Below are 144179 nucleotides of genomic sequence, written 5' to 3'. Positions count from 1 at the left end.
GACCCTGGAACACTGCAACCATTGTAAATACATACCAGTTGCCAAGGTCCAAATTTTAATCATGTGATTGTGGAGATGCTGTGGCAATTCTAAGTACGTGCTGGTCATGAGTCATCTTTTTCAGTTCTGCTGTAACTTTGAGCAGTTGCTAAACGAGGTCTACCTGTAACTAGAGAAAATGCCTGGAATTTTGGGGATGAGGCAAGTTTTGAGTTTTATTAAATAAAAACATTTCATAAATGTTATATCCAACAGCCCAGTGCGCACACGAGAGATATGATCCTGAAAGAGGGATCAAAGCTGAGGATTTGTTTTGATTTTCAGATTTTTGGTCAAGTTATTTATTATTTATTTATTTATTATTGGGACTTATATGCCGCCCTATCTCCCGAAGGACTCAGGGCGGCTAACAACAATAAAACACAATAATACAAATGTTTTTAAAAAGATTAAACTAACAAGCCCCAGTGATAAAATATTAAAAACATTTTTTAAAAAACCCATCGTTAGACCAGGTCAGCCTGATGGAAAAGAAATGTTTTAAGGCCGCGACGAAAGGACTGGAGATCCAGGGCCATCCGGAGCTCAAGGGGAAGCTGATTCCACAGGGCAGGTGCCCCCACAGAGAAGGCCCTCCCCCTGGGGGTCGCCAGCCGACATTGTCTAGCCGACGGCACCCTGAGGAGGCCCTCCCTGTGTGAGCGCACCAGGCGATGGGAATTCGTTCCTGGCAGCAGACGGTCCTGCAAATATCCCGGGCCTAAGCCATGTAGGGCTTTATAGGTACGAACCAGCATCTTAAATCTCACCCAGAGGGCAACTGGTAACCAATGCAGCTCATGCAGGAGGGGTGTAATATGGGAGTATCAGGATACTCCCATCACAACCCGTGCGGCCGCATTCTGCACCAGCTGGAGTCTCCGGGTGGTCTTCAAGGGCAGCCCCATGTAGAGAGCATTGCAGTAATCTATACGGGAGGTAATGAGCGCATGAGTGACCGTACGTAGAGCATCTCGGTCCAGATAGGGGCGGAACTGGCACACCAGGCGAACCTGGGCAAAAGCCCCCCTGGCCACAACTCCTATATGATCTTCAAAACTGAGTCGTGTATCCAGGAGGATGCCTAAGTTGCACGCCCTATCAACGGGAGGTAACACCTCTCCTCCCATAACCAAAGATGGAACCTCTTGGACTAAATGAGATTCTGGTACATAGAGCCACTCAAGTCTTGGCCGGGTTGAGCTGGAGCCTGTTCTTCCCCATCCAGATTCGTACCACTTCCAGGCAGCGGGACATCACATCGAGGGCATCACTGGGTTGGTTCGGGGTGGAGATGAAAAGCTGGGTATCATCAGCATATTGATGATACCTCACCCCGAAACCATGGATGATCTCGCCCAGTGGCTTCATATAGATGTTGAACAGGAGGGGAGAGAGGACCGACCCCTGGGGCACCCCACAACTAAGGGGCCTCAGGGTTGACCTCTGCCCTCCTGCCAACACCGTCTGCGAATGGTGCGAGAGGTAGGAGAACCACCGTAAAACGGTGCCTCGCACTCCCAACCCCCCAAGACGTCGCAGCAAGATACCATGGTCGATGGTATCAAAAGCTGCAGAGAGATCTAATAGGACCAGGACAGAGGAATAACCCCTATCCCGGGACCGCCAGAGATCATCCACCAGTGCAACCAATGCTGTCTCCGTGCTGTACCCGGGCCTGAAAACCAATTGGTACGGATCCAGATACTCAGTTTCCTCCAGGACCAAAGGGAGATGCCATGCCACCACGCTCTCAACAACCTTCACAAGAAAGCGAAGGTTGGAGACAGGACGAAAGCTATATAAAATAGCTGGATCCAAGGCAGGTTTCTTGAGGAGGGGCCTCACCACCGCCTCCTTCAAGGCGGCAGGGAAGCACCCCTCACTCAAGGAAGCATTAATAACTGCCAGGAGCCAGCCTCGTATAACCTCCCGAGCCACATAAACCAGCCAGGAGGGACACAGGTCCAAAAGACACGTGGCAGCACTTAATCTCCCCATGATCCTGTCCACTACATCTGGAGTCACAGGATCAAACTCCTCCCAAATATTATTGGCCAAACCCGTCGCTTCCCCCTCGTCAGATACTGCCCAGTTGGAGTCCAGACCAGCCCGAATTTGAGCGATTTTATCCAGCAGATGCTGACTAAAATCCTTGGCCCGTCCCTGCAAGGGGTCCTCCCCCGTCCTGATTTAAAAGGGAACAGGTCACCCTAAACAGGGCGGACGGGCAGTTACAGTATCTGCGGACGCAATGAGGGCGGCGAAGTGAGCCCACTTCGCCGGCTTCATTGCCACAAGGTAAGTTCTAGTAAAGGATCTTAACTGTGTTTGGTCAGATTCGGACCAACTGGACCTTCAAATGCTCTCTAGGCCCCTCCTCCAGCACTTCATCTCTTCATTTGCCTTTTATTTTCATGACTTGCTTTTTTGTGAGATGGGCTTGCCTTTTAGAATGCAGTACTGCAAGGCTAATTCTACTGACTTCCGGCTGCCTAAGTTCAGCAGTTCGATCCTCACTGGCTCAAGGTTGACTCTGCCTTCCATCCTTCTGAGTTCAGTAAAATGAGGACCCAGATTGTTGGGGGCGGGGAGCAATATGTTGATTCTGTAAACCGCTTAGAGCAGGGCTCCTCAACCTTGGCAACTTTAAGACTTGTGGACTTCAACTCCCAGAATTCCTCAGCCAATTCTGGGAGCTGAAGTCCACAAGTCTTAAAGTTGCCAAGGTTGAGGAGCCCTGGCTTAGAGAGGGCTGTAAAGCACTGTGAAGCGGTATATAAGTCTAAGTGATATAGCTATACCTCCATAGGATTTCAGTTAAGAATGGTATCCTCAGTGGTAGTAATTACATTATAGAAATAATATAGTTATTGTAATATAATATAAAAGGTAATCATACATTGACTCAAAAAGTGGGATACTCTTGAGCTAAAGTAAGTCGTGTTCAGTCTACTATTAGCCCATCTCAGAGCTTCTACATCTGGGCTGCAAAACTCTGTTGAACCACCAGATAGCAGCAAAGAGTGTTTTCCATATCTTTTGGCTGTCATCTAATGGTCACCCAGAGGTTTGCAGGCCAAATGTGGTAGTCCTATCCTATCCTAAAAGTAAATGATGAAGTCCCCACAGCCAGAGTGCTGTACCCAGAAGCCTCAGTCATGCGGTGGACTTTCTTCCCTGCTTTCTAGAATATAAGAAAACTTGAGTAAATGGTCTCATGCCAACCATTGCATTAGCTTTGTACTGTTCACTCAGAAAATTAAAATGTTGCTTTCAGAGCAGGTAATGCCAAACAATCCAACAGACATTTATTGGCTTTCCTGACATAAATTTGCTCTGTTTGCATTATGTTTTCTAAACCAGACATCAAAGGTTTCTCATCACCCATCTGGATTTGTAATATAAATGATTAAATAGTTGGGAAAAAGAAGGACGGGCAGGCAAGTTTTTGTAAAGATATGTGTGGAAACTGCAAAAAAATAAAAATAAAAATTGGGCAATTACAACAACAGAATACTCCCCTAAAGAGTGCTGTGTTATTATATGCCATTTACTACTCAGAAGCTTTTAGACTACACCAGAAATAAACATACCAACCCCGTGAAGTAGGCCAATAATGTTATTGTAATTGTCTCTCTGGGAGACACAGTATTTAAGTGGTTGGCTTCACAAAAGCATGCTTTAACCAGGTGAAGGGAAGAACCACCAGCTGTGTTCTCATAAAATTGTTTTTCAAGCTGGGCAACTTTTAAGATGCATTGATTTCAACTCCCAGAATTTAGACAGATAGCATTCTTAAACCTGTCTTAAGTTTAAAGTTGTCTAGTTTGAAAAAGACTTGACTATTGTTTTAAGCTTGATTTATCGGTTATGGCTTAGTATGTTGGGTAAACCCACCTCCTTCGATTACTGTAGCTTACGGTTCAATAATTATTGCAAACACAGGGAATGGGTTAGTTCAGTAACCAGATTATATCTATTCTGTGCACTATTGGGTTAGTTCATACCTTCCATATTCTGTTTGACAGTGCACATTCCCCATCCCTTATCTGAACAAAGCAAAACAGGATGTGTCAAGTTCACTGACTGTGGGTCAGTCTCTGTCCATGTTCTCACACTAACTTGTGGGAAATTAGATGACTCTGCATTTTGGGGAAGCTGAAATGTGCAATGAATGGAGCAAGGATGTGAAATGCACAGGACTATATTATGTACAGGCAGAGTTTGTTTTCTCTTACATTATGTTAAGCCTGTTTTAGGACGCCTATTACAATCTTTGTATATATCTCAAAAAATGTCTCTTCTCAGCATTTCAAAAGCAAATGTAGCACTATCTCAGCAAGTGCTAAGCCATAGGACATATTATGAATGTCTTTGCTTCTTCATGTTTACTCCAAGCAGCTCGGTGAAAAACCCCCCAGACGTTTGGGTTAACTGTTTCCCACAGCTTCTATATCCTGATAATGCCAAATTCACGGTTAAGCTCTTTGTGGCAACTGGAACAGTTGCCAGATGATATAATCTGAAACAGATTAGGATTGTAGATGTGCTCAAAAGGCCTCAAAAGGATAATCAAATCCACAGATAATGGCAATTGTTTGAGATAGTATTGTAATTAGGTTTAATATGAAAGCAAACCATGATTCAGTTAGTTTGGATGTATACTTTGCTCAAACAGTGCAAGGGCAAGATGAGTAGTTTTCCAGCCTATTACTTATTCACCATTTCTAAAATCAGTTACAAGTAGTCCTCAGGCTATGATCATTGTTCAGTGATTTTTCAAAATTTATGAAGGTGCTAAATGAGGGGACGTACAACTGGTCATAGAATTTTCGGCCACCACAGTATCCCCACGGTCACAAGATCATAATTCGGGTGCTTGGCAACCAGCTCTCAAATACAACAATTGCAGCGTCCTGTGGTCACAACTGCCGTTTGCAATCTTCCTGCTGACTCTCCACAAGCAAAGTCAATGGGGAAGCCAGCAGGTGGTCGCAAATTGTTCCTACTGCTGCTGCTGCTTTTTTGCCCACCCATGCCTGCTCGCAGCATCTGCCCAGACTTCAGCATGTGCTGGCCTTCCACTCACCTTGTGTAGTTCCTGTCTGCAACACTCATCCGTACTCCTGCCTGCCATACCTGCAACACCTGTCCTCCTGTTGCTCTCATGTGCCAGCCTGCTTGCCTCTCCCTAAGTCATGGTCATGCAAGGTCTGTGCTTAATGACCCACACAGTCCTGGGATTATAACAGCAACCAGAACTGCCACCACGAAACAATGCAATCACATGATGTTGCGTTTTACAACCACAATGATTAGCAATAGAAATTCTAGATCCAATTTCCATCGTAACCCAAAGGTAGCCTACAATTCCATGGCTTGGTAAAAATCACACATATTTTAAATGGAAGCACGTCTGACCTTTTGCCTAGCTGTGATACACTATGCCAAAATCTCTCAGACAGGTATATTCCCAAATTTGGGTTTTATGAAAGCACTGTGCTAAGCGTGCTTAATTGGCAGAAGTGGTACTTCCGAACAGATCTGGTGGACAAGTGATACAGTTAATAAATACATGGTAAGCCCCTCATCAAAATGAAGCTTAACAGCAAATCTATCCCAGTAATAAGCAAACACAAATTGGATATTCCCCTCGAAGAGTTTAATCTGTTCCTTGTTCAATGGCAAGGTCTGGAGATCTGCCACCAACCATGATTGAAATTTGAAATGGTGAAAGAGTTAGTCCTAACTACTTGCTTGAAAGGTAGATTCAGATTTAATCAGGCTAGAATGGCTGGTGGGTGGTACATGACACAGAAAAGTATCACATGTATTGGTATTACATTCTGTACATCCGGCAATAACTAAACCCAAGTCATCTTCCTCCTTCAACACATTTGTACTTAATGTTAAGGCATGTGCATCATATGCAACACTCCTACACAGCACAAACTACCACAGGGAAGCTTTCTTAAGAAAGTACAGTATGGTTGAAATGGCTGGAAGAAGCTGAGTTCCCTTCTCTGCAAATGGATTTATACAGCACATTCCAGATTAGAATCTGGACAATAGTCTGACTTTCAGTATTCCAGTTACGATCAGCCCCAGCCTCCCATTCCCATCTCTTCCCTGTACTACAACTTGGGCTATTATGCCTAGTCTACAAAAATCCATACCATTGCTAGATGGCAGGGAAAAGTACACATAACTGTAATTCTTTACTGCCATCTAGTGGTTATTTTGATTTTTGCAGCCCAGTTCTACTAGCTAGCCTTACACACTGTGATAGGAAAGCAGAGGAGAAATGTGAAATACAAAATACTCAGAAAGACAGATTTCTTAGACTAGCTATTGAGGCTTTTTTTTTTTGTCGGACAGACCAAAGCTAATACCTCCTATTTTCCAATGGTTTTACAAATTCCTCCAAAGTAGGGTTTCTTTTTCCATGTTTATTGAATGAAGGCTGGAATTTCACAGCACAGTGAGTCATACCTTATGATTTAGGAACCATAACGACTAAGCCAAAATTAAACAGATCACCTTATGGGCTAGCATATTATGTTCATCAGGCCACCCTCAAGAATAGAGGTTTTTTTCACATGTGTGTGACTTACTCATACTGCAAACTTTCTCACAATGACAGTGCAGATCAAGACTGGGATATCAAACCTTAGTAAAAACAAACAAACAAGAAGCCCGTGTACTGAGTGATGTTGAGTCAGTCATTGTCTCTTAGAATTACAGTAAGGAGAGGAACTTTGATAGTTCTGTACATAGGTGAAATATAGGCATGTAGTAAGTAGCAGTCACGGTCTTTTTAAACTACTCGCGTATTCAATTTATAGTTTCCTATTTCAGAGTGTAGCCCTCAAGGTGTTAATGTACAGAATCTCTCTTAGATATTGCTCTCTTCCAGTAATCTTCCACACGATGATCGGAAATATGTAGATTGTCTTTGATTTACAACAGTTCATTTAGCGACCATTCAAAGTTACAACAGCACTGAAAATAGTGACTTATGACCACTTTTCATACTTACGACTGTTGCAGCGTCCTCATAGTCATGTGATCAAAATTCAGACGCTTGGCAACCGATTCATATTTATGACCGTTGCAGTGCCTGGGAGTCATGTGATCACCTTCGGTGACCTCCTGACAAGGAAAGTCAGTGGGGAAGCCAGATTCACTTAACAATCGTTATTAACTTAACTGCAGTGATTCACTTAACAACTGTGTCAAGAAAGGTCATAAAATGGGGCAAAGTTCACTTAACCACTGTCTCACTTAGCAGCAGAAAGTCAAAAGTCAAGGTCTACCTTTATTTTGGTCATCTGGGGTCATAAGTCAGTTCATCTCTGTTCTATTTCATAGGCTGACACAGACAGTTCTGTATTTGAGGGGCTACCAATTCAATACCAGTTTAAAAAGAGAAGAACCATGACAAAGACTAGGATGAAACTGCCTTTGGCCTGAGTTAGTGAACCGATGGGTTTCCCGATCAAGGTCTTTCCGATAATAGTGGGATGTCTGTATTTTTAGTTACACTGAGACTTACTTCTCAATTTGTATTTGGGTGGCTTCCTTTTCAGTGATGTGTGGCTGTGTATTTTTGAACACATACACATTCCTACACAAGTAAGATTTATGCATTCTTATACAATTCTACATTCTTTGTGAAAATCTTTGGGTTTTTTTGAAAAAAATGCAACTAAAAAAATGTATGCACAACGCAAGCCTAGTATATTGCATATTATTGCAAATATTAGGGTCCTAGCATGACCTACTATTGCAACCCCCTTTTTCAATTTCCCCAGAACAGAAGAGGGCATTACCTTTTTGTGTCTGTAAACTCCTTTCCTTAATCATTTAATTATCTTGCAAAACAAGATTGTGTATTTTTGCTCAGAATCTGCTCCAACTGTGCTATTATTGAGGAACAGAAAAATATATCAATTGTTCTTTTTCTAGAATTTGATGAATCTTAATGCTACATTACAGGTAGATTTTTAAAATTCCCAAAAAACAATACATACTTTTTTCTGAATTTCTGCTGTGCATTTTTTTCAGGTAACCATTCCTAATTGACTGTCTTCCTTATACTATTTTCAGCTATGTGTATTTGTCCTAAACAGTAAGTAGTTGGTAGATATTTTACAATAAGAAAACTTTCCCAAAATTCAGAGGAGTCTGAGTTTTGAAGGCAAAATGTGAATCATATAAGTGGTTTGACATAATAGGATAAATCTGTGTTAAAATGCAAATAGAACTAATCTTTCTCTATTCATAGCAGTCACATGAATTTTGGCATGCTGGAAAGAGCAGATGCAAAAGCTCTTTAGATTAGTGTATTATTTTTTTTATTCCTGTGTTCATACATTATGCATATCCCCAAATAGAAAGATAGGTGCAGACATGCTCTAAATTAATTATTCTTATGCATCTGTTGGTTGCAGTGCGCCAACAATTCAAGTGTCTCTAGTCTCATATATTCCCCATTGCCCCCGAAAGAAATGTGCAGACGTAGACAGTTTTTCAACAATTATACCTTTTCATTCTGTAGTGGGGCATAAAAGTATATTTGTGTCATTATGCATGCCATGCATTAGACCCAAGCAGGTTTGCATACCAAATATGACAAGAGAAACAAGAAGAATATCAGAAATACACACTTCACCTGCACATAAGCATGTCCACATATGTTTTATCTTAAGCATGCCTGCATGTATGCTCATATACAGCCTCACAGATTTAGAGCTTTGTGTCTGCAAGTCTGCACAGAGAGACATTCCCGCATACACTGAGCTGGGCATGTGCAGCCCTCTCCTCCACCCCACCCCACTCCACTCCCTCACACCGCAGTAGCTGTTCTCTCTGCACACCCAAAAGAAATACTCTCAGAAGCATGAATCAAAGACTCCGGAGCTAAGAATAGCCAAGCCCAGCTGGGTGGGGGAGAGGCCGCGCACGCGCTGTTTGGAAAACAGCCAGCCTGAGAATGGTGAGATAAAGAAAGGATGGCCTTTTCTACACAGACTCCATCTATACTGGCACTGGGGCGTTTGGGAAAGAAGGTGCACTCTGGACTTTCACAGCTCAGCAAAGAGCTCCATCCAAGGAGTATTTAAAAAGAGAATGACAGACCAATAGATCTGGCAAACAAAGAACATGAAAACGAAGCCAAAAATGACGGAAGGACAAAGGGAGAGAGAATACATACATACATACATCTACCAGTGTATGCCATTGCATAGCAAACACACAGACAAAAATCTGGTACATGAGGAGAGAATGTTATCTATATAGACTGCAGCAGTCAGCTATTTTGGGAATAGAAGCCCAGAGTTCTTTTTAAGCTTCATGCGTGCTTCAATGTGTATGTTGCTTTCTCAGGCTTTTTCATCCCCCTGGTCACGTGCAATATGTGAGAATAGAAGCAAGTGAGGGCAATTCTACCTACGATACATATCTAACCCAGGGGACATCCATCTCCTTTGAGCATGAATACTTTTGTCCTCTCTGTTATGTTGTAATGGTGGGTTTATCTTTTTACTTATGTCTGCCTGCCTATTTTCCTCCTTTCTCTTATGCAATCATCTAGGCACATACTGGTTCACGTGAGATGTCATCCTAGGAAGCAATATGGTCGCTTCAAGACAAATCTTTCAAGTTTAGTCCTTGGAAAGAACCTGGTCTTACAAGAACCTGGACTGCTTCTACTAGTCAGATCTATTTGGGTGATCCTCGGGTGAGTCACTCTTCCGGTTTTTCTAAGTCCTAATTCCCTTATCAATTAAATAAAAATAGGACAAAACAATGTGCTACAAGGCAACTGTGTGGTTCGCAATCCTGTATTTCTCAGGCAACATTAATATTATGTAAGATAAATCTGAAACAAATAGGGATGCTGCAACCTTTCCGCATGCCCAGTGTATAAGAACTGGTCTGGAAGATAAGTACATGGGGAAAACGGGACGGGAGAAGAGGAAGGCTTGCATCCCTTCCACTTGTGATTTTTCTTCTTAAAATAGATACGCAAATACATACTTCTCTAGTTGTGCTTTCTAAGCATGTGACTTCTGCCCGTCACCTTGGCCCAGCTGAATGCACTATCTTCTGCAGTCTTCTAGCCAGGGCTTTTTTTTTTTGGTCATAGAACACTCAGAACGGAGTTCCGGCACCTTTTTTGGATGGAACCTTGTAGGGTTGGCAAGGCGGGTTGTATGACATGTGTGAGTTCCGGCACCTTTTTCTTTCACAAAAAAAGCACTGCTTCTAGCGGTGGTATAAAAACATTCCTTTTCAGCTCTGTGGAATAGATAGCTCTATGGAATCCCTAGGGCAAATACTCTTTTGTTGCTTGCTTCATAGGGAATCTAAGAAACACCATTATCCCATTTTAAAGAACAACCATGGAAGAGAACAAGATACTTATCTGTCACTTCCTCTACCTGACCGATATATCTTTCCAGGTTGCCCAACTTGGTGTCACTATTGGTTCTATCTGTACTTACCTATGGCTGAAGGCTAGTACAAATTTGGGTGATTTCAACTGTTATCTGTTACTAAATTGATTTGTTTGTATATAACTTTATTGTATTTTATGCCTACTTTTCAGTTTTAATAATAATTATAGGTGTGTATACTTTTATCGGAGTGTTTTCTGTCGTAAAGGCTGTGCTAAAGGTCTTGTTGGGAGTATGTGGCTTTGGGAAACAAGCTTGCTGATCTGTATCATTTAACCTACTTTCTCATGATTGTTAGGATAAGAAATAAGAAAACATCAATAATGCCCCTTCCACGCTCGATATTCCAAAGCTAATCCTGCCACATATCCATCCATGCGTTATTTGCAGAATTGTCAAGTGAAACAAATCATATTTTCTTGCCAGTACAACTCCGCAATTTGTATGTAACTTTAGATCAGGGGTGTCAAACTCAATTTCATTGAGGGCCGCATCAGCATTGCAGTTGCCCTCAGGGGGCCGGGTGGGTGTGGCCTGGGTGGGCGTGGCCTACTGGGTGGGCGTAGCTAGAGTGCGTATGGCCTACTGGGTGGGCATGGCCAGTTCGTATCAAGGGTGCCTATGGGGGCCTGGGCAGGAGTGGGACAGATCTGAGGGTCTCTGGCAGAAGGAGGGTCTCTGGGCCAGGGCCAAGGCAGTGGGGGCTGTTCCCTCACTGTTTCCAGGATGGCTTTGCGGGCTGCATGAAACCACTTCACGGGCCGGATCTGGCCCCCGGGCCTTGTGTTTGACATGTCTGCTTTAGATAGAAATCCTTGCACACCTGTAGGCTCTCTGGAGGCTAAACCATTTCTGCATAAAGAAATCTCTTGCAAAAGGCCATTTCAACGGGATGGTCCTTTAGAATAGCCATCCCCACTCTAGGTTCATAGGTAGTCCTCGACTTACAACAGTTCATTTAGTCACCATTCAAAGTTACAATAACACTGCAAAATGTGACTTATGGCTGTTTTTTTCACACAACCCTTGCATCATCATCATCATAGTCATGTGACCAAAAGTCAGACACTTGGCCACTGACTCATATTTATGACGCTTGCAATGTCTTGGGATAATGTGATGACCTTTTGCAACCTTCTAACAAGCAAAGTCAATGGGGAAGCCACATTCCCTTAACGACCATGTTACTAACTTAACTACAGTGATTCATTTAACAAATGTGGCAAGAAAGGTTGTAAAATGGAGCAAAACTCATTTAAGAACTGTCTCACTGAGCAACAGAAATTTTGGGCTCAAACATGGTTGTAAATCGATGAGTATTTATACAACAACCTGCAGTTCTCAATCACCATTGTTATGTGAGACAGGGAATTATAAGAGCTGAAGTGCGATCACATCTGGAGAAGGATAAGTTTAGGAAGTTGCTCCAGGAGGCATGCACCATATGAATTTAAACACCCACATGGCCAATTAAATTGTAAAATTGTCTCAATGTTGCTGTAATATTTGGGCATGAACTGCTATATAAAGAGCTCTCACAGTGCTGTGGCAGCAGGTCCAGTCCAGCAAAGAGTTATACGTACATGAGCCTCGTGTAAATATTTCTGAGGAAACTACAGATAGTTGATTCCTAAATAAGAGATGTAATTTGCAGAGATATCTGCAAAAGAGACATGCCATATATGTCAGGGCATGTTTATATGCAGAATCCTGCAAGTATCTTTGAGATATATGTCTCTTCAAGTACCACATGGGATTATACATGAAAGCAGATATATGCTCTGTAATGGCCCAAGAGAGCAAGGGAAAACGACTTTAACCAAATTCAAAGAAGCTGAGCTGTTATGAGAAAAAGATCTTTGAAGTTTGTCAGTGTAATCATAAGCTGGCTTGCTCAGCCTGAAGCCCTACTAAGCTTAAGAGAGCTAGCTATCTTCTACTGATTAAGAGCATTGACCCATCTTTCCCAATCTTGCTTTCATTAATTGGGAACAAGTCCTTCCTTCAAGGTTAACGGCAGGGGGACGTTTTCCAGGTGCACTTTCAGATGACAGGAATCCAACCAAGGTCCATCAGCAACCCAAGCAAGTGGTCTAGCCTAAGCTACAACCCTGTTCACAATAGGCAGACCAACGGTTAAACCTATTCAATCCCATTTTGTTTAGGAAGCCACATCCCACACAAGATTGCAGTCAAACATTTCTTTTGTATTCACTTCCCATAAGGACAAAAGTCCATTAAAAACCACTGGACGTATTCCTGAGTCAATGAACCAAGGTCTGGGTTCTTAAATGTTACAAATTGTGAAAAAGACAAATAGCCTTTTGTGATAAATTATGTGATAAAGAGAGAATTTTATCTCTATGCAAGTACATGCATATACCTCAAAAGGTATATAACACGCATCTTTCTCTCCCTCACTCTCTTTCTGATACAATTATGACTGTGGTCCTTTTAGGCAAATACTCTGCACTGCATCTCTATTAAATATAATAATGCCTGGAATTCTATGGGACATAAATTCTTAGATTCATAGAAATTGGGAACTAGGAAGCGTATCTGAAGCAACAGAATGAGAAAAATCCAGTTAAGAGTTTTCTACTATGCCAGGAACCATGCTGCACAATGCATAGGCAAACTCTACAAATAAATGTAGTACATGCTATATTTATACAAGGATCCATCATGGGATGCTATTGCATGAAAGCAACAAAACCTTGCACTCATTAAAGGCCAAGCAAGTACATTATGGAAATTCTGTATGCATGCAGACATGTGCACACACAACATGTGCTTTTGCACCCAAGAAGTCAGAGGGAGGAAATGCTAGCTTGCATGAGCTTTGCCGCAAATGACAGCCTAGTCAGAAGGGGGCAAGTGGCTCTGAGAAGCAAATGAATGCTTGCCCTCAAAGAGCTTATGACAGTCACTGCTCATATATAGGTGAAGGGGATGGCGGACCTCATGACTACACCCATTCAGCAATAGGCAGGCATACTGCAAATTTGGGCTTGTGTGAAAGCTATGCCAGCACACACACAGGCAATTCCAATTTTTAATGCCACAGGCAGGATGGAAATACAGAAATATGGCACAACTGTTCTCTGTTACTCTATCTGCTGCTTCTGAAATAATTATTTTTTTTAAAAAAACCTGATTGATTTATGTATTTTACGATTAAGGGAGGTGAAAGAAGGGCATAAATATATGAAGGGGGACAAATCAGAGGAAATAATAAATAAAGGGTACCGAATCCACTGAAGCCCCAACTATATATACTGCTCAAAAAAAATAAAGGGAACACTTAAACACAATGTACTGTATTTAATAGTAGGATGTCTTATCTTGTGTTCCCTTTATTTTTTTGAGCAGTATATATAGTTGGGGCTTCAGTGGGTAAGACAGTATTGACACGTTTTGTTTTACCACCCAGAGGACTAGGAACCTGCCTTCCTATTTTGATGAAAACTGAGATTACTAGGATACAAGTGTAAGCCTAGTGCACACATTGGGATACAGAAAAATATAACTCCATCTGTATGGATATAAATGTGTGGAGTCCCAGTTTTATAAACTCATGTATTCATATGCACATTATGGTGGGATCCAAATACACTTCAACTGCTGTCACCCCATCATGCAGATCAGTTTAGCCTACAAAACTCTTACTGCCTGCCTCTCGGTCTATTCACACCCTCAAGTGCATATGCACCAAGACAGAGAGAAAAAAAATAGTCCCACAAATGTTGGATCATTGCAAATGTGCAAAACATGCATGCATAAGTGCTAAAAGAAAAGGTATCTGGACACATACATGGGTGGTGCAGGAAAAGCCATTTGCACACATCAGGCAGAAAGGAGGCAAGCACTGTCACACTTACTGATTAAGCTTATATGATATGGAGGGGAGCTCACATAATGATGCCCATAATGATATACAGAAATATATACACACACAAAGCAGGATACATGCACATTGTAAAACAAACAGAAAATCTCTTCTTTAGGTGTCCTTTCTCAGTGTCAGCCTTAAGCACATTACTACGGACACACTAAAATGTGTGCATGCTCACACATATACTCACTGGAGCTCCTAAGCTCAGCCTGCGCACGTGCACTTGTGCTTTTGCACATGCCTGTGCAAACATACACATATGGGGAACACATGTCCACCACACACCCCGATATGTTGGAAGCTCCAACACAGTAGCTTTTGGCGACCCCATGCCAAAAGCGAGGCTGTAAAAGAAAAAAACCTTAATGCCTCTGCCATTCAGGCAACCCCCCTTTCTCCTTTACCGGGGTCCCGTAGAAGCTTTCCCGCTCTGAAAGTTCACCACGGGACCCCTCACCTTGCTATGGAGGGGGCGTGGCAGGGGCCACGGCGGTGGCTCCGGTGTCACCTCCAGCCACGACCGCACCTTCCCTGCCCGGAGTCACGATCAGGCGGCATATTTCCGTCGTGGGAACTCCGAGCTCCTCTTCCAACCACTGAGAATTGGTGACATTTTGGTACCCCCGCAGAAAAACCTATTCCTCCACCCCGCTCCCGCATGCACCTCCCAGAGCAAGACCCGCACCTCCCTGGCCCTGAGCGCTCCCATTACCTGCCACGGATAGGAGCCGCTCAGCACATGTTCTTCTCGGGGGGGACCCAACGGCTGGTCCCCCCCCCGCCCTTTATCCACCCCCTTCTCTCTTCGCCCGGTGGTGTCCTTGCGGTCCTGCACGGAGGCAGGTGGGCGGGGAGGGAGCGGAGGTCTAGTGATTTCCTCTGGGAAGGAAGGGGCGGAGGCGCAGCCACGCTAAAAGAGGGGGAGCGCGCGTCAGGCTTCCATGGCGGCGCCCCTTGCCGTGGACGAGCAGCTCAGTCTCCGAAGGCTGCGCTGCTGCCAGCCGCTCCCTCCCTCCCTGCCCGCCTCTCCTCTCAGCCCGGGAAGGAGCCCCTCCGCTCGCTCGCACGCCCGCCCCGCCCCCTCCCCTCCCGCTCGCTCGCTCGCTCGCTTTCTGCTGTTCAGGAATGCAGCGCTTCGCCCAGCCCCCTCCCCAGACTCATTCATAGCGTCACATGGATCGGAGGGTGGTGGGGGGAGAGGCCCACTCACTCTTCGGACACCCGCCCGGACCCCCCCCCCACTCCCATCTCATCCTGCTCTACGACCGACCGACCGACCCCTTTCCTGCTCTACCTTAGCTCTTCCGTTTGTCTCCTTCTTCTAAAGCCTGGCCGTTGCCCTTCTTTAGCATCCCCTTTCCTTTGCCTCCTGGAGAACGATCAACTTCATTTACATCCCTATCCATTTTGCGCTGTCTTCTGATTCCTGACACCGCGTTCCAAAAAAAAAGAAAGAAAGAAAAGAAAAGAAAACCACGAAGGAATCTTCTCTGTCTCCAGCAGCAACAATCCAACTTCAGCGGTTTTCACAGGGGAGGCTTCGGAGGGCCCTGAGGATTGGCTTTCTTCTCTTGTACTTGTATCTTTCTATTTCATCTTTCTAGTCTATTTTTCTGCCTTGTATATCTGTCCTGACTTTCTGGTTTTGGTTCAGCTGGCACCTGGGATAAAGAGCTGTGTGAGAAACCAACTTTAGAAGTAGTCCTTCACTTACAACCACAACTCAGCCCAAAAGTTATGTTGCTAAGTGAGACAGTTGTTAAGTGAACTTTGACCCATTTTACAACCCTTTTTGCCAAAGCTGTTAAGTGAATCAGTGCAGTGGATAAGTTAGTAACACAGTTGTTAGGTGAATCTGGTTTCCCCATTGATTTTGCTTGGCAGAAAGTTGCAAACGGTGTTCGCATGACTTTGGGACACTGCAGCTGTGATTAAATATGTGTCATTTGCCAAGTATCTGAATTTTGATCACATGACTGGGATGCTGTAACAGTTGAAAGTGTGAATAATCATCATAAGTCGCTTTTTTCAGTGCCGTTGTAACTTTGAATGGTTATTAAATGAACTGTTGTAAATCAAGGACTATCTGTATATGTTTCTCTTTGTTCTTTGTCCCTGATTTCACTATCAGAAATAATATTTAGAGTAGAATTACACAACAGCTTTACTTGTGTGGAATCATGTTTTAACTATTTGAATTAACCACATGGTTGACATAGCATATTAAGGCAGGCTTGGCTATCTGTGATCTGTAGCATCCAGTCATATTTTGTGACACACAGACTCCATCAAGATAAGCCAACAAACTGAAATAATAGCTGCTCAGTTTTAAGTAATGTACTTATTTTGTAAAATACAGTGTCTCTAACTATTGAGATACAGCTCCTGGCTGCAAAGTCATTCCTCTATCTTAAACCATAATTCACAGTTACAATCCAAAATGTGTGGACTTGCCCAGTACAACTCAATGCATCACCATATGTCAGATTGTGTAACCCAACTTCATATACTGACAATAGGCTGTAGCAGCAGTAAATTGTTGCTTGTCCATGTACAATGCTCAATATTTGCTCAAAAAATTTGGGAAAATAGTATGACCTGGGTGAGTCAAAGAAGTAAGAAGAATTAAGTATATGTGACACTACACTATTGGCGTTTGATGAACTGATACTATTATGCATGTCTGCCTGCAAAACATTATTGCCTAATATTTGCAGAATTTAAAGAGATCTAACCCACACACATCTTTACAGAGAGATTTTTTATTGAATTAGTCATTTCTAAATTGTAAGTCTTCTAATGTATTTTAACTGATTTTAATTCTGATATTGTTAAAGCAATGAACACGAAATAGAAATACGTATACAGTAAAGGCAACAAAGGATTGTTTTAAGAAAACGGAAAATACATAATTATATATGGCACTGGGTAGATAGATATAATTTGAAGTAAGATCAGAAAGGGAGAACTCCTGGCTCATAAGCCCATAGGGGTGATCCAGCCTCATTTTTAAGCATTCAGAATTTAACAAAAAATGAAAATAGGCATATTAAACCTCTATGGGGGAAAAAGCATGGGTCAGTCCCCATTTGAAGCTGCTTTTAAAAAAACACCAAATTTTATATCCCAATACATCGACATTATGCCTCCAGGAACTCATGAAAAGGAGATGGCAACCTGTAGTCATAGTCTTTATTTTATTTTATTTTTTTATTGAAAAGTTTCACAATACATTTTAAACATATACTCCTTCCCTCCCCCTCCCCCCCACACCCCTCCCTCCCCCCCCCCCCCGACTTCCCAGAGCTGAATACAGGGTATTGCCTCTAACAAACTTAAGCTAAAATATGCTAACCAACTATAAATACGCTTTAAATCCTATCGCACTTTAACTCCCCTTAAACATAAGTAGATAATAATACATCTTATAATTCTAATATTCATTCATATGCTAGGTGAAATTTTTAGTCCCATATTTATTCTGAATATAATCAATCCATCTTCTCCATTCCGAGATATATCTCTGTTGCGATTGTTCTTTCAAATATGCCGAAATTTTTGCCATTTCTGCCAAATTTGAAATTTTTAAAGTCCACTCTTCTATAGTAGGCAGTTCCTCCTTCTTCCAATATTGCGAAACCAAAAGTCTTGCTGCCGTTATTAAATTCAACATCAATTTAGTTTCTATAACAGTACAATCAGTAATAATACCCAGTAAAAATAACTGGAGTAAACCTTATCTTTTTTTTAAATATCTTCTGCATATTCCACCAAATTTTAACCCGGAAAGCTTTAACTTTTTTACAAGTAAAAAATACGTTGCGTCCTCACAACCACACCTCCAACATTTAGGCTGATAATTTGGATACATACATGCTAATTTTTTAGGATCTAAGTGCCATCTATAAAACATTTTATAAAAATTCTCTCTTAAATTTTGTGCCTGGGTAAATTTTACATTTCTGACCCAAATTTTCCCCCAAACATCCATCGTTATTGGCTTTTGAATATTCTGGGCCCATTTTATCATACAATCTTTAACAAGTTCCGTTTCTGAATCTATTTCTATCAATGCATTATATATCCTTCTTATATGTGCTTGACTTTGATCTCTAATTTGTTTTACCAGATTTTCATCTGTTGTCGAAATGCCAATTTTCTGATCTTCTTTCCATCTAGCTTGTATCTGGCCATACTGAAACCAAGTTTGTACTATTTTCCCTTCTTTTAAAGTATTAAATGGCTTTAATTGCCATACATTCCTTTCCAGTCTGAGAATATCTTTATATGTAGTCACATCATGTTTAAATCCCAGACTTATATTTTCTATCGCATGTTTAGGTATTGCCCAAATTGGTATTTTATAATTTAACTTGTATTGGTATTTTTTCCAAACTCGCAACAGAGCATACCTTAATATATGTGTCTTAAAGGTATTATCCACCTTTTTATCATACAATAAGTATGCATGCCAAGCATACAATAAATCACATCCCTCAATATTCAATAATCTTCCTTCTGTTAAATTAAACCAATTACTAATTGACGATAAGTTTAAGTTTAAGTTTATTAAATTTTTATACCGCCCTTCTCCCGAAGGACTCAGGGCGGTGAACAGGGCATATAAATAGAAAATACAAAAGTTAAAAAAGGATTAAATTATTGCCCGAATTAAAACAATCAAGGTATAAAAAACATTAAAAAACCCTAGAATGCCCCCATCAGGCCAGGCCAGCTTGTTCGAATAGATGGGTCTTTAACCCGCGCCGGAAGGAGCGGAGATCCGGTGCCATCCGGAGCTCGACCGGCAGTTGGTTCCATAAAGCCGGGGCGCCCACAGAGAAGGCCCTCCCCCTGGGGGCCACCAGCCGGCATTCTCTGACCGGGGGCACCCTGATAAAGCCGCCGCCTCATAATATAATTTAAAATTGGGCATTTTAAGACCACCTCTTTCACGTATATTTTGTATTATCTTAAGTTTTACTCTCGGTCTTTTCCCTGCCCAAATGAATTTATTAATACCTTTCTGCCATTCCTCCAAATTTGAATCTTTTTAAAGTATAGGTATCATTTGAAACAAAAATAAAAATTTTGGTAAAACATTCATTTTCACTGCTGCAATTCTTCCCAATAAAGACAGTTGTAATTTTTTCCAAGTATCTAATTCTTTTTGTATTTTTAACCATAACAATTCATAATTATTTTTGTATTGTTTCACATTTGAATCTGAAAGATATACCCCCAAATATTTAATCTTTTTAGGTATTTCAAATCCGGTTAATTTTTCTAAAACTACCTTTTGTTCTGTAGTCATATTTTTAGACAAAATTTTAGTTTTTTGCCTATTAACCTTAAATCCAGAAACTTGTCCATATTGCGAAATTATTTCCATTAAATCTATAACCGACTGAGTTGGTTGACCCAATGTAATAACCAAGTCATCTGCAAACGCTTTCAATCTATAATCTTAATCTTTAACTTTAATTCCCTTTATTTTATTTGAGTCACGTATCTTAATCAATAATATTTCCAATGTTAAAACAGACAGCAATGGTGACAACGGACATCCCTGTCTTGTGCCCTTTTCAATTTTACACAGTCAAAGTCTTTATTGATGAGAGATTGAGACACCTGTTTTTGTTGTTGTTGTTGTTAGTTGCGAAGTTGTGTCCGACCCATCGTGACCCCATGGACAACGTTCCTCCAGGCCTTCCTGTCCTCTACTATCTTCTGGAGTCCATTTAAGCTCACACCTACAGTGACTCCATCCAGCCACCTCATTTTCTGTGTATAGGTGAGACACCTAGACTCTCCCAAATGTAAGTTTGTATATATGTATGTGTCCCAATCTTAAAAAGCTTAACTCCTGATCACTTCATTGACCTAGCTATATAATTTTCTCAACAGAAAATAAGCCATAGATACCTACTGAATTGTTTTTCAACTTCTTCAGGTTTAATATTTCCTGTATTTCTTTTGGGGGCTCATCCAAGATCTCTTAGGTACTACCACCTAATTGTTCTTTCCTAGTTAGATACTTAAAACATGCCAATTTATACTACTATCCTATTGAATATGTAGCATTACTATACTATGCATTTTGACTCGTTCTTATTGTGTACTATAAATAGTATAGATATACTATTCATACTGTGCATTTAACAATAGCTTATTAAAGGTATTAAAAGTCCAGTTTTAAAAAAAAATCCTTGGTATAGTTTACAATCCTTTTAAAATGCAGGGCTTTATTGAAAACCATATGTTTTCAGGAAGAAATATGTGAACAGCTGGTTCTCTGTGTGGATACTGCTTCCGGAAGTCCATTCTGGGCCTGGGCAACAAAAAATTAGCTACCGGTTCTGCCGAACTGGTGTGAACTGGCTGAATCTCACCAGTAAGTACATCCCAATATTCTTTGCCTGCTCCCTCTTTCACCTGCTCCTTCTCATAGGACAGATACAAAGAAAGGGATTGAATACAGTGGTGGTGAACCTATGGCATGCATGCCAGAGGCGGCACTCAGAGCCTTCTCTGTGGGCACGTGCGCTGTCGCCTCGCCTCCCCCTGCAGCCCCCTACTCACTAGCAGCCCCCCCAGATGAGAGTTGCCTCCAAGCACAGCCCACATGGAGCAGTGCAGCCAAAGACATGGAGCCAGGCAGTGGGGACAAGACTCCTCCCTCGCACCCTGTCATGCACAGTTGATGTTGCAGGGCATGGGCAGAGGGCATAGCTACCATGGTGCTGCTGGGCCATCTGGGCGATCTGTGGTGGGCTGTGGAGGCAGTGAATGGTCCTGTGGGCAGGTGGGACTGGGGGTGGAGCATGGGTGGGCAGGGGGTGGGGTGGGGTGGGGGGCAGGATGGGATGGGATGGGGGGCAGAGCGGGGGCAGGCAGAGATGGTTTTGGGGCACTCAGTCTCTAAAAGGTTCGCCATCACTGGAATAGAGGGAACAAGCTGGCTAAAGAAAGAAGTCTGACCCCTCAGATATTGCTGAAGTACAGCTTAGAAAGGCATATCCAGAATGGCCAATGCCTGAAAATGTTGGGAGTTATAGTTTAGCAGCAGTATGGGACTGCAAGTTTCCCATCCCTGCAGCAGAAGTGCTGGCATTTGCTGTAAATGTAATTAGATACATATATAATGTTATTTTTTGTAATTCAATATGCTTGGATACATGAACACTCAGGAAAGAATGAAACATGTAATGGGATATGTCTGGAACCAACAACAGCTATCATTATGTCTGGATGAGTCATTACATGTGGATGCCTGTGTATACACGTTAAGTTTTGTCTAGTCCAATTGTTTATTTTGGAGATTCTACAATATACTGTTGCATACTATGGCTCTTGGAATAGGGACAAGGGGTTTTGTAAAATCCCAGTTTTGAAATGTGCAATTTTGTATGTTTAAATGATTTAGACATCTCATATTTCAGATTTTAATTTAAAAATGCCACATAGGACAGTCCAAAGACTTGTACTAAAGGAAAAGCAGCATAAAATATTCATCCACAAATTCAATGAGTTTTAGGAATATTTCTTATGATTTTTGAGAGCTAGTTTACTATAGGTGCCTAGAACAGTGAACCCTATCTATTTTAGAATAAACTCATTTAGTTTATCTGCTAGTTTCTGACCAACCTTTCTCACCTGGTGCAATGGAGGAAATCTGTCTTTCTTTACCAGGCTGTTCTAATTACTTTTTAGATGATGATATATAGTGGATGTGGACAGACTTCGAATTTATGAAATCTATTCTTAGAACTCAGAAGTCCGATAATGATGAAGCGTGGTATCACACAGAATAAAACCTAACACAAGTTCTCTTCTGGATCCAGTGAACTGTATCCTAGAATGGCCTGCATGTACAAGTCCAAACCAAATCAGATACAATACATATGGCTGAATTCACCAAACAGATTTGTTGAGTGTACAACTGCTAAATAACTCCCAAGGAAAGCTGCTTTAATAAATTGAGAAAATCTCACATTATGCAACCTTTTTTTATGATTGTTGAACTTCTAGGAATAAGACCTGTGGCAATCTGCTGGGAACTGTAAGGAAGTCAGTTACCAGTAGATCCCAGTCTACTGCCCAGATATCCACAGTGGTGCTACGTGCAAACATGAATGTATACATTATCACCAGTAATAACAATTAATGACCATGGTTACCTTGAAGTCTACTATCTGGAACCAAGTGCTAAATAATAGTTTGGTAAATGGGAAGAAGAATGCTCAGACCTCATCCTCCTAGAGACAATTAATAACCATGGTTATTAATTGTTGGTTGTCCTATCCTAAAAACAGAAATGTTAAAATGGTGTTCTTTTAAGCAAAAAGATGTGTGCCTTTTTATATGCATCGTAATCTATTGCAAGCCATATAGCAATAATTCCTCATTTCTTGTTTTCTGGCAGGGGTTGGTGAGATTATGGCCCTAAGGTAGCATGGACTCCTGAATTATCTTTCTATAGTCTTTGGAGTTCTCTCTGTTTATACTTGCTAAACATTGTAAGTTCATTTTCCATGCATGATTCAGTGTGTAGAAGCAGTGAGATGTCCAAAAATATAGATGCTCCTGAGATAGAATTGAAAGCCATGTACAAAGATGAATGTGGTGGGATGAATTAATTTTAATTTGAGTAATCTCCTTCATTTTTGCCTAAATCTTGAAGTCTACTATCTGGAACCAAGTGCTAAATAATAGTTTAGTAAATGAGAAGAAGAATGCTCAGGCTTCATCCTCCTAGACATGTTTAAAGTGCTGTCCACCACCTTGAACTGCCAGCATAAATTATGTTCCTCCCAAATATGCCACAGTAATGAAGCTGATAAATGATGCTGTTCCAGTTTACTTACTGCACTCCAAGTCAAGGAAAAGGATTGGTAGATTCTCCCAGCTTTGTTTTCCCTCCCACCCAGCATCCGTGGGGAAACAAGAACAAATTGTCTTCCAAATACAGTCTGGAACAAGTTTTGACAGATGTTAGAAAGGCAAGTTTAGCTTTCTGTCAAGTAGTCTGACCAATAGATGGCAAGCAGAATATACTGGAAGGAGCTGTCTTGATATTCTTTGCAATCTTTCCTCTGCACCTGTTACTATCAGGTAAACTATTTCTGCAAATAACTAGTATATGTAGACACACACACACCTGGATCATGAAGCCTTGCTCATGGTCACTCATGTACTAGTCATCTCTGGGCTGGATTACTGCAACACCTCTACATGGGGCTACCCTTGAAGAGTATTCATAACCTACATTTGGTGCAGTATGTAGCAGTATGCATAGTTCTGGGGAGCCCCTGGGGCAGGGGTCCCCATCCCCCAGTCTGCATGCCATCAACAGGTCTGCGCAAACAAACAAAGCCCGATCTGCGAGATGCAGGCAGCACACAACACGTCCGCTGAAAAACCTCTCTCCACAGAACCGGTCCCTGATGCCCCAAAGGTTGGGGAACTCTGCCCTAGGGCGCTACATATACCATTACAGTTGGGAGAGATGCATTAGTTACTGGTTTGCTTCTGAGGCCAATTCAAGGTGTTAGTCATTCTCTTTAAAGCCCTGACACGGATCTAGGGTATCTGAGGATCCATCTCAATCTAATGGGACTAGCCCATCCAACTTGCACCCAGAAAAAGAGGCCTCCTATGGACCCCATCTACTAAGCAATTTCAGCAGGTGGGGTCAAGGAGAAGAGCATTTTCTGCCATGGCCCTGTCCCTGTGGAAAACTCTATGGGAGCTGAGAACTATTTCCACCCTTTTTGCCTTTCAGAAGAATATTAAAACTTGGCTTGGCTGGTTGACTTAGGGCCCCGAGCTGGAGGTGGTTGATAGGGTAAGAAGACCTCATCCCTGGGCTGCCCATCTATTAGTCATATCTTTTATATTTTTTAATAATCTGTAAGATGCCCACAGTCACCTTACAGGCAAGATGGACAGCATAAATATTTAATAAATAGTAAATAATGAAGCACTCTTCTGAAAAAAGTACTTGTATTCAGGAAAGGCTGACCGATAACAGTTATTGGAGGCAAGGGTTAAGAGTAAAATGGACCGTGGAGTGAAGAAAATCTGTCAAAGCACCTGCTCAGCACAATCCCTTCTCTGTTCCTGTTACCTGTTTATTAGGCTGTTTCTGATCATTGATTTAGATTCTTCTGAAAGATTACTAAGACCAGGAACCCACTTCATGATTGGCAGCATGCAAAAGTAGGCAAGGAATGGCCAAGGAGAGCACATACTGGTAAACCAGACTAGATCACTAAAACTTTGCAGCTGCTACTGATACACCCCCCCCCATCAGCAGGGACATAAGTGAAGCATTGCATAAACAGCCATGGAAACTGCAGCTGAATAAGATTAATCCTGGAAGCATTCCCTGGTCAGAACATCACTTCTAGTGTTTTTGTATAGTTCTCAGGGATAATAAAAAGTTAAGAAATATAAAACCTTGTAATGGAAATCATGTAGTGGATGCAGTGACAGCAGAACTACCAACACAAAGCAGGCAGAGATTTCCCAGTTTAAATGTGCTTTCTGGGCCAAGTGGGATTAGTACTCTTTCAGTTGAGCACTAAACCTGTATTTCTAAGAAGCCACATGAGACTAGCTGAAGCTAAAGCTCAAATACTTTGGCCACTTAATGAGAAGAGAGGACTCATTGGAAAAGACCCTGAGGTTGAGAAAGATTGAAGGCAAAAGGAGAAGGAGATGGTAGATGATAAGATGGTTAGATAGCATAATTGGTGCAATGAGCATGAATTTGAGGAAATAGAGGACAAGGGAGCATGGCATGTTATGGTCCATGGAGTCATGAAGACTTAGACACAACTTAGCAACTGAATGACACATGAGACTTGATAAATGCTGTGAAAAGCACTTATCATGTCTTATGTAGGCAAAAGCCTCTGAACAAGCCAGGGTCCAATGTCTCTTATGGTTCAAGTTAAAATAGTCCTGGAGAGCACTGATCAGTGAGGTATATCTGCAGCAACTTGAAATTCTTAATCCATCAGCAAACAAATGATTAGTGAAGAGTGCGAGGTCATAATCTAGACAGAAATTGAACCAGGAGAAGGGAAACAATCCTTCAAATCTGGAATTGCTCAGGACAACTTTAAACTTACTTAGGTACAGTCTTGGAATGAGATGAAGACAGCATTTTGAGGACATGGCAGAAAAAAGGTTTCTGGGCCATGTTTATACCTTGGTTGAGAGCAAATATGTATTTTCAATAGTAGGAAAGCCCTTTTAAACAGAGTCCATTATTATTTTCCCTAGATTTCTCTATTTCACTAACCTAATTTCCTTAGAGGAAAGTGTTGCTATGGTTAAACAATTGGAAGATTCTTAGTAATTGGCTGTGACTCACCCAGAACTCGATCCTGAATCCCGATCTACTATCTGCTCAGTTCTAAAGAGTGAGATACAGAAACTCATCTACATACAGAGCTCACTGAATCATATACAAATACACAACAGGAAGGTATTATAGCCAATTATTGCATGGATATGATATGCAGACATATCTTGGATGGTATAGACATTTGATATATTATGTTAATTATATTAGCCTTGCTTTTGTGCCAAAATCGACTTCTAAAGTAACTCATAGCCATTAAAATTACAGTGCCAAAGGCTGTCGTCATTGAGACTGGGACCCAGGTTGTCAGATAGATTGTTAGCAGCTGCCTTCCTTTTTTCCATTCATCTCACTGATGGAAGCTGTCGTTCTGGCAGAGAAGAGCCCTCAAATATGGTGAGAGCTAACTGTTAACTGGGACTATAGTACTTCCAATAGTCATAACTGGAGTGAAATATCTTCCAGGAGAAGATGAGAGAAACCGTGTGAAGACAGATTATCCTGGAACCTCTTTTGTTTCTGAAGCATCTCTGGGCTGGTATTGTTTTTTTAGGAATAACTGCTGCTCTATGAACAGATATAATGAATTCATCACAATATTTACTGAATTTTTAATTTGAGCAAATGCCTTATGCCAATGCATAGGACAAGAAGACAGATTTTGAAAGCTCACATGTGCTTTATTACTTGTATTTACCATGGAAACTCATGCCAGAAGTTGGCAGTGTACAGTTGAAACGGTAGAAGAAACAGGAAATCACAAAGGTAATTTCACATCTCTGTTCTTAAAACCTGATATCCATAGGCACCATACAGTACCTACGGTATCCCATAACTATCTATGATGATGCCAAAATGGAGAAATGTGCATTATGATGTCATAATGAAAGCCCTACATTTTCATATTTGCATTGCAATGTTGTCTGCAAATATGTAAGGGGAAGACTTTGGTTATAACATTACTATGCATGCTTCATCACTTAATTCCTCATCTGTATATATTGTAGTTATTTTGTGACCACAATTGGGACTGGCAACCTGGTCATAAGTGAAGTGGCCACTAAATGAAAACACAGTGGTGCTTATGATCTTATTTAGAACTTTCCTTTATTTTACAGACTTGCAAAGTTTGTAAAGGCAAATATTGGTTGTGAAGTTATTTTTTCATTCAGTGTAAATGCAAAAGGCTGCTAAATGAGGCTAAATGAGGACTACTTATAATGCTGCCTTGAGTTTTTGGAAAGAAGGAAATCTAACAAATTAATGAACAAATCTATATGAATCAATGGAAGGATGGATGGATGAATATATGGAGGTTTTAAAGCTTTAAAAACATGGTTATTTACAATTATACAATTAAAATTAAGCACCCACTATCACAAGATAACAGTTGACCAATTACCACCTTCCTGAAATGAGAGGAAATGGAACAAAGACAAACACAAACAACCAGGAGGGTTACCAGAGGGGCACAGGTGATGGTTTTTAAGTCCTTACATGGCATGGGTCCGGAATACCTCGGGGACCACCTGCTGCCGGCGTCGACTCCCCTCCGCCCTGTGCGTTCCCACAGAGAGGGCCTCCTCAGGGTGCCTCCGGTCAGAGAATGTCGGCTGGTGGCCCCCAGGGGGAGGGCCTTCTCTGTGGGCGCCCCGGCTTTATGGAACCAACTGCCGGTTGAGCTCCGGATGGCACCGGATCTTCGCTCCTTCCGGCGCGGGTTAAAGACCCATCTATTCGAACAAGCTGGCCTGGCCTGATGGGGGAATGTTAGGGTTTTAATGTTTTTTATATTTTGATTGTTTTAATTGGGCAATAATTTAATCTTTTTTTAACTTTTGTATTTCTATTTATATGCCCTGTTCACCGCCCTGAGTCCTTCGGGAGAAGGGCGGTATAAAAATTCAATAAAACTAAACTAAACTAAACTAAACAGGGGCAACCCACCCCAGGCAGGAGACTGACAGGGAAACCAGGCAGTCACTGGAACCCAGCATAACACAAAACCCAGGCACCTCAACACACACACACACACACACACACACACACACACACACACACACACACCACAATCCACCACAACATCCACAGCAAGGAAGAGAGTCAAAAAACAGCACCACACCACCAGGAGAACCAGTCCCAAGAAGATCAAGCAGGCCGCACAAGGCTCCAAGCTACCTCACTGATTATGTGCGTTCTTAGGGGGGGGGTTACTTAAGGAATAACAAATGTAAATTTTGTGTATAGTGTAAATAAGTGTATATAGTTATGGGAGACAGAATGACAGAGGGTAATTCCTCACTATGGGGGAAGGGGTGTAGTGAATAATTTTACATATTTAAAGGTGTTTGCCTTGTTAAAAGTTATAATATACTATATGTCAACATACATAACACATGAACTGGAAGAAATGACAGTAAAATAAGCAATAAAAGCCTAGGGAAAAACCAGCACATAAATGATAAAAGGGCATAGGTTGAGGACTGTAATATGTCTTCTGTACTTAACCAGATTTTCCTATACTGATGGGAGGATAAAAAACAAACAAACATATTTTGCCCAGCATCCATTTGCCACCAACTAATTGCAAAGAAACAACTAATAATACATATACAAAAAAGCTCTTACATTTGTAATATATTTTGAGAGAACCACACACAGCATGACCATTTCTTATTGGAAAGTCAAACTTGCAAATTTTGTATTGTGTTGTCCTTTGCTTTTTGGACTGGCTTGCCATGATACCTTTTTCTATACTCCCACTTGCACTGCTCATTTACAAATTACTAGGTTAAAATTGAATTGTCTTTCTTGAATTAGATGCAGCATCTTCCAGCTAAAATGCATTGTTTACATTATTTCATATGTAAATATATACATGTGTAAATGCTTCTGCGTCACAGAGATTAACTCTCCTTGAATTCTAGGAACCATCGTCACCATTGCCATAGTAGCCATCATGAAGTTTTATTCTATGAAAAGGAAAAAATTAAATTTAAACTGGCCAGGTGACAACTCACAGGCAGTTCTGAGCTGAGGTTCAGTGTGGGTGAGGTTTTGGCTTCATATTCCCACATCTGGATCAGATTAGACATTCCAGCTTTTGGATGGCTGCAGCTTTGTTCCTCCCTCCTCATTTCTGCCCCAATGCCTGATTGGGCAGAGCAGCAGTGAATTTCAGGATAAAAAAAGAAGACTCATACTTTCTCCATAGCTGTGCAAATTCAAGAGAGTTGGTATCTTCTTCCACTGTTTGGACAAAACTCTGCAGAGAAAGAAACACCATGGAGCTTTGGCCTCTGGTACAGCTACTGCTCCTGGGAATACTGTTGAGTACAGCTCAGGGACAAGGAGATGAACTCAGCTCTGAAGAAGAACGAAAAGCTCTGATGCTCAAGGTGAGAAAAACATTGTCTTTGCCCTGGAATCTCTAACCTTAGGCAGCTTCTTGTGCCACTACCAGTCAAAGATCCTTGCTTGCTTGCTAGAAAGAATTAATCTTGAGTTGCTTTGTAAGTAACTTAAATAGGTATCACCCAAAAAGAGAGAGAAAGAAATGATTTAGAAGTCATTGAACCATCCCAGGAAATTCTGAACTGAAATTAGAGTGGCAAGAAAAGAAGAACCAGACAGTCCTAAAATAAACCTGGGTGGCTCTGGCATAAAGATCTTCTTCATCTTTTCTCGGCAATAGTCTTACAAAATTCATGCAGCCACTTTACGTAACAGACTTTCCCTCCTGGCAAGTTATACTTTACTACAAAATCTGGCAACAGGGCCAGGCATTCTGGCTCTCCAGCTCCTCCAGTTACGTTTTCTCCAACTCTTTTCTTTATCAGGAAGAACTGGAATTTTTTTTTCTCTTTCTCACATTTGTGGAATGGTTGCTAATGAATCTCCTCTTTCAGACTTAAGTTCTGGCCAAGCAATTTGACAAGTATCTCATTAAACCTGAAATCAATCCTGGTGACATGCTACTCTTTGGCAAGAAAAAAACTGAAAAAGAAGCCTATTTACAATATTGGAAATCACACTGATACAGCAGGGAGTCAAGGGAACAAGAGAAAAGTCTGGAGCAGATTCTTCTAATCTAGGGTCCTCTCACAATTTCTAGCCTTTCTTTGAGTCATAATCCCTGCACATTTAGAGGGCAGCAAGTTGCGAATATTGGCACACAAGGAGCGTAGTTGCTTGGGCTATGAAGAGAGGAATCTGGCCAGCCTTCCCTCCCTCTCTCTCTCTCTCTCTCATACAAAGAATTTTATTTTGGAAGGAAGTTAAAACTAGAGCCCATGAAAAGAGAGAGCACATGCTTTTCAATGTCATATATTTCTAAAGCATTTTCAATACAAATGCATATCAATGTAATTTTTGTGTAGCTGCTTATCCACATATTACAGTTCTCCTGTAATTAAGCACCTTATCTCAAGCCAGAGGTGCCATCATTTTTGGCAAGTGTGAATGAGATCATGAGTAGACATTGGCCTTAAATTTCATTCACTCTAAACCAAAAATGATGGTACTCAGATTTACACAGCTCACTTAACCATAGGTAAATCACAGGAAAATGTCATGTTTTATCAAGAACAATGCAAGGAATTAAAATGGTGGCTCATGCCTGGATAAATGTAGCATTATTGCTGCCTAGTTATCAAAGCTCTTTGAAAACTGATTGGGTATGGGAGGCTCCATGTGAACTACTTTTAGGGTCTCACCATCCTAAATCTGAAGCTAAACTATTATTTTGATTCCTCCTCCATATGTGTTAATTGAACATCAGTTCATCCTTTTTGAGAATTCTTAATATGTATTTGATGCATGCTAGCAATGTGTTCAACCACAAAGCTGTAGCCCAAAGATTTTTATATGAAATATGAATAAACAAAAGCTAAATTTAAAACCAGTGTTTCTTATGATGGCTTCTAACATTTATGTAGACACTGGATATAATTCTATTCTTTTTGCTATCTGTAATAGATAGACTCACAAAGAAAATCTCATTTATCCCTTCCCTAGATTACCACGTTTAAACTATGGTGTAACTTCATTGTTATTTCTATAGTGCATATGCAGTATATAAGCACACAACAAATAAAAATATTGCCACTGCTACCACTGATTATATTTTTAGTGAGGGTGGATGTATAGTAATTACGGCAACAAGGAAGAGGAAGAAGAAACTTTGGGGATCAGCAATGGACTGGGATTGAAGTGACTATGACAAGTTTTTAACAAGAGTAGCCTAAGTTCTCCTCTCAAATATGTTTAGCAATATGTTTAGGTTTTTTCCAACTTGTTTTCCATCGTAACTCTGTAAGAAGGATTTTTATCATTCTTAACAGACCAAAAGGATTTGCTCATTTTCTAGTACGTATGTGTGTATTTGTGGGTGATAGTACGATAGCCATATGTGTGTCGGGTAATATATTCACTTACATTGTATCAGGAAATCACTCAATACTTTCCATCACAACTCTTTTAATTCTATCTTATTTCTTCTTTTTTAGTATTTTTCTATTACAATTCTATCAATGCTTTGTGTGTGGGTGTGTGTGGGTGTTTGTGTGTGTGGGTGTGTGGGTGCACCGTCAGTCAGTATTGACTCCTGATGACTGGACAAATTTTGTCCTTTTCAGAGATGAGAGAAAATAACTGCCCAAGGTCATCTAGCTGGCTTCATGCCTAAAATGGGACTAGAACTCATAGTCTCTCTGTTTCTAGGTTGGTGCTTTTTATCATCGTACCAAACTAGATCTCAGTAAAATTACCATACCTTACATACATTTGCAGAAATTTTGGGGGAAAAAACTTAGTACTTGAGTTCAGATTGTTCAGTTCAACAACTTTTAAAGGTGCTGGCCTAGAAACCAGGGGACTATCAATCAACTATCAAGGAGGCCTCACTTAGGCATGACAACCAGCTGGGTGACTTTGAGCAGGTTGTTCTCTCTCGGTTCAACTCACATCACAATTCTTGGGGAAAATAAAAGGTTGAATTAATAAGGTATGTTTGCTGCCTGCAGTTGGCTATATCTATATATTGCTAACATTCTTCTGACTGTTCGTTTGTTTGCACCCACCAGTTAACAAGGTGCATCATTGCAGAACAATTTTTGAACGCAGTCGTCTAACTTAAAGAATGAGCAACAAATCTGGGACCTATTACCTACTACTCTCTGAATCCTGTTTAACGAATCTTAATTTTTCTTTTGCATGCATTTGCATTTATTTTCTAGATACTATGCTCATTGTTTTATTACTGAACAAATACAATTGTTTAAATACCTAGCATTTTTAACTGGGTGACTTCTAAACTTACGGTATATGTTCCTATTAAGTTTCTAAATCATAGTACTCCATGTTTCCACAACTGACAACATAAGAAAAATAAAAGGAGCATAGTCATGAGCATAGTGCATCAGCTTTCTGTTTTGGTCCCTGCCTAGGAAAGCAAAAATTTGAAAATAGTCTAGTGCTTGATACACTACAAGGAGTGGTTTCTAACCACATTTTAAAATTCGTAAATAATGCAGTTCTATGCTGCTATATCAATCAATAGCAGAAATGCACAGAGATAAATTAAATAATATAATGCAGTGTTTCCTAAAATTAGCAATTTTAAGAAACACTGAACTTTAGCTTAAGAATTCCCAGCCAGTGTGTTGACCATGGAATTCTGGAAATTGAAATCCACATGTCTTAAAGTTGTCGAGTTTGAGAATTACTGGTAGTGGATGGAGGTGATAACACTGATAGTGGATGGGATGATCTTCATGTTGTATGCAAGACTAAATAAATAATATTTTTCTTTCTACAAAACAGATATTTCTGCAAAAGCTACTGTCCCCTTCCAGGCTGGAGGAGGCAGGTAGAAGTTTTTTTTTTCCTAGTCAAAATTGGCAGTAGATTCCTGAGAGCAGTAGGAAGGGATGAAGGAGCAGATTTTTCGTGGTACTCAAGTTCTGAAAGTACTAGAATTAAAAGTACAGAATAGGCAGGGAAAATATAAGCAAAAGCATCAGGGATTATTTCTTTATTTTCAGAACTGTTTGATTCTGCTCTGTGGATTTGCCTTCATTCTCATGGTTATCCCTGTTTCTAAGTTTGTCTGTTTGCTTGATTAATTTCTGGCACTTGTATGCAGTCTAGTATAATTTGGTTCAGTTATCTAATTCCCCAACTGTCTATTTTGCCGCATTTACTAAAATAAAATGATTTTATTAATTGTTATGCTAGCATTGGGTTTATAGTAGCATCACATACTCTAAAACTACTTGTAAACAACCACCATGAAAAGAGATGCATCTCCTGTTCTGCCTTATCTAGATTTCAGGTAAAAGGGAAAGAGCGCTACCTCCATATTCAAGAAAGAATAGTGCATATTTAACAACTTATCCCTGATAGAAGTTCAGGAAGCAACTACATCCAGACTTACTGGAACTCAGTTGGGAAGATGAAGATCAGGGTCAAACAGAGGCAGCGACTCAAAAAAATTCACAATGGCAGTTTTGAGTGTCTAATCAAAACTGAGCCTTTTTACAGGCCTGTATAACTTGCCAGGGCTTCAATCACATAGTTATACTGTCATGTTGACATTTATTGATCAAAAAAGTCAAGATTGCAGATGTCTCCTACAAAGCATGCAAAAAAAGAAAAAGAAAAAGCTGAGCCATGTTGGCTTTTTTGTAGACCCCTGTAAAAAAAAAGTGCACACTCACATATGTCCCGAGACACAACTTACATTCTTTTTTATAGCTAATACAACAAAGAAAATGTAAGAAGAAAATTGATGGGACAGATAAAAGTGACTTCTCCTTTGCACAGTAAATCAGCTACAAAGTTTGTTTGGAATTCATGAAGAGACAAACTAGATGCCAGTTTTCACTAATAAACTTTTTCTTACTAGAAAATAGTATCCATCCATTCTTCTGTAGTTTATCTTTTCAGTTTAGGAATGTTAGAAGCTATCAATCAATCCATACAGCGACAGGATAAAAAGTTTTGCTACATTCCAGTCTATAGTGGTTTGATAAATCCTCATAAAAGAGAGACATTTTAAATTTAAATACATTTTATTGTATTTTAAATTAAAATACAAAGTAACTATGTTAGTTAACAAATTATAAAATCAAGCATGTAGCCGAACTGTCAGCCCAAATGTTGGAGGTGTGGATGTGAGGATGCAACGTATTTTCATATATGGTGGACTTGTAAAAGGGTTAAAGCATTTTGGATTAAAATTTGGTGGAATATGCAAAAAATATTTAAGAAAAGGATAAAGTTTTGTCCACAATTGTTTTTACTGGGCATTATTACAGATACTACCGTTGTGAACACTAAGCTGATGTTGAATTTAATTACGGCAGCGAGACTTTTAGTAGCGCAATATTGGAAGAAGGAAGAACTGCCGACTATAGAAGAATGGACTTTAAAAGTTTCTAACTTGGCGGAGATGGCAAAGATTTCAGCGTATTTGAAAGATCAATCGCAACAGAGATATACTGTGGAGTGGAAGAGATGGATAGATTATATTCAGAATAAATATGGGACTAAAAAGTTTCACTTAGCATTTGAATAAGTAGCAGATTTATATGATGTATAATTAGCTTGTAGTTATTTTATTAAGAGTTAAAGTGCGATAGAATTTAATATTTTATTGTTGTTTGCATATTTTAGATTATGTTTGTTTGTATTTTTATACCCTGTATTTAGCTCTGGGAAGTCGGGGGGGGAGGGGAGGGGAGAGTTGGGGAGGTTTGGGGAGGGGGAGGGGGAGGGGAGGGGTTTTGTATTTAAAAATGTACTGTAAAACTTTCCAATTAAAAAAAAACAAATTATAAAATCTATGTCATGTGCCCCTCATAATCCCACACTACCATAATTTGAATTGATATTGGCTACAGCAACTGTAAAGAATGGTCCTTTGAACATTGTACAGGACTGCAAAAAGAAGTGTTTTTGAATCTCACAAAACCAATCTCTAAATGTAGTTCAACAAGGAGTGGATTGGAAACAGTAAGATGGGAAAAGGCTCTGAAACAGTGGAGGGAATATTAAAAAGCAAAGCAGAAGCTTCATTTGTTTTCTGATCTTCGAGATCAGTGATGGCAATCATATGAAATGCATGTCAAAAGTGACATGCCACAGTGTTATGGGTTACACACCAGCATTCACCAACACCTGACAAGAACTATTTTCCTTGTTTGAGTTACCAAAGAAACGGAAAGAACCAAATGTACAAGAAATATGTGACCCTGCACCCCCTCCAAGCTTAAAATGGATTCTCACCATCCATATCAGCACGTGAGCTATCAATTTCAGAACTGTGATTGGTGCTGACGTGAAAGAGAGAGCAAGTTGCAAAATGTGATAGGAACATGGCAGCTGCACAGTTCAGCTATCTTCCATCTGCTTCACAAGGCAGTTGTTTGCACAGCAAACCTCATTTTCAAGGCACAAGTGCAGAGGATATCTGCAACTGCAGGCTCCAAAGTGAGTGCACTATGAACGATGAAGTGAAATCAGCTTTTGTGTTTGGTGAACAAGAAGTGTCTTGAATTATAAATAAATGTCTAAAGAATTGTTTCTCTTTTGTTTCAGAGGGGTGTGTGTGTGTGTGTGTGTGTGTGTGTGTGTGTGTGTGGCGTTATGCCAGCAGAATCATGTTAGGAATTTTTCAAATTTTTGACACACCAAGCCCAAAAGATTTGCAGTCACTATTCCAGATCAGAAATTGGGCAACTTTAAGATGTGTAGAATTCAACTTTCAAAATTCCTCAAACAGCATTTGTTGAAGTCCACACATCTTAAAGCTGTCCAGGTTGAGAAAAATTGTCCTAGATATTGGCCTAGCTGGAAAAGGCAGGTGGTTTTAGGCAGTGGTTATCTAGGAGAGGAGATGGAAGCTAATGGATGATGCCAACCCTATCTCAGATATATTAGCATATGGCCTGCCAGCAGTTAATAAGTCTAGTTTCCCCTGGGAGCAGAACAGAATAAAAAAGAGCTGGAATGGACCATGAAGATCTTCTAGTCCAGTCCCCTGCTCAAGCAGGATAAGAAGCTATACCATCTCAGACAAGTGATTGTCTGAGTAGGTATGGCTCATTTTTATCTTAACATCAATGGGTCTTTCATTGTTCAGAAAGATGATTTAGTTAGTTAGGGGGGAAAAATAACCTACAGCAAAGAGATTTTTATTTAAAAAATAAAGTTGTGCAAAGCAAACAGTATGATCAGAGCTATGGTAACAGAAGAATGGTAGTTGCAAAGTAGCAACGAATATTGAATGTGAATTCATATATGCATCCTGGTACCAGCCTGTCTTTTTTATACAGAATTTTAGAGCTAAAAATTGAATCAATCAATAGAAGAATGACTATAAGTTTATCAAATACAAATAGTATTAGAATTTTGTTTTATTATATGAAAGTATATGTTTCATGTTAGGGCTTTTAAATCCTAGTGGTATGAAGATTCCCTCCCCAAACTGGAGATTTCCTTTCCTTTCCTTTCCTTTCCTTTCCTTTCCTTTCCTTTCCTTCTTTCCTTTCCTTTCCTTTCCTTTCCTTTCCTTTCCTTTCCTTTCCTTTCCTTTCCTTTCCTTTCCTTTCCTTTCCTTCCCCCTTCCCCCTTTCCCTTTTCCCTTTCTCCCCTCCTTCCTTCCCACTAAGCCTAAACAGTGACCCAAGAGAAATAAAAAAATATTGTTAAAAAAAAGGAAGAAAAAAATCTGGATTTTTTCCTGGAGTTTCCCCCCCCCCTTCTGTTCTGTTCCGCCCACTTCCCATGACTGTATTTGGGAGAGAGAGCAAAAAGGCTGCGGGGTGGGAGAGAAGGGGAGGGAAGGCATGATGTTTGTGTGTTTGGAATTTAAACAGAATACACAAGTTGAGAGACAGCCAGCTTTACCTTGTGCCCCTCCCAGATTTCCAAGAGGGGAATGCCATGTGAAAATAACTGTTTTCTGTAACTTTCTTTGTGGATCTTCTTTCTGAAGCATTTGCAAGAAGTCCAAGAGTTGTCCGAAATGACTGATCAAGAGGATGCCTATGAGGTGTTGACTGAAGTGAAGGAGCCAGATGGCAAGGAAAAGCTTGACAAATTGACCAAGAAGGAAGAACTTGAAGAACAGGTTCTGCAGCCCACCCAACCATGGCTGCCATCTACAGCAACCCCATCGGAGGAAGAGGATAGCTTCACTTATGTCTGTGAGTAATGCTCAGCAGTGTGGTCCACCTCTCTTGCCTAAGACATCCTTTTTTTCAAGGAGAATCTTTAGCGCATTTTGTCCCAGAGGATGCAACAGGTTTCTCTACTGCTTTTAAAAGATGATGGCATATATTAATGGAATATAATCCTGTACACTGTTGCACTGAAATGGAACTTCCATGCTTAAGAGCAGAATGATTCCCTTTATTTTACGTGTGAGGCAGATAGGGCTGTTGCCAGGCAACTAAAACAGTGCCCATTTACAAATAGAGACCCTTATTAGTAAGTTTGGGATACTCTGAGATTTCAATTCCAATTAGATATGGAACTTTTATTGTTAAGCAAGGCAGTTGTTAAGTGAGTCACACCCATTTATGACCCTTTTTTTCCAGAGTTGTTAAGTGAATCACTGCAGTTATTAAGTGAATCACACAGTCAGTAAGCAAAATCTGGCTTCCCCCCTTGAGTTACCTTATTGGAAGCCAGCTGGAAAGATCACAAATGGTGAACACATGATCCCAGGATGCTGCAACCATAATAAATAAATGCCAGTTGCTAAATGCCCATATTTTGGTTATGTAATTGTGGGAATGCTGCAGGATTGTAAGTCACTTTTTTTTAGTGCCGTTGTAATTACAGAAGGTTATGAATATTGGGGGTCTTCAAACTTGTGGACTTCAACTCCCAGAATTCCTCAGCCAGGCAGTGCCCATTAGTTGAGGGGTAAAAGGGATGTCTTATGAGGTTAGCCCTCAAGACACTAGACAAATGACTTATAACAGCTCCCACCCCATAAGGGGATGTGTCACACGCAATGCATACAGGCAATGTTTCATTAAAGTGCATAAGCACTGAATTGGAGGACAGTAGTGATTTTACTGCCTTAAAACTATTTTCATGAACCTTGGTCACTTCCATGGAGTGTTTTTGTCTAAGAGCTGGTGTAATGGCTCTGCCACTGTGGCCTTGTTAGGAAGGAATGCATGGTAAAAATTAAGGAGACCCAGGAATGCCTGAAGCTCTCCTTTTAACCTGGGGCTAGGTGCCAGATGAATGACCTTTAGTTTGGACTCTGCAGGATGGATGCCTTCAGCATAAATACGGAATCCCAGGAACTCAGTGGAAGGGACCTCAATGTTACACTTGTTCCTTTTTAATTTGAGCCCCGTTGTGCAGAACCATTGAAGGACGGCTTTGAGCCTCCTTGCAAGTACCTCAGTGGACTCACCAGTGATGAGCACATCATCAAAATAAGGGCAAACCCCCGGAATGCCCTTGAGCGTACACTCCATAACTCCCTGGAAGATTCCTGGGGCTATGCTAACCCCAAACTGGAGGCGTTTGACTTTAAAAGCCCTCCATGTGTCACAATTGTTTGTGCAGCCTTGAATAACAGGGCCTCATACACAGGTAACTGCTAATAGGCCTGTGCCAAATCTAACTTAGCAAACATGGTACCCCCTTGCAGCGATGCCAAAATGTGGCTAACGACTGGCACCAGGTATGTGTGCTGCTGTAGTGCCCGATTTATGATGCACTTGTAATTAGCGCAAAACCTGACCTCCCCATTGGCCTAAAGTGGCGTGACATTGGGAGTTTCCCACTCTCCCCCATCTACGGGCTGTAGTACCCCCGATTGAGTAGCTTGTCCAGCTCTGCATCGATTTTGTGTTTTAGTGCAAATGGCACTCTATGGGGCTTGATCCTAATAGCGTTACGGCAGGATCAAGCTTAAAGGCTATCGGAGGGCCCTTGTACTCTCCCAGGCTCGTGTCAAAAACATCTGTGAATTCCTCGTAAACTGACACCAAGTTCTCCGCTTTTGTCTGGTGGATCCCAGTTACTTGAATGCCCAGTGCATCAAACCAATCAAGCCCTATTAAACCTGTTCTCTGGCCCTCTACCACAATCACATCTAGGCCCCCCCAAACCCCTTGAATTTGACGGCCAGTGTGGTCTCGCCTTTGATGGCTACTCGGGAATTCTGGAAGTCAGTAAGGATGATGTCCTTTTGGAGTTTGGTCCTTGGAAGGCCATGCAGAGCTTGGCACAATGCTTGAGCTAACAGAAGATGTAGAATTCTGTACTGGAGAAGCTCAAGATTAGCGGTGGCAGATAAGCTTAGGCCACACTTACTGTAAATTAGAAAATGGCTCACTCCCAAGCCCTGCAGAGCTCCAGCATTGTCAATCGTAAGAAGGTTATTTTGAGTTTTGAACTGCACCATAGCTGGACTAGAAGAAAACCAGCTTGACTACCAAAGATAGCAGTTGTCCTCCTGTCTGAAATGTCTGGATAGCATCAGATTGGGAAATGCAGCTCTACAATTTTGTAACTTCAACATGAGCTTTTTCTTTTTATTAAATAGGGGATTGTACAGCATTATTTATTTAAGCATCCTCTGCAGAATCACTGGGTTTGTTCCAAAGAGAGCCGGCTTTGTATCTCAGTTGAACCATGAACTGATGTGAGAACTGCTACTGTGCCTTCCCTTTGCAGCTATTATGAGTAACTAAACATATCCACTTTCTCCTTGCATTCATCTTATGTCTCCAAATGATGAATGTTTTGTTATTTTTCAAAGCCATCACTTTCTGGTTTCTTCCTTATCCTCAGCGTATGTACCAAAAACATTTTGCTCAAATCACTGGTTGCATAGATCCTGAATTCTTGGTTTTGCCTTGGAAGCAATAGTAAACCAACCATCATTCCTCCTTCCACTTCAGAAAAACTGAGCTTTGGGCCATTTACTGCCAAATGAGCCTGCACCTCTCTAGGTTCAAAATCACAAAAGTAATCAAGAGTTTTGGTATCTCTAGGAATAAAATTTGCTTGTTTCAAAGAACCAGCTAAAATGCCTGTGAGGATTAATGAGAAAGGCATGGGTATGCTGGTATCCCAGTGTCTTTTTTCCTCACCATTTGAACAGAGTGTGTGCACTAAACCCCTTTTGTTTCAGACATACTGCCACGCTGGTGTTTCTTTTTTTAGAAATGCAATTGCAACTTGGTTGGCAATGTGTAGAAGTACAACACAGCATCTTCTGTATTTTTAATGCAATCAAGCGCCACACATCAATATATAGTATGGCAATGGCTGTAACTCCTGAGAGACACCTGAAGGTTGAGTGTGCTTCATTCTTGTTAGGACACACATGCTAGGAGGCAGGAGAAACAGAAGGTCATATTGCTGTTTCAGATTACTCTAAAAACATGGAAGTAACTGGATGTTTGTCTATCTGCCCGGCTGTGCTGGGTTTTTTATTTTAAATATATGTTAACAACTGGTGGGGCACAGTACAGTATTGTAGTTTCATATTCAGGGATTTTTTTTTTGTCATAGAATGCTCAGAACGGAGTTCCGGCACCTTTTTTGGATGGAACCTTGTAGGGTAGGCAAGGCAGGTTGTGTTATGCATTGGGCTTGCTTGTTAACATCACGTGGTAATGGCTGGCAGGTTGCGAGAGCAGGGAGCTAGCTAATGGCTCCCAGCATCTCAGACAACCCATCTCCAGCGCTGCTATTGATTGCCCCTAGGTGGCAATAGGTTGCTTCAAACCTATTGGCCGCTGCTTAGGGGCCAAGGTATAAATTGCTGCAGCTGCAGCCTGTTCTCTAGTTCAGATCCTGCAAGCAATAAACCATGATCTTTGCTGAACTCACTTGCCTCGTCTTCATTCCTGCGCAACGAACCCAGTACACAACACTTGCGATGAGGATGGGATCCAGCTTCTCCGTCGGAGCTGAAAGTCACTAGGGGAGAGGCAGCGCACGCCTGGCAGGAAAAGCAATTTTCTCCCCCCCCTACAGTCAGCTAGCAAGCCACGCTAGCAACCACATGCTCAGAGGACCAGTCCCTGAGCAACGGAGAGGCAGGATTAGAATAAGCAGAAGCCAGCCGCGAAGACCAGCAGAATGCCCAAGGTCGGAAGGCTGCAAGAGTTTGACATCAAGAAACCAGAAGGATGGCCCTCGTACCTGTCCCAATCGAGAACTACCTTCGGGTGAACCAGGTCGCAGAGGATGGACTAAAGGCCGCCACACTGCTCTCTGTGTGCAGCCTGGCGACGTTCAATCTGGCCGAAAACCTGTTCACGCCCACACCATGGAATCCATCTCCTATGCCGAACTGAAGAAGAAGCTCGGAGAACACTTCCAACCAAAGATGTCGGTCATTGCATGGTGCTACGCCTTCGAACAACAAATACAGCAGCCGGGAGAAACAGCATCTGAATACATTGCGGCCTTGAGGCAGGCCGCACGCCTATGCTGATTTTCAGACGTTGAAGAGCGACTTCGAGACCTGCTCATCTGCGGCCTCCACAATTGAAAGCTGCAGCAAAAACTTTTTGCCAGAGAGGTCCTGTCATTCGCAGATGCCCAGAACGAGGTCATGGCAGACAAAGCTGCTGGTGGAGCTGTCCGAACGATCCGGCCCGCCAAAATGACACAATGTGAAGAAGCCGTCCACCATGAGGACGTCAAACTCACCGAGGAGTCAGAAGAAGACGCCGAAGTCTACAAGCTGCACAGACAGCCCGACCCACAGCACCACAACAGCAAGCAGCAAGAGACTAATTACAAGGCAGATCCCTTGCCTAGATGTCCAGGTTGTGGGGGCCGCCACCAACGCTCGGACTGCAGGTTCCAGACAGCCACGTGCTTGGCCTGTGGGAAAACCGGCCACATCACAGCAGGTTGCAGAGGTTGCCAGAGGGACCGGCCATCACATCGCCAGTCGGACGATCCGACTAGGAGAGGTACTGGGGCCCTGGGGCCATTCAGCATGGGTTTTTGCTCAAGCCGCCAAAGTGTATGTCACACCGAGGCCTGACACCCCCTTAAACCCAAGTATAGACTCCAGGTGGAGCTGCAAGGGGTCCCCTGCAAGATGGACCTGGACACAGGCTCCGCCGTTTCCATTATTTCTCTGGACACATTTAATGCCTTGTGCAGTCACAGTAGGAGATGGGCCAAGCTGAGGCCCTCTGACATACTTTAACAAATTTCCAGAACGCAAAAGTTGTAGTCAAGGGTGAAGCCACCTTGGCCGTTAAATGTAAAGGGTTTTCGGGGCACCTGGATGTTGTTGTAGTAGGGGGCCAGAGAATGAGCCTAATTGGGCTTGATTGGTTTGATGCACTAGGCATCCAAGTAACGTATTAACCGGACACAAGTAGCGAGTCTAGCATCAGTTTGCGAGGACTTCGCAGACGTATTTGATTCAGCCCTAGGAACTTACATAGGCCTGCCAATAGCATTTAAATTAGACCCAAACATGGTTCCCATCAGGGTTAAGTCTCACAGGGTCCCCTTTGCCCTCAAGCACAAAATTGACATGGAACTAGACAAGCTTGTGGAACAGGGTGTGTTGCAACCAGTAGATGGTGGGGAGTGGGAAACTCCTATTGTAACACCACTTAAAGCCAACGGGGAAGTCAGAATATGCACAGACTACAAATGTACAATTAACCGGGCCCTTAAACAGCACACATACCCAGTCCCAGTGGTGAGCCACATCCTAACATCTTTGCAGGGTGGCACCACTTTTGCAAAATTAGATTTGGTGCAGGCCTATCAGCAACTACCTGTTGATGAGGCCATGGCCGCAGCACAGACAATTGTGACCCACAGGAGGGCTTTTAGAGTAAAGCACTTGCAATTTGGGTTCAGTGTAGCCCTGGGCATTTTTCAGGGAATCATGGAATGCACACTCAAAGGCATCCCAGGGGTTTGGCCCTATTTTGACGACATGCTTATTGCTGGAGAATCCACAGAAGTGCTAGCAAGGAGACTCAGAACCGTCCTGCAGAGGCTGCGTGAAGCAGGCCTCAAACTAAAAAAGAGCAAATGTAGAATTGGGGTTCCCTCAATTGAATTTTTGGGTTTTTGCATTGATGCCAATGGCATCCACCCAGCTGAGTCCAAAGTAAAGGCCATTCAGATGGCACTGAGCCCTAAAACAAAAGGAGAGCTGCAAGCATTCTTGGGCCTCCTCAATGTCTACCATACGTTCCTTCCTAACAAGGCCGCAGTGGCAGAGCCACTTCACAGGCTCTTAGATAAAAAAGCTTCTTGGAAATGGACCAGCAGTCACAAAAAAAGTTTTCAGGACCTGAAGTCACTTCTGTCGGTCAGTTCCACTATCACTCATTTCAGAGAGTCTAAACCAGTCTGTTTAGCATGTGACGCATCCCCATATGGGGTGGGGGCAGTTTTGAGTCACTTAGAGAAAGATGGAACCCAGGTTCCCATTGCATTTTATTCAAGGACACTGTCCTCTGCTGAGCATAACTACGCTCAAATTGACAAAGAGGCATTGGCAATTGTAGCTGGAGTTAAAAAATTCCATGACTACTTATATGGCAGACCACAAACCACAGACCACAAACCATTATTGGGGTTATTCACCACAGACAAACACATACCCCACATATTATCCCCCAGAATGCTGAGATGGTCTATTTTTTTATCAGCTTACACGTTTAAGCTGATTCACAAACCCAGCAAAGAAATGGGCCATGCAGACGGCCTGAGCAGGCTTCCACTGCCACAAATCGAACTAGACCCGGTCCCAGCGGCCCGTGTATTGTCCATCCAGGACTTGCCAGAATTTCCTCTCCACACAGGGGACATAGCTGCAGAAACAGCAGCTGATAAGACATTAAGTAGAGTACTTTCTTGGATACACACAGAATGGCTGGATAAAAGCCCAGGGCCTGAATTCCAGAGTTATTTTACTAGAAGACACTAGCTATCAGCTCACAAGGGTTGTATCCTATGGGGGAACAGGGTCATAGTCCCCACGTCACTAAGAGACAGGGTCTTACAATCACTACACGAAGGTCATCCGGGTATTGTCCGTATGAAAGCTTTAGCTAGAAGCTACTTATGGTGGCCAGGTTTAGACAAGGCCATTGAAGCCCAGGTGCATGGTTGTTACACATGCCAGCAATCAAGGCCTGAAATGCCACATGCTCCAATTCACAGGTGGGAGGAGACTCACACTCCCTGGTCTAGAATTCACATAGACTTCGCTGGGCCCTTTCAGGGACAGCTCTTCCTTATAGTGGTCGACAGCCACTCTAAATGGTTTGAAGTAATTCCAGTTGCTAACATGACTACTGCTAGGACCATCCAGGAGCTTAGGAAACTCTTTGCCACACATGGGCTGCCAGACATCATAGTATCTGACAATGGAGGCCAATTTACAGCGGCAGAATTTCAGGCATTCCTGAGAGCAAACCTCATCAGGCACACAACGTCGGCCCCATTTCACCCTTCTTCTAATGGTCAAGCTGAATGGATGGTCCGGACCACAAAAGAGTTACTGAAGCGTATAGTGACTGGGGACTGGCATCACAGATTGGCAGATTTTTTACTTTGCCAGCATTCCATGCCCTGCACGGCTACAGGGAAAAGCCCAGTACAGCTGCGCTAGGGGAGGCGACTGATCACAAAACTGGACAGGCTGCATCCAGATAGGTTGGCAGCAGAAGCTTCATGCCCAAAACCCCCGAGGGGGTTGCAAGTGGGTGACAAGTTTGGGCCAAGAACTATAGGCATAGGAATTTGTGGGTGCCTGGAAAAATTATTAAAATGTCAGGCCCCCTCTCTTACGAAGTGGGACTGGAAGGCGGGCAAGTTGTACGGTGCCACATAGATCAGCTTAGGAAGCGCTTTCCTGAATGGCCACAAAACAAGGACTTCGTCATAAATCCTTACGCAGGTCCACAAACCAGCAGCCAAGCCAGCCCATGCATAGACCCTGAAAGCTCACACAGCCCAAGCAATGAGGAGTTGGCCGTAGAGGAGGGGAGCCCGGAAGTGCAACATGGGTCCTCTGATGGAGAAAGCCAACCTGATGGCTACAGCCACTGTGCTAACTCTGCTGAACAAAGTGACTCTGGGGTGGGCCAACCTGGAAAGGCCAGCCAGAGAGCACTAAGCCACTCAGAATCAGTTGAACTAAGACACACTGGTCTACCCAGCCCGGTGGGCAAGCTGGTAGGCCAGGACGTGCCTGGGTCCCACAGGCATTCCACAAGGCCACGCAAACCTCCTGCTTATCTGAAAGATTTTGTTTTGTAATAATAAAGCTATAATGTTGTATGTACCTTGTATTTAATGCTGACCTACAAAATTGTAATGGACAATGGAGCTATAATATTGTAAGTACTTTATTGTGCTGCTAAGTGGAACCTATTCACACCAGTGTTAAGTCTTGTAAAGTGTATTGCTGTAATTAATATTGTTGCTATAGCGTTGTTCGTTCTAAGGGGGGAGGGGTGTTATGTATTGGGCTTGCTTGTTAACACCACGTGGTAATGGCTGGTAGGTTGCGAGAGAAGGGAGCTAGCTAACGGCTCCCAGCATCTTAGACAACCCGTCTCCAGCACTGCTATTGGTTGCCCCTAAGCGGCAATAGGTTGCTTCATACCTATTGGCCGCCGCCTAGGGGCCAAGGTATAAATTGCTGCAGCTGCAGCCTGTTCTCTAGTTCAGATCCTGCAAGCAATAAACCATGATCTTTGCTGAACTCACTCACCTCGTCTTCATTCCTGCGCAAGGAACCCAGTACACAACAGGTTGTATGACGTGTGTGAGTTCAGGCACCTTTTTCTTTTACAAAAAAAGCACTGGCCATATTATTTTGCTTTCTTTTAAACACACTGGCAAATTTGTCTTAGTTATACACAAGCATTTGTTTCAAAATAAAATGTATGGTTTACATACCACAAATCACAGCTGCAAAGAAAACATGAGCTTATGTTGCCATTTCACAGTTTTTCCTGAACTTCGATAAATTGAGTGAAAGATCAACAGAGAGTACTAGAGAGGATTAGAAACTGGACTGATAAAATACAACCTGAATAAAACAGGGACTGCCCATTTCCATATGGTTATCAAGAAAACTGTATGGACCTGTCCATGGCATTAAACATAATAATGTGCTGTTTGAAATAATTCATCAGAAGGTAATGAATCTCCATGGCTAAGCTAAAGAAAGAAGTTGAACTGAGATTAGATGAACTGTGTCAGGTCCCTAAAAACCTTGTTTTTCCTTGCATATATGCTCTTGTTTGGGGCCTGCTATTCTGCTTGGGAAGGGGGGAATTTGCTTTCTCTTGGGATAACTTTTGCTTTCTTCCCCCCCCCCCATATATTTTATTGATTTTTTTAAAACATAAATCAGTTAATAGTTGGTAAACAGTGTGTTTGCTGGGTTTACATTTGTAAAAAAATAATAATTAACAATTGGTTAATTAATTCAGAGCCTTGGTGGAGCAGTGGGCTAATGCCTCCTTAAGTAACACCAGCTGCCTGCAATTAGTGCAGGTTCGCATCCCACCAGGCTCAAGGTTGACTCAGCCTTCCATCCTTCCGAGGTAGGTAAAATGAGGACCCAGATTGTTGGGGGCAATTAAGCTGACTTTGTAATAATGCCGCTTGGGGGTGTGTGTGAAAGCCCTAATAAGCAGGCATATACATAGAATGAAGGCTACTGCTAAGCTTGTAAGCCACCCTGAGTCTTCAGAGAAGGGCGGGATATAAATGGAATTAAAATAAAAAAAATTAATTAATTAATTAATTAATTGGTTAATTTCTTATTGCTAAGCACATTTGTTTGTGCTTAAATTGTAAGCCGCCCTGAGTCTTCGGAGAAGGGCGGGATATAAATGGGATTAAAATAAAAATAAAAATAAATAATCCGTAATCCACATAGTACATTTAGTTGATTTCCCCTTTTCCCCAAAATGTCTTATTTGTAAACCTTGAAATAATACAGTTCTTATTATTTTGATAAATAACAGTTACATATATGATTTTTCTCCAATATTTCTAGAAATAATGATCATCAATATAATATTTCTTTTCTATCTAATCATTCTGGTGGCCTCATCTTATATCCTATTACAGTCCTTATTTAGATTTGTTTCTCCCATAAAGTTCAAAGTATTCTTGCTGGTTAAGATTTTCTCAAGAATTACATTTAAAGATTTAAATCCATTTTTCCCATATAAACCATCTCAACACTTTTATATTTCTTAAAGAATAGGTAAAAACAGTAAAGAAAAGGAAAAGAGAGCAAGAGTAAAGAAACATAAAAAGTAAAATACTTCTTAAAATATATATCCCTCCTAAGCTTGTTGTTGTTGTTGTTGTTGTTAGCTGTGAAGTCGTGTCTGACCCATCGTGACCCTATGGAAAACGTTCCTCCAGGCCTTCCTATCCTCTACCATCTTTTGGAGTCCATTTAAGCTCACGCCTACTGCTTCAGTGACTCCATCCAGCCACCTCATTCTCTGTCATCCCCTTCTTCTCTTGCCCTCAATCTTTCCCAGCATTAGGCTCTTCTCCAGTGAGTCCTTCCTTCTCATTAGGTGGCCAAAGTATTTGAGTTTTAGCTTCAGGATCTGGCCTTCTAAAGAGCAGTCAGGGTTGATCTCCTCTAGGACTGACTGGTTTGATTGCCTTGCAGTCCAAGGGACTCGCAGGAGTCTTCTCCAGCACCACAGTTCAAAGGCCTCAATTCTTTGGTGCTCAGCCTTTTTTATGGTCTAACTTTCACAGCCATACATTGCAACTGGGAAGACCATAGCCTTGACTATACGCACTTTTGTTGACAGGGTGATGTCTCAGCTTTTTAGTGTGCTGTCTAGATTTGCCATGGCTTTCCTCCCGAGCAAGCGTCTTTTAATTTCTTGGCTACAGTCCCCATCTGCAGTGATCTTGGAGCCCAGGAAAATAAAATCTGTCACTACCTCCATTTCTTCCCCATCTATTTGCCAGGAATTGAGAGGGCTGGATGCCATGATCTTGGTTTTCTTAATGTTAAGTTTCAACCCAAGTTTTGCACTCTCCTTCTTCACCCGCAACAAAAGGCTCTTTAGTTCTTCTTCACTTTCTGCCATTAGAGTGGTATCATCTGCATATCTTAGGTTGTTGATATTTCTTCTGGCAATCTTAATTCCAACTTTTGATTGATCTAGCCCTGCCTTTCTCATGATGTGCTCTGCATATAAGTTAAATAGGCAGGGCGACAGTATACAGCCTTGCCGGACTCCTTTCCCAATTTTGAACCAATCAGTGGTTCCGTGTCCAGTTCTCACTGTTGCTTCTTGGCCCACATGTAGGTTTCTCAAGAGACAAATAAGATGGTCCGGTACATCCATCTCTTTAAGAACTTGCCACAGTTTGTTATGATCCACACAATCAAAGGCTTTAGCATAGTCAATGAAGCAGAAGTAGATGTTTTTCTGGAACTCTCTAGCTTTCTCCATGATCCAGCGTATGTTGGCAATTTGATCTCTAGTTTCTCTGCCTCTTTGAAATCCTGCCTGTACTTCTGGTAGTTCTCGATCCACATACTGCTGGAGTCTAGGTTGAAGGATTTTAAGCATAACTTTACTAGCATGAGAAATGAGTGCAATGGTGTGATAGTTTGAACATTCTTTGGCACTGCCTTTCTTTGGAATTGGAATGTACACTGATCTTTCCAAATCCTGTGGCCACTATTGAATTTTCCAAATTTGCTGGCAAATTGAGTGTAGCACTTTTACTGCATCATCTTTTAAGATTTTGAATAGCTCAGCTGGAATACTGTCACCTCCACTAGCTTTGTTGTTGCTCAGCTTTCCTAAGGCCCACTTCACTTCACATTCTAGGATGTCTGGCTTGAGGTCAGTGACCACCTCATCTTGGTTATCAGGGATGTTAAGTTCATTCTTGTATAGTTCTGTGTAATTTTGCCACCTCTTCTTAATCTCTTCTGCCTCTGTTAGGTCTCTGCCATTTTGGTCCTTTATCATGCCCATTTTTGCATTAAACGTTCCCTTCATCTCTCCAATTTTCTTGAAATGATCTCTGGTCCTCCCTATTCTATTGTTTTCTTCTATTTCTTTGCACTGTTCATTTAAGAAGGCATTCTTATCTCTTCTAGCTATTCTCTGGAATTCTGCATTCAATTGGGCATATCTTTCTTTTTCTCCCTTGCTTTTCACTTCCCTCCTTTCCTCAGCTATTTGCAAAGCTTCCTCAGACAGCCATTTTGCTTTCTTGCATTTCTTTTTCTTTGGGATGGTTTTGGTTGCTACCTGTTCTACAATGTTGCAACCCTGTCCATAGTTCTTCAGGCACTTTGTCTATCAGATCTAATTCCTTAAATCTGTTTGTCACCTCTACTGTATATTCAACAGGGATATGATTTAATTCATACCTGAGTGGCCTGGGGCTTTTCCCTACTTTCTTCAGTTTAAGCCTAAACTTTGCAATGAGAATGCAATTACAATTTCTTGTAATTTTCCCCCCACTAGGATTAAATCATGTTTTCTTGCTTTGTTAAATTCTGTCTTTGAGTCTCTATTTTCAATTTTATGTCCACTTATTTGTTTTGTCTGCTCCTTCTCTGTTGTTGTTTCCTGGAAGTTTTTTTTGTTGTAAAGTTAACTTAGAGAAAGATTGGTTTGTATTTTCAAAGTTCTTTTGGAATTCTTTGTGATTTGAACTCAGTGTTATTTGAATTAATTGCAGTATACTATATATCTCCTACTGAGGGGTATTGTATGTTTTCTTGGTGTGTTCTGTCTACATGTCTCTGATCCATGATGGCCAAAAGTTGGAGTTTTCCTTCTTATCTGCAAATAGCTTTAGAGTCCTGGTTAAATAGATATTTGTAATCCAAAGAGTTCAAAAAAGATTTTTTTTCCTAAAGTTTATAATTCTCTTTGTCTGCAGCTCAGATTGCTGTCTTTTTTTGTCACAGCTGTTCTTTATTATTAAAGCTTTGAAGGTCACAAAGACAGATTAGCTTTTCCCAGATTTTGTCAAGTTTTCTATGGTAATCATAGCTGTCATAATCTTCATCCACCACTAGGTGTCAGCATCTATTTAGTTTTCAATATGAACAATGGTCTTTAAAATGAGAGTCTTAATCATTCAACAATCTTAAGCTGATCCAAAGTTAAATTTTAGCTTTCAAATTTATAAATTTATTTTACTACCATATATTTTGATCCTCCATAGAAATTTTAATTAGCCGCTTCCGTTAGTATATAAAGATGGGGCGGAAGTCCCACTCCTTCACTTTCAAAGGTATTTTGCTTCTCGGGGATCTTTTCCAGGAAATTAAGTGTAGAATAGAGAAGGGATAATCAGATTCCTCACTCAGTTTCAAGCACACTGTTTACTGAACTGCTGGTTAGTTCTTTTGGATTCCGGTTGCAAGTAGCTTGGGCTGATCGATAAAATACAGCCTTTCTTCTGTCGGGTTAGAAGGCTTTCCCCAAGACGAACAGAATGACCACCGTTGCCGGGACACCCTTCTTTCTTTGCCACCTCTCCAGGGCAGCTTGGAACCATTAGGGTCTCCAGGCAGGACAAAATTTGGCTGTGGCGGTGCAGCGGTTCGCAAGCCCACAACCAGTCACTACCATGCAGGACCGGAAGTCCCAGGATAACTTTTACTTTCTACCTTTCCTCTCCTGCCTCTCGCCACTTGAGAAAGTGGGAGACAATTGCAGAGAAAAAAAATTGCAGAAAACTTTGAGATGTACACCAATTGTGCCAGTTACCCGCAAATCGTGCCACCTGTGGATTGGCTAGATTTCAAATGGACACTATGACTCTGGTGGGAGAAGGAATATTACTGGTTTAACTATACCGTTTTAGCGGGATTAACTGGTTGAGGCAGAGCAGCTATCTTTCTCTGATACTGCAAACAGAAGATCATGGTCCTAAACAAAGGTTAGACTGGATATCCTCAAAGACCCCTTCTGTCTCTAAACATCTGTGAAATAATCACAGAGTGGTAGAATAATATACGTGTAGATGAACTTGCAGAAGAGATATCTGTGGGTGTTCGCTTCAGCAAAAGAAGGAACAAGTTTCTCTTGCTCAGTAGATGAACAGCTCAGATGCCATCCACTCTGTGATCCATGGCAGTTCTAGATGTCTTTAACATTTGTCTGCTGTCTGAATTCAGCCTGCAACATAAAGTGATGCACTTTATCTAAATCACAGGCATTTTCTGTGTTTCTGTTTTGTAGCTCAGACATTTTATTGTGTTTGATTGCTATTCACACCCCAAGGAATACTGCAAGCCCCATGACCACTAGACTGGCTTTGGCTAATACACCCTGATCTCCCAGTTGTGCCTGATTTCAGACATCATAGGCTAAAAATGCAAATGGCTTTGCAAGGTACATGTTCAAAAGACAGAACTCTCCACGCATATGAGAACACATTGGATGGCAAAACCCAGAAGGCTGTTTCTGTCAGCATAGAATGTCAATTGAGAAGATAGGAGGAGAGCAGGTGCTTAACTGTTCCCCCATCCCAAGCTTTCATCTTCTCCCCAAACCCCTTTTCCCAAGACATATGTTTACAGCATAGCTTCCATTGGGTTTATAAAAGCCAGGAGAAAAAGCTGTAGATAAAAGCATTTGATGCCAAAAGGTTGGGTGATTTTACCATTTTCCAGCTGAAACTTTCACCAGAAATAAGCATTGAGGTTTGTCCTTTCTGTCTGAAATGTAATGATTGTTTTCTTGCCCTTCATGAACAAGCTTGATTTTAATATTCAGATCAATTGCAGTTTTCCTTATGCCAGAAATGAGACATTTTAAGGCTGCTTTAGCTGTTTTTGTATTAACTGTGAGTTTAACTGCTGGGTGGGGGCAACAGGTAGAGCAGCACTACAAAATGGACCATTGAGCACAGCAGAGGCACACATTTCTGAGTGGGATTGATTTTTTTCTTTAAAAAATGCTGCTAAGCCCATTTTAAGGATATATATCAGTTTTGTGTGTTTGCTGCCTTAAAACTGCAAAAAATTGAAATCATGTGATATAGTTGGATTGGGTCCCTGCAGGCTGAACATACCAGCTCAAGAGCTGCATATAGCCATGGGTACAGTTTCTTAAATCGTATTTTGGGAACAGCCTACCTTTAAGAATAAGTTATGTGTCATTTTATTTCAGTAGATGAAATGTATTGGAGGCATGAGTTTTTAGCAAAGGAACTTCTCTCTTTCTTTCTGTCCCCATAGCTGTTCAACAGATTGCCCCCAGATTGTTGGGGGCAATTAAGCTGACTTTGTAATAATGCCGCTTGGGGTGTGTGTGAAAGCCCTAATAAGCAGGCATATACATAGAATGAAGGCTACTGCTAAGCTTGTAAGCCGCCCTGAGTCTTCGGAGAAGGGCGGGATATAAATGGAATTTAAAAAAAAAGAGGGAGAAAGGTTTTTTAATCACTTTTCCTTTGTGTTTAAAGTTGTCATCAGCAGCTACTTTCTTCATGTCTATTCGTGTGTGTGGAAAGCAACACAGAGATGAATTGGGATATTAAGGGGGCTAAGCTCTTCTTTTCAACATTTCAGCTTATGCTATGCCTTTCCTCTGTATAATGCACACAAATACACAAAAATATGGGCTATCAAATCTGAACTATCTGAGCTAAATGGGAACAAGGAAGTTTGTTTTCCATACCTCATTTCTGTCACCTTGAGATTGTCCAATTTTTGATGGTCAGATTAACAACATATCCACTGCCAGAAGAAAAAATAACATTCAGTGTGGTGTTGGGTTTAATTCAGTCTCTATTTTTTAAAAGAAGGAGCCTGCAGTATATATATGAAAAGGGAGTGGATACAGCTATTTAAGATTTTTTTTTCATTTCCTTTTTTTTTAAAAAAAGGGAAGATTATTACTCATGTAGATTCATTTTTTACTGGCTTCTATAGATTTCCTAGCTAGGGAATATTTTTCAGCATAACATGCACATAAGGGGAACACACACACGCATATGTGTGCACGCGCACACACACACACACACACACACACACACACACACAAGCAATATGCTTAACTGTTTATGAAGCAAATTTTAATTCTGAATGCTATACTTAACAGCTGAAATGAAAATTATTGTAGGAATATAATGATAAAGAAAAGGCATTGTCTCCTATTTTATTTCTGCCAGAATTCACTTCCAGTGTTTGATACTGCCTTCTGATAAAACAATGTATTTGAGTTTTTGTTCAGCCTTCAATCACAGTGGCTAGAAACCCCATGAACACACCTTTGTGTTCAATTGTCAATTGATCCATAAGGTTGTTTTTTTTTAAACCCATATAATTGACTGTGAACCCAGCACATAATTAGGTCATGTAAGACTTGCAAGCATTTCACCAATATTAGCTCAATAATTCTAACCACATCTCTGCATGGCAGGCTAGTATTATTGCTGTATTTCATTTAAATCTCAAGATAATGTGTGATTCCTATTGTCCTGGTTCCCATTATCTGGTCCATATTATTCTTATAGAAATCCATTGAAGTAGGTTATGTTAGCAAGAGAGTAAATATCCAAAACTGTTGTATTGGCTTTCAGGGATGGGGGTGGGTGGGGATTTGGATCTTGATCTGTCCTATACCAACCTCACTTCAGAGATATTTTTGGGGTGTGGGGGCAGTTACTGTATGTAAGAGAAATGAGAAAGATGCAGTGTAGAATCCTGAGATGTATTCTAGTAAAACTGTAACTATGCTTTAGCATTAACAAAACTTATGACTAACTTCACATTTCACAATCAACAATAGTTTATTTGGTTTACTGAAGAAACCACAATTGGCTGACATGAACTTACTAAGCATAAACCAAGCAAATCAAATTATGACTTAGTGTAAGAATGAGACTCTTTGAATGTGGCCATTTCCTTTCAGAAATGCTCTTCAAACCATTATTTACATTTTTAAAAAATGGAGAAATAGAGTAAAAAACATATTTTTATTTAATTAAGGAAATTTAGTTTTTATCTTTCTCTTATTTATCAGTTTAACGCTGTCTAGTAGTTACGAGTGGATCCTGGACCACTCTGACTCTTATCCCCAAATGAACATATTCACGACTCAGTGTTTTGTGAGGTTTAAATCAGGCATAAGTGTGTATGTGTGTGCATACGTGTGTATATAGTATATTTCTATATAAATAAATGTGAATAATTTTACAATAAGTGCAGGGATAGCTCATCTGATCAATTAATCACTTTATTTGCTATTATACTGCTCAAACTTTTCACAGTGAAAGAAGAGACATAATTAAATAATCCAGCCCTAATCTAAATTGTAATAATACTCCAAACCTAATCTAATTATACAGAGAGTAACAGAAGTCAAGGCATAGGCCAATCAAAATATGTTTTATTGTTTAAAAAATAGGGAGACGATTACCATCCTTGGAAATGTTCAAAGGTCATGCATCATATATTTAAGGAACTGGTTTTTTTTAAAAAAAATGCAACCAATTTGAACATTTAATGTAAAGTAGTTTATATAATAAATATTCAGACAAATAAGCTAACAGTATACAACAGCCTAATCAAGGAACCACCAAGACCACTCCCACAAATACTGACAGAGCAAGCCACTAGTATGTAAAATGAGAGTAAATTCACTCCATACTAGCACTGATGATGTTACCTAGTTTGGTAATGCAACAGCTGTAAGAAAACAAAGAAGCTCAGACAGCACTAAGGACTCCACAGTTTATTGACTAAATTGACTATGGGGGATTATTTTAGGTATGTAAGTAGTTCTTGACTTAAAACCACAATCAGGACCAGAATTTCCATTACTAAGCAAAGTGGTTGTTAAGTGAGTCATGGCCAATTTTGCAAACTTTTTTTTTTTGCCATGGTTGATAATTGTTGCATTTAGGTGAATCATGTGGTTATTAAGTGAATCTGGCTCATCCCATTGACTTTGTCGCAAGTTGGTTGGGAAGGTCAGAAAACGTGATCAAATGATCCTGGGAAGCTGCAATCTTTGTAAATACATGCCAATTGCCAAGTGCTTGATTTTTGATTACATCACCATGGGGTTGCTGTGATAATCATAAAAAGTGAGGACTAGTGGAAGTTATTTTTTTATTGCTGTTATAACTTTGAATAATCACTAAACAAATGGCTCTAGGACTAAGTTGAAGACTCCCTGTATTCTCTACTCCCCCAACTGTCTCAATTTTTTTTAATAATGGCTCATTTGTTATGTTTGTGCACCACTGGGAAATGCACATAGACTATTGTTCTTTATAGCAGCCAAATCATGCAGGTAAGGAAAGGAAAAAACAACAATACATGTAGTTGGTTTGCTCTGCATTTCGCACCAGTGCCCAAGTTACTGGGAGAAAAGAGAGATTCTTAATGATATTGGCAAGCAAGTCCACTTTGTGATTCCCGCTATATTTTACTCCTCTTATTCTTGTTTTAAATGTATAGTTGCAAAAGGTAACAAGGCAGTAACCCTTTCTCCTGTAATCTAAGAACTGCCCATAGCAAGAGAGTTCATCTGCCTGCTGTGGGTTCCTGCAAAAGCAACTGGTAAATTAAGATAGTTAGGGGGCTACAGTACATCTGTCCTAATCCTGATTTGATTTCAAGCCAATTACAATAGTTAGTGAAGCATTTAAACAAAATGGTCTGAGGATTATATCTTTCACATTTTAGATTTATGTACATTGAGGAGAAAATCATTGCTGGGATGGAAAGATTCAAAGATAACACTCTGTGGATCTTTCTTCCTTAAGTTAAAGGTTAATAATTTTCTGACACTAAAGGCACCCTGCGTCTAATATGCACATTTATAAAAATATAAAATGCAGTGGGGAGGGAGCACATTGATCCTGGAGAGAGAATTTAGTCCTTTCCTCCCCTTTCTGTATTCCTGAAGATATCAGAGAATGAAGTGAAAGATCCGATTTGGATGAAAATCCTTGACACAGGTTGCTGCCAGCATCCTAGGTATCAACAGGTACCTCCTTAAAATGCAAGATGTTCCGAGTAGCACAGTTTTTTGTAGCATTGCTGGAGTTATTGCAGGAAGCTTCAGATTCTTGATATTATGATGATGATGACGATGACGATGATGATGACATACAGCTGCCTGCAGCTGCCTTCTCTTTCCTACCTATTGTGCAATGAAATACATATACTGTAGACACAAGTATCAGATAGGATTCTCTGTTAGCCAATGCACTTTCCTGGCCTGCCTGCTCAATTAGAATTGGGCTATCTGTAATGACAATTTGACCACAAGGTCTGTAGGGATAGGAAGGGATATTTCACTGTGTTTATGTGGGAAATGGACTTCACTTTCTTAGCAGGAGACCAATTTCTGTTAAAGGAATCTGTCTCAACTTTTCACATATAATTTATGTAGGAGGAGGTTTCATGAAAAGATGTGCCATAATTTTTGTGCTAAGAGTCACACTTTGCCATTAAATTGCACAAATGTAGGACTGAAGCTTCTGGGTAGGTGTTCACCCACATTGGACCACAAATGTATCATGGGGCAGGTGAAGTGCCATTTTTTTATAGGTAAGGAATTGGTCCAGCTAGATGGCAGCACCTAGCTGACTCTCTGAAACAGGGCTTTTCAACCTTTTCACCCACTGTACCACTTTTAGGATATGGCAACATCCGAGTACCATCAGTTGCCTAGCAAGGTGTCAAAAACTTGATGACCCCCCCAAAAGGAAAAAAGTGATGAAGTACAGATTGTTATGTACTGGGCTTTTGGAATATCACCACGTGCTCTCAGACATCTCAGACAGGATGGCGCCAGTCCTGCTATCGGTCAACTTTGGGCGGCAAGTATAGCTTCAATCTGATTGGTTAATACCATAGGGCCTGGATATATATATGGAGGCAGGGTGACTCCAATCTCTCAGTACAGTTTCTGCTTAAATAAAGTATGTGTTCATCTGTACTCTGCATGTTCTCGTTCCTGCTCATCAGAGCCCATGACTTAATAGTGGCGACGAAGGTGGGATCCTGCTTCTCCACCTGAGGGCTGAAGTCATGAGGGGATGGCATTACTCACTGGAGGGAAGAGGCATCTTCCCCCCCTCTAGCCAGCTAGTAAACTACACTAGCGGCCGTGTGCTCAGAGGAAGCGTTCCCTGAGACTTGAAGCAGGATCCAACAGCAGAGCAGGAATTAAGGAAAAATGCCAAAAGTCGGCAAACTCAGAGAATTCGACATCAAACATCCTGAAGATTGGCCATCTTACCTCTCACAGGTAGAAAATTACCTACGAGCTAACCAGATAGCAGAGGAAGGCTTAAAAGCTGTGACATTGCTGTGTGTATGTGGGCCAGCGACTTTTGATTTAGCTGAGAACCTCTTCATGCCAACGCCCATCGAAGCAGTATCTTTTGCTGACCTGAAGAAGAAGCTGACTGGGCATTTCCAGCCAAAAATGTCGGAGATGGCCTGGTAGTTTAAATTTGACCAATGAGTGCAGCTTCCCAGTGAGACAGCATCCGAGTTTATCGCAGGCCTAAGACAGGCCGCATGTCTCTGCAAATTTTCAAATTTGGAGGAGCGTTTGAGAGACCGACTCGTCTGCGGACTAAGAGACAGAACTTTGCAGCAAAGACTATTTGCCAGACCAAACCTCACGTTTGCTGAAGCACAAGATGAGATCATGGCTGACGAAGCAGCCAGAGGTGCAGTACAAACTTTACAGCCCACCCAAACCCCAAAGACAGAAGTTTCTGTCCACCACAAGGTCGCCATTGGCACAGGAGAATCGTCTGAAGAAGAGGAACCCAAAATCAACAAACTCCAGAGACAGCCAAGTGAGCAAAACCAGCGAAATCAAGAGAGAGAATAATTACAAGGCAGTTCTCTTACCGAGATGTAAGGGGTGCGGAGGCAACCACTCCCGTGCAGACTGCAGATTCCGTTCGGCCACGTGCAGGGCTTGCGGTAGGACCAGGCACATCGCAGTGGTATGCAGGGCTCGCCAGAGAGACAGGCCACCCAAGCACCAGTCGGAAGAACAGACTAGGAAAGGTACTGGAGCCCTGGGTCCAGTCAGTGTGGGGTTCTTGAGGAGCCGAAGAAGCATTTGTCGCACCGGGGCTCATCATCCCCTTAAGCCTCAACTTAAGCTCTCAGTAGAGCTACAAGGAATTCCATGCAAAATGGGATTGGACTCCGGCTCAGCGGTCTCAATTATTTCACAGGACACATTCAACCTTGTTTGCAGACGCAGCAACCAGTGGGCTACTTTAAGACCATCAGACATTATTTTATAGATTTTCAGAATGCTCGGGTTAAAGTTAAGGATGAAGCCACTGTATTGGTGAAATTTAAAGGGTTTTTGGAGCACCTGGATATCATAGTAGTAGAGGGCCATAGAACAAGTCTTATAGGACTTGATTGGTTTGAGGCTTTGGGCATTCAAATAACGGGCATTAACTGGACACAGACAGCAGATCTCAAGGCTGTTTGTGAGGAATTTGCGGATGTGTTTGAGTCAAAACTAGGAACTTATACTGGGCCACCCATCTCTTTTAAGTTAGATCCTAATGTTGTTCCGATAAGAGTCAAACCTCGCAGAGTTCCTTTTGCCTTAAAATATAAAATCGATACTGAAATCGATGTTAGTTGAGCAAGGTGTATTGCAGCCTGTTGATGGGGGGGAGTGGGGAACTCCTATTGTCACCCCACTAAAGCCCAACGGAGAGATTCGCATTTGCGCAGACTACAAATGCACAATAAATAAAGCTTTAAAGCAACATGCATACCCGGTCCCGATAGTCAGCAATATTCTAGCCTCTTTGCAAGGGGGCACCATTTTTGCTAATCTCAATTTAGTGCAGGCGTATCAGTAGCTGCCGGTAGACGAGGCCACAGCCGCAGCTCAAACTATAGTGACTCATAGAGGAGCATTCAGAGTCAAACGCTTGCAGTTTGGGGTTAGCGTTGCACCGGGCATCTTCCAAGGAATTATGGAGCGCACACTTAAAGGAATTCAGGGTGTCTGTCCTTATTTTGATGATGTTCTCATTGCTGGGGAATCCCCAGAAGTATTGGCCAACGGGCTCAGGGCTGTGTTACAAAGGCTACGTGATGCAGGCCTCAAGTTAAAAAAAAACAAATGTAGTATTGGGGTTTCTTCAATGGAATTCTTAGGTTTCTGTATTGATGCTAGTGGGATGCACCCTGCTGAGTCAAAAGTTAAGGCCATCAAAATGGCTCCTAGGCCACAATCAAAGGCAGAACTGCAAGCATTTTTGGGCCTCCTGAATTTTTATCACACATTTCTATCTCATAAGGCTGCAATAGCTGAGCCCCTCCACAGGGTACTTGATAAAAAAGCCCCTTGGAAGTGGACTGAATTACATGAAAAAAGTTTCCAGGATCTAAAGGCCCTCCTTTCAGAAAAGTCCACTGTCACTCATTACATTGAGTCTAAACCTGTTTGCCTTGCATGTGATGCATCTCTCTACAGGGTGGGGGCAGTCTTAAGCCACATTGAGAAGAATGGGGAACAAGTTCCTATTGCATTCTATTCTAGAACCGTATTTGCTGCTGAGTGTAATTATGCACAGATCAATAAAGAAGCCTTAGCCATAGTGGCTGGAGTCAAAAAATTTCACAATTATTTATATGGCAGGGATTTCACTGTCTTCACTGATCACAAACCCCTTTTGGGCTTATTCACCACTGATAAGCAAACTCCCCACATACTGTCTCCAAGAATGCTGAGATGGTCTATGTTTTTAGCTGCTTACAGATTTAAGTTAGTTCACAAACCTGGAAAGGAAATGGGCCATGCAGATGGCCTCAGTAGATTACCACTGCCACTAATGGATCCTGATCCAGCCCCCGCTGCTAAAATATTGTCTATTCAGGATTTACCTGAGTTTCCCCTCCATGCTGGGGATATTGCTGCTGAGACTGCTACAGATAAACTTCTAGCAGAGTATTGTCATGGGTACACATGGGCTGGTCGGAAAAAAGTCCAGGCCCTGAGTTCCAAAGTTATTTTGTCAGGAGACATGAATTGTCTGCACATAAGGGTTGCATTTTATGGGGCAACAGAGTTATTATTCCTACAACTTTGAGGACATAGTCTTACATTCCTTACATGAAGGCCATCCAGGCATTGTATGGATGAAAGCATTGGCTAGAAGCTACCTATGGTGGCCTGGCCTGGATAAGGCTGTAGAGGATCAAGTTCATGGTTGCTATACCTGTCAGAGGTCTAGGCCTGAAATGCCTCAGGCCCCAGTTCATAGGTGGGAGGAAACACATACCCCCTGGTCCAGGGTTCATATTGACTACGCTGGGCCTTTTCAAGGACAGCTTTTTATGGTAGTAGTGGATAGACACTCAAAATGGGTGGAAGTAGTTCCAGTCCCTAATATGACTACTGCTAGGACCATCCAGGTGCTGAGAAAACTCTTTGCAACACATGGGTTGTCTGATGTTTTGGTTTCTGATAATGGGGCTCAATTCACTGCTGCTGAGTTTCAGGCTTTTCTCAGAGCTAACCTCATCAGACATGCTACATCTGCACCATTTCACCCCTCTACGAATGAACAAGCTGAACGCATGGTGAGGACAATGAAGGAGGTGCTCAAGTGCATCATCACAGGTGACTGGCATCATAGACTGGTAGATTTCTTGCTCTGTCAACACACTACACCCTGCACAGCTACAGGAAAGTCCTGCTGAGCTTCAATGGGGACGGTGATTGATTACTAAACTGGACAGGTCGCATCCAGACAGAGTGGCATACGAAGCCTCTAAACCTAAACCCCTGAGGGGGCTGCAAACAGGTGATTGGGTTTGGGCCAGGAACTATGGGCCTGGAAACTTGTGGGTTCCTGGTCAGGTGGTCAAAGAATCCGGACCCCTATCTTACAAAGGGGTTGGAGGGAGGGCAACTGGTCAAAAGGCATATTGACCAACTTAGAAAAAGATTCCCAGAGTGGTCACTAAGTGAGGACTATGGTACAAGTCCTTCCCGAAGTCCTCAAGTTGGCATCCAGGCCAGCTCACACCAGTACCATCAGGGTTTTCCTTCCTTAGTGGAATTTGATCAAGAAGAAGAGCATGGCAGCTCAGAAGTGCAACATGGAACCCCTGACCATGCAAATCAGCCGAATTTCAGTGACCATTGTGCACAGTCTGCTAAACAGTCAGAATCTGGGGTGGGCCCATCGGAAGAGGCCAGCCAGAGCAATGCAACTCCCCTAGACACAGGAGCTCAGGGGGACATGGGTCCACCCAGCCCACTGAGTAAGGTGGTAGACCACAAAGTGACTGGAACCCCTACGTGCTCATCCAGACCACATAAACCTCCAGCATATCTTAAAGACTATGTTGTAAAATAAAGTGATGTGTAACTGTATGACAATCTGCTACTATCTACAGAAATTGGGGGCACATTTAACTGCTGTATGGCATGCTCATCGAGACATTGTTTTATCTCTTTGTAGTATATTGCATTGTTATATCGTTCTTTAATATCTTTGTAGTCCACTCTACAAGACACGTCTGAGAAGGTCGCGTAAGGACTTCTAATTACCTTAGCTTACAAATCATCACATTTAGCATTGTTTAATATTATTTAGTTTGGGCCTTGACAATTGTCAAGGGTATTATAGTCTGATCTTAGGAGGGAGGGGTGTTATGTACTGGGCTTTTGGAATATCACCACGTTGGTTCTCCAGCATCTCAGACAGGATGGCATCAGTCCTGCTATTGGTCAACTTTGGGCGGCAAGTATAGCTTCAATCCGATTGGCTATATATATGGAGGCAGGGTGACTCCAATCTCTCAGTACAGTTTCTGCTTAAATAAAGTATGTGTTCGTCTGTACTCCTCTGCGTGTTCTCGTTCCTGCTCATCAGAGCCTACGACATAATACAGATACTCCTTAATTTACAACAGTTCACTTACTGACTGTTCGAAGTTACAATGGCACTGAAAAAAGTGCCCCCCAAGCCACAGCCGAGCAAGACACCTACCTGCCTGCCCGGCGCCGCTCTTCCTCCTATCCGAGGTTTTCATTGTTGTGAACTTTTCTGTTGAGGATTAGCAGCAGGGGTGGGGCGGGGGTGTGCATGTGTGTTTGGTTTTTATTCCCCCCCTCATCTGCTGGGTGGTTGCAGCAGATTTTGGTCACTGCACATGACCCTGGGACACTGTGACCGTCATAAATATGAATCAGTTGTCAAGCATCTGAATGTAAATCACAAGATCCTGGAGATGCTGCAACATTCCAGCTGATCGGCACTTCTTCTGGGCGCTGATCCTGGCACTTCCACTGAGCCCTGACAGCCCTGAAGAAGCACTGATCCTGGCGCTTCTGCTGAGCCCTGACAGCCCTGCAGCTGCAGCCATCTTTCGTTTAGGCTTGTGCGGTGCTGCCATTCCCCTCCCCCACTACCACTTTTCTAGGATGGTCGCGTACCACCTGCCAGGTGCCAATGTACCACAGGTGGTACCTGTACCACTGGTTGAAAAGCCCTGCTCTAAAAAGTTAAACAGGGATACAATTAGAATTTGGATGGGAGATTGCCAGAAATAGATAAGAAGTAAGAAAGATATAGGTAGTCCTTGCTTAATGATCATTTGTTTATGGCCATTCAAAATTATGACGACCACAAAATGGATGCTTTACAACCTGTAAAGGACTCCAGCCATCATAAATGGTCGTGCTGCCCCTCCATGGTCATATGACTATTTGCAATAGCCTTTGCCAGTTTCTGGTTTTGAAATGAATGGAGTCACTCAATGACCATGGCATTCACTTAATGACTATGGAGTTCACTTAAGAACTGTAGTATTTACGAATAACACTACAAAAAAGACCAGAGAATCACTTCTGATCTCATGGATACTTCAACATATGACTTCAGTGACTTACCACTATAGTTCCAGGCTCAAATACCATCGTAAATAAAGGCTTCCCTGTATCCTGGAAGTAGGCAATACTAAACTGCTTTAGCATCATTGCCAAAATAACTACATGGATGTATCTGTGGAATCTGTAGCTTGATAAGTCTTGTCATATGGTCTTGATGATTTTACAATGGAGGGAGAAATTGCTATATGAGGGAAACCTAAAATGTAAATTCACATAGCAGAAATTATTCTAGAATTGCTAATGTACTCCCAGTAATCAGCTGTCCTTATGCTCTCCCTTCATGTATATTTTATTAGACACCCTGTGACCTCTTGACTCATTTTAGAGATCTTTGATGTTGAACTGTGTAGCATAATCAAACATCAGTTGACCACAAGAAATGTTTTATCATGTTTTGCACTATGTCTATGATAATTTTATGTGATAAAATATTTTATAAAATTTGCTGAATTTCAATTTTACAGGAGTCTTGCATCTCAGATTTTAGATGCATTCTGTAAGTTAGTCCATTTGAACTATTTTGGTCCAAAAGGTTTTGACCTATGATGCACCATTTAACCCAGTAAAAGGTTACAGGAATGAGTTTTAGTAGAATATGTTGCATTGCAATTCGGTTTCCCTGATTCCTGATTATGTATATGATTTTTGCAGAAATTTCAATCATGCTATGTCCAAAGCTTCCTTACAGACCATTTAGCCTTATTAGTGCTGGTGATTGTGGGCACTTTGTCTATTCTTTGTCCAATGTTATCTGGAAAAATAGATTACCAGCAGGACCATAAAATTATTTGGTTGGTTTCAGAGAATGATTTTGCCTCCCCTTAATAAATTATTTGGATTTTAAAGAGCTGGATATGGCCTGGGACTTAATCCAGTGCATAAACATTCTCACCTGATCCTAAAATTCTTTAAGAAGATCCAATCCCTCTTCCCAATTTCCATTTCTCTTTAGTGTTCCTCTCCCTTATTTCTGTATTCTGATTCACTCCTGATTTATTCTCTTCCCTAGGTAAGATGACTTTAATATCTCCTGTTTTTCAAATCCTTAAGTTGTAATTGCTTTCTTCTCTTTTTCCTCCTGATGCACAAACAGTATCACGATTGAACAGTCTTGAGGCAGCAGTCCACCGTCTCAACGTGCAGTTCTATCACATGGATGTGCGGGTGTCACAGTTCTCCCAAGGTCTGGCTGAATTGAAGGGGGGCCTAGCTGAGGCTAGTGAGTCACTTGCCTCTCTGAATGAAGTTGCCACACGCAACCAGAAAGAACTTGGACGTATTGATGGTGAGGATGGAAAAGGGGAGTGGAATCAGTCTTCCTCCCCTCCCCCCATTCTATAGCAATGTTTCTGACCCTCAGCAACTTTAAGAAGTGTAAATTTCAATTCCCAGAACTCCAGCCAGCATCTTGCCTGGGGAATTCTGGGAATTGAGGTCTACTCATCGTGAAGTTGCTGAGACTGAGAAACACTGTTTTATAGGATCTGAGTTACAACCCAACACTTAAAAGCCCCGGATTGAAGAAAATTGCACTAGCAGTTTGCATGAAATTAATCCCAGCAACAACAAAGATGATCCAGCTGAGCTTCAATATCCAGAAGCATAAGTGTCTTTGATCTCCTACCTCCAAGGAGTGGAGGACCCTGTCCAGAATCTTTGGAAATTGGAGATCAACCTGAGAACTGGTTTCAGCCTTTGAAGCTACCAGTTGCCAAATCCCTCCAAAAAGGAAAGGTTATCACTTTATTGTACATAAAGCAGACATCCTACTTGAAAGAGTCAGATGTAACATACTGCTTGGGGCCTGCTGATCTCTGCTGTCTACAGAGACAAAAAGATCAAACGAAAGGTTATTCAAAGGATTGGCTGAAATATGTGCATGAGTTGAGAGAACTAAGAGGAAGAATCCAGTTTTCAAGGTCATTCCCCTCCTGTTATGTCCATTGTGCTGTGATGCAGTTGAACAATATTGGACTAGAATTGATTGCGGAAAAATAGATTTAGGCTCAGCCACAGAAAGTCACTGGAAGACTTGGGTCCGTTCATCCTCTTTGCCCAATCTATTTCACAGGCTTGCTGCTGTGTGAATTAAAGGAAAGCCTTATGAAGAAATAAATCTAGCAAATAAATTAATCATTGCTTATACATTTTTCACAAACTTTCATAAAATTCATAGGGCAGCGATCTGGCCCTTCTATATACGTCTAGTATATAGTCCTCCATTCCTTGGAGGTTGGAGATGAAAACCACTAAGAGCTGTGGTGGCACATTGATTAGAATGTAGTATTGCCCACTATCAGTAGTTTGACCCTGACTGGGTCAAGGTTGACTCAGCCTTTCATCTTTCTGAAGTCAGTAAAATGAGGACCCAGATGGTTGGGGGCCAATATGGTGATTTTGTAAGTCACATAGAGTGTGCTGTAAAGCACTATGAAGCAGTATACAGCAGAGGGTCATACGGTAGAGCAGGGGTATCAAACTGTTGGCCTGCAGGCCAGATACATCATAGCAAAACTGCACCCAATCCATTGCCGGCAATGGCAAAAAAGTCGCAATACATCACAACACAGAGAGCCTTGGTGGAGCAGTGGGCTAATGCCTTAAGTAACACCAGCTGCCTGCAATTAGTGCAGGTTCGCATCCCACCAGGCTCAAGGTTGACTCAGCCTTCCATCCTTCCGAGGTAGGTAAAATGAGGACCCAGATTGTTGGGGGCAATTAAGCTGACTTTGTAATAATGCCGCTTGGGGAGTGTGTGAAAGCCCTAATAAGCAGGCATATACATAGAATGAAGGCTACTGCTAAGTTTGTAAGCCACCCTGAGTCTTCGAAGGGCGGGATATAAATGGAATTAAATAAATAAATAAATATACAAGTCTAAGTGCTATTGCTATTACTACTACTAATTATCTTTGCCCAACTCAGGTTGCTTGCGGGGCCGGCGCACTCAAACTAAATGCTTCCTGATCTTCAAGCACTTTGAGGTCTACAATGCAGCCCAAAAACTTTGTGAAGCCAGAGGAGGGCATTTGGCCATGCCAGTGGACGATACTGAGCTGGCTGTCCTGCGCCGCTATCTTTATGATGCTTTTCAGCCCTACAACTGGCCAGCCTGGATTGGCATCCATGACCGGCATTCTGAAGGGTTGTGGCTTTTTGAGAATGGCCAACGTGTCTCTGTCTTTGATTGGTACCGAGACCATCTGGTGACTCAACCCAATGGTGGTACCCGTGAAAATTGTGTCTCCCTCAGCTCGGATGATGGGAAATGGTGGGACAATGACTGTGAAAGACGCATGTATTACATCTGTGAATATCGCCTCTAGTGTTGTACCCCTTTTCAATGCTCAGTCCCTGGTGGTTTTGGTTGCATTGGTGCCCTTTCACTACTAGTCTGTGGGTGCAGTAACAGCTAAAAGTTCTGGACATTCCACCCCTCTCCAATTTTATACATGGATCTATTAGTTTTCCCTTCTTCACCTGCCATACCCTCAGCCTAATACTCTTCAAATATAAGGAATGGCAGCTTCCTGGTATTTTTGTCAGGATGAATTATTCTGTACTGGGCAAGTTTCAATCCCAAACAGACAGCATTTCACTCAGAAAGCAGTTGTGTCCTACAGCCTGCAGAGAAAATGGGGGAAAATTTTGATTCTTTTATTAAAGTAGGTAATGTGTTCAGTGGTTAAAAGGATTAAGCCATGTTTTACTTTGGAAGTCTCTTGAAAAAAACTAAAAAGGTACTTAGAGCCCATCCTTTTTTGGTGAGATTCCTAAATCACTGGCACGCCCCCTGCGGGCCATGAAAGACAATTTTTTGTAAAAGGCGAAAGATTTATACGATCTGAAGAGAAACCACCCACTGAAGAAGAAATAATAGATAAAATTTTATCCTGCACCAAAATGGACAGGTTAACCCTAGAAATCAAAAATAAGACTGAAATGGAGTATTATGAAATTTGGCAAAAATTGTACAATTGGTTAGAGATAAGGAGGATCGCTGAGATGACTATTGTTTGATTGGTTGATAATGTAAGGATTTATCAGCACCTATATCAGGACACAACTGAAAGATGTGTAAATATAACGTTGATGACTGACAGTTTACTAAAAAATTTACAGATGTTATATGTACAGTTTGTTATACTCTGTCCTGTCATAGAATGTATTTTAAGTTTTTGTTATTACTTTCTGTAACATAAGATAATACTAATAGTAGTGTTGTAGCTAGGGAAGTTGAATCATGTCCACTTTTGTTTTTAAATGTACATTTAATAAAATTTTCTATTAAAAAAAGACAATTTTTGGAATGCAAGGCTCCTGGTGGTGGTAAATCACTTATATAGCCCTAAAGCAAAAGGAAAAGATACATAAACTGCCTCTTGCTTCCTCTTTAGTGCATAGTAAATCTGCAGTAACAGTTGAGTAGGAAATAGTATTCATTAGATGCCAAAGCCAGGAAAAAAGCCTAGAATCTACATCTGTACTGAAAATCCTGTTTACAATACTGTGTTCACTGATGACATGGAGATAGCAGAGTCCACTCCTCACTGGACCTCTTCAGGGTTGATGAAACTCAAACCTAGTTGGGCTCATTGTCTTGTGAAATGTTAGGCCTTTGTCCTTACCCGAGTTAACTGATCCAGGCATAGTATTAGCATTGGAAGAAAAGGTCCTTCTTGTGTCTTTGGAGACCTTCTTTCTTACAACCCTGTATTTGTAACTGCAGTTAGGATGAAAAAGATCTTTATCCTATATGATTTAGATGGGCCATCTGATGCTGCAGGACTCCATGCAGCTCCTAAAACAGGGGTCTTCAAACTTGGCCCTTTTATGACTTGTGGATTTCCTCCCAGAATTCCTCAGCCAGCGTGCCTGGCTGAGGAATTCTGGGAGTTGAAGTCCACAAGTCATATAAGGGCTACGTTTGAAGAGCCCTGTCCTAAGCCCTTTTGGAAAAGCTGCTTCTAACCACAAGTGTTTAAATCAGCTCTAGTGTTCTGACCTTTTGAGGCACAAAACAAAATGTGTGATCCCTAACATGGATGAACAAAGAAATTGCCCTAAACACTCCCTTAAAGCAAGAGAGAGGTGGGAGGGGGCTGGGAATATCCATTCATATGATTCAATCTGACCTATTTTGTACCATTACCGTACTCTTGAATATAACTGCCAATCCAACAACATGCCATGGCCATATTAACATAAAAATTAAATCAACTTCCTTTTTAAAAGTTCTACACAATAGAAGAAATTACAACTGATTCTACATTTGTCATAAAGACTGAAAATGATGCAGCAAGGATTCACAGCTTTCTGAAAGCAGGATGAGGAAGAGATAAGTGGTTTCTAGGTATTTAATACAATTACACCAGGAGTAAAAGCAAAATCATGTTGGACTTGAAATTCTGATGCATTAATGTAGCTGATGTTTCCCATTCCTAGCCCCCCATCCCCCATGGTTTGCTACTGTTTTCTGCTGGGCTATTTTTTCGAAGTCCCTGTCATTCACCAGACCTTGTCTTTCTAGGTGACATCTAAGTATTAAGTACAGCCAACACTGCTTAGGTTTCTAAATCAGCCAAGGTTGGTTAGGCACTGTCACTTGCTGAGAACCATATTCTATTAGTTGTATCAAATCAGGGTCATACTAAGACAGATGATGTCCAACAGCTGGTGGGCCTCATACCACCCACTAGATGCTACTAAACTACAACTTCCAGCAGGAGCAGGGCAATAATGAGATGCCATTCAGCAACTACCAGAGGACTGGAAAAGAGCTGATGCAGTTCCCATCTTCAAAAAAGGAAAAAAAAAATGGATACAGGAAATTACAGACCTAGCAGCCTGACCTCAATACCTGGGAAGATTCTGGAAAAGATAATCAAACAACGAATCAGCAAGCACCTAAAGGCAAACAAAATCATTACTAAAAGCCAACATGGGTTTCTCAAAACAGAACATGCCAGACAAATCTTATTGCATTCTTTGATCAAGTGACAAAATTAGTGGATCAGAGGAATGCTGTGGATATAATTTACTTGGACTTCAGTAAGGCACTTGATAAAGTAGATCACAAACTACTACTTGATAAGATAGAAAAATGTGGGTTAGACAGCATCACCACCAGATGGATTCGTAGCTGGCTGACCGGCTGTACTCAGCGTGTGGTCAATGGAACGGCATCTACAGTAGTGAGGTGCCCCCAGGGCTCTGTTCTGGGCCCATTGCTCAACATCTTCATCAACAATTTGGACGAGGGGATAGATGGGGAACTCATCAAATTTGCAGACACCAAGCTAGCAGGAATAGCCAACACTCCAGAAGACAGGCTTAAGATACAGACTTGAACACTGGGCGCTATCTAACAAAATGAAATTCAATGGTGAAAAAAGTAAGGTTCTACATTTAGGCAAGAAAAGCCAAATGTACAGGTATTGTATAGGGGGGTACTTTGCTCAATAGTAGTAACTGTGAGAGGGATCTCAGAGTCCTAGTGGACAATCACTTCAATATGAGCCAGCAGTGTGCTGCAGCTGCCAAAAAAGCCAACACAGTGCTAGGCTGCATTAACAGAGGGACAGAATCAAGATCACGTGAAGTGTTAATACTACTTTACAATGCTTTGGTAAAGCCACACCTGGAATACTGCATCCAGTTTTGGTCACCACAATGTAAAAAAGATGTCGAGACTCCAGAAAGGGTACAGAGAACAACAAAGATGATTAGGGGACTGGAGGCTAAAACATATAAGGAACGGCTGCTGGAATTGGGTATGTCTAGTTTAATGAAGAGAAGGACTAGGGATGACATGATAGCAGTGTCCCAATATCTCAGGCGCTGCCACAAAGAAGAGGGAGTCAAGCTATTCTCCAAAGCGCCCGAAGGCAGGACAAGAAGCAATGGATGGAAATTAATCAAGGAGAAGCAACCTAGAACTAAGGACAAAGTTCCTGACAGTTAGAACAATTAACCAGTGGAACAACCTACCTCCAGAAGCTGTGAACGCTCCAACGTTGGAAGTTTTTAAGAAGAGACTGGACAGCCATTTCTCTGAAATGATATAGGGTTTCCTGCCTGAGCAGCGGGTTGGACTAGATGACCTCCAAGGTCCCTTCCAACTTTACTATTATGATTATGATTAACTTGTAAAAAGCCTTATGTACTACCACTAACCTCCCCCCCTCCCCCGCATTAGGAATATTTGTCCTGGCTTAACTTTGTTATGGCATTGGCTTCTATAGGGGAGACTGACTTACCTTTTGGCATTAATAAAAAAAACCAATGGCTACTAAATACTCTCAGATTCATAAAGGATAGCCATGAACAATTCACCAGATGTGATCTGCAGACAGTCTATTTTTGGAACTTCTATGAGGCAGCTCCATAATTTCTATTATTCCTAGCCAATTTGAAAAAATGTTGGATGAGGCTAGCAACTAAAGCCAACAGAACTGGATTATAAAGTTAGAAGGTAATGTCTTATTCACGTTGAACAAGGCCAGAGGGGGATGTTTGCTATAATTTTTAGTTCTACTGCATCCTTTGGGTGTTGGTGCCCTAAAGAATCACCATCTGGAAAAAATAAATTCTTCAGTTTTCCCCCACCCCATCTTAGTACAAGCAGCACCATCTTTTTAAAAATAAAAGGTTTTATTTTTTTGTTGCTCTTTGAATTAACCCCCCCCCAAAAAAAACCCCTAAATAAAACTCATTTTAAAGTAGAGAGGGTCCTGGCTGTATAAACCTGTCTTCAGCTGTTCCTCTTTCATTTGATAACCCTGAACTTTTTAAGGTGTGCAAAAAGCATGGGGTTTAGGATAGGAGAGAATTAGGAAGGCATTACGTAGGGAAGGGCCCGATCAACAGGCAATGAAAAGTCTAGTGGCTAAGGCACCAAGCTATAAAGTGGGAGGCTGTGACTTCTAATCCTGTCTTAGCCATGAAAGCCAGCTTGGTGACCCTGGGATAGTCAATCTCACTGGGTTTTTATTTTGGCGGGGAATGAATTTGCCACCTTGAGTTATCTGTAAAAAAATAATAAAGGCTGGGTATAAATAAAATAGAAGGGACGCGGTGGCTCAGTGGGTTAGGACACTGAGCTTGTCGATCAGATGGTCGGCAGTTTGGCGGGTCAAATCCCGAGTGCCGCGTAACAGAGTGAGCGCGTGTTACTCATCCCAGCTTCTGCCAACCTAGCAGTTCGAAAGCACGTAAAAATGCAAGTAGAAAAATAGGGACCACTCCGGTGGGAAGGTAACAGCGTTCCGTGCGCCTTTGGCGTCTAGTCATGTCGGCCACATGACCATGGAGACGTCCTTGGACAAACGCTGGCTCTTCGGCTTTGAAACGGAGATGAGCACCGGCCCCTGGAGTTGGAAATGACTAGCACGCATGTGCGGGGGAACCTTTACCTTTTTATAAATAAAATAGAGAAATGGTAAGTGCTTTCTTTGATTTAAAGATCAATGCCCCCCAAATGGAAGGAAGGCCAGAGGAATCACAGTACTTTTCTAGTATCCTTTCTTCTTTTGGCTGTGTATCTTGATTTTGGGGGAAGGGTGAGGAGAAGAGGGAATGCTGCCTATATTCACTGTATCCATAGTGCAAGTACGATATCTCACTACTAGAGAGTCCTCCATCAATTATGTTGTCCATCATCATTCCATTAGGTAGTAAGAGAAAAGGCTTGGTTAATGTAGCTTTTGTTTAGATACTCCAGGGCTCTTTGTAAAGCAAGAACACATTGACACCAACCACATGCCTGCTTGATTTGTGTCTGAACCTAAACTTCTTGAAATATTCCATGCCCTCCTTCTGTTTCCCTGAATTGGTGCTGTCATTATTTTCAGCTCTCTATGCCATTCAGCATATTTCTACCCCCTTATCTTCTCCCTGTAACAAATCTGTTTCCCTACAGTAAGTATGGGCTAGTCCACTCCTATTCCTCTTTTTATGTTCCCACTTACTCTTCATACATCATTTTTGTCCTCAAATGATCTCTCCTTCTGACCCATACATAGTTTGTGTCGTTCCCCCCCCTGGTATATCCATGAGAGGCGAGGACTACAGCCATACACTCTCAAAAACATTCATTTCCCTTACATTTATGGAATATTCCAGCACATCAGCCCTCCTACTTCTTTGGAAGATTCAACATGATCTAATTTGGCCTCCTCCCCTCCCTTCCTCCAAACAAAGCCTACTAAAAGCCACAGCTGTTTCTTTTATTCCAGATCAACCTTCTTAGCCAGTAGTCTACAACTTCACTGAACTAATATTTTCATAGCTCCCAATCAGCTGGTGGGAGTAGAGGGAAATTGTATTTTGATCCCTGATTGATGCAATTCCAGGTCTGCCCTAGTTTGGCCCACCCCACAAAACCACTCAAATGGTTTGTTCTATTCCCCTTCCTCCAAAACACAGCAGACTGTAGTTGCCCTCTAGGCCTTTTGGCCAGTCCAGCAGAGGGAAATAGATACAGGACACATGAGAACTCTCCTCCAATTTCAACCTTTTGTGGTGGAATGCTATAGGTTCCTGCAGATGCTCACCCAAGCCTGCTTTGTGTACTCTAATAGAGCATTGCACGGTTGCCATGGAGGAACACAAGCATATCGACATGCTCTGGTGTCAGGGCTTGGCGCTTAGTGTGGATGGCATCTCCAGTGCTGCTGAAGAGCCAGCCAGCAGGTACTGAAGTAGCAGGCACTCCTAGGAGCTTGCGGGCTGCCCGGGACAATAATGGGTACTGGGTGTGGTGGATCTTCCACCATTGCAGGGGTTCCTGAGCGAGGGCAGATGCTTTGCTGGTCTGGAAGCTGGCTGTCTCCTGCTCGGCTTGCTGATGGGCAGAGCTGATGCCTGGGCCACCACGCATGCTGCAAAGATCTCCCAGCAGGAATTCAATGCCTGCATCTTGCTTTGGCAGCTTGGAAGGGGGCGATGAGGAAGCCACATCAGGCAGGCTGGAGGTTAGGAAAGCAGGGACCTTGGCCAAGTGTGACACTTCGGCCTTGAGCAAGTGTAAAGTTTCCACCCGGTCAGAATGGCTCAGGAAGTCCAGACCACGAAACCGGGGGTCGAGAGCACAGGCTAGATTGAGGGCCTGGTTAACTTCAGGGCTGGAGAAATGGTGGTTCAGTTCTTTCTGAGCTGCTGCTTTGGCTTCAAGGGTCAGAGCAGAGTCCCACTCACCGGCCACCAAATGCTTGTAGAGGAGGCTAGTTAACACGGGTTTGACTAGGGCGAGACTGGAAAAGGGATCTTTGGTAAATGTAGAGGTAGCAATTGCCATGGGCTTGAGAACTTGGACTATGTCCTGAAGGGCTGCCCAGTCCTGTGGGTGCAGGGCTGCCTTTCCATCAGGACCAAGCCCTGACAGAGACTTGCTATACTCTAGCAAATCCTGCAGAATTGTGTAGACACTGTGCCACTTGCTCCCATCTCTCAGGAAGCGGCTGAGGTGGGCTTGCAAGAGGGGCTCCTGGAACCACAGTTTTTCATTACGACCTGCCCCTGTCAGTGCCCAAGAAGCCAAAGAACAGAGGCGCTCCAAGGCACTCTGGGCCACCGGCTGGCCCAGCACTGCTTCCATTGCTGCCCGCAAGGCCTGCCCAATGCAAGGCAGGGCTGTCCACCCCAGGGCAGCAGCTGCTTGCTGGATGGCAGGACCAAGGCCTCCCACAGTGTACAAAGTGCTCTCACGTACTCCCCATTCTTTGGTGGCCTCAGCCAGTGCCTCCACCAGGCTCTCAGGGCTGGGGTTCTCAGGAATAGGGCGGCTCGAAAGGACCCTGGCCCTGGGTTCAAAGCAGTCATCCACATAGTGGACAGTTAGTGTGAGGTAGGTTAGAGTGCTGCTGTGGTGCCATACATCCAGACTGAGGGAACACTGGGACAGGCCCCGCACCAGTTCCCAGATTTTCCCTTTCACCTGGGTATACATGTCCTTCAGCACCGTGTGGGCGAAGGCAGCAGCTTCAGGGAGTTTGTAGTTGGGGTCCAGGACAGCTAACATCTGCCCAAACCCCTCACCTTCTACCACCTCCACTGGCATCAGGTCCAACACAATAAAGTCAGCCACTGCCCGTGTTGTCTGGCCAGGGATTGGAGGTCGGGGAGTTCCAAACTCGCCTGTACCAGCCATTCCTTTGTCAAGGGTGGCCACCTGTGTCCCAACAAGCTGGTTGTACTCACAACGATGTTTGTAGATGAGATGTTGGCGTAAGTTGGTGGTGTTTCCGCTGTAGCTCAGCCGGACTCCACACAACTTGCAGATGATCTTGCTCTTGTCGAGGATGCGGCCATAGGCATCCCCCTGGAAGCCAAAAAAAGTCCAGTAGCGGCTCTGAGCCCGGCCCAAACCCACCAGATTTTGTGTCCCTTCCAGCAGGGGAAATGAGATTCCTCCCACAGGAAAGCCTGGCTTGTGGAGGGGCAGGAAAGATGAGGCAGTGGCATCTCCACACAAATACTGGGTACAAGAAGAAAGAGCATGGGGAGCTGGAGGTGGTGACTGAGTCTTGACATGCAGCTCTTGGAAGAGTTTCATCAGTAATTCTTTCTCGCCAAATTCGTATTTGAAATGCTCACCTGTGGGGGAATGGAACAAATTGCATCACAGGGACAAGACCCCTTGCCCCTATAATTGAAGGTAGGTTTCTTTTCCTGAGCACTAAAGAGCAGTACCAGTTCTGACAGACATATCTTGTCCTTCCTCCCATAACAAATTTCACAGATTGAATTTCCCTCCTCGTTTTTATAGATCTGGAAATATGTACATTTTTTCAATTGCAAAACTCTTTGCTGAGCAAGCAGAGCAGACACCTGGCTAGAGGAGATGTGATAGTAAGGAGATGGATTCCCAAGAGGAGGGGGTGCATTGTAGAGGAATAAGGCAACTCAGTCTGAAGATTATGTGTCAACTTAAAAAAATGAAGAAGGAGGAGGGTTTTTGGTGTCCAGCAACACTGTTATATTGAGTAATGTTCATTGCCTGTAAACATAGCAGATACTTAGCCCAATGAAATGTGACACCCCCCCACAAGAAATAAAGTTCTTCATCTTGCTATATTATTAGGGGTTCCCAACCCCTAGGGGCCATGGAACGATACTGGCCTGTGGCCCATTGGGAACAGGGCTGCCCAGATGGCCATGAGCAGCAGGCAAGCAAATGATACCGAAACCATCGCCCTCACCCTGGTTCATGGAAAAACTGACTTCCATGAAACCGGTCCCTGGTGCTAAAAAGGCTGGGGACCACTGCTATATAGAATTAGGATGCCAGGTCTATCAATTTAAAGGGGAAGAAATGAAGCAGCAAAGCTTCCATTAGCTTGGGCTTTGTTATAAAGTTGGTTACATCTTTGTTCAGGGGTGCCATTATCCAAATCAATCTACATTTTCCCCAATGTGTCCTGAAATTCAGATAACTGAGTAAATTAATGTTGAGTAAAACAATAATTTTTAACCTCAGCATGCTGATTGGGGAAATTCTGGAAGTTGAAGTCCATGTATCTTAACAGTACTAAGATTGAGAAACAATCCATGGATAAATATGTTGTGTGAATACAGTCATTTAGTAAGCTTGTTAAACCAGGGATATGCAAGCTTCTACTAAGAGAAGATTACATTTTTTCAAGGTATATCTTAGGGTGCACATGGTGAGACTCAACAGCCCTATTTGGATAACAGGACACAAACTTAAAAAAAAACAACCCTGCATTAATTGACAAAGTTGGCATTGTTTGAAGCTAAACTAACCTTCCTGGTCAAGTAACTTAACTTGTCTTATGTGAACTATTTACTACACAAGTAAGTCTCCTAATATCTGAAATATAAGAGAGTGCTCTTCTCCTTAAAATTCTGATGTACATGATTGAGATGAAGCCTAGAAAGGTCTTATTTTTGCCTTTTACCCTCCATGACTGACTAAGATATTGCAAATAAAAAAGGGACAGAAATGGTTGGGAAGATTACTTTATTGCACTAGTTGCACTGGTCCAATCCAGCTGTACTATTTTTTCATCCCCAGAGAGGGGAAAAATTTACAGGGAGAGGAAAGTGACAATTCCCTTAGCTCCTTTTTGGCAGCTGAGAAGGCTAAAAAGAGGCTGTCAAATCACTATTGGAATAATTAAGGATTGTGAGTACCAGGTACACAAAGATGAATCACTTAATTTGGAGAATAAATAATTGGATCATTCATGTCATGTGAACAAGGTCATTAATTTCTTAACAACTTAATTTTTCCCTCTTCCATAACAAGCAGCAAGGAAGGGACAACCTTTTTCAGAGACCTTAGCCGATCTCTTCCGAAAGCTTGCAAGTTAAGCAGTTTGTCCATTTCTATATTAAATATACTCTTGGCTAAACTGTGGGGCCATTGGATATATTTGAACACAATTACTAGTAGAGAAATAATATTACAATGTGAAAAGTTCCTGGTGTGTTTTTTTCTATTGCTAAGAAAATTCACTGCAGAAAGCAATAGAAAACCATTACAATATTATTGCCCTAGAAAAATCATAAATGGCTGAAAAGAAGTAGCTTAGGGCCTCTGATCCCTGGGAAGCTTTACACAGTCCAGGGTACAAAAGAAATCCTAAGAATAAATAGCTCTGATGGTTACCAATCTCTAATAGCAGATATCACTAACAGTGGTGAACTGTATATGCTAATACTTGACATGCAGTATATGAGTCCAAAGTTCTGTTTAGTATGATAATAGCTATAGATATATAGACAGACAGATATCTCCTTACTCACTCCTATGGGTGGTATGTATTTTTCTTAATCTCAGATCCTCTACTAGAGGGGGTTTGAGGGTTCTGTGCAATATCTTAGCTGCTGCTAGTACTCATAAATGCAAGGCCTACTTTTTTTTCTGGATCAACCAAATGTTAATCCATTGGTTGTGACAGGAACTGACGAACAGATTTGTTGCCCAGTTTTCATGCCTAAAGTGGGACTAAACTCGCTGTCTCTTGGTTGCTAGCCTGGTGCCTTAACCACTGTACTGCACTTATCGCAACCTTGGCAACTTGAAAATGTGTAGACTTCAGCTCCCAGAATTCCCAAGCCAATATGGGGAATTGTGGGACTTGAACTCCACACAACTTTAATTTGCCAAGGTTGAGATAAGTGCAGTACAGAATTTGTAACCCACAAGGATGGGGCAAAATTGAAGCCCAAATTGCGACTTTTAACATGATAGGGAAACTTATCAAAGCACACATCTGGAAAGCAATAACAAAAAACTCCAGTTAAATATAACAACATAACCTTTATTTTAATGTTTAGCATTGCTTTTCGGGATGTAGAAAAATGTGCTGTGCCCATGGCCTCAGCGGTTTAACCCACACGGCAGATTCTTTTAGAAATCCTAAATGGCTGCTAAAAATGAAGGAAGCAAGGGACCTGGCCATTAGTCCTCTTCCCCTCTTCTCTTTCACTTACCTAAACGCAGTCCTAGAGTGCGAGCATATTCCTCTCCTATCCAGACCAGCAGCTCTGTATCAGCAGGTATAATTTGGCAGACCCGGTAGTAGATGTAACCATGATATTGGAATACAGTTAGGTTCTGCTCATCCTCAGTGGAGGCACATGCCACATATCTGCATGGAGAAAAAGGGATGATGAGTCACTAGAATTGGGGGAGGCAACGTCTTTTCCTTCTTGGTTTTTATATGAACTGTAATTGCAGATTATGTCTCCAGGGAACTACAGGCCTAGTGGATTTAAGGACTCTCCTATGACTTAAGGAAGCAACTGCTTTAAAAAAAAGGGTTAGGCTCATTTGGAGTCCCCAAGGAACAAATGTGGTAGTGTTTGGATTAAAGCCACAAGGCAAATATGTAGTTTTATGCCATAAAATGGCGCCTGACCTTCGCTCCTTCCGTCGCGATCTGAAGACATTCTTATTTGAACAAGCCGGCCTGGCCTGATGGGGGATGGGTTGGGTTTTATGGTCATTTTAATATTTGTATTTACTGTTTTTAGTCGGGCATATGTTTAATTTTCTTTTAACTTTTGTATTTTTGTATTTTTTATATATTTGCCCTGTTCACCGCCCTGAGTCCTTCGGCAGAAGGGCGGTATATAAATAAAATAATAATAATAATAATAATAATAATAATAATAATAATAATAATAATAATAATAATAATAATAATAATAATAATAATAATTATTATTATTATTATTATTATTATTATTATTATTATTATTATTATTATTATTATTATTATTATTATTATTATTGTGCCATAAGAATACAGTATAACAAAATGAGTTAAGCATTCATATTTCCTTGGATGTCCTTGCCCAGTTCTCCTTTAGTAGAGAATTAAAAAAATCAAAATGTTGTTTATCCCTATTCTTCCCTCTATGTCCTCTCATAGATCACCAACACCTCACAAGATTCAAGTGAGATCGTATGCAATAACTTAAGACAATTTGGCAATTATTTGCTTTCTCTCTGTGCTGCTATCTGATGGTGTCAGAAGTTCCATGGATCCCAATTTCTGCAGACGTCATAAAAAAATGAAACAGTGATAATTTCCCCTTCAGTTGTTACTGGGTTTCTCTCGTAAGATGCTCACCTCATCCAGTTAGATTTGGAATCATCAGAAGCATCAATGAAAAAATAGGACCCATTGTCCCGGACCTGCAGAGAGAAGGGAAGGAATAGTAAGATCCAATCAAACCCACAAATTCTACCTTTATTTTAGAATTTGTTTGGGATTTTAAGCTGGCTGTAGACAACCTACAGCCAAGGTAAAAAAAAAGGGCTCAGGAGGTAAAGAGCGCCACCTGCAGTGGATCTGAAAAACTCCATCTTAAGGCAGAAATAGGGAAATCAGACTGCTTGGAGAAACTATAGTGTTATTTACTACAACACAAAGGTTCATCAACAAAACTATGCACAGAGTAGTGGCCAAGAGAGGCAAAGGTAGATCTGAAATGCCAGCTTGCAAGTATTTTTTAGCAAACTATACCACTCCAAGTCCTCACAGCATACCTAGATACAAATGAACATCTAGCACAGATGGGAGATTCTCAGTAGTGGGATTTGAGGAAGAGAAGATTTTGTTCTTGCGATTGATAATCAATTACAACACTGAACCCTTTGTAAATTATCCTCTACCAATTACTAGAACCCAGCAGTTTCAGCTCTCCCCTTGCTTCATTATGAGCTTTTGTCTACTCACACAGCTTATTGGGGAAATTGATTTTGTATTTGTCACAATCCCTGAATCCTTCTGCACAGCTGTACTTCTTTGAAAGGAATGCCATAAATCACAAGTGATCAGAGTCCATTGTTTTCTATCTGGGAATAAGAGATTGCTGGCACCTGTCAGCATCCACTCCCCCCTTCTGAACTGTCATGAACACTTGCAGTATTTTCAGGGAAAGGGTGTGGACCTGCAGACAATACAACTCTTAAGATCCTGCAGGCATACTTTTCCAAGCTTCCTCTTCAAAAGGCAACTGCAAGACAGCACAACAGGGCTTCCAAATATTCGTTTGGATGCGTTTTATTTTCTTCTTCATCTTATAAAAACATCCTTGGAATGCTCCTCTTCCTCTTGAATTGTACATTTTTAAGTTAAAAGGCAGGGGGCAAGGAGGGTCTTCTCTGAAAAACTGAATGTGGCAGTGTGGTGTAAGGGAAAAGCTGTGAGCTTTGGGCTGGGAATCCCAGATTCAAATCCCCAAGCTTCTTTCACTCTTTTCCAGCATAAGCTGTATATATTCTCAGGAGACCTCAGTACAACCAAGCAGAAGACACTGAGCAACTATTGTCTCTTTCATTCCATAAAGGGTAAGGGGGAAAAAATAACACAGCGAAAGAAAAAGATACGAGAAATATATGTAGAAAGTGCTTTGATTTGCAGGATTCCTCTGTTAAATTCTGCTCTTTCCCAGAAACATCCTATCTTCTGAGATTCTTGAGCAGGGCTGTCAAACTGCTGGCCTGCGGGCTGGATGCGTCATGCTGAAACTGCACCCACCCCATTGCTGGCAATGGAAAAAAGGTTGCAATACGTCATGACACATCACGTGACATTGCGAGTTTGACACCCGTTCTTGAGAATCTAAGCTGAGGAGAGGATCAGAAAGCAAGACACGTCGGGAGGCCAGGCTGATCACCTTTTTTGATGGCCTCTACAAGATGATAGCCTGGTGATATCATTGGAATGGATGCCATTAACATTTTCAGGCAAAATGGATACTTTGAGCTGCCCACCAGAGGTACAGAGCCTTTTTTAGAGGGCTTTGAGGCTTAAAAGATCTATTTTATCCCTTGAGGCCCTAATGTTTACTCCCTTCAGGATGTACTCTGAGCAGACAAAAAAGGAGCTGGAATGGTTTGTAGGAGGCATTGTTTTGGGTGTATAGCATAAGGACTTCATACACTTCACCAAGAAGTTAAATGTGGCCTTTATCCTCTCTTAGAATCTGCTGCCCACCACCAATAAGCTCTCTGTGTTCACCGTCTTAATCTGTATCTACGACTATGGGATTGATGTAAATATGAGAATAGTAGTAGTAGTAGAGGTTTTATATGTGTATTATTTTAAATCAGGAATTTCGGCCATGTAAAAGAAGAGGGATTATTATAAAAGATTGTGTGCATATTTTAAAATGTATGAACTAAGTAACTTAAAATAGCAACATGGAACTAGCAACCATTAACTAGTAATGGTTAAGGCACTAGAAAGCAAGAGTCTGTGACTTCAAATCCCACCGTAGCCATGAAAGCCAGCTGGGTGACCTTAGGTCAGTCTCTCTCGCTCAGTCCAACTCGCTTCACAGGGTTGCTATTGTGGGGAAAACAGGATGAGGAAGATGTGTCGGATATGTTTGCCATCTTTAATTATTTGTAAAAATAAAAAAGAGGTGGAATATAAATAAAAAAATAAACTTTCATTTTTATCTTCATTTTTAAATAGTCCAGTATAGGCTGTCTCTTTTGCAATATGAATTCAACAGTGATGTAGTTCTTGACCTAAAGAAAGTTACATAGTTTTGATATCCAGGGAGGATGGATAGTCCACCCTTTGTAGCCCAAAGGTTTCAGAATCACTGGCTTTTATTGGTGATGATGCAGAGCTGCAGAGTAAACACAATGGGTTGCACACAAAATCTAACCTGGAAGGAGAAAATATCTTTTGTTTCCATTCTACCCCAAATAACTTGGAGGAAATTTCTTTCCTTCCTTCTTTCTCTCCCTCCCTTTCCTATAACAAAAGAAGGAACAATTAGGCCTACCTATTCTCTGCACCAATTGGTTGATCACTGCTGAGAAGAAAACAAGCTGAAAAAACGCAGTAGCACTTTTCATATAGCACAGCAATGGATCCCCACCCCACTTTGCAGGGATTGATAGCAACTCTGAGCAAGCAAAGGACAGGACCAAAGGCAGCAAGAGAAATACCCTAAACTAAAACATAGCATTTTTCTCCCTTTTAACTTTTTGTACATCTTTAGAACACCTATTTCTCTCTCTACCCTTTTCTGCTGAGAGACAAACGAGTTATTTTTGCTGAAAGTCTGAAATAATCCCTCGCAGGCATTTTGAAAATTAGACTAAGAGCTACAGATTCTTGGGAGGGTTATGTGAACCGAATCTTGGGAGAGGAGAAAGAACCTCAGTTCAGAATAACAAAGCCAATATAAAGTGCCAGTGGGAGATCCTTCCCCAACCTGATTATCTCCAAACATATTGGCCATCTGCCTATGGATGGCTATTGCAGCTCAGCATCTCCAGATCTGACATTAGTCTGGAGAAAGGATAAACTCTTATATCTTTGTCCCATACTTTGATCAAAGGGTTCAGTATAGCAGATTCAAAACTACATCATCCACCACTTAAAAATATATGAAAACTTATTAAAGTAATTAGGTATGGCTCTTGGACCAAACTTTCCTATATACAGAAATTTGAATCTGGGTTTTTCTGGCTTTAAGATCAACAACAGCTTTAATGCCAGGTCTCTTTTGTAGTGGATAATATACTGATTTGCAGTTAAGAACTGATCAACTATGATTTAGGGCAGTTTGTATAGTGATCTCCTTGAAGACATCTCAACTTTAATGCATATCCTTAAGATTAATCTTTGTAAATGCACACGTTATCTTCAACTTGTACATTATCCTATTTGTTGTATCTCATGGCCAAACCTGGGGTTGAGAGGGGGGTCTGGAAATATATGCCGACCCCTTAACTCCTATTTCCTGTTACAAACCAGTAGCTCACTTTTGTTGGCAGTAAGTTAGATAGACTCTTTATGAGACACATGTAAACCTCTTGTTTTCCATTCCAATGTCTCAATTAAAGTTGTGGGAAACTGAAGTTAAAAGCTGATTGAAGCCACCTGCTGCAGAAAATAAGGCTAGTGTGTGTGTGGGGGTAAATTGGGAAAGGGAAGGGGACCCAAATTAGTGACACATCCCAGTATCTATGCAATTGCCAGAACGGCAGTATTATGTTTTAATTTTCAATACTACTATATACTTTTTTACTCACATTTTATCCAAGGACATTTTTTTTCCAAGTAAAAGGCTTTACAAAGTTCTACCAGATGACTTTGATCGTGAAACATTATGTGATTATTTATCTTTTCCTTAAAGGTTTTGCTGAGGTAAAACTGAAGCCAGAAATGTGTGACATAAACATAGATTAAGTTGACGTCAGTGATACTTGAAGCTCCTGGAACTATTCTGAGAACAAGGAAGAGAAGCTGAACATATAAAGTCCTTGTCAAGAAGTCCTTGTCAAGAAGTGCCCACAGTTAACTAAATCAAGGATGCCTGAAACAACTGTCCCCTATCCCTTTAGGAAATTATTTACTGCTACTACAGCTAAAGTCAATTCATTTACCTGGAAGCAAAAACCAATCCACTCATTTCCCATTTGTTTTTACTCAGGTAATCTTGCCGGCGGACGACACCCAGGGATAGGGCCTTCTCAGTGGGCGCGCCTGCCCTTTGGAACCAGCTGCCAGTGGAGCTTAGGACTGCCCCTGACCTCCGTTCATTCCGCCGGGACCTGAAGACCTGGCTCTTCGAGCTCTCTGGCCCAGGCTGAGAATTTTAATTTTAGTTTTAATTTTAATTTTAACTGGGGTTTTACTTATGCAGGGACGAATATAATTTTTTAATTTGTTTTTAACTTTTGTATTTTTGTTTTTAATCACCCTGTAAACCGCCCTGAGTCCTTCGGGAAAGGGCGGTATATAAATGTAATAAAATAAATAAATAAAATAAATTTATAACCATGTTGGAGCCTGCCCAGGACAGTCATAAAACATGACAGTCGTAAAACATGTCATCATATGACTGATTCAATATTACATTTTTTCTGGTAGTTGTTAAGTGACACACTCTGGTCATTAGGTGAATCTACAGTTGTTGATGAATGCCACAGTTATTAACACATGTTGTGTTTTTGCTGAAGACCAGAAGCTAATTTTTGGCAAAAACATTATAATGATGTTGCAAACAGTCATAAATGTGCTTGAAATGTGTTCATGTGACTACAGTGGGCAGCCACTGGAAATGGGTTGTAAGCAACTTTTTTTGGCCTGTGTGTTTTATAATATCAAATGGCCAGGTCATAAACTGAGTGTCACCTGTACTGAGACAAACAAACACAAGAAAAAAATGGACAAATCTCTCTCAATAGCCAACAATTCCAAAATCCAGAAGAAATTTCAGCTGAAGTTGTGATATAACAAAGACACCAAGAGCAGTGTACTGTGGTGGTTGATGTGTTGTGCCTTACCGCCCAAGAATAACGGGTGCAGTCACTATGTTCTCGGACCATTTCCCCCTCATAGGGCCCAAAGATGCAGCCACGAGGTAGGGCTGGGAGTGCACTCCACACTCCAAAGCCTCCTTGGGAACGTTCCTTGACCAGAAGTCCCTCAGGCAGGGACAGCAGTGCCCGTGATGGAGCTCTTTCTGGAACAGGTGTGTCAGCCACAAAGGTGGGGGGTCCATGTTGTGGGCAGGAGTCGCGGAAATAAAGACGACAGTCTTCACAGACTGTAAGGGAAAAAAATAAATTTAAAAAATGGGTCTTGAGGGAGTTCTGTGTGCTGGGACAAAGACCATATACCATACAACATGGGTGTCAAATTCGCTGCATTACGTGATGTGTCACGACTTTTTTTGCATTGCCGGAGCTGGGGTAGGCACAGCCTCTGTATGATGCAATTGGCCCGTGGGCTGGCAGTTTGACACACCTGCCATACAGTATAATCTCGGGAAATCAGTTATCAATGAATAAGGCTATTACAGTATATATTTACAATACCTATTTTATACCTTTTTTTTCTGGGTGTTTCTCCTTCAAATCGTGGGTCAGCAATCCGTGGCCTATATGTGGCCCTGAGTCTGTGTTTTTTGTGACCCTCGCCTACTGAATGCTGAGTTAGGATTTCTCATTTTCTTGCACAAAACAAGTAACAAAATGCTTCAGTCTTCCAAGATTTAGCACTTAATTGCTGTTTTGTTCATCACAACTTTCAGCTGACCATTTTAAATTAAATGCTGAACAGACGAGAGACTATGCCTGATTTAAGAAACAAACAAATGCAATTCTCACCAGATTTCAAGAGGATTCTGTCATGATGTCTGATTTTAGAGAAGACTTGGAAATGGCCTAAACCAGGGGTGTCAATCTTGCAACCTCACATGACATGAGGTGACGTATCGCAACTTTTCTGCCATTGCTGGCAATAGGGTAGGCGCAGTTTTGCTATGATGCATCTGGCCCGTGGGCCAGCAGTTTGACACCCTGGATCTAAACCAAACTTATCCTTAGAAAATCCTGAGAGGGAGAATATATCTTGTGATGAGTCTCTGCCTGCACCAACTTGAGGCTGTTTAGGGATAGCTTCCTGCTTATAACCATACAAGATGGTGCTTGAAGTATATTCTAAACTCATTATGCTCTACTCCCTCATTCTCTGCTGCCATTCTCCATCTGTGAGCCTTCTCTATTCTCAGAATTCCTGGCATATCTAAAGGATATAGAAATACGGGGTTTAGGTTCTATGTCTTTTGTACATCCCATTTACTGAAATGGGGGAGCCTTGTCACTTGTTACCCTCTTTCTCTTATATAGGGCAAACAAACAACCATCTGTATATGTGTGCCAGCATATGTGTATCTATAAAGTTGTGAACTTTTTGTTCATAAAAAGAACCAAAAGAAATGACTCAGGTCTCATACAAGGGAAAGAACAGCATCTCTCTTCTAGTCATTAAAACAACCCATCTTTTTTCAGAATTCTAATGTGAGTTTGAAAAAATAACTGCTTTAAAGTCAATTCATTTGTTAATGTGCTGTTAATAAAGCTGCATTTTGTTTTCAGGCTTGCAAAATGTCATGCTGCTTTAACAACATGAAGTTTGTGGTATTTTTTCCACATTATTTTCAAAGTCTACACACCCCAAGTATTCCCCACCTCCAATCATTACCTAGAGATGATGCAAAAGCAGAATTAGCAAGTGTGCAAACCAGCCACTCACCTAAAACTCAGACTATCATAAGTCAGAGAAGGTTTTCAAAACTTGATTGTTCTTGTTTTCATTCCCTCCCCAGATATGATATGGCTAGAAACAGAGTGGGTAATTTGGTGATTTGTGGGAAATAGCCAGTTATCAATATCACTGAGACACTAGTGAATAAATGCAGTACTCTAGTAAATGCTGTGGATTTCTCTGTTAAAAGAAATATGCTGCGGCTACTCTGAATGTGTTGAAAATAATTTTACATATAACTCACAGAGCAGTTCATCCTCCAAATGGGTGCAGGCATCCTCAGCCACTTGCATGGTGTGAAGGACTGGGGACTCTGCAAAATAATGAGATATATTTTCCCCATTTCTTTCCTTATTGAGCAGTGTCTTGAACAAAACACTAAGATATCCTTACTGCATTCCTAAATCATTCAGAGATATCTCGAAAGCCATTTTTCCTGGCCAAGCACTTACAGCTTGTTCTTCTCCACAAAAGTAACCCAATTAGACCCAATCCAATATCTCTGTCAACTGATCAGGCTTTCCTTTTTCTTGGAGCTGCAACCCTCCCCTCCTTCTAAAATGACATTTATCCTACCTTCCCTTCTTCCTGCTCTATTTCTTTGGCACAACTACTATCATTGCTAATCCTTCCCTTCTCACCTATTTTATCTAACCCTGAAATTCCCCAGATATATAGGATTATAGTTCCCATCACTGTCATCCAGCATGATGGCAATGTCAGCTAAGCCACCCTACATATCCTAATCTCTTAACTTTTCTACTTTTCAAAGTCTACTGCATCTCCCACCCAGATACAAATCCACCATATTAGATCATACACCCAAACAGCAACACCCCACCCCGTCTGCACTTTTTACTAAGAGAAAATTGACTCCCCAAATTAGCCATATCAGTAACTCATTTCTCCAAAAAAGCTAAGTTACTTATCAAAGATTTAGGGCCAGGATTGGTCATTGCCAGACACCTGCTGAGATCAATAGGCACAGTCCCACATCTCCTCTGCCATCCAATGCTAACCGCTTCTCAAATGCCACCTTTCTCTTCCCCTGCCTCCTCCCCAGCATGCAAAATCCTAGTCTTTATCCCCAAACTGCTGTTCTCAGATGTCTCCTCACTCCTGCCCATGCTAGCAGGGGATGATGGGGTTTGTACTCCACATGCACAGAGCTGGAGACAGTTGCTCTCTCTACTTTAGGTGCAGTACCCGCAACATCAAGCAAGCAAAGCAAGCAACAAGGGTCTCCCCACCCCAAGGCAGGCAGCTGTTACTACTCCTCTCCCACCCGCAACATCAAATAACAGGCCTCCTCGCCACCCAGCTCCTTCCCCGTATCCGAATAGAAAAAAAAAACTCCAACAAATTGCGACGTATGGCTCTTCTTGCCCGGTTTGGGCGGAGCTGGATCGATGTCGATGCGGCAGCTCCTCCCGGCGGACGTCCTCGTGGAAAGGATCGCGGCGTACCGGTGGATAGGGGACGCGCACGCGCACTCCGAAGAAGGGGGGTGGAAGCCAAGGCGACACCCCCCCCCCGCGCCGTTCTCCTCCCTCCCCGTTCCATCCAGCGAACCTGTCCTCTGCGCGACAGCGGATCAGCGTCAACAGCCGATCGTTGGAAGCCAGGGTGCCACCACTTTCCTTCTGTGACAGCTCAGCCTCGCCAATCAAAACTCGCTTGAGCGCGGGTGTATCCAATGAGAGGCTCACCGGAGTTTTTTTGTTCGGCCAATATGGTACTTTATCGATACCAAGATCGGCCCTGGCAAGGCGGGTGTTTGAGTTGCATCCAATGGATTCACTAAGCTTTAATAAGGGGGAATGGTAGAGCATTGTTTCTCTGGAAGGAGCACATAGAAGCGTTGGGACCAATGGGAGACAAGAGTCGATAAAGGGGCGGAGCTTTGTGCTTTTTAGAGTTGGAAACAACTAACACGCATGTGCGGGGGAACCTTCACCTTTTAGTAGGAAAGAGCTTTTTGTTAAACAGTAGGTGGCGCTACTCCGGCGACGTTGTTTGAGTTCAGAAGCTAATCATATCAAAGCTAATCAGTTACATTTGGAAGGACAGCCCTGAAATCACAGGAATGTTAAAGAAAGCAACATTAAAGCAGTTCTGTATTTTCCATGTAGAGCAGAACTGGGTTGCTGTTAAAGATAAGTTAAAAATAATAATAGCATCTCAGGGGCTTGGCTAGAGAGAACAGGTTTGTCAAACGTTTGCCTATGTTTGCACAATATGCTAATCAACTCAGACTATGCTGGCTCAGGAATTCTGGGAGTTGAAGTCCACAAGTCATAAAAGAGCCAAGGTTGTCTACTCCTGCCCTAGGGCTAACAACAATCCATTTGTCTGCACCTCACATAAAAACAAAATTCCTGATTAGGCTGTACTCAGATGTTGCTATGAGATGGAAAGAAAAATTATCTTGCTTCCATTCCGCTGCTGTCTTCGCTTAATAATCCTGGTTGGGACTAGGAAATCCATCACTAAGCAGTATGGCTGTTAAGTGAAACATGCGACTGCAACAGACTTACAACCACTTCTGCTGTGGTCATTAAGCCAATCATCCACAGGCTGTAAGCAAGACATCACGTGACCATGACTTGCAATTTTACTGCTGGCTTCAACATTGACTCTGACATTGGCTTGTCAGAAGCCTGTTGTGAAGCATGCAGATAGCAGTCATGAGTCATGACCATGTGACACTGCAACAGTGGTAAATGTCCACTGAATCTGGATAATGACCTAGAGGACGCTGCAGTAGACGTAGTGCAAGGCCCAGTTGTAAGTCTCCTTTTTCAGTGCTGTCATAACTCTGAACAATCACTAATTGGACTGTTCTTAAGTGAGGATTACCTTGAATTTGGAAATGAAGGCTTCAGAAGGTGCACCATATTGGTGGTGATGGGGAAGTGGCACAGGAGAGGGAGTCTAGGAGCCAAAAAACAAGAGGATTTGAGATTTCCTACAAATGGAATTATGGACCAGATTCTGCAGAGTACCAGATCAAACTCTGCTTTGTTCTGGTTTCAAATAAACTGAGAGGGAGGGGGAAATGATTTAGCTCTCAAAATTGGGACTAAAGAACTACATAGGCCTCTGACTCAAACCAGAGCTGAGACCTTGTGTGAAGGTGCTCTGGAGTAAAAAAAATATTTTTTTTCTTTTCCTTTTTAGCAATATGTAAATAAGAAGTGATTTTCTTTCTTTAGTAGCCATATGAAATTCCTTGGGGAAGCAAACTGTTCTTTTTAAGTAAAAAAGTTCCCATAGTAGGTGGTATAAAAAAGTGGCCTCTGACTTAGTTGCCTTATCTTTTTCCTATCTTATCCTAAAAAACTGTAGCAAGGGTGGAAGATGTCTAAAAAATCATTTAATATTATTTCTCCTCTTCCCAACTTTTAAACTGTTATAAGCAGTGGTAGGATTCAGTTGGTTCGCACCAGTTCAGCAGAATTGTTACCTAATTTTTTGTTGTTGAGTTCAGCGAATTGGTTTGAAAGGCCTGACTGGTTTGTAAGTCTTTCCCCCTTTCTTGGAAATGACTTCATTTCTCCCCCCACCAACCCCAAATTCCTAGCCTCTCTTTCAGGAACCGCGATGTTCGTGTTGGCGTGACCAGTTCTTCTTTCAGCACGCAGCCACCGCGTCCCAGTGAGCGCTCTCTACGGCCAGCCGTCACTCGGCCTTTGTCTCACCTTTTTCCTGAGTCACCAGAGCATCTCTCGCCTAAACATGCAGGGGAAAAGCCTCACTTGGGCTTCCCATGCCCACCCCAAACCACATCTTAGGAAGACAAAAACTCTTGGAGTCATTTCTAGTCCAAAAGGAATCTTTACTAGGACATGCTTGGTTGTGAGAATACAAGACAGGACTTAGTATTGTTTTACAAATTGAAATTTTATAAAGGGTACCCGGTTCAACCCCCCTTCCCTCAACCCCATTTGGTCAGCCCCCATCCTTCTACTTCGTGTCATCCCTTTCGTGGGAAAGGAAAAAAAAGGAACTTCGAATCTTTATGGTTATTGCCTTCTTCCTCTCCAGAATTAAAAGAAAACACAAGCCAGATACCTTCCTCCCTTTTGATCCTCCCTGTTCAAAAGGTTTCCTTGGTCTTTGAAATAACCTAAGGCAGGCTGAATCCACATATGCTCCTCCTTCCTCGGGAGATGGCAGAATCCATATGGGGGGGGATAATGTTTTAAACATACATTTATGAATGTGATATAAATGGATTCTGACAATCAGTCTCCTGCCGTCCTAACCGCCAAAGTCCTGAGGAGACAAGTGGTACTGAGTTCCCCTGCCCAGACAGGGACTTCTGCAGGTTCTGCTTCTCTGCAGGAAGAAGTTTGCAGCTACAAGTCCCTGGCGGGGGCGCTTTATAAAGCTACCACGGCCCTCACTATTATGCTCAGCACGCCGTCACCTTGCCTGCAGTTTACTTTGGGCTCCTCGGCGCCTTTGGCCAATGGAGGCTGGAGGATCAAGCTAGAGACTAGTCCTGCAGGATTTGGGCCAAGCTCGGAAAGGGCCCTTCTTGCCGCTGGGGCTGCTGCTCGCCTTCCTCCTCCACCAACTTTGCCTTCTTGCTAGGCATCAGGCCAGCTTGGGTGGCACCAATCTTGCCTAGGCTGCCTTGCTGACTGTCAGAAGGGCCCTGGCTCCAAGCTGGATCAAGGAATGCACGGACAAGCTGCTGATGGGCTCCTCCTGGGGTTTCCATAGGTTCCGGATGCAGGCTGCTGTAGGGCAGTGGCGTGGCTGGAGACACCTCCTGTTGGGCTGGGGGGGGGGAAAGGATTGCCGGAGGATCCTCCAGATGCTGTGGGCTGGGTGCCATTCCTTGTAGGTCTAGGTACGGCTGCAGCCCAGGAAATTTTTCCATGCTTCCTCTGTCCATCTTTTCCTCTTCCTCTAGCTGTAAGCCTCGAGGCTTGTCACAATGATTGTGCTGCTGCCGCTGCTCGTGGCAAGATACCGCATGGCTCTTCGCACAGATTGCGCTGCACGATGAGCCTCACAGCCTCCTGCAGCAAGTGGCGGCACTGGATGAGTGGTGCAAAGAGCCACATGGTGTCTTGCCACAAGCAACGGCACTGCACAATGTGGCATGCGGCACAAGCAGCTGCAGAAGAACTCTGGCAGTGGCGCAAGAGGTGTCGGGGTGTGTCTTCTCAACAGTGTCTGCAAATTTGGTGAAGAAAGCAGAAAAAAAGAAGCTTAATTAGAAACTTTGTTTTTTAAAATTAATAATGTAATTCTTCTTCACAAGAATTATGAAATCACAGACCCAAAGCCATAGGCTATATTAAAGCTGAAAAGATGGGATAACTCTGACATCTAGTGGACAAATGGACATACTGTGGTCTCCTGCTGAAAAAACAATGAAGCAATTCATTTGACAAGATGAGACTGAATACAGAATAGATATAGAATTACAGAGTTGGAAAGGACCTTGGAGGTCTTCTAGTCCAACCCCTGCTCGAGACATAGCATTATGGACAAATTGGTATCCAATCTCTTTTTAAAAACCTCTAGTGAAGAAGCACACATTATTGCTGGAGGAAACTGTTCCAGTGATTACAGGTAATCTTAACGCTCGTTCAAAGTTATGTCATGAGCGTCCCCTAGTGCTTACGAGCAAATCCCAAAATTATGAATATTGCAGCACCACAGCAGTCGTTCGCCCTTACGAGTGACTGCAGTGGCTCTGCAACATTCACCCTGGTTATTCCCTCCCTCCCCGCCCCCACCCAGGATCTCCCCAGGCACCTGGCCTTCAATACCCACCCTGCGAAGATCAAGATCCTTTGCTTTCTTTGCTGCTCCAGGCCTTCAGTACATTCGCAGAGAATGGAGGCCTAAAGTAATGCAAGATCTCATGCTACTGATCTTCCATGATTTCAGAGTACTTTTGCCCTCTGTTCTCTGCAACAGAGAATGGAACCGAAGCCGGGGGGGATGCTTCCCTGTGCCTCTGGAGGCTAGATACGGACTCTGGAGGTATTTTCCAGGCTGTTGCCGCCTGGAAATGTGGCTGGGAAACGCTTCCATCCCCCCCCCTCGCTTGATCTGGACTCCAGAGGTGTTTTCTAGGCCCCATCAGAGCTCCAGAGGCTTTTTTCCTGGCCTCAGATCCGGGTGGCAGCGGCTGGGAAAAGGCCTCTGGAGCCTGGATTGGGCCGCAGGGGAGGCCCGATCCAGCCTCCAGAGGCACATGGAAGTGTCCCCCAACTTCAGTTCCATTCTCTGTTGCAGAGAACAGAGGCCTCCGGAGCCTGGATCGGGCTGCGGGGGAGGCGCAGAAGCATTCGCTGGCCTCAGATCCCGGCAGCAGTAGCCTGGAAAGGGCTTCTGGTTTGGGGCATGGGGAGGGGGCATGGAACCTTTCGCTGGCCTCAGATTCAGGCAGCAGCAGCAGCCTGGAAAAGGCCCCTGGAACCTGTATCGGGCCGTGGGAAGGTTGTGGAAGCATTCCCTGGCCTCAGATGTGGGCCACAGCGGCCTGAAAAGGCATCTGGAGCCTGGATTGGGCCATGGGGGGGCATGGAAGCTTTCGGTGGCATCAGATCCAGGTGGCAGAGGCCTGGAAAAGGCCTCCGGAGCCTGGATTGGGCCATGGGAGGGCTGCGGAAGCATTCCTCAGCCTCAGATCCTGGCAGCAGCGGTCTGGAAAAGGCCTCCGAAGCCCAGATTGGACCTCGGGGGGCTGCAGCAGCATTCATTGGTCTCAGATCTGGGCAGCAGCGGCCTGGAAAAGGCCTCCAGAGCCTTTATTGGGCCGCAGGGGACGCAAAAGCATTCCGTCACCTCGGATTCGGGTGGCAGCAGGAACCGCGGCATAGAGGAGATGGATCTTTTCCAGCTGAGTCCGACAGCTGGAAAAGGGAAGGGGAAGCATGCAGTATCTTAGTGGGTAGGGGATCCTTGGGGGCATGTTTCATCACTAGGTCCTTCGTGGCCTTCCCCACCCTGAGATATCACAGGTTCGCTTAATGAGCTGCATGCATTTTAACGAGCTAGGGAGTGATCTCGTTCAAGGTACGAGATTCACTCTACGAGTTTTTGAGTTATGAGTGGAATGGGCAAGCTCCATTACACTCGTAATTTGAGAACCACCTGTAATTGTTCTCATTGACAGGAAATTTCTCCTTAACTTTAGTTGCCCCTCTCCTTGATAATCTTCCATCTGCAATTTCTTGTCTGGCTCTCAGGTGCTTTGGAGAATAGGTCGACCCCCCTCTTTTCTATGACAGCTCCTCAAGTACAGGTCACTTATCATATCACCCTTAATTCTTCTCTTCTTTACATTAGACCTAGGCATTTTATGCCCCATAGACTACATTGGTGTGGAGGTGGGGCATTGGGTCAGTGTCAGCAGGAGTGCAGGCTGGCATTGTCAGGAGGCAGGGCATTGAATGCCCTCCACAATAGTCTCAGTTTTTCATGTGGCCCCTTGGGAAAATTAATTGTCCACCCCTGGACTAGACATACCTAGTTCCTGCAACTGTTTATTGTACAGTTTAGCCTCCCCTCCCCTGATTGCTCTTTGCACTCTTTCTAGAGTCTCAACCTCTTTTTTTATCATGGTGACCAGAACTGGGTACAGTATTCTAAGTATGGTCTTACCAGTGCAATATAAAGCAGAACTAACACTTCTCATGATCTTAATACTATCCTTCTGTTGATGCTGCTTTGGCTTTTTTGGCCTGCTTTGGCTTTTTTGGCTACTGCAGCATACAGCTTGAACACACTGCTGCACCATATAGATTGTGCAAATACACCATACATTTTTAAAACTGGATGAGGTGTGCACTTAACTTCAAATATTATGTTGTAATGACAGCTGCATTTCTATCTATAATCACACTTTGCACATGAAAAAAGATGTAAAGTATTCAGAATAATATTCAACTGGATAATCTCTAGGTGAGTTGTGTAGATTACTGTTTATGTTATGGGAGTATTTATCACCCATTTTGCTGCAAAGTGATTCCATGTTTAGTGGAGGCTGCAAGGCTAATTTGACAGTTTAATTTAGAAAAATGTGACTGAATGCTAACCCTGGCCTCAGCACAAATCTAAAAACTTACTTTTGGCTTGGAGAAAGTGAAAATGCTGAACTGAATGATAGGCTCTATCAAGAAAGGATAATGTGGCTAGATCAGATTGAAACAGTTGAATGAGCACCTTGGGAAGATAGAAAACCTTTGTGATATCCTCCTTTATAGTAACTGAGATTAACATGTAAAAAGCATGCAAAGAAAAAAAATCTTAAGGCTACCTTATCAGGGCCACCTAACCAATATTTTATTGTTTATTTATTCAAGACTTGTTTTCTAGCACTGAAACCAAGAATATAGAAAAGGTGAAGCAACCAACTTTGGGAAAATGGAGTTAAGGAAGGCAACAGACCAAGTGGTTTTCTCCTCTTTCTCCTTTGCTTGCTTGTCCTCACTTACTTGAAACTCCATTTTTTTTTATTAAAAATCAGAAAATGACACACTACAGTGTAGTGGCAGCTTTTGTGTTATCTTTAAGAATAAATGTATTTTGGTGTTTTGATTGAAGTATATTCATCAGCCCCAAAAATAAATAAAGGAGATAAAAACATTCTGGAAATGTAATTAGGTGTTAAAGAACATACTTAGCAATTTATGGTCTTCTAAGTGAGTTTCTTGGGACCGGCTATATCTACCAAGTCATTTTGTGAGAACGCTACTAACTCAAAAGGCTGGGGTCTCCATTATCTTTATCTTGCATTATGTACACATTTCTCTTCTATTGGAACGTATAAACGCGCACTCACACATGCACACACATACACAATATTCAATGTGAATAATTGTGTTTGATTGTGGAAGTGCAGTTTGCCATTCTTCCACCAAGTGGCAAAACTGTTCCATTTTTTTTATCTCTTCGCCCTTTCTTTAAGAAAAATGACCACCTGCAAAAATTCATTCTCTTTACCCCATGCTGACTGAGCTTCAGAGGACAAATAAAAAAATCACTGAAACAAAGCATGCTGTGTTTAGGTTACAAATTCCGATTATTTAGAATGAAAAGTGACTTTCAACTATTATCCAGTTAAATTGTGAGCAAATTCAACTGACTGATGCTCATAACATCTGCGTATATTAAAGACAATCAACTAAGGAATTAACAGTTAACATATTTCTGAATGTTGATGGAGTAAAATGCAAGAGACACTATCTTAGAAGACTGATTCCATGTTGTGTGACAATTTCCCAGGCAATATTATTTGATGGAGGAAAACAGAGGGATGTGGTTATTATCTTCATGCCTCATTTTTGACCTTTTTTTGAAGCTTCTGCTTGTCTTCTGTGGAAACAAGACACTGAATTAGATGGACTTTTGGTGTCAGATACCAGAGCTCTTCTTTTCATCCTAAAATTAAATATGTCACTAACAATCAACAGATATTAGATCCAGTTGCCTCCATTTCAGAAATCTTTTAATAAAAAGTTGATCAAGCAACCAGTAAAAAGAATACAATTAAGAATGTGCAGGAGGTGTTGATCTGGGAATGAACAATTCTGAAGAACTCTGGAATGTTTTATTTTCCTCCAGAACTTGCTTATTCTTTTTCTGGATTTTGCCATTCTGGAGGATGGAGCAGTGTGGTTCAAGAGGAGGTTCTAAATATTCTGTCCTCAAGATTACCAAATTTTGCATATCCCTAGTTGTAATAAGCTGGTATAGTGCAGTAATTTAGATGTGGGCTGAATTCACTTCCCTTTCAGCCAAGGAAACACACTTGGGGTTGGGGAAATGTGAACTTGCCCACTCTATTTTAGCCAAGTCTACCTTATTGTCAAATAGATAAAAGTGGAGAACAATGTAGCATTGGAAAAATGCTAAGACAGAAATCTATCAAACCAATAAATGTTATCTTCACATAGGAATTATATGTCAGACCCATGACTTGTAGAATTTATTACCATAACTTGATAGGATTGCACTGTAATCATATGGCCAGCAGTATCCAACAGATGTCCTTATTATTTGCACATCCATGTTGCAAGCCACAGTTGCCACACCAATGGAAATACAAATTATTAACATCATTAAAAATGTGGTGGTGGTTGAAGAGATATGCCTTGTGCTGATGTTAGTTTTCATTGCAGAAAGTTTTCAAAGCTGAAGAACATGCAAAAGAGTGGTCTTCCCCTTGGAATTTGATGTGACCCAAGTTATTGCATCAGCATGCAACCAGATGTTTTGGCTGCCTACATAAAGTGGTCATAGATACTTAAACCCAGTGGTTAAGGTACCAGGCTAGAAACTGAGAGACCATGAATTATAGTCCTGCCTTAGGCATGAAGTTAGCTGGCTGATCTTGAGCCAGTCACTTTCTTTCAGCCCTAGATAGGAACCAATGGTGAATCAGTTCAAAAAAACCTTCAAGAGAACTGCACGGACTAGTCCAAGCATTTGACAGGAGTCAAAAACTAATTTGAAGACACAAAAACTAAAAAATAAATGTTTCTAAATAAGCTTTGAAGTCACTTGGAGCATCATGCACTAAGCAAGTATGTCTGGATGAAAGACTTAAAGCCTCAGCTCTATTGTTTTGAGATTTTAGTTAGGAAACAGGAAAGAAGGAAGGAAGGAAGAAGAGAAAGAGAAAGAAAGGAAGAAAAGAAAGAGAAAGAAGGAAAAGGAAGGAAGGTCATATAAATATTTCTAATTAAACATGGTTGCATTTTTCAATGGTTTGCATGCATTTAATTTTTATGGAGTTTGTACCTACAGACACATTTACTTTTTGTTATTTTAGTTCTATTTCTATTTCTCTTTCTCTCTCTCTCTCTCTCTCTCTCTCTCTCTTCCCTCTTCTCTCTGTTTCTCCTCCTCCCTTTTTCTCCCCCCTCGCCCCCCCCCTTTCTCCCTCTTCTACCCCATTAGTGATTTGGATCCTAAATAGTTTCTTTATTCCTGTAAGGGGGGATTTGATTTCCATCATTTCTACTCTTCTTTGGTTGCCCCAATCATTTTTTGAAAGGTGAAATGCCCAATGTGCACACAGAGAGTCTCTAATTTTTTCATTCCAGTTCTTTCCAGCCAATTGTTTTCATAGCTTCCTTTTTTTTGCTTCCTCCTGGATTGTCTTTGACATAACTTGTAGGACTGTGGATCTGATGCTATGGAAGGTTCTCTAACAGCCAATAGTAGATTTTGGAGACTCATGGAAGCTCACCATGAATCTGGAGGAATCACTCTGCATGAGAATATCTCTCATAAGATTTCTTGTGGGGGAAGGTTGCAAAATGCATGTGCTAAGGCATGTCCTCTTTGAGATCTCTGTGGGATATAAATTCATAACCAACCATAGTTTGAAAATATTTAATTCTTCAATGATGCTGTACTGCTTCCCCAGCTGTGAATTGGCTATTGTACAGGGCAGAGAGTTTTCTGGGGCCGTAGTGCCAGCAACTGTGCCCATTTCCCTATATCAGAAAAATAAAGCAGTGGTGGCACACAAGAGTGCTTAGAGTGGCCAATAAGCACCAGCTGCCTTTACTCCTAAAAACTGCCCAACTGTGTCTCAAGTCCATAATCAAGCACCATTTTTCAGCAGTGAGTTAGCACAGAAGCAGAGAAATAAAGTAGAAATCAGCCATGGAGATAGCAAATATCATGCTGGTATAGAGCAGCTGTGAAGGCCTTGAAAAATATATTCAAATAATGCAATCTGTCTATAGCCACAAAGATCACAATTGTGCAAGCCACTGGTATCACCTGATAAGTGATAGTTCAACTTTGAAGAAACTGGACATGAAGAGTATTGATACCTTTGGACTTTGGCATTGGAGGAGACTACTGAGAATACTGTAGACAGGCAAGAAAGCAAATCAGTTGATCATTGAACAAATCAACCCAGAGTCCTCACTTGAGGCACAAATGGTCAGGCTGAAATGATTTTACATTGGGCATATTACGTGAGGATTCATTTCTCTGGAAAAGGCTGTATTGCTGGGAAAGGTGGAAGAAAAGAGGAGAAGATGACCAGGAGCAAGTGAAAGTCCTCAGTTACAGTGCACAACTGGAAGACCAAATCAAGGATAGATTGCCATGGAGACTATCTGTCTGTCTGTCTGTCTGTCTGTCTGTCTGTCTGTCTATGTGGCCATTAGGAATCAAAAATGACTTGTTGGCAGATAATCTTAATTCTCTACTGATTCAAGGATCGGTGGAGAGCTCTTCAACAAGGGTGATTGTATGCAGGATGTAGTTTGAAAGTTTGTCCACATTGTGAATTATTGTCAGACTTAATCCTGACTTTGTTTCCCCAACCTAGTCATTGAATCTTAAAAAAAAGGCTACAGATATCCTTTCTGCTTATGTTAGAAACAAAAAATCCATCTTTGGATTTGCAAAGAAATGGAACTCTTTGGCTGTTTTGTGCTTTCTTTATTGTTGTAAAATATGCTACACATTGGGCATTTTCTAGTGGGAGAATAACTTTAGAGCAATTTTCCTAATCTGGCACTCTCTTAGATTTGTTGCAGATGTACTTCCAGCTGAAAAGCCCCAAAATGTTTGGGGAATTGTGAGGCTGAATAAGATTTGTTTAGAGGATATTCTTGACAGGAGATTAGAAAGGTCAGAGAAAGTACAAAAGTTCATTCTGTAAATTTAAGTGGCAGAGGGGGAAACAAATCCTTAATTACTCCCAGGACTGCTAAGTTTAGCAAAATTGTGCTTCTCTTTTGATTATCTAAGATGACAGGAGAGATTTATAATAGGTCATATAAGTGAAGCTTGAAATAATTCAAGAGATGGCTTAGGAGTTCATAATAGACAATACTGACATTGCTTAATTATTTGTTCTGAGCTAAAATAAGAAAATAGTCTAGACTAGGCTGAGATGGATGATTGGCCCCACCCCATGTTCTTTTCTTATCCTAAAATGGACCTTATAGTTAATTGCTAAAACTGTTTTAAACTCTGTTCTTTTTCACCCCATACCAGTAATGTGATAATAATTATTGAACTCCTATTTGAAAGCTTCAGTAAAATCTTAATCCAGGCCCAATGTTTAATTTTTACTTATTGCATTGTTACTCTCTGACTGGATTCATAACACACATTTGAGTTAGTTATCGAATTAAGCAGTTTTCTGGGTTTTACCCAGTGCATGGAATCATAAATGAACAGAAGCAGATGGATTAATGCAACATGCTTAGCAGTGTTAAAACTGTCTTAACTGTATGCTAACTGTATGCTAAGGAAATGCAACTGCAAATTCTTTAACCTGATGTGGGAAATGTGTTATGTAGAATTCAGCAAGGCTCAAAGTGGTTATTTAAGGGAGGCAACTAGGAAATAAAGACATTCTATGGCAGTGATGGCAAACCTTTAGAGACCGAGTGCCCAAACCGCAACAAAAACCCCACTTATTTATCGCAAAGTGCCAGGGCTGCATCAGCATTGTGGTGCCCTGGGGGGGGGCAGGGAGGCACAAAAATGGGCCACCATGCTGCAAGGCGCAAAAATGGCCCCCTCCATGCCACGGGGTGCAGATACAAGGCACTGCACCACATAAGAATGGAGCAAGGCTAGTGAGTATCATGCAGGGACTAGCCCTGCCCCATTTGCACCACATGCATGCTCAAGGCCCCATGCAGGGATGCATGCATGTAAAATACTTTCCCTTCCCTTTTCTTCCTTTCCAAACAACTGACAATGGTTGGTAACCTCTGCTCTACCACCTCTACTTGAGCTTGCTAGTTGGCTACTTTGCCTCCTTTGTGCTGGGTGGGACTCCTGCTCTGGGTGCCGGTGGCGGCCTGATGGACCTGCTGCTGGTGACGGTGGTGCACGTGCCAACAGAAAGGGCTCTGAGTGCTACCTCTAGCTCATGTGCCATAGGTTCACCACCACTGTTCTATGGTGAAAACTAGAATAGAGATTAAGTATATGGCTTGTTAGAGGGACGCGGTGGCTCAGTGAGTTAGGATGCTGAGCTTGTCGATCAGAAGGTCGGCAGTTTGGCGGGTCGAATCCTGAGTGCCGCGTAACAGAGTGAGCGCCTGTTACTCGTCCCAGCTTCTGCCCACCTAGCAGTTTGAAAGCATGTAAAAATGCAAGTAGAAAAATAGGGACCACTACAGTGGGAAGGTAACAGCGTTCTGTGCGCCTTTGGCGTCTAGTCATGCCGGCCACATGACCACAGAGACGTCCTCGGACAAGCGCTGGCTCTTTGGCTTTGAAATGGAGATGAGCACCGGCCCCTAGAGTCGGAAACGACTAGCACGCATGTGCGGGGGCACCTTTACCTTTTACCTTTTATATGGCTTGTTATATCAACACTCAGCTCTTGCTACTACATTTATTCCTAGCACACCCCTGATATGATTCTGCTTTGATAATAAAATAGCCATGACTTGAGCACATTTCAAGCCCTTTCAGTTCCTTCCTAATGCTCATTTTGTTGTTTGGGTTTCTTCCTTGTACATCCTGCTGTTGCCAAAGATTATAGACATGTGCAGTAAAATGGAATAGAAATTGTATGCTCCAGGACAAGATCGTATGAACAAAAGAAAGAGAGCTGTTCTAGAATTTGGCTTGCAAAATAGGATTAGGAAAATTCCTGGAAAATTGCTGCCCATCCCTGTTGAAGGGCCAGTTCATGATCAGATTAAGCATCAGGCAATGTGGGATTGAATGAGCTCTTCATTCATTAGTCACTTCGCGCAAAGTGCCATCCAGGTAAAACAGCTGGCAAAGGGTCATTTCATGGTAGCTACCACACAGTGAATGCCTCTCTTGTTATTCCCGGGAGACTCTGTTTCTGTTGGAGGGGACCAGATGCATAAACCTGGTGTAGCAAGAGGAGCAGTGATCTCTGGCCATGCTGGGGAGGGGGATGGGAAATTCCTTGAGTTGCCAAGTGCTATATATAGTTCTCTGCAGCCTGGTGCAAAAGGGATCTTATGGAGCAGCTGAGCTATTTTTAGCAACTGGCTCTCAGCAGCAGTACCCGACTCTCATTCTAATAACCCACCGCAGAGGAGACAGAGAGAAAGAGAGAGAGAGAGAGAGAGAGAGAGAGAGAGAGAGAGAGAGAGAGAGAGAGAGAGAGAGAGAGAGAGAGAGAGAGAGTGCAAGCAAGCCAAGGAGAAAGGGTGGAGATATTCCTTCAATTTCCATCAAAATCTCAGACTGAGATCTTAAATGATTGAAATTTGATTTGATCCCCTTTCCCTAGACAATCCTCCTAGGATTGCTGTCATGGACTCCTGTTCTTTTTCTGATGAAACCTTTGGCCTATGGGAAGAAGTGTGGGAAATGGTTGTTTCCACAACATTATTTCTGATTTATGCAGTTGATCTGTACTTCTGCAGGATACCTGAAATGGAACTGTAAGATTTATCCCCATGGTGACATTATGCCTACTTATGAAAATTTCAGTACTGAAATAGTTTCTTGTGGGTGATTCACAAGTTAACAGAAGTATATACTGGATAACTCTTCCTGCAACTTAGACTTATGTTTTCACAGAATAGTAAGCTAGTTTAATTTTAATGTTTAATTTCTTTTTCTGGCTCAGTGAATTATTTAACTGGCTTAATTCACTAAACAAATTTTAAGCCTAATTAAGTTAAGAAAGTTGAGTGAACATAGCCAATTATTATTGTCAAAAAAGTAGATTAGCCATAACATCATAGTTAAGATATTATGGTTTGTACTAATATCTTAGTGTTTTGGGTGAACCCAGCCAATTGTGATGTATCATGGTTAAACAATGTATGGTTTGGTAATGATTAAGGCACTAGGTTAGAAATAAGATCATGAGTTTTAGTCTTGCCTTAGACATAAAGTGACCTTGGCCTGTGATTCTCTCTCAGCCCTAGGAAGAAAACAGTGGCAAACCACTTCTGAAAATCTGGCCAAAAAAGCTGTAGCGACCAGTCCAGGCAGTCACCAAAAGTCAACACTGACATCAAGGCACACATACATATGAGCTCATATGCATAAACAAGGTGCAAAATCTGCTTTACACTTATATTGCTGTTTGAAGTTATTTATTAGAACCTTTCAGATTAAAACATTGTTCAATTTTGTTAAAATATCATAGTGTTCTTTTTACCAAAACTCAAAGCAGAGACTAGTTAAAGATAGGCCTGGGTGAGTCTATACCTTTCATTTTGGAATGGTGGAAATATTCCAGTAAGATTAAAAATGAAAAGAAAGAAAAATAAGGATTAAACAGGCACCTTTACATTTTATGCATATGTTAGGAGTAGGAAGAAAATTTCCACAGGCTGAATTGGACACAAGATTGGTAAAACAGGAATGGAAACATATTAGTTCATGATATCGAAAGAGATCATCAACTGAACTTGGATCCAATAGTGCTGTTTCCTCAGGTCATAAAAAAATCTTTGTTTATCTTTGCAAGAATAAGTAGTAAATATTGAATTTCTTTACAAAATTACTGAATCAACTGTATTGCTGACTCTCAGAGAAGTCATACCTTCCATTTCCTTTTCAAAATAACTAAACTTGCAAAAGTACAATGAAAAATAAGAGTAGATTTTCCAAGGACAAATCAGTAACCATGTACTGTGGGTAGGGAAATCTAGGATCAGATATTGAATTAACCATATAGCTCATGCCTCATTGAATGATTTTAAAATTAGTTTATTCTTAATAAAAAGCTACATTTAATAATTATATGTATATTTATGTGCAGGCATCCTTAAAGTCAGCATTGACTCCTGTTGACTACCTGGACAAGTCCCTGCAGTTTCCTGAATTTGGCAAGAATTCAGACTTCCAGTGCCTCCTTCCTAGGGCTAAGAGACAGTGACTAGTCCAGAGTTATCATGCTTCAGGCAGAACTAGAAGTCATGGTTTCCTGAGTTTCTAGTTTGCTACCTTAATCATTACACCAGGCTGGCTTTCTCTTGTTTAATAAACACAACACAAAATAATAATCTATCCAATTTATTTAGGCAGATTAATAGTTACATTATTTAATAGAAAAATGTGAGTATATGAGTTCTTTGGTGTTAAGGGAGACTAGAAATTAGAAAATAATGAAAATAATGGCCACCCGCCAACGCCGTCTCAACCGTCAATTAGAAGCCCTGGAAAATGACAATTTCCAGGATGACCCCCATGCCAATATGCCACAGCTGGTGAAGCGCTTGCCTCAGTTTGATGATGATGCCGAAACAGGTAAAAAGAAGAAAAAAACCCGTGGAGATCATTTCAAGCTGCGTTTCCGTAAAAATTTCCAGGCATTGTTAGAAGAACAGCAGAACCTCAACACAAGTGAAGGGCCCAATTACCTGACAGCGTGTGCGCCCCCTTCCAATTTGCCGCAACGTCATTTCTGCACAGTTTGTGGCTTCCCGTCAAATTACACATGTGTTTCTTGCGGCGCCCGCTACTGCTGTGTCAAATGTTTGGGAACACATCATGAAACTCGGTGCTTGAAGTGGACAGTTTGAGTTATGCCATGAAGAATTATAAATATCTTATAAAGAGGTCCTTTCAAACAACCAGGTTGTCTTCCTCACAGGATAGATAGATTCTCCCTGCCGTGAAGAGGTGTAAACAGGACTGTAATTTGCATTTGAGTAATAAAATGTTTTGTGTTTTGTGGTCAAAAAAAAAAAAGAAAATAATGAGGAAATAATATAGAAAATAGTCACAAGTTTCTAGCATTTTATTCATAAATATTGCCTGAAACTTCTCAGTAAACAGCCCATGACATTTACATATGCTGTAGTAGACAGGAAGTTCAGTTAAAATATGGAAATAAATGTTCTTGTTCAGCCCATTTTCTTATTAAGTGATTTTGGCTGAATTTCTTGCTCTTTAACCTACTCTATTTTCAGAGCTGTAAGAAGAAAATGTGAAAAGACCCATATATCTATCCTGATTTATTTGGAGAAAGAACTGGATACAATTTTTTTTAAAAAAACTATTTGTAAAAGGATGGATAATCAGATGTCCCATGCAGCATTTAGCTTAATTTCACAAGGGTTTTTTTTTGTTGCAAACAATCAGTTCAGTACTCTTGTAAGGGCCATTTGTCTCTTCCCTGGCAGATTTTTGGATGTGGAGAAAAGTAGAAAAAGGGAATAACAAAAGAACTGTTGGGAAAGATAGTAACAAAAAGAGGATGTGGCTTTAACTATCTACCACTGACTTAGGGGGTGTGATGGCTCTGCAGTTAAAGAGGCTGAGCTTGTCAACTGGAAAGCTGGCAGTCCAGGTTAGGGATCTGAGCACTGGGCAATGTTCCAGCTCCTGCCCATCTAACAGTTTGAAAGCATGCAAATGTGAGTAGATTAATAGGTACCACTTTGGTGGGAAGGTAACCATGTTCTGTATGCCTTTGGCATATAACCATGTTGGCCATGTGACCATGGAAAATGTCTTCAGACAATGCTGGCTACCTGGGCCAAGAAATGGAGATGAGCAGCACATCCTAGAGTCAGAGACAACAGCACAGGGAAATCTTTACCTTTTACCACTGACTTAACTCCCATCTGTTGCTAGAATGAAAGTTTACTTCCAAAGGGGAGGGGGGCGGAAGCAGAGTTTTCTATTGCTGTTTCCAATAAATATATTGGATGCCAGTTAATAAGTTGGTGAAGGTAGCATCTCTGTATGCTCCGTGGGAGTTCTAGATTGCTGCTAGAGCATGTCTTTTAAAAGATGCCAGTTACCTGGCATTACCTGACAGGGCAGAAAAAGACTGATGTGAAATCTTGGAGAACCACTGAATCGGACATCCTGGTTTAGGAATTTCCACTCTTCCTGGACCAGTGGCCCCATTTGATATTTTAAGAGCCTGCCGTGGCCACTCAAAGAAAATGGCTGCCACAGGATTGCCACAAGATAGTGCATATGATAGTGTGGCTAATAAAAAAAATAATCCAGCAATTAATTTGAACCGGGATTGGAAAGACTACTTTACTACTCTAGTTCTCCAAATACCAATTATCAATCTCAGTTTACCTTTTACTTTTTTATAAAATTTACATAGACACATTTGTGTAAACACGGCTGCAATCTCTCACTGTTTTTAATTTTTAACATCGTCTTGGGAGAATCCAGGGACGCGGTGGCTCAGTGGGTTAGGACGCTGAGCTTGTCGATCAGAAGGTCGGCAGTTTGGCAGGTCAAATCCCGAGTGCCGCGTAACAGAGTGAGCACCTGTTACTCGTCCCAGCTTCTGCCAACCTAGCAGTTCGAAAGCACATAAAAATGCAAGTAGAAAAATAGGGACCACTACAGTGGGAAGGTAACAGCGTTCCATGCGCCTTTGGCATCTAGTCATGCCGGCCACATGACCACGGAGACGTCCTCGGACAAGCGCTGGCTCTTCGGCTTTGAAACGGAGATGAGCACCGGCCCCTAGAGTCGGAAACGACTAGCACGCATGTGCGGGGGAAACTTTACCTTTACTTGGGAGAATCCAAAACATTCTGTGAAATAAATGACATGGATATGTCCTTTGATTTGCAGCATGCCCACTTGCTTTTAAAATAAAACAATATTTTAAAAATATCAAAAATACAGTGGAGCAGGAGTCCTGGCAAGCACCATAGCACACTGGCATCTGCATGCATCAATTTGGACATCCTGGGAGTCAGTGAATTAATAGCATAGTTCACTATAAAAGAGCTTTCTGACTCTCATTGTGCCATCTAATTGTCACAAATGTGCTTTCTTAGCAATAGAGGATCTACAAAATCAATTTCCCCCCTCTTTTATTTATAGAGTTATAAAATGGAAGCATTGGAAGGAACCTTGGAGATTATCTAGTCCAGCCTCCACTGTTACAGCCTTCCCAACATATGGTCAGTGTGAAAGTGAGTTATCCCACTGTAAATGGGAAGCAACATGACAGAAAATTTGATGATAACAAAAGCACAGATGGAGAGGAGCCCACCTGCTGAAAATAATAGGACAAATATTCTGCAGCTAAGGGTGGATAGAAGGAAAGCCAAATATGCTAAAGGTCTTGGTTGTGACTTAACACTTTCCTCAGTGAGCACTTTTTCTATTCTGAAGTCCTTGGGTGTTTCTTTTTAATGAACTTTCTCAATAGTGCTGAACAGAGGTGAAGCCTGACAACAATTCATTAAACACTTCCCAGCAATGGAGAACCCATCACCTCCTGAGGCAATCAGTTGTTGAACAGCTCTGACCTTTAGGATCAGTTGTCAACCAAAACTTGCTTTCTTCTGTTTTAAACCTTTTGTTTCTTCCCTTGTCTTCTGGAATAGTGTTAATATGTCTAGACAGACTTTCTCATTCTCCTTATCTATGGGAATGTTTCTTCACATTTCTTTGACTGAAAATACATATGGAATAAGATCAAGACATGATACATTTGTTAAAACTGATGAATTATTACTATTACAACGATTGCATTAAGAACAAAAGCAGCACTGTCAAGTACTTCTATTTTTTTTATTAAAGAGTTTTACAAAAACAAAATTTTACAATATATCCCCAAATCCCTCCCACCCCAAACCCCCCCACTTCCCCCCCCCCACTTCCCAGAGCTAAATACAGGATTATAGTTACAATAATCATATTCTAAATAAAAATTATGCATAATATACAATTAACCAAATTCATAATGTGCTTTAACTCCCCTTTAATATAACTACAAACAACGTGCTAATAAGAATATCCCACTAAAATCTACTCATAAGCTAAATGGAACTTTTTAGTCCCATATTTGTTCTGAATATAATTTATCCATCTCCTCCAAACTGAAATATATCTTTCCTGTGAATGATCTTTCAAATAAGCAGAAATCTTAGACATTTCTGCAAGATTCGAAACTTTAAACACCCATTCTTCTATAGTGGGCAAACTTTCCTTCTTCCAATATTGTCCCACCAGTAACTGTGCTGCTGTTATCATGTTCAACATCAAATTAGTTTCTTTAACATCACAATCTACAACAATACCCAATAGAAACAATTGCAGAGAAAACTTTATCTTTCTCTTAAATTTTTTGAATAGAAACAGTTCTCCAAATTTCTCATTAATACCCTGAGTTTTGATTGCTTTTAGTTATTGATAAAAATATCACTGACACCTCATGAATGAATTCCTTGCATCTTCTTATAAATTCTGCAATCAATGGGAAAGGCCAAGCAGACATGCCAAAATATCTCTCATATTTTTCTAAAAACCAATATTTGAATAACTTAGATTTTAGCTTCTTATACCTCATTTCTTATTACATGGGACTAATTTCAGTTGAACTCTGCCACCTATTTTTGAGTAACATGTCCAGGTTTGCTCAATTAGAGTTAGCATATTTTTTGAAATGTAAGTCTATGGATACAATGTATTTCCCAAGAAATGACTGAACAACATCAAAGTATATATGGGGCTGCACCCTTGCTAGCCTGAGGTATTTGTCTTGTTTTTAGAAATAAAAGAATGTTTTCAGTTGTAATCACTGACAACAAACTGGGTTTGCAAAGACAGCTAGTTTAGGCTAAAAGTGGGATGGACAGCTGGTGGTCTGGTTGCCTGAAAGAGGCATCAAGTTAAGACATTATGTTGTTTACTTGCTTGAGCATATTTGGACACACTGAGTGTGTTTTGTTATTGTTTGTTTAGAGTTTATTGTGTTGTGTGAATTTGGATAATTGAAAACAGGATTTAAAATAAATCCAGGAGAAAGTGGAAATCTTTCTTTCTTTCTTTCTTTCTTTCTTTCTTTCTTTCTTTCTTTCTTTCTTTCTTTCTTTCTTTCTTTCTTTCTTTCTTTCTTTCTTTCTGAAACAGCCTTCTTCCCTCTCTCCCTCCCTTCTATGATAGTATCTAATTTACAGGAAACATTTTTAGAAAACTGATAGGATGGTCATATATCCATCAATTGTCAATTGATATATACGTTATTCTAATGTCATGCAAACCATTTAATTATTTTTCTAAGCTCCTTTTGATGCTTTCACCTCCCCCCCCCGCTGCAATTTCCTCCAATTGAAGGAAATAATTGAAGGAAACTAATTGGGTTGATCCCTTGATTTTGTCCAGCATTTTGTTACCTAAGTAGCTGTCCTGAGTGCTGAAGTAGCTTTCTACAAGGGAGTTGTCCATGGTATCATGCTACCTAAGACACAGTTCTCTTAGCACAACCTGCCCGCCTTTCCTTCTCTACCGCCTGTCTGCGTCTTGCGTCTCTCCCCCCCCCCCGCCCGCTCCCTCTTCCCTCCCCAATCAGCGGTGCTTCGTGACTGCCTGGCAGATGCGTCACGCTTGGGCCCGGAGTTCCCTTCCCCGATTCGTGACTCGCCTGCCGGAGTCTCGGGCGGGACTCGGCAATCTCTGCAGCTCCGTGCCTGGACGGATCCCCTCCTTTTCTCTCGCCCTCCCCCCAAAATTGACAGTTCCTGTGCTCCTAACCCACTGAGGTGCCCTTTTGGAGAAGGTGAGCTTCTGTCCAACGGGTACAAATAGGAAGAAAGAAATGGAAAGGCAGCTTTCAAAGATCTCTTTAATACCCTTCTAAAGGTCTCTAGGCAAAGTTATCAGAGAAAGGGGTCCTAATGGAGGAGGAAGAATAAGAACTGGGGTATGGGAATAGAATGGTACTCTGGAAATGCCCAGAGGAGACTCTAAGTGGACTGGGCAATAAAGATGTGACATGGACAATTAGAGTTCCATGAATAGATCTAACTGGGGCTAAGACTTGAAATATTTCTCTCTGTATGTGTTTGTGTGTATGTGTGTGCATGTATGTGTGTTTCCATGTGCATATGACCCACTCAGAAAAAGGGAGTTGAGAAGGGGAAAAAAAATCAAACTATGTGTCAGAGACAATCAAGTGTGTGGTTGTGTTTTGGTTTGATATGGAGAGACAGAAGTGCTGGCTTGTTCTGGAAGGGGTGGGTATAATGTGACTGATGTTAGTTATTTCTGTGCAGTTATTTCTCTCTAAATATGGTTATTAAGCCCTACTCCACAGTTACCCATTTGTGCCTTTTCAGACCTTAGTTTCAGGAATGTATATGTTGCTGTTATTTCCATCTGATTATTGTGGAGTAAAGGGCTTGATCCCTTATTGAACTAGTGTACATAATTCCCTTGCATTTGGGGTTGTATGCTGGTGGTGAGGGAAGGGCAGGGGTGTGAAGAATTATATGTGGCTTTTGGTCTGTGTAAGCATAACAGAGTGTTTTTTTTTTATAATTGACTTGTGCTTGTGCAGAACAGATTGCACCATGCCTGGGCTATAACATTCTCTGCAGGTCAGTTTCAGACAGGAAAGATTTCTGTTTTGTAGAATATGTCAAGAAATAAGGCAAACCATAGATCATTGTGTCTAATCATGACTCTTGTTAGGGCTTCACTGCAGTTATTTGTATGGGCTATGGGCATGCAAACTGAAAAGACACTATTGGTCATGGTTTCCCACTACATGTATGTGGCAATAGATATGTGTGCAGATCTTACGCATGATACTACTTGTGTGCAGCCTGTTTTGCAAAAACATGTAGGCATGAAGCTCTTAGAAAGACTTGTGAGCCACTGAAGCTGTTTGTGGTTCAATGTTCCTGAAGGAGGGTTAGTTATGTATGTCTATAGTTTGTGCGCCAATCTAGATATGTGCTTTAGCTGGCATGTACATGAAAAAAGGTGTATTTCGGTTTATGGAGGATGAGGATAGTATGTACAGACAGTGTAGATTTAAATTAGGATATACATCTAAGGTAAAGACATTGGGCGGATTTAACACAAACTCACTCACTGTCACACACACACACACACACACACACACACACACACAAATTTGTGAGTGCCTAACCATGCAAAATATAAACATTGTGCATTCATTTCTGGGTATGTGGTTTCTTTCTGTGCATGTTTAAAACATACATACATACACATCTGCTACCATTCAGCAGAGAGATTTATTAGTCTGTAAAGTATAACCAAAGGCATAACATAGGCATATCTATGGAACACAGAAGATCCTGTAGTCTGTTTAGCACACTCCCTACTAACAAGTACTAGCTATGTTCATACTATACACTTAACATGGCTAATGAATTAACCTGTATCTGAATTCAGATAACATACTGAATCCATAATATTCATATAATATCAGATCCTACGGGCTGGTTTGACAAAACATGCTAATAGCAAACACATATAAACCCTGAGTTTAATATTCATCAAGCTCAGGATGTTGTATGACTGTTATTATTAGGCCTTTAGCTGACCTGCCTAAGATCCCTTTTATATCATAAGATGTCACTAAACAGTGACTAGGATGTGAGGAGTGATCATTGAGCCAAGCATCCTTTTCCTGGAGCTAGGAGGAGGGAGTCTTAAAATTTCAGACAATTGGGAAGGAGTTAACCTGGACCTTTTGGAAAGGCCTTGGTTCTGAAGTTCTGTGGAGGTTTTTAGTATTGTAGCAGTGGTGATGGTCTGTCTATATGTTTGTGTTTATGTGTGTGGTGCAGTTGGAAAGAAAAGGGCTGGGGAGTATTTTTCTGAGGTAGAGGAGAGAGAGGGGGAGGGGGAGGGGAGAGGGAGTGAGGGGAGTGAGGAGAGAGAGAGAGAGAGAGAGAGAGAGAGAGAGAGAGAGAGAGAGAGAGAGAGAGAGAGAGAGAGAGAGTTGTTTGGTGATGAGAGATTCCCCTGGCTACAGATAGATGGTGGCTGAATGTGTGGGTGCTGGAAATAGGGAGCTTCCCAGAAGGATAGAAGGGGCATATCTCAGAAAGAAAAAAATGGAAAATATCGCTTTCTGGGGTGATGAAACTTCCAGCCACTGAGGAGAGCATAAGAAACCTGCAGGAAAATAACCCTGATGCCCTCAACCAAAGCTGAGACTGGAAGATGAGGACTACAAGTGGGATGCAGAGTGTGATGGTGTGCAGATGACCCCACTAGAAAACTCTTAGTCCTAATGCAGCCTCCCCATAACTTTGCACCTACCCAACACCCATTGCCTTCAGTTGATGAAGCCTCACTGGCTGGAAGTGATAGGAATTGTTATCTGACGGAGGTGAAACATGGCTGCTTCTAAGTGCAATCAACAAATAGCAAAGGGAGAGTGGGGTTCTAAAAATCCCAAGTGCCATATTTCCTGGGGTGGCATGTAACTGAAGCTGCTGCTTTCCCCCACTACTCAGGCAAGAAGAAGCAATGACACGTCTTCTCTGGATCTTTTTGCGGTCTGGGCTTTCTGGGTCTGTCCAACCCCGTATCAGAAAGCCCTTACCCCAAAAAGCATCTAGGGTTGTACAATGGCATCACTGGAATCACAGCAAGGGGGCATCCGCAAGTTGAAGAAGAGGGATGCTGGTGGCTTTGTCTGGCCTTGTGCCACTTCAGGAGGTGAGAAACAGCTGGTGTCCATTGCCTGGGTGGTATCCAGACCCTTGTCCAAGGAAGTTGTGATGGGAGCAGCGGGAGACTGAATGCAGGAATGATTCTTCCCATTTCCGATTGATTTCTTATGTGAAGCTGATTGATGTCACTGGGAAGAAACAGATCTGTTTTGCACTTTGAGAAGCTGAGTCAAGTGCCTTTCTTCAATAGCCCCCTCTTCCTTCACTGGGCTGTATTACAGTGCAAATTGTTTCACTTAACTTCCAGGAACTTCTCAACTTTTTTACTTATGAAGGAATGTACTCAGTGGCGGGATTCAGCCAGTTCGCAGCACTTTAACAGAAACGGGAGCTAATTTTTTGTTGCCCAGGCCAAGAATGGACTTCCAGAAGTGGCATGCACACAGAGAACCAGTTGTACACATATTTGAATCCCACCACTGAATGTACGGATTGAGTTGTCATCTCTCATTCTCCCTTTCCTTTGGCAGTTTTGTATCACATTCCATCACCCCACTTCCTCCAACCACTGAGCCCTGGGGCAAAATGGGCTGACTGGTGCTTTTAATTTTTAGTGGTTACTTGCAGTTGGTTCAGCTTGGTTAACATCAGATCAGCCTTCTGCAAATCAGTGCCCTCCAGAAGTATTGGATTTCAACTCCCAGAACTCCCAGCTTGCTTGGCCTTTCGGGGAGTTGAAGTTCAACACATCTGGAGGCAAGACGTGTTGGATAAGATTTAAGCAAACAACTGCTTCACGTGCTTGCTAAACCAATAACCTCCAGCTTGTGGGATGTTGTCTGATCCAGATCCCTTCTCCTATGCTTTTTCCTGTACTCACCATTTTTCAGCCTAATACTGCTTACTAGGCTTCTGTGAAAATAGCCAGTAGGGCAATGGAAAAGATACAATAGATAATAAATGTGGGGAAAATGACATAATACAGAATTTATTTGTGCTTATTTTGTCAATACGTTTCACAATCCTTCATACACAGAAGAATTTTGCATAGATATGTCTGTTCTATAGAACATGATGATATGTAATGCTTCAATATGTTTGGTAAATGGGGAAGCTGACTTAGTGAGTCTTGCTGACCTTTCTCTCTGCTAACATCAGTGTGCTCATAGCTTATTCTGAAATGTGGATTTGGACACATTAGATTTCAATCCCTGTTTTAATGCACATGGATTTTCTACACTGGCATGGAGACACCATTACTTTACAGCTTTTGTGTCTCCCTGTCTATTAGGTGTCTTGCATAGCTGTGGTTTTTGACAAGACAAATTAAGAAGTAATAATGATAAAAGTCTCCTGTCATTAAATATTGCTTCTGAAATCTTTTTTAATAATATGGACACACTTTTCAAGGTTTCCACTATCTTATCTCCCAGATCAACATACTAGGATTAAGTAGAAGAGGAAGATTGGATATAAATCTGAGAAATAAATAATAAAACAGTATCTTTGTGGATGCCTGGGCTTCGTAAAAACAAATTCCATCATGAAATGTCAAATTCTATAGTTTAGGAATATAGTTCAAAATGACATTTGCACCTTTACTGCTGTATTTCCCCTCCCTCCAACCATGTTAGCTTACATTGTAACTTAAAACCAAAAGGGAGTCATGAATGGACATGACCAAATCATATGAGTCAAAAAGCTGTTATATTACTTCTATACGGATGGACCAACTCTGACTGATATGCAGATAATCAACCTGCCTCTCTCCTTGGGGAACTCAAGCTGGCACTCATAGTCTCAGCAACAAGATCTATCTACTAGAAGATGCCATCTACTGGAAAAGACAGCACCCAAAAGCAACACATCCAGTTTTGTCAGCTAGCTGATTATATCTGCTTACCATCTGGAGCTCTCCATGTCTTAAAGCTGCAATGCCCAATCATTTAACCAGCATGATAGCTGTAGGACACCTAGTCCCATTTCACCTGAAAGGTGTCAGATTGGGAAAATACAGCTAAGATTTTTTTTCCTTTTTGAAGCTTTGATGGACGTGGTATACCATTCTACTGCTGTTATTCCAGCTGATGATTGGGTCCTATTAGAATTGGGATGTTTTTATAAGTAGTATTTCCTAGAGTTTCCTAGATGCTGTTGTTCAAGAATTCTTTTTTCTGTGACTGTTGGCTGTTCTGGCTACAACAGGTGAAAAGCAATATTTGAATTACAACGTGCAGTTGAAATGATAGTCTGATATGGGTCTTCTGGTCATGAGGATTACTCCTTAGTCTCTGTTGTTATCTCCCTGATTGGAAATATTGACTTTTTAAAGACCTCACCTATCCTAAAATAACACTTTCTCTGACAATGTGATGCTCTTCAATATAAATATTACCGGTATGTTCACAAAATAAACAATAGAATATTTAGATCAAATGAGGGGTTCAATCACATATTCAAGGGGTTCATATGTGTTTAATAATATTAGCTAAGACCTAACAGCAATATTTACAGAAAACTTAATTTTAACCTTAGTATGTTATAAAGTTACTTTTATGATTCAATGTGTTGTCTGAACCTCCAAACAAGTTAGCTGAGCTGTAAATTAATTATATTCTACAAATCTAGCAAACACTGTGAACTTCAAATACAGTACAAAGCTGAAAGCTATGTGTCTAGAAGGTTTATGAACAAATGAGATGATTCACCACCATACCTTTGCATTTGTAGACACAGTCCTTGTTTTCCTAATATACAGTACATTTGGCTTCAGAAGATGCTCATCCAACTCCTAGACTTATGGAATTACACAATGGTCCTAAAACAAAGTGTTGCAGTATGTGCTGCAGGAGCTGCCTGCTTAGAATTTCAGCCAGTTTTTCCATTATTCCATGTCCCATCAGTTCCACCTATCCTAATTTTCAATTTCCTTCCCTAAAAGTCACTTAGTATTCCATGCTCATGCAGGCTGCTTGTATCTTCATGAGGCTGTTTTGGTGATTTCCACTTGCTTAGCTTTTGTCTCTCAGATTTTTTTGCATTTCTGTGAGTCTTGGGACTCCTCAAAACATTATGCCACCAGGTGGCTTATGTACAGTATGAGTAGTGTTATTTTGGCTTTTTGAAAAGTCTGCAACTGGAAAATTACTTTGCTGTTAATATATATCGTTGTGTATAAGCCTTGTGAATGTTAAGGTGTGTGGACTTCAACTCCCAGAATTCCCAAGCCAGCAAGTTGGAATTGGCTGGGGAATGCTGGGAGTTAAAATCCACACATCATAAAGTTCATAAGGTTGAAATATGCTGATATATCAAAGAAGCTGTTGTAACAGAAAGCAACAACTTAAGATTAGTACTGCAGATATTGATTTCTGGATATGTTTTAGATATGACAACTCCTAGGTTGAATATCCTGATTCAGGCAAGCTTAGCATCAGCCTACTGAAATCAATGAGATTTAAGTTAGCAGTGACTAACTCATATTTCTTTTAGTGGATTGATTATTACTGTAAATAAATTTGAAATCAACTGTATGAGATGTAACTGATTCTGCATATGTAAATGATTATTTTATTCAATATCCTCAAGAAGAAAAAAGTATTCTTTTTAGATGAGCTGGAATTTTCTCCATCATTCTTAGAATATTCTTAGAATATCAATAAGCTCTAACAGCTGCATTTAAATAGTTTGAGTCATAAAAAATGTTTACTTTTCCAACTGTGCAAATTTTAAAATTTGTCTTCCTGAACTTATTTCCTTCAAATGTCAACATATTCATAGACATAACCTCTCAAAACTAATAGGTGTATTTGGGATTCAAAAAACTTTTCTCCACTTCCATATTGAAATTCAAAACCTGAGTGGAATATTTATCTTCTAAAATAATGTGCAACTTTATAAAGTGCCATGTTCTTTAAGGATAGTGCCTTTCATTCACTGCTTTGTATATGAGTTTGTATTAAAATAATATCTTTTTAAAAATATACTGTTTTTAAATGACTGTTTTCATTCAATAGCATCTTTTCTAATAAATTCAAAATATTTTAACAATTTTCTCATTGCTGTCTTAATTTTTAAAATGTATTTATACAAATTCATTTGTTCAATCTTTCCTCCTAGAAGAGCTGACAATTCACTAAAAGCCACCAAGAGTTTAAAGGCTGAGCTGGATCTTTATTCAAGTCTTTCTAATCCTAGATTAATAATAATAATAATAATAATAATAATAATAATAATAATAATAATAATAATAATAATAATAATAATAATAATAATAATAATAATAAGTTGGAAGGGACCTTGGAGGTCATCTAGTCCAACCCCCTGCTCAGCTAGGAAACCCTATACCATTTCAGGCAAATGGCTGTCCAGTCTCTTCTTAAAAACCTCCAGTGTTGGAGCATTTACCACTTCTGGAGGCAGGTTGTTCCACTGGTTAATTGTTCTAACTGTCAGGAAGTTTCTCCTTAGTTCTAGATTGCTTCTCTCCTTGACTAGTTTCTATCCGTTGCTTCTTGTCCTGCCTTCAGGCGCTTTGGAGAATAACATCACTTCAATCTTACATCATGTTAACTTTTACTAAATTGAAAATATAAACCACCATTACATTTGTCCTTGAAATACGACATGTTCTGCCATGGGAAGAAGATCATGAAAAGCAAACATTACAGAGAATTGGTTTTGGAGAATCTTTCATTAGTAACAACCACCTTGTTTTACATGAAAACTCATTATTTAATAAATGGACTCATGCACCAAAGTTGTGATATGTGTTGGTGTGGTGAACAATTCACAATAAAAATTATCAACCAAAGCCATTACAAAGTTATTTCTTGCTGTATCCAAATAGGTCTTATTGCAAAATCACATATATATTGCAATATGTAATTTATTATATTCTGATGTATCTCTACAAATTTTGCTTGGTCAGGTTACCAAATAGCCTAGTCCTCTTAAGGACAAACACTTTATTTCTGTTGATTATGATGTCCAAGAAGTAGATTTCAGTTCTGCTGTGAATTAAGAAGTATTTAGCCCAGACAGCCTCAACCATTGGGAAAATTGAAGCAGTTTTGTAAGAATGACAGGGGAGAGATGTATGTCAAGGGACTTGCTTTGTCCCTCTAAGCTAAGTAGGTACTTTTCAGATGTAGTGTGGATACTTGTACCATTATCAGTACTACAGTATAAGAAATATTCAAGAGTTAGTCTTGATTAGGAAGGTTGTAATCCTGGGGCATTTTTGTATCAAGAAGCAAAATCTCCTGGCCTAGTTCTATTTTCGATACTTGGGTAATATCTGGCAAATGTTCCCCCCAATTTTTGAAGAATGGTCAAGCCAGAAGTCCTCATACCTCTTTATCAGTTTTAAATTCCTCCAAGCCAGCTTTCAAAACAGTTGCAATGCTTTGTTCTTGAAGGAGAGGTGAGATTCTCAAGTCCTTTGTGTGGGCTATTGTAACTGTTCCATAGTATAGTAAGTTATCTGTGAATTTCTATTTCTTCTTTTATCCTCATTTTCTATCAGTGCTTCCCTACTCTCAAGGCTAGGCCAAGATCCTTTTCTAACCAAGAGGTACTCCTTACTCACACCAAATCCAGTTAGCAGTGTTACCTCTCTACTCACAAACATATGTGAGATAGAAGCTCCCAAAATCTCCTTTTCTTGACAACACAAGTATGAAAATAAAAGATCAATTAATGAATAATTGCTACATTTTCATTTTTGTCCAGTCTCTTAGACAATGGTTTTCTCTGCCTAATCACAGGACTAATGTCTTGGCAACAATATTTCAATGTATGTTGTGCCTTGCACATTAGGGCTTTTGCATGTCATCATCAGCAAGTCCACTGTATGGGGAAAAAAGTCTTCTCTGATGGAAAAAATATCGGGGAGGAAATCTTTGGATAACTCTTGTGATGTTTCTTGTGGTTTCCTGTGCACACAAACCTTTGTTTCCCCTCAGCTGAATATCTATTTTTATCCAATCTTTCATGGACATATTTTTGGATTATCTCTAATAATTAAACAGAGCAATGGAAAATCCACACACCCAAGACATAAAAGAGTCAAAACAGTATTTAGACAAGTCTCTTGACACCATTTGGAATTTTCACAACTCCTTTGTTGTCCTTGACAACCTATTATTGTTGCCTACCTTTGGACTGATTCGATTTAATACTGGCAGAGAAAAACCTGTTTTCAGTGATTCTGGGACACAGTATTCTGGTTGGGAATCTCTTGCTCCAGTGATGAAAGAAGTGATCCAAATCTACTACATGCCTGAATGTTGAAACTCATGAGCCATGCTCAGTTTCAGAAAGGGTATTATACAGCAGGAAAAAGAATAGAAAGAGGACAGTAAAACTGTTGAAAGGTCCTCATTTTCCTTAAAAGTGAATTTGTGTGAAATGGAGCTAACTAAAAGCAAGAGAGGATACTTGAATAACTTTTGGGGCATCTGCTTTTAAATGGGAGAATATGATGCTGTCCAGTCATGGCTGTACAAAAATCCTGGATTCCTCCAATGTTGTTCTGTTTTCATGGTCTATTACAGTGATGGTGACTTAGTGCCCAAACAGCAACCCCAAACCCACTTATTTATTGCAAAGTGCCAGGGCCGCATCAGCATTGTGGTGCCCTCAGGGAGGGCAGGGAGGCACCTTTGAGTGCTGCCTCTGGCACGCAAAACCCAGGGGCACAAAAATGGGCCACCGTGCTGCAAGGTGCAAAAACGGCCTCTGCAGCACTGTGGGGTGCAGATACAAGATGCTGCATGATGCAAGGATGGGGCAGAGCTAGTGAGTATCAGGCAGGCACTAACCCCACCCCATTTGCAGCATCTGTGTGCTCACAGCCCTGTGCGCACTTGCATGCATGTAAAATGCTTTTCCCTCCCTTTTCTTTCAGTCCATCAATCAACAATAGTTGGTGACTTCTGCTCTACCACCTCTGCTCGAGCTTGCTAGTTGGCTGCTTTGCCTTCTTTGTGCTTGGTGGGGCTCCTGCTCTGGGCAGTGGTGGCGGCCTGATGGTCCTGCTGCTGGCAGTGGTGGCACTCATGCCAACAGAGAGGGCTTTGAGTGCCGCCTCTGGCATGCTTGCCATAGGTTTGCCACCACTGGTCTATTACTTCACTGTGATCATAGAATACATTAAGCTATAGGTAACCATCATTAATTCAATATGCTACAATGGGCTGGGTTCACACAATAAACTATTCTACAAACAAAAACACGCTTTTCAAATAAACATATTAAAAACCATGAAGAGGGCCAGCCAGGAGATTGAGGCTCAAATCCATTCTCAGCCACAGAGATCTAGTGAACTAGCTCTTGGTCAGCCTACCTCACAGAAGTTCTTTTGTGGAAAATTTGGGTGGCAATATGTTGTCTACTAATCCTTAATCTCCTAAAGAAAATGTGGGATATAAATCAAATAAGAGAAGTAAATAAGATCTAATTGGTGGACACATATACAAAAGTAAACTGTATTTATGGATATATGTCAGTGTGTTATACAGCTAAGTACATAGTTACTAAATGACAACTGAGGAAAAACAAGTTCACATAATGAATGAGCAGTGGGAATTTCTTTCTTTCCTCCTTCCTTCCTTCCTTCCTTCCTTCCTTCCTTCCTTCCTTCCTTCCTTCCTTCCTTCCTTCCTTCCTTCCTTCCTTCCTTCCTTCTTCCCTATAGATTAATACTTCAGGTCTGAATTTGTGCAAGAAACTGCAACGCTTTCAATAACTCAATCAAAGTATATTATGACTATTACTAATAGAAAATAATACATGTAGCTCAGGGATGAACTGTATTAGCCTTGTGTAATCTGGTCTGTGAGCTGTGCCACTATTAAAGGTATAATTCAACTCCTATGATTCATCCCCCAAAAATCAGAAAAATACATAATGATTAGAAGATCAGAGGATTGACAGGCTGACCAGAGAGATGACTTGCGTCATGTTGCCCATCACTTAGTTGCCAATGCACTGTTTTGTCGAGGGCTACTCAGGGGTAGTATTTTGGGGGCTGAATTGTATGTAAGATTAAAGTGGTAGGGCCAGAGTCCAAATGGGTGAGGACTTTCTCCGCCACTTTCTGATTCCTATTTCTTCTTTCCAAATTGGAGGGACAGAGAAGAGATCTGATCTGATATGGTCCTCAGTCAAAAACTGCTCATCCTTGCATTAGAACAGGGGTGTCAAACTCAATTTCACTGAGGGCCGCATCAGCATTGCGGTTGCCCTCAGGGGGCCGGGTGGGCATGGCCTACTGGGTGGGCGTGGCTAGTGTGTGTGTGGCCTACTGGGTGGGTGTGGCCAGCTCTACATCGTTCGCATCAAGGGTGCCTATGGGGGCCTGGGCAGGAGTGGGACAGATCTGAGGGTCTCTGGGCCAGGGCCAAGGCAGTGGGGGCCCTTCCCTCACTGTTTCCAGGATGGCTTCGCGGGCCGCATGAAACCACTTCGCAGGCCGGATCTGGCCCCCGGGCCTTGTGTTTGACATGTCTGCATTAGAATCATTAGCCCCAGTTTAGCATTAAGAAAACAATGCATCAGGGCATTGATACTTGTATGTATATCTACATATTTATGTGTGAACAAGACACTCAACAATCAGGTTCCATCATTTTTCTAATGGTACTCACCATTAGTGCTCTTTTTCCTTTCCACTGAAATTCTGGCAGGCTAATCTATAGCTTTTAAAGGCACTGTTGAAGCTGCATTACATTTAGCTCATCTGAATGCACTGTAGGCTGGTTCCCAAAGGCCAATCTCTATTAATCAGACCCCGATAAAATGGATATATTACACTTGGTCTTCATTCTGTCTTAAGAGCCTTTCTCTCTTTTAATGATTGCTTTCTTTATACTTTCTTCCCAGACCTTACTTGAGAATGCCAGTGTGGAAAGAAAATTATTCATATCCAATCCAAGCTGGGAATAAACAAAATGGAGGCTGTTTAGGAAAGAAGGTTCGGTTTATTGAAGAACAGAACAGAACAGCAACAGCTCAGGTCAAAGTTCATTGCACAGAAACAGGAACAATTCCAAACACAAAAATCCAAGAAGGTATAAAAACCCACCACTCCCAGCTCCATTTTGTTAGCTTTCCCAGAACTGTATGCTGTTGCTGTTCTGTTCTTCTGTTCTGTTCTTTGAAATTCTAATGGTGGTGGGTTAATCCTGTTACTGTATGTCCTAGAGGTCATGTTCTGTCTTTGGGAGTCATTGTTTTTTCTAATTCCATCAAACCTTCTTGGCCCCAATCTTTCTGAATAAGATTATCAAATTTGCACTTCTACAGAGCTGACCTGCTGAGTTTCTGCTGGGGGAGACTGGGCTGTTTCTGCTTAAGATTTTCTATTATTCCTTTGGGGAAATATAATATTCTGCCTTTTTTAATATTTCCCCCCAAATATTTACTTTTCTGAGGGGACGGGTGCTGACTTACTACATCAGGAATTGAAGATTGGACCTTCTGAATGTTAAGAAGATGCCCTATCATTAAGCTTAGAAATGCCTGTATAACCCATGAGACTGCCACTGGACAGAAGCTGATCTTAGACTGGTTTATATTTGCAGCAGAGATGCAACCTTTGTTTCTTTCTGGGAAATTTCCATTCTCCAAGTGGTCACTGACATCTAGCTCCCCTCCCCTCCTTCTTACCTTGCTGCAGTCAACTCCAAATGTCAGCCTTCAGCTAGATGCAGCAATTAACTTTGCTTAAGAAAGAAAGACTGAAGAGGTTGCAGCTTTGGCTTTGAAGATAGGAGAATGAATCCACAGTAAACATAATAAGAAGAAAGAAGAGACAAAAGGAGTGAATTGGGTCCCTCTGGCTGTGTAGTGCAAGAAGCAGAGACGCCTGTTTACTTAGCAACTGTCATCTTTGACAACTTTAATTCAGAGGGCAGGGAAGTCACAAACAAATGAAGTGTTAAATAGCGGGTTCTTTGGCACAGTAATGAAGACACGTAACTGAGTACAGGGTAACTCATAGTTTAGAAACTGTGCTGGGGAAATGGCTGCAACTAGCCGCAATATATAGTCTAGACCCTAGGCGGCAGCCAATAGGTTTGAATCAACCATTGCCACCTGGAGATAGCCAATTGCAGCACAGGAGACTTGTACAGTAGTCTGGGTTGTTGGAGAGCTGTTAGCTGCTCCAGCAAACCACGTGGTGTTCCTCAAGAGCCCAGTACATAACACCCCTCCCCTCTTAGAACAGACCATAATAACACCAGTTAGTCTTAACAATTATCAAGACTCATTATCCAAACACACTAAAGTAAAAGTGATAATAATAATAATAATAAATAAAAAGCAATGTAGGTTACAATGTTATTAAACAACGTCTGAATGAATAGCCTTCAAAGATGGCAATTTCAGGCAGTTACATCATAGCACTAGTTTCTGTAGTATAGTGGCAAACAGGAATTACAACAATATATAGCTCTTTATTTTACAACGTAATCTGCAAGATATGAAGGAGGCTTGTGTGCCCTAGAGGAACGTCTCAGAGTTCCCATCACTTGGTGGTCTACCAGCTTACCCAGTGGGCTGGGTAGACTTGTGTCCCTTTGTGCTCCTGAGTCAAGGGGATTCGATGCACTCTGGCTGGACTCTCCAGATTGGCCCACCCCAGAGTCAGACTGTTCAGCAGAGTAGGCATAGTGGTTGCTGAAGTTTGGTTGGCTTGCTCCTTCAGGGGCTCCATGTTGCATTCCAGGGCTCCCCAGTTCTCCCTCCGGTTCCACCTCAGTTAAGAAGGAAAAGTCCTGGTAGTCCATGTGAGGACTGGCTTGGCCGCAAGTTTGAGGACCTTGGGAGGGACTTATGATGCAATCCTCGCTTAGTGGCCATTCTGGAAACCGTTTCCTGAGCTGATCAATGTGTCATCTGACAACTTGCCCTCCCTCCAACCCCACTTCAAAAGATAGGGGTCTGAATGCCTTGGTAATTTGACCAGGAACCCACAGATTCCCATGACCACAGTTCCTGGCCCAAACCCAATCACCCATGTGCAGCCCCCTCGGGGGTTTTGGTCAAGAGCTTCTGCTGCCACTCTATCTGGATGCCACCTGTCCAGTTTAGTGATCAAATGCGTCCCCCAATGTAGTTCTGCAGGACTTTTGCCTGTAGCAGTGCAGGGCGTAGAATGCTGGCAGAGTAAAAAAATCTGCCAATCTGTGATGCCAGTCACCTGTGACAATGCGCTTGAGTGATTCCTTCGTTGTCCTCACCATGTGTTCAGTTTGACCATTAGAAGATGGATGAAAAGGTGCAGACGTTGCATGTCTGATGAGATTAGCTCTCAGGAAAGCCTGAAATTCAGCAGCAGTGAATTGTCTGAAACTAAGACATCTGGCAACCCATGTGTGGCAAAGAGTTTTCTCAGCATCTGGATGGTCCTAGCAGTAGTCATGTTAGGAACTGGAATTACGTCCAGCCATTTGGAGTGGCTATCCACTACTATAAGGAAGAGCTGTCCCTGAAAGGGCCCAGTGTAGTCTATGTGAACCCTAGACCACCTCGATTGTATGAATTCTTTTCATTCCAGCAGTATACTTCTGAGAATCAGATATCCTTGCTCATTTACAAAAGTCATCAAATAGAATTGATCTGTATCTACGTTTTGCCCATCCTTGGCAAAAGAAACAAACAGGGACATCCATGGGTGTTAAAAAAAGTCAAGATAGCATCTGTGACCATACAGTGAAAGTCATGCTCCTTTTTTATGCATGTTGTATGTGTGGCATGTTAAAAAAGGGATTGATCATGAGAATGTGTTATGGAGAGGAGTTCACTGTAAAAAGCAATTATGTGTGGAAGAGTTAGTGGTAAAAAGAAACCTTGTTGTCAAAGAACATGGTAGCTGGACACCATCAAAGCTGATACCAGCCAGAGCATAGGAAAATTCAAAGAAGTGGTGCAAGATTGGGAGATGTGGAGAATCGCCAAGAATCTGACACAATGAATGGATAAGATCTTCATCATCATGGGGATGTGGCTGCCATCTTGCCTTCTAGGTGCTCCCTGCCACCATTAGAGGAGATGGTAAAGGCCTGAATGTAAGTAGTGTTGGGACACAACTTATATATCAATTCCTACAGATGTTATTATTATGAATGAACAAAGTCATTCACATATAAATTCATTCAATTAAGTGGAAGCCCCCAAACATACAGGACATAACACTCAAAATAAAGCAATCTTCCTGTCTAAAACAGAGATGGCTAAAAAGTATGGGAAAATATGGGATTTTTGCAAATGCAAATTAGATATCAAGAAAAATGGGAGAGTCAGTCAGTTTTAGTACAATCATCAAATATTCTTTTTGAAGCCATTTTTTCATCAAAACCCCTTTCCTCAGTCTGTTAATATTATCCAGTCATTGCTGTGCCAATATAACAGTCATGAAGATAGGCTTTGTATTGTCACTCGGAGGTTCAGTAACACTAGAAGATGCTATAAATCAGTTGATAATAAATGGCCATATTGTTCCTTGTCTTCCCTATCCTTTTCTTTTCATTTCAAAGATGATTGAAATCCTTCAGTGTTTCTACTGAAATGTCTAATGTTAAGACTCTTGCATTATGTCTGATCAACTTTCATTACAAAGAATGAAAAAAGATATTCTCTCAGATTCATTTTTATAAATATGCATTCACCATATTCCTGCTTTTCTAAACACAACCAACCCCCCCACCCCATGCATGTGCTCATTCAGACAGTTTGTACTTTAATTCATTCATGCTTTCAGCCCATTCACTCCTGTTTCTTTCTTCATCATGTTTTCCATTCATTTCTTTGGGGATTTGTTCGCTGCCCTCCTATGCCTGCTCCACCCACACATCCACTGGAACAGTCAGGATAAACTGATACATGTTCCTATGTAGGAATTTGAACAGATGTCAGATATCAAACTGAAGGTGGAAAAAGAAGAAAAGGCTTGGGTTTTATTTGGCCCCTCATCCCACTGAATGGCTGAGAAATGCTCATGTCCCTCTTCAGAGATAACATGGTGCTAAGGTTAAGGCTAACAAAAATCTAAGAAAAGGGGGTGACTGGCGAGGTACGTAAACAGCAGTGATGGGTGGATGTGTGAGAATGGAGAGGCCAGGCACGCTTTTAGCAGCCAATAAATGTGACCAATGTGTATCTGTTGATGCAATGAGAGCTGGAGGCAGAGAGTGGAACCACACGTGGGAGCTAAAAATAAAGCATCCCAACCTCCGTTTCCATTGTCTGGGGGGCACAGAGAGCTAAAAATATTCTGCATACCATAACAGAGGCTGCTCCTGTCTCTGTAGGCTGACCTGTACAGGCCTTTTCTGAATTCAGTGCAACTTTGAATAGAGCTGCAGAAGGACTTCTAGCCAATGTCCTTTGGTTATCCTGTACCAGACATCTTTGTCCACTAGCTCCATCCTATTTCTAGCCAACACTTACATGGGTCAAGACCTAAGAATTCATTTAATAAATGAGACAAGGGCTGGGTTCACATAATTTCCAGACTTTTCTTCTCAGCAACTTATTATTGCAAACTATTATTTCCTCATTAGTTAATATAGTGAAATATCACTGCTACTGTATATCTATTGACATTCTATCATTCCATTTAAGAAATTAACCTATTGAAAACTTGGCTTTTAACATCAATTCCCTCTTTTCCTCTCCCCATGTCCCCAACAACCCCAGATTTGTAAGCATTTTCCTTAATGACCAATTCTGGGAAGTTTGCAATTATTTTGTTTGTATTGCTCAAAGTATTCGGTCTAGGTTGACCAGCGATACCAAAATGATGGGGAGTTTCCATACTATTAATGGCTGTGCAGAAGAGAACATTCCAGTGGACAGAAAATTTCAAACAAAGTGTAGGAGCCCTCACCTTCTTTTCTATGCCTGATTAAATGATGACATATTTGGAGTTCAAATCTCATTCAAAATATGGCTGAAAATCTTGCATTTCAGCAGAAAGGATTTTCAGTCTCAAAGCAGGCAGCCTTATCCATAGGATACCCACAACAAAAGCCCCCTACTCTCATGCTCCTTACCTGGAACTGTATCTGCTTAACGATCCACAAGATTGCTTATTGACCACAACTGGGAGTGGTCATTGAATGAAGCAGTCACATAATGTCTTGCTTAATGACCACCTCACTCAGTCTCAATTATAGACATAAGTAGAGGACTATCTTTATATTTTTTTCTTTCTTTTTATTGCATACCTTATTTCTTGCTACTTTGTCTTACTTCTCTTCACTATTCTGCATAATATTGGTTCCTTGTAATGAAATAGCAATGCCACCTTGAAAGCTAGAAAGCAGCTTTAGTACCATCTGTGCTCATAAATAGGAACAAATGCAGGCTTATACTTTCACTGTTCAATTTCATTCATGAATTGTACATGAATCCTGTTCTATATGATGGTGCAAAAGGTTACAGTTTCCATATATGTTTATACCCTCCAAACAGTTTGATTCAAATTTTGGCCAAATTTATCTTGGCACTTTTTGTACACCTCCTGGTATTTTTCCACTAGAGTGGCATTAAACAATTCAAATCACACGGGAACAATCTGTTGTTTTGGGAACAATCTTTTGTTATGAAAACCTTAGCTTTGATGCTGTGTTGTGTTTTCTTTGTGTTTTCTTTGGAGCCACCGTTCTCCACATGCTGTGTAAACTGACTTTTTCCTTAACAAATCTTTCTGTCTTTTTAGTTGCTTTTGAAAGAGCACAGATGTTTCATTTGTCATACAGTATAGCTCTGTTCCCTATAATTCCATTCTCATAAATATGTGGCATATATTACACATTATCAGCATGGCATGATGTTAGGTAATGATTGACATTATATGTTAGATACAGCATGCAGGCATTAACACATTGATATACACTTCATACTTAATGTGGCTTTATATGATTAACATATTTCAATAATCAAATGGATATATCTATATTCTTTGAGAGGATGTGATACTGTTAAAGAGGATCTCTACCCTCTGAAGTACTTACTGCTATGTTTCCATTCTCTCCTACCAATATTTTTGTTATAGCAGTGTAGACATCCATACATAAAATGTCTGTGTGTACATAAATATAGAGGAAACAAAGTCACATATTTTTTCCACAGCTGCTTTCCATCAAACCTAAACCAAAAACTTCTTGTTTCAGTTCAACATTTGTTTTTAAAATTCTCTGAACTAAAACACTTATCAGTTCCCAATAATACTTACTTTCTTATGTGTCCAGAAAAAGTGGTAAATGTAAGGATAAATTCTGATAATTTAAAATAAAAGTGTATTAATAAGCTAGCAATTTGATCATCAACGGACAGATAGAAGAAGGTCTCTCGTGTATCTTTATTTTTAACAGCAACTGATCTCCAGCAGGATTTTTTATTAGTTTTCCAGACTGGAGTTATCATTAGCACTTTCTCATGTGTAGAGAGCAAGGCTTAAGAATAGTAGTTTAAAGACTAGGTAGCATTGCTGCTAGCATGTATTACTGTTAGCATTTTCATACTCAGATAAGCGTGATTCTAGTTTGCAAAATCCAAAAAAGCCCTCAAGATGAGCAGATCATGTGGGAACTGCAGCAGTGTCAGGTGAGTTTTAGGCAAATTAATCTAGAATCCCTATAATCCTAAAATACTACAGCTAATAAGGGCAGGATGATGGTTTGTATTTCATCCTATCTGTGGGAAAGGACAAAATGAGACCATTAAGAGGCAACTGAACTACAACTGCCAGCATCTCACATCTTGAAATATATTAAACTATAGCTTAGCATCAAATAGAAAGTTCTTTATATACCACTTCTTTATGGGACATTTAGAGAATCCCTAATTGTTTTGCATTGTTTCTCTGATTGCTTTGCGTGTTTTTTGTTTCTTTCTCTGAAAATATAAACGAATGAGAACAGTTCTTTGTAACATCCTGCATTCTCTAGAACTCTGGAGAAAACTGTAACAGTTTTAACATCTCAGATTTAGTATAGGATATTGTGGGAAGAGTCCGGAGAAAGAAATATGTTGGGAAATATTAAAAAGGCAGAATATATTTCCCCAAAGGATTTTAAAGGCAGAAACCAACCCCCCTAAGTCTCTCCCTGCCCCAAACAGAAACCAGGTCTGCAGAAATGCAGATGTGATAATCTTGTCAGAAAGATTGGAGTCAGGAAACTGAGATTATAAAGACAAAGATCCCTAGAATCAACAATCCCTCACACAAAAAAAATTCCAACAGTCATCAGCTACAGCCGCAGAGAAACAGGATATGACCTTTGGAACATACAGTAATAGGATTAACCCACCACCATCAGAATACCAGAAAGGCACATTCAGACTCAGGTCAAAGTTCATGCCACAGGAACAACTCCAAACAAATGCCCAAGAAGGTATAAAAACCCACTCTGTACTACATGTGGTCAGTTTTTTTCCAGAGCCATCTTTCTCTCTGACTCTCCTCTTCTATAAACTAGAACCTTCCTTTCTAAAGCAGACGCCATGTTGTTTATTCCCAGCTTGGACTGGACCCTGATGAAGATTTTTCCTTCAACAATATGACTACTTTATATCACTTCAGCACAAATTTACAGGACTTTATATGGTACTTTATGGAGTTCTGCAGAAGCTGGGGAAGCTCAGCCCAGACTGCACAGTCAAAGTACCATAGTTTATGTCCCAAAGATGGAAATGTGACTTTTCTATTTGTTTCATCTTGATTATCACATTTAGAATAAGGTATAACAGCTTGTTCTACTGTATGTGGCTGAGGTTCTAGCTTTACTTCCTGCAGTCTTTGAAATGAGAGAAGTTAACTTTCTTAGCCACTCTGGGATCAGTGAGGCTGTCAAAAGACAAGTTTAGGGCAGTCAGCAAAATTATCCTTTAGCAGTGATTTTGTTTCCTCCCTGAAACCAGGCTGGCTAACCATAGTTCAAAGTCACACTTTTTAAAAGAGGCACAGTGAAAAGGAGTGGCAATATATTGGGAACATTAGGATTGTCCTCCATTTGTAATGAACAATTGAACTATATGCTACTATCAAATGCTGCCTATGTTCTACCTCAGAGGTCCCCAACTTTTTGAGTACCAGGGACCAGTTCCATGGAGAGGTTTTTCTGTGGACGGGAGGGTGCATGGTTTTGTGTACTGCCTGCATCCCACAGATGGGGCTTTGCTTGTTTGTGCGGACCAGTTGCTGGCATGCTGCGGCCTGTTACTGGTCCACGGACTGGGGGTTGCGGACCCCGTTCTACCTAATTCAATGTTTTCTTTAGATCAATTTGTTTGCAATACAAATTGAAATTAGCCTATCCTCAAATGGTTATTTTTAAAAATGCATTAACTTATTTGCTGAAGTTGGGGAAGTGACAGTGGTTGAGAGTAAACACAGGTTAGATACACTGATTAGGTTTTCTGGATCATCTCAGACCAAAGTGCATTTCAGAGGTTCTAAAATAATCTCACAGCAGCCTCTGGTGGCCTTAAAGATAAATTGCATACGAAACTTGGAAAAACATGAAATAAATCTTTCCATTCTGACTGTTTTTGTGCATCAATGCCACTGTTTGAAAAGAGTCTGAAATACATCTAGGAGTGGCTTGAACTAAAAATTGGCAAATCTGGTGGTAAAGGTGTTATGTACTGGGCTCTTGAAGAATACCACGTGGGTTGCTGGAGCAGCTAACAGCTCTCAAGCAACCCAGACTACATGTCTCCTGTGCTGCAATTGGCTATCTCCAAGCGGCAATGGTTGATTCAAACCTATTGGCTGCCGCCTAAGGGCTAGACTATATATTGCGACTAGTTGCAGCCTTTTCCCCTGTACAGTTTCTGCACAAAATAAACTATGAGTTACCTTGTACTCAGCTTCGTGTCGTCATTCCTGCGCCAAAGAACCTGCTATTTAACAGTGGTGACGTGGGTGGGATCCTGCTTCACTGACTGAGAGTTGAAGTCTACGAGGGAAAGGCAGTGCATGCCAGAGGGAAAAGGCTTCCCCCCCTCTCTCAAGGTTGGCTAGCAAGCTACGCTAGCAACCTCGTGCTCAGTGGACTCATTCCCTGAGCCTAGAAGCAGGATCCGGAAGAAAGCAGGAACCAGAAAGAAAGAATGGCGAAGGTCAGGAAACTGCTAGAATTCAATGTGAAACACCTGGAGGAATGGCCATCATATTTATTGCAAGTAGAAAACTACTTCAGGGCCAATCAGATCACAGAAGAAGGACTGGAGGCTGCAATGCTACTCTGTGTGTGTGGCCCAGCAACCTTTGATTTGGCCAAGAATCTTTTCGTACCGACACCGATCAAAGCAGTCTCCTACGGAGACCTCAAAAAGAAGCTAACCAGACATTTCCAGCCAACGATGTCTGAAATGGCTTGGCGGTTCAAGTTCGACCAAAGAGTGCAGCAACCGGGTGAATCAGCTTCCAAGTTCATAGTGGGCCTGAGACAGGCCTCACACCTTTGCAAATTCTCAAATTTAGAAGAGTGACTACGAGAACGGCTTGTCTGCAGCCTACGAGACAGAACACTTCAGCAGAGAGTCTTTGCTAGGCCAAATTTCATGTTTTCCGAAGCACAAGACGAGGTGATGACCAACAAAGCTGCTGGGGGTGCAGCACCTGGATGCAATAGTAGTAAGGGGCCAGAGAACAAGTCTCATTGGACTTGATTGGTTTGACGCCTTAGGTATTCAGATTACTGGCACAAACCGGACACAAACTGCAGACCTCGTGTCAGTATGTGAGGAATATGTGGATGTTTTTGATTCAACTCTAGGCACATACACAGGGCCGCCTATTTCATTTAAGCTAGATCCCAACGTAGTTCCAATCAGGGTTAAGCCTCGTAGGGTCCCCTTTGCCTTAAAACATAAAATTGATTCCAAAATCGATAAGCTTGTAGAACAGGGCGTGTTACAGCCTGTTGATGGTGGGGAGTGGGAAACTCCTATAGTCACTCCACTTAAAGCCAACAGGGAAATTTGCATTTGTGCTGACTATAAATGCACATTAAATAAAGCCCTCAAGCAACACCCTTACCCGGTCCCAGTGGTCAACCATATTTTAGCCTTCTTGCAAGGGGGCATTTTCCAGGGAATCATGAAGCGTACACTTAAGGGTATTCAGGGCATCTGCCCTTATTTTGATGATGTTCTTATTGCAGGGGAATCCCCACAAGTGTTGGCCAGTAGACTCAGGGCTGTCTTGCAGAGGCTAAGAGAAGCAGGCCTCAAATTAAAAAAGAATAATAATAATAAACCTTTATTGTCAAAGTACAACATGTGTACATTGAGATTAGCTGAGCCTCCCCCCCGTGCTCTCTCCCCCCAACACACAGTGACAACAAACCCTCCATCCTACCACACCATGTGAACCAACTACACCACACACCGGCCTCCCAAGTCAGCCTGTTGGTACGGCTGGCTATATTCCTATATCTCCTGCCGGATGGTAGGAGAGTAAAGAGATACCGTCCAGGGTGTGAGTCATCCCTGAGAATCTTCCTCACTCTTCCAAGGCAACGAGCCCTGGCGATGTCATCCAGTGGTGTCAGGGAACAGCCCACAATGTCTTGTGCTGTGCTCACTACCCTCTGTAATACTTTCCTGTCTGCGGCTGTCAGACCAGCATACCAAACCACAATACCATACGAGAGGACGCTCTCTATAGTAGACCGGTAAAAGAGGGTCATTAGCCGTTGTTCTACCCTGTTCTTCCGAAAGACCCTAAGAAAGTGAAGCCTCTGTTGGGCCTTTCTAGCCACCTGGGTTGTTAACTTTCCAGGTCAGATCTTCACAGAGGTAGACTCCCAGAAATTTAAAGGAGGAAACTCTCTCTACACAGTCCTCTCCGATGTAAAGTGGGGCAGGTTCCTCCTTTTTTCTCCGGAAGTCTAACACCATCTCTTTCATCTTGCCAATGTGTAGGTGCAAGTTGTTGTTACTACACCATATGGATAGTTTTTGTACCTCCGCCCTATATGCTGTCTCATCCCCACCTGTAATAAGACCCACCACAGTTGTATCATCTGCGAACTTGATTATCGCAGTGGATGGTTCAGATGATACACAATCATAAGTGTATAAAGAGTACAGGTAGGGGCTAAGCACACAGCCCTGTGGCATGCCGGTGCAAAGCTTCAGGGGGGTGGACAAAGCAGACCCGACCCTCACTGTTTGTAACCGATCCCTAAGAAAGTCTTGAATCCAATCACAGATGGCAGGGGAGAATTTCAAGTCAGTCAGCTTCTCGATGAGAATGCTCGGCAAAATGGTGTTGAAAGCCGAGCTGTAGTCAACAAAAAGCATCCTGACATAACTTCCAGGTCTCTCGAGATGACTTGCTACAGAGTGTAAAGCAGTAGCTATGGCATCGTCTGTCGACCTATTTCCCCTGTAGGCAAATTGATGTTTATCAAAGTCCAGTGGGAGGCATGTCCTAAGATGTTGGAGAACCAATCTTTCGAAGCATTTCATAACTACAGACATAGAACAAGTGTAGTATTGGGGTTTCCTCAACAGAATTCCTGGGTTTCCGAATTGATGCTAACAGCATTCAGCCCGCTGATTCTAAAGTGAAGGCCATTAAAATGGCTCCTAGGCCCAAATCAAAAGGAGAGCTACAAGTATTCTTGGGCCTCCTAAACTTTTATCATACATTTCTACCTAATGAGGCAGCAATAGCAGAGCCCCTCCACAGGCTTCTAGATAAGAAAGCTACTAATTTACATGAAAAAAGTTTCCAAGACTTAAAAGCACTATTGTCAGAAAAGTCCACTGTAACTCACTACAAAGAGTCTAAACGAGTATGTCTTGCATGCGATGCATCTCCTTATGGGGTGGGGGCAGTTCTAAGTCACATAGAGAAAAATGGGAAACAGGTTCCTATAGCATTTTACTCAAGGACATTGTCCTCTGCTGAGTGCAACTATGCTCAGATTGATAAAGAGGCCCTGGCCATCATTGCTGGAATAAAAAAAATTCCATGACTATTCATATGGCAGGGATTTCACAGTCTACACTGACCACAAACCTCTTTTGGGACTTTTCACAACAGACAAACAACCCCCCCACATACTATCTTCAAGAATGTTGAGATGGTCTATTTTCCTATCTGCATACAATTTTAAATTAATTCACAAACCGGGCAAGGAAATGGGCCATTCTGATGGCCTCAGCAGACTACCACTGCTACTAATGGAACCAGATCTGGCTCCAGCTGCTAGAATATTGTTCATACAGGACATACCTGAATTTCCCCTCCATGCAGGGGACATTGCTGCTGAAACTGCAACAGATAAAATACTTAGTAGAGTATTGTCATGGGTATACACGGGCTGGTTGGATAAAAGTCCAGACTCAGAATTTCAGAGCTATTTTGTCAGGAGGCATGAGTTATCTGCCCATAAAGGGTGCATTTTATGGGGAAACAGAGTCATAATTCCCACTTCCCTAAGAGACAGGGTTTTACAATCATTACATGAAGGCCATCCAGGCATTGTCACAATGAAAGCTTTAGCTAGAAGCTCCCTCTGGTGACCTGGCCTTGATAAGGACTTTGAGGCTCAAGTCCATGGTTGTTATACATGCCAGCAATCTAGGCATGAAATGCCACAGGCTCCAGTTCACAGGTGGGAGGAAAGGCACACTCCCTGGTCTAGGATTCACATAGACTACGCTGGGCCCTTTCAGGGACAGCTCTTCCTTATAGTAGTGGATAGCCACTCCAAATGGCTGGAAGTAATTCCAGTTCCTAACATGACTACTGCTAGGACCATCCAGGTGCTGAGAAAACTCTTTGCCACACATGGGTTGCCAGATGTCTTAGTTTCAGACAATGGGGCCCAATTCACTGCTGCTGAATTTCAGGCCTTCCTGAGAGCTAATCTCATCAGACATGCAACGTCTGCACCTTTTCATCCATCTTCTAATGGTCAAGCTGAACGTATGGTGAGGACAAAGAAGGAGGCACTCAAGCGCATTGTCACAGGTGACTGGCATCACAGATTGGCAGATTTTTTACTCTGCCAGCATTCTACGCCCTGCACTGCTACAGGCAAAAGTCCAACTTTTTGCCAACTTTCAGCCGTGATTCAGAAAGGTGAGCAGGAGGCAGCAAATTTGGTCTTAAGAACACTAAATTGTATGCTGATTATTGAGAAAGTAGAGACGAAGCAGACCCAAGCAGAATCCACACATGCCAACTCCCATTGTGAAAAGTAATTTTGTTATTTAAAAAAGGGGGTACAATACAAAGATTTTTCCTGTCACCTTGCTATTTCCATGGCTCATTTCTATGCATTACCCCACAATTCTTATCTTTCCCCATTTACTTTGATTTATTATTCTTATATTTTATTCCTCCTATTTATTCTTATACTATACTTTTGCTTTTCTACTTATTTTGATAAACCTAAATTTATTCTATTCTATTATTTCTACTTACTGATTTCAATAGCTGTGCTTTATACATATGTAGTCACCGTTTAGCGACTGCTCACAATTTCTATAGTGATGGAAAAGTACCTTTACGACCAATTCTTGCATTATTACCTTTTCAGGTCTATAAAGTAAAGGAAAGCTGAAGTGAGAACGTAAACACAGTTGCAGCTTTATTTAGCGACTGGGTTGCTAGACCCAATTGTGGTTCCTAAACTAGGGACGCGGTGGCTCAGTGGGTTAGGATGCTGAGCTTGTTGATCAGAAGGTTGGCAGTTTGGCGGGTCAAATCCCAAGTGCCGCGTAACAGAGTGAGCGCCTGTTACTCGTGCCAGCTTCTGCCAACCTAGCAGTTCAAAAGCACATAAAAATGCAAGTAGAAAAATAGGGACCACTACGGTGGGAAGGTAACAGTGTTCCGTGCGCCTTTGGCGTCTAGTCATGCCGGCCACATGACCACGGAGACATCCTCGGACAAGCGCTGGCTCTTCGGCTTTGAAATGGATATGAGCACCGGCCCCTAGAGTTGGAAACGACTAGCACGCATGTGCGGGGGAATCTTTAAACTAGGACAATCTGTAAAGAATTTCCTTCTACACTTCTTGCTATTTTACAATACAGAAATGGGCTGATAATGTTTTCTCTTTCTATCCTCATTTTTTTGTACTTGTTATACTCCTCCAACCTGCAATTTTTGTAGTTTATATCTTTGTTGTTCCATCTTAACATTGCCTTATTCATTCCTTTCTGTCCTTGTGCTTTGCTTTTTTCTCTGGCCTCAAGCAATCTCTCCTTCAGCGGCTTTGCCCCTGGACTTCGCCACAGTGATGCTTGATATATTACTGGTGCTGCTTGAAATTTTGTTTATCCAGGTCAGAGATCTGCCCATCTTGCCAAGTGAATTGGAGGGCAAGAAGAGGTAAAAACATCAGTGTAATAATAAAAATGACAATTCACTACAAAAATGAAAAAGAATGGCAGCTGAGAATAGCCACTATGCTTGGGAGAACAGTCATGTAGTAAGGACCTTTCCAAAAGGCTAGCAGGGTCAGAATCAACCTAATCTGGGGTGGAGGGCAGTGGTAATGTTGCTTTCTATGCTATGTATATGGCTTCAAACTTGCTACCTCCTGCTTGGTGTGTAAAGGTAAAGGTTCCCCCGCACATGCGTGCTAGTCGTTTCCAACTCTAGGGGCTGGTGCTCATCTCCGTTTCAAAGCCGAAGAGCCAGCGCTTGTCCGAGGACGTCTCCGTGGTCATGTGGCTGGCATGACTAGATGCCAAAGGCACAAGGAACGCTGTTACCTTCCCACCGTAGTGGTCCCTATTTTTCTACTTGCATTTTTTACGTGCTTTCGAACTGCTAGGTTGGCAGAAGCTGGGACGAGTAACAGGCGCTCACTCTGTTATGCGGCACTCGGGATTTGACCTACCAAACTGCCGACCTTCTGATCGACAAGCTCAGCGTCCTAACCCACTGAGCCACCGCATCCCTTGCTTGGTGTGGTAGGAGGGTGTTATTTATTTGTTTGTTTGTTTGTTTGTTTGGTTTATATAGATGCCTTCTCACATAAGTAACCCTGGAGACTTAAAAAATTAAAAGCCACAACAAAAGCTAATAAACAGCAAAAAAAATCAACCACCAAAAAATCAACAAAATGTAATCAGCAACATTCACATTTCTTTTTTTTTTTTTTTATTGAAAAGTTTTAAAATACAGTTTTCCTTTAAACCCCCCCCTTCCCCCTCCCTCCTCCCCTCCCTACCTCCCCCCTATCCCCCCCTCCCCCTCTCCCTCCTCCCTCCCCTGCCTCCCCCCCCCTACTTCCCCTCCTCCCCCCCTCCCCCCCCCCGACTTCCCAGAGCAAAATACAAGGTATATATCTAAAAAGCAATCATGAACAATCATATACTAACAATTATAAACTCTAAAATCCATCACTCTCTAGCTTATATAGAGTAAACCAATCCTTAATAATACTAAATGTGTATAAAGAACTAAAATAAAAGAAAACTAGCGTCATTCCCATCTATGTTCTTCCACAATTCACTATTTCCTAAACATATTCTCATTTACACATCACAAACACCTATCCCTATTAACCTCTCTAGCCAAAATAGGCTATAATAGATAGTTCTTACACAAATTAACCCACATTAACCCACAAAACTTTCTTCCTCTTCCTCTGTAATAAATTGTCCATTAATTCCAAATTAAAGATTCTGTTACCATACATATCATCCCAAAACTCTTAAAAACACAACTACCACTTGACTATCAGTATGTTGTGGAAGTTCCATAGATTTCTACTAGACCTATTTTCTTTTCTTTTTTGAGCGTTTTAAGGCAGCACGCGTCACCCTCTGTTCTCTAAGATCATCCAAAAGAGTTGCATCTTGATCTCCTCCTGTACCATTCTCGTCTATCTGTCCATCTTCATCCTCTTGATGTTCTCCTTCTCCAGATCCCTCTGCAGCTTCCAAAAGTGTTGATGGGGTTACTTTTAAGACATTGTTGTAAAAATCATGCGCTTGCTTCACAGTACCCAAACAGTACCTTTTGCCTTCATACAAGAAGCTCAACCCAGCTGGGATCTCCCATCTGAACCTTATATCCCTTTGCTTGAGCTCTTGCACAAGAAATATAAAGTCCTTCCTTCTCTTTAAAATCTTTGGAGGAATTTCTTTTAGAACCAAAACTTCTTGACCAGCAATCACAACTTTAGTATCATAGGCAGCTTGTATAACTTCATCTCTAATTTCCCTTTTTACAAAATAAACCACCACATCTCTAGGCAACTTTCTCTGTTTAGCAATCCACGAGTTCACACGAAACACTTTGTCCATGCCTTGTTTTATTTCAGATGCTGGATGGTTCAATACCACCTCAAAAGCCTCAGAAACCAGCTGCTTTAAATCTTCCTTAATATTCTCTTTTAGGCCTCTAATTCTAACAGCAAACTGCATCTGATAAAATTGAGCCAGACTCAGTTCGCTATCCATTTTGTCTTTTAAATCTTCAATTTCCAATACTTTTGCTTCTAATATAGCATTCTTTTGAGTCAGTTCTTCCACTTTGTCATCCAGCACCTCCACACATTTAGCTACTTTATGCACTGAGGACAAAATGTCTACCTTTATCTCTCTAAGTTTCTGTTCCATCCTTTCTTCCATTCTCTGCTCCAATTTCTCCAATTTCTCCTCCATCTGTGCAAATTTAACACCCATTGACTCCAAAATTAACTGGGTATGTTTTTCAAGATCCTTCGATGTCACTACATCTGGAGAATGCAACGCCTGCAGTAGTGATTGTTGTTGCACTGGAGAATTTCCAGCACTCCGAAAAGTTCTAGGGGGAGGTTTAGACGCCATCTTTTACTTACAATTGTGTCGCACTTTCACTTTAAGTTTTAAGCAAAGTCCATCAAGCTCGAGAGTAAAATAAAATAATCCTCTTCATCTCTTCATCTTTCCCTCTTGTACTGCTCTGCCTGCTCTTTTCCTTTCATAGTCTCTCCTTCAAGCAGGGATGGTCGCAGACGCCTGGCTCTGCTCCATTCCGAAGCAGAGACGCTAGCCAGCTGGGAGCAGCCCAGGCTACGGGGGAGTTCAATCCTTCAGCCGCCCAAGCTCCAAGCTCAGGCGGCCTCGGAGAACTCTACCCCTACCTGGGGCCTCACCCCCTCCTCTTCTCCCGAGGAGGGGGCTTCAAATTCGCCCGAACAGCTGATCGGCGCTGTTTCGGGCGAAAAATCACACAGCTGGGCGGCGGGCAGCCCGGGAAGGCTGTCTCCGGCGCCTCGGAGCCACCGGAAGCTGCAACATTCACATTTGATACATCTTGAGCAGTACAACCATCCTGCAGACTTCACTCAGATCCTCAAGCATGGTGGGGATTTCAAGTCTTTATCTGGAGTTCTTCAGCATCCTTGGGCGTGCTGGAGCCCTTTCTGCCACGTTCTCTGCAATCTTCACCATTACATTCATGCTGATTTTCTTCTGGACATCCCAAAGCCCTGGGTCATCTGATATTGGTATTTGTGTCTGAACCCCAACCTGGGCCATTTCTGCTGTTTTTGGCAATGCTTAGATTTTTTTTAAAATAAGAGGATAATCACCTTCCTCCTTCTTTATGAGGTTGATGCTAAAGTAGCCTTTGGGGGCTCTTTAGCAACCTGGGTTACCAGGTGACTCTTTTTACTACTTCACTGCTGGCTTGCCTGCTATCTTTTGCAGTGTTGCTCACCCTACCACTGTCTTTCATTCCTTCTCATCTTACCTGCATCAACCTTATCCAAAGATAAGTATGGTGTGTCCTGAAAGTGGTGAAGGAAAGGGAGAGTGGTCTTTGTTGGCTTATGGTTATCCTCCCATTTGTTTGTTTGGAGCCAACTCACCAATGGATAAGTAACATTTGAACTCAGAAATGAGGACAAGGTCTTGTGGTATTGAATGTGTTGGTTATATTCCTTATAACAACAATTCTGTGAAATAAAGCAGCATTCTTACTCCTCACTGCAGTATGATTGGAGTCTGCAAATGGTAGATCAGACTGGATTTTCACAGTCCTAATATCTATGGCTGGAATTACAGATGAACATTGCAGAGAAAAAGATTTCAGCTAAGCCTTTTAAGTAAAGTTTTTCAGCCATGGAATTCAATGTTGGGAGATTCTCATTTTGTCTGGATGTGTTTAAATAGACATTTGACAGACATTTCTCAAAAAGAAGTATGAATGTTCCACGTGGACTTGGACTAAATGACCTTAAAGATCCATTTCACTTTGTTTCCTTGTTTCCTCTCATCCTTCAACATCATTGTGAAATTTCCTCTTCATATAGTAGCATAACCAGAATGGGACCAGCAGACCTACTGCCCTATGGTGGCTAGCTTTTGAAGGAGGTGGGAATGCCTCCACCATACGGGGAAGCAGGAGCCAGGCAGAAGGGACTGGAAGGGGGACCCCATAATGGAAGGGGGAACCCATGTCTTTTGAAGCCATCTGTCTACTCACATGGCCTGGCTGAATCACCACCACAGGCTCTTTCCTTTCTCTGCTCCTCCCCAGTCCATGTGGTTGTTCTAATTGGGTGCTAATTAGCCATTGCTTCCTAATTACAGCTATGAGTGTGTTAGAAAATCAGTTATCTGTCTTTTAGCCTCTGCTTGTGGTTACTGCTTCAATCTGTTCACCACAGTTTCTCTAATAGGAATATTGACCTCACAGCAAAAGATAAAAGTTGCTGGATGAGGTTCTGCAGTCAAACCAGAAATGTCCATGGAGGCCTACAGCAATGCGGACAGATGCTTTCCTTGTAGCAATTTGATGGAGCATGAAGTCAACTTCCAAAAACTCCTCTGCCCTAAAACCCAGAATATTTGCATGGGAAGTCTTTTTCTATTTTCCTATGGAAATCACATCTTCCAGATCAGCTTCCTACAATCTGGAAGGACATGTCTTCACTAAACAGTAAATGGGTAGTCTTGGAGCAATGGCCAAGAGGCTGAGTGGATGTGCTCTATGTTTCTTAGGTACTACACTATATGAGTTTACCCTTTCTCCAAATGGCTGCGGGATGTTAGTAAAGGCTGCTTTTGATTAGGAACAATACAACAGGAAAAAGTTATGTATATAAGTGGAAGTCAGAAACACAGTTTGTTTACTGTTTTATTTTGTAGGAAAAGTTCATTATCATTTTTGGTTGTTTGGCTGTTCTTTTTCCCTATTCTCCCAAGTCAAGAACATGCCCTTCAGAACTTCTCCAGCAATGGGAATTTTTATAGAAGTTCCTTGTACCTTCAAAAATCATTATGTTGCTATCAATACTAGTAGGTTGGAATGGAAGATGATCCTATATAGATCTGTTCAATGACCCTAAACATTTATTATATGAATATACTACTTTAACCAATAGTTACAATACAACAACAGCAATAATAGGGACACCTCAAAGACATTCTTACTGGCAGCTATCAAGTCTGGGTAACATTGTCTTGCTGCTAGCCATCTCAACTTCAGGACTAAGGACTGGCATGGAGCTCTATGGAGACACCCCCCCTCCCCAAATTAATTTACCTCAATCAACTTCCATCATTTATCAATCACCTATCGACTCTTAGACATTTATCAATCCCTTGGATAGCCCATCAACCATTGAAGGGCAATATTAACCACTTTGGAGAATCCTGCCTTAGAAGGTAGTACCACTTTATAATTTACTTTACTGGAAAACAGGAAACACTTGGTTTAAAAGGCAAGATTTTTAAGGGCTTGTAATTCAGGTAGAACATTTTGTATCCTTCCTTTTTTTGTGGAGAAAAGTGAATGTTGAAAGGCCACCATTTCTTGCACTGTGTAATTATAATAATTATCACACTCTAAAATGTTTATTTCTACTCACCCTGTCCTTGTCCCAAGTTGTACTTTGCCCAAGTATGACTCAAAAGCTGCAGCCTCCAACATCTGCATACATGTTATGAATTCAATAACTTTACAATTATGAGCCATCATAAAAAATGGTCACCAAGGTGGCATTGTAAAAGGCATCGGATTTTCATCCTTTTCATACAAAATCAGAAGAGGCTCATCTCTTTACTGTGTAAAATGTACATACTGTGTCAGGGTGTGTGTGTATGATAATACTCCCAAGTGTGTTTTTATCTTGTACAGATGATGTTGATCTGGGCAGGAACTACCTGTATGTCCACACGTATGTCCACATGTTCTCTATATGGTGCTGCCCTTGAGGACCACTCGGAGGCTTCAGCTGGTGCAGAATGCGGCCGCGCGAGTTGTGATGGGGGTTTCTCGATACTCCCATGTAACACCTCTACTCTGCGAGCTGCATTGGCTTCCGGTTGCCCTCCGGGTGAGATTCAAGGTGCTGGTGATGACCTATAAAGCCCTAAATGGCTTGGGTCCGGGATATCTGAGGGAACACCTGCTGCCGGCATCAAGTTCCCTTCGTCCAGTGCGCTCCCACAGGGAGGGTCTTCTCAGGGTGCCACCGGTAAGAGATTGCCGGCGGGTAACACCCAAGGATAGGGCCTTCTCAGTGGGGGCGCCTGCCCTTTGGAACCAGCTGCCAGTGGAGCTGAGGACTGCCCCTGACCTCCGTTCATTCCGCCTGGGCCTGAAGACCTGGCTCTTCGAGCTCTCTGGCCCAGGCTGAGGATTAATCTTATTTTAACTGGGGTTTTATTTATGCAGGGACAAATATAATTTTTTTTAAATTTGTTTTTAACTTTTGTATCTTGGTTTTTTAATCACCCTGTAAACCGCCCTGAGTCCTTCGGGAAAGGGCGGTATATAAATGTAATAAAATAAATAAATAAATAAATAAAATAAATAAAGGCCTTCCTGTCTTTGCACCCCAGAACTGCAAAGCTCTGTTGTTGAGCCAGACATTCTCAAGCGGCCCCCTTCCATGGTACTTCTTGGCCAGCCACAAGCCCTCTGGAGAGAGGGAGGGGGTGGCTTTACCTTTCCCTCATTGACATATGGACGTATGACATATGACAACTAGTTAAACTATGAAATTCAAGTACTCAAATATAGTGATGGCCATCCAGCAGACTGTTGTAAGAGAAGACAAGATCATGGCTAATACAAGTATATAAAGTCAGCACCCACCCACCCTCCTAGAAGGAAATATTTTGGGGAATTTTAAAAAGGCAGAATATTATATTTCCCCAAAGGAATAATGAAAAAAAAATCTTAATGGCGGTAGAAACCCAGCCCCATTCTCTCCCAAGCAGAAACTCAGGAAATGCAGATTTTCTAATCCATGCAGAGAAACTGGGGCAGGAAGGCTGGAGCTGATGGGATTAGAAAAACAAAGGCTCCAAGGACAGGAACATGACCTTTAGTACATAATAGGATTAATCCTACATCCTCTTCAGACTAGCAAAAGACACAAAACCCACCTCATTACACAACCCCCTGGAGCATTCCAAACACAGAACCCCAAAGAAGGCATAAAAGCCCAACTATCCCAACTCCATTTTGTCAGCCACCCCAGAAACATGCTGTGTCACTGAAGTTTCTGGTAACTAAATAAATAACAACCTTCTTTCCTAAGCACCCTCCATTTTATTTCCAGTGTCTCAGCCTCCATTTTGTTTACTCCCAGCTTGGAACTGGACCTGATGATTTTTCTTTCAACAAAAGGAAATGTACAATTGATTGATGGAACACTAAAGGTAGCAGTTAGTGGCATACATCCACTGATCTCCTTCTCCTCCATCATGAAGGAAACTATTTTAAAACCTCTACCTGGTCACTGTGCTGATGGGGTAAGAGCACATGTGGTGTTCTTCCAGCAGATGGGGAGAAGAGAGTGGAAAAAGATAGTATCAAACCGCCATACTGCTTTAGCCATAAGAAGATTAGCAGAAATCTCTGGATCCATGAGGCAAGATAAAGTGGGAATTCCTCCCATTGATGGATCATTGTTTGCCCTGCACTTCAGACAAGACACTGCAAAATTGTCTTTGCAACGTTTCCACTGGTTCCCTAACCTTTGGGAGCACTGCAGCATTGTAAGGTCATCTGAAAGTAGTACAGATCTCAGAATAACAACTCTTCCAAATGGAAGAGATTTACATCTTTTCAGGTAGAGTAGTTTGCTATAGACCAGGGGTCTTCAAACTTGGCCCTTGACTTGTGGACTTCAACTCCCAGAATTCGTCAGCCAGGCACTGCCATAGACAGTGTTTCTCCACCTTGGGAACTTTAAGATGCATGCACTTCAACTCCCAGAATCCCCTAGGCAGCTATGTCCATATATTTTAAACTTCCCAAGGTGGCAAAACACTGCCATAGAGGAATATGCTGGGAAAGAATTTGGTCTGTTTTTATTATTGTGCACATCCTGACTTTCTTTGCTGCTGTTTTTGTATTTTCTTCATACAGCCTTTCCTTATTTTATTTCTTTGCATCTCTAAGGGACAGCATCCCTTTACCTGCTGAGGGTGCTAAATGTTGTTTTTTTTGGACAAAGGTGTGATAAGCTAATCATTAGTAAGACTGAACTTTTCCTGGCTGTTCACTTTTTTCAAACTAAACTACCTGTAAATTGAGGAAAGTTCCTCTGTTTCCTGGCTTGGCTTGAATAGAAGGTCTTGGCAGCAGCAATAATTAACCAATAATGGACACGCTGCTGGTGGGAACTCTTTGTAAAGTTGGCAGGGGAAGAACTGCAGTCATTCATTACAAAAGCCATGTCAGAAATAACTGGTAGTAGTAAGTGTAACTAATCGTAAACAAGCTTGTTGCAACTTTTCAAAATTTTTGAATAAGAAACAGCCACAATATATATTGTCTATGTCAGCTTTCTTCCAACCTGATGGTGTCCAGATGTATTCAGCTTCTATAACTCAGCCAATTAAATTTGGCTATCAAGTGTAGGGATTATGAAAGTTGGTCCCATGTATCTGGAGAGCATCAGGTTGGAGAAGTTGAGCTGCTGTTTTCTTCCTCTTTCCTTGGTTTTTCTTTCTCCATTCTCTTTCTACCCATTCTGATACACTCCTTTGTTTGCACAACCCCATTTAAGTACATTTATAGCTCATTGGTGGAGTTGCACATGAAGAAGAGTCCTACTGGATCAGACTGAAGGTCCCTTAGAAGCCTATTAGATACCGCTGAGAAGCTGCATGAAGATATAGCTCTTTTTGGCTTCAATTGCTCCCCAACCTTCTGAATTTGGTAACATGCTGTCTCTGAAGGATGACTATATCACTATGACTAATGCTCGTCCTCAGACAAATCCTCCATGTAACTATTCTCCAGGGCTTGTTCCCACTTACTGCTGATATCTAAAAGTAAATTAAGCTTTCCATTGCCATTATACTGGAGTAAAACATACATTTTGCATACAATCATTGTTTCATTCTCTGATTTTTGAAAGTGGAATCAAAACATTTTTACCTAACATCCAAAAGAACTTCTGCCTGTTAATGTTTAACCATGCTAGTTTAAGTCCAGTAACAGTCTTTGGCTCAACAGAAAGTATCTATCTTGGATATCTTTGAGGCACTGCTACCATATCAGTCAATACTTTGAATGGCCACAGATGGCTGCAAAGAGGTGCACAAAACTCACATCTTTCTGGCCATCTAGTGATTATCCATTAGATTTTTTTTCAGCTGTAGCTATTCTTCAAGCCAGATGTCTGCAAGAAAATAGGACTGGAAGGAAAAGCTCAAGAGAGAATCCAAACTCATGGCTTAAATATCAAACAGACCTGCCTTTCTAGAGTGCAAATCAATTTTCCTTAATATTCATTTAAATTTACAGGAGCCGTTTTCTTTCCTTCATTTTTAGACTAGCTTTTCCCAGGCCTTGTGTGTTCCAGATACCCCAAAACTATAAATCCCAGTCTTTGGCTAAAGTAATTGAGAATGATTACAATTGTAGTCCTAATATATTTATGGGTACAAATAGTTTACATGGTTTGGAGTACAGTAAGTGTTAGGAAAGGAATGATTGGAAGATTGGCAGACAATGCACAGTTTTGTTTACAGAGCAGCACATAATTAACTTCACTACAGAAAACCCTGTAAGAAACACTTCACTTTAAGCTTTAATCTAGGCAGGCAATCTTTAGCTCTTCAGAGGTTTTTTTTAACTACCATCAACCCAAATGAGCATGAAAAATAACAAGGGATTGTGGGAACTGTCAGTCTGAAACTTCTGGTGATTCTTTGATGTTTAATGTTAAAAAATTCCCTCAAATTGAAATCTACTGTAGTGGCTGTAAGGAATGCAGTTTATTTGGCAATAACGCAAGTGGTTTATCACTATTTTCTTCTGTGATGCTCTTTTGACACCTGTTTTAACATCTTATCCCTGGGATTTTCTGGTGGTCTCTATAATGGCATGTGGGAATGGGTTTGGGAGATGGGGGAGGAGAGATGCCACTTAGGGAATGATCAGATAAATGGTGTGAGGAGCCTGCAGCTGCCTAAGAAAGAAACTTAGAACTTTCCCTTACTTATCAGATTGATGGGCCATTTGCTGTAAAAATAAAAGGTTATGGCATGAACTCAGAAGAAAGGGAGATGTGTATTTGCAAAGCCTGCCTAACAAGGATAAAGGAAGACAGTG

The 144179-nt window shown here is 41.7% G+C and overlaps 3 protein-coding genes and 1 pseudogene across 10 annotated transcripts; 2 read left to right on the top strand and 2 right to left on the bottom strand.

Annotated features, from left to right (window-relative positions):
* Window positions 1-28937: 28937 nt before the first annotated feature.
* Window positions 28938-66044, top strand: CLEC11A (C-type lectin domain containing 11A; the record flags this gene model as incomplete). The annotated part of the gene is made up of 4 exons (XM_081344724.1): window positions 28938-29172; window positions 36774-36984; window positions 63812-64003; window positions 65644-66044. Exons 1-4 carry the CDS (start codon window positions 29059-29061, stop codon window positions 66042-66044), a joined length of 918 nt encoding a protein of 305 aa, XP_081200850.1. The 5' UTR covers window positions 28938-29058.
* Window positions 66045-70393: 4349 nt separating this feature from the next.
* LOC308677973 (E3 SUMO-protein ligase ZBED1-like) lies at window positions 70394-86935 on the bottom strand. 7 transcript variants are annotated; one of them, XM_081344722.1, is made up of 7 exons: window positions 86744-86844; window positions 85522-85590; window positions 85266-85349; window positions 83513-83775; window positions 78324-78388; window positions 77179-77336; window positions 70394-74313 (listed from the first exon to the last, which is right to left on the bottom strand). In XM_081344722.1, exons 4-7 carry the CDS (start codon window positions 83552-83554, stop codon window positions 72293-72295), a joined length of 2286 nt encoding a protein of 761 aa, XP_081200848.1. In that variant the 5' UTR covers window positions 83555-83775; window positions 85266-85349; window positions 85522-85590; window positions 86744-86844; the 3' UTR covers window positions 70394-72292. The 7 variants fall into 7 exon arrangements, with proteins under 7 accessions (XP_081200848.1, XP_081200847.1, XP_081200842.1 ...); XM_081344721.1 differs by lacking the exon at window positions 86744-86844 and adding an exon at window positions 86563-86646; XM_081344716.1 differs by lacking the exon at window positions 85266-85349 and having other exon boundaries at window positions 86744-86935.
* Window positions 86936-89662: 2727 nt separating this feature from the next.
* On the bottom strand, window positions 89663-90355 carry LOC308678931 (immediate early response gene 2 protein-like; annotated as a pseudogene). The gene is made up of 2 exons: window positions 90305-90355; window positions 89663-90243 (listed from the first exon to the last, which is right to left on the bottom strand). The product of its transcript is annotated as an immediate early response gene 2 protein-like (transcript).
* Window positions 90356-102361: 12006 nt separating this feature from the next.
* Window positions 102362-102923, top strand: LOC308678930 (zinc finger HIT domain-containing protein 1-like; the record flags this gene model as incomplete). The annotated part of the gene is made up of 1 exon (XM_081346160.1): window positions 102362-102923. One exon carries the CDS (start codon window positions 102362-102364, stop codon window positions 102767-102769), a length of 408 nt encoding a protein of 135 aa, XP_081202286.1. The 3' UTR covers window positions 102770-102923.
* Window positions 102924-144179: the final 41256 nt, after the last annotated feature.

The sequence above is a fragment of the Vipera berus genome (genome assembly GCF_964194415.1).
Source record: "Vipera berus genome assembly, chromosome: Z".
Taxonomy (NCBI): domain Eukaryota; kingdom Metazoa; phylum Chordata; class Lepidosauria; order Squamata; family Viperidae; genus Vipera; species Vipera berus.
The sequence above is the reverse complement of the archived record's forward strand: the minus strand, read 5'-3'. Positions and strand labels throughout refer to the sequence as shown.

Excerpts from the sequence above, each read along its gene's own strand:
- LOC308677973 (XM_081344716.1), bottom strand. The coding sequence starts at position 86,840 with ATGGAACGGGGAGGGAGGAGAACGGCGCGGGGGGGGGGTGTCGCCTTG. Across the intron at positions 85,591-86,743 it reads TGCGCGTCCCCTATCCACCG|AGTCCCCAGTCCTTCACACC; the intron begins GTACGCCGCGAT and ends ATTATTTTGCAG. Across the intron at positions 78,389-83,512 it reads GCACCCGTTATTCTTGGGCG|GTCCGGGACAATGGGTCCTA; the intron begins GTAAGGCACAAC and ends TTCTCTCTGCAG.